Source organism: Ascidia mentula, chromosome 2 (genome assembly GCF_947561715.1).
Source record: "Ascidia mentula chromosome 2, kaAscMent1.1, whole genome shotgun sequence".
Lineage (NCBI taxonomy): Eukaryota > Metazoa > Chordata > Ascidiacea > Phlebobranchia > Ascidiidae > Ascidia > Ascidia mentula.
In genome coordinates, this window is record NC_138567.1 from 13,569,096 (window position 1) to 13,690,854 (window position 121,759).

Genomic DNA, 121,759 nt, shown 5'->3' on the forward strand with positions numbered 1-121,759 from the left:
TTGCTGTACTCTAAGCCTGTTCTATCAGTCACTTTCAAATGATTCTGTCTCTTGCTAACGACCAAATCGAATTGATTTAAACCGTTGCACATCCTTGTTCGGTCCTAATCTATCCTGTGCCTCTAACAGATACACATTTCCCATATATACCATACATACTGTGCTTCCATTTGTAAAGCACCATTCTATTACCAGGTACTTTCCACAAAAAAATCCCGTGATGTTGCGCGGGATAAAAGTGGATATAGCGTCAGACTTGCTCAAGCGGAAATTTTGTTGTTGTTAGCCCCTGTGTGCTGCTTTGTATCACTCACTTTAATGTAGTTGTTGTACATATACACTTCAAAACACAATCAAATCATCCAGTGAGGGCAGGAACTTAAGGTAGGTTTACACGAGTTCATCACACCTACTTTTTTATTATAGCAAACATTTTGTGGCTAATCCAGTCCTGGTAACACCCGCGTCATCAGTTAAGGCCTTAGTTCACTGGTGTTTAAATTGTACAGGAGTTTCATTATCCCCCACAAGTCCCACCACTCCTGCCGTGACATCAAAGTGCATCCCGCTGTAGACATGCTTCACGACAACAGCATCAGTCATATTGATATCAAGCTTGATTTGAAGAAGATACCTTGATCAGTGATATTGATATCAAGCCTTGATCTGTGTCCAAATCTGCGTCGCCACTCTCACAACAGCATAGGCATTGCACAGCGTCCATTGTTACAGCTTTGTACACTTCTATGGCCTACTTTCCTGTAGTACGTGTTTACAAAGTGTCTATGCGCTGTACAAAAAGGTGATGACGTCAGGTTTGGATAATATTACAAATTACTACATGGAGATACACAATAAACCACCCGGAAAACCTTAACTCATCAAAATTGCTTCGAAAGACGCGGTTATGATGCTGTGCACAACATTGCCAACTTTTACTTACCTAAACCCTTTGCGACACAGTGCTTCACTACTTTGATTAAGTATTGCTTAAGTCCAATACAATGACATTGTCAACATGGAAATGAATTTTCAGTTCGTTCTGTCAGTTGCATCTTTGCAAACTTTCACCTAAACTAGTTTGTCCAAAGTTCAATATGCAGAGTTTATTAATCGAACCAAGGCCATTGGAAACCTACACCATACGCTTGAGCGATCATTTCAATCATCTCTCAACCGCATGTCTATCGAGATGCACCCTAACAAAGGAATTACAACCAGGTGAATACCCCGGGGAATGCTCTATTTTTACGACACAAAGTAAGGGGAAAGTCAACGAGGTTTCACTGTACGGTGTAATACATAGATTCTTAACCTTTTTCTTTTGAAACGACAGGTTTTGAAGATGCAGTGCTTCTACGGGTTTCTGGCAATAATGTTAAATTACAATGTTTTTCATACTGCATGTGCGTTACATTGCAAAACGAATTTGGGCCAAATTACACCAATGATTCTTCATCAACCAGAAAATTTTTTTTTTTTTTGACTTGCTGCTACTCCCAAGAGTAACTTCATGTTCCAGAAACCCCCATTCGAAGAGCTGTGTATGTGACAAACGTCCTGCTCGAGCAGAAAAATTGCTTTACGCAAACAGCTTGGATTGACGTGTGCAGTTTAGAATTTACGTGAGCTTTTGTGTTGAGGCCGGTATCACGTGATGTTATTGAATACAAATCCTGTCCTGAAGTGTCCCGAAGTCAACCTGTAAACCAAGACGCTTATTGCGGGAAACTGTAGTGAACACGTGAAACCATTATTGTAAACATGTCCCTGATAAAATGTGACTGCTGTTACTCCTTATTTCAGCAACTTTTCAGACAATTACGAATGTTACAACACAATTGAGCGATAAAACTTCCGACATCCAATGTCAATACCAGTTGATGCATCAAAGTAGTATTGCGTTTCGATCCAACGAAGTTGCTATTCAACATTTTTGTGCTTGTTCAAGTTCACCAGGGCTACATTTGTTGAAACTCCAATGGGTTTCTGTCTTTGGTAATCAGCACTACTTTTTATCTTTAGTCGATTCCAAAATATTGACCACTGTGAACATGCTTCACCAACAGAGCGCAGATGGTCATGCTGGATATCATCGATATAAGGAGGGGAATTCGGTGTGGCTGTCTTCCCCAGGGTAAGAACCTGCCTTACTGGAAAGGCATAGATGTATTGTGATGTGCTTGGATCTATAAAGTTGAATTGGCATTATACCAACTGTTCCTCCATCGGAAATTAGTCGAGATCAAAAACCTTTTCCGGTTCCGCTTTAGCGGACATTTCGACCTTCCAGGACGCAATCTTGAGTGCCAGGGTTTACTGAAAGCTCGATTAAGTATTGAAAATCCTGGTCTTGAATATCTAGATTTCTTGCTCAACCGAATTGCTTTTTACAAAAAAAAAACAGTGATATACACAATTTTGTATAACGTTACTAAACTATTTGCGACATATATACGTGAAACCACTGAGCTCCTGTAGCTCAGTTGGTAGAGCATTGGGCCTAGTTAGCCCAGGGTCGTGAGTCCAAACCTCACCGTGAGCTGATTTTTCAAATCTTGCTCCGACTTGTCAGGACAAAGTTGCTGATCCAGCTAGGCTGCAATGCCTGGGCTGCCAAGCCTGCAAACCTAATGATCGCGATACGATAGCTGTGATCGCCAAGCAAAGACCTGCGCAGTGGGGCGATCCTGCCAATCATGCCATTGCATGAAATATTACTGCATATATAGTTAGTCGTGCAAACCCTCGCTGGGATGTGTAACAATAGGGCTTTGTAACCGGTGTGGCGCAGCGCAAGTAGCATCAAATAATATCATCGATTCGTTTGCTTGCCTCAAGTTGTAAGTTCGTTTCAAGCACATGACGCTTAACAGTTTATTGGCACCAGGAATTATTTGTAATCCGTGCGCAAGCACGTGTTGCATGATGCATAAAAATATTCAGTTGAGACGATTTTACCGACATTCTATCTCGTCATTGTGTTGTTAGTGTCTATGTCAACGTTCCAACGTATTTCAATGATACAAAGGAATGTACTTTTCTACAAAAGCTTCCAATGATCAATACGTTAGTATGAGCTGATTTGCAAATTCCGTGAGAGGATTTGCATTGACCTTTTTTGCTGAGCACACCTCATGGTCGTACAACGATATAATGACGCTGACAACACTCATGACCACTGTAAACAATTTTGCACAAAACGAGGTCAAAAGTCAATGAACGAAACGCAACGATTTGATTTCTTCCTGAACCAACACAACATTTTGGCGATCTTTACCGACACCAAAATGCAGAAACGAAGTCCCTTCATACATTGTGACGTGGTGCTTCCGCGCGATTAAAGTTCTTTCGAATAATGCTGCTTTCAACTATACAGTTTTGATACAATAAATCATCTTTGCAGACTATGGAACGCTAGAAGCACGATTTAACAAAGTAAGGAACATTTTGAAACGTAAACTCCATATGCGCACTTCATGTATTGAAAACTCCAAAAACTCCATAAACTCAGGGGTTCCGAAAGTTTACGTTGACTGTCATAAATGAACAAAGTTAATTACATTACATATAATACCTACTCGCACGCAAATTTTATTCTGCTTGTCTTTTCAGTTCACCAACTTTACGTGCAACTTGCGATCGAAGCCGAAATACAAAACGCTGCTAACTTGCTTCACGTCTGAAGTGTTATCGACGACATCAAATCCGATTTTGACGACCAGTCGCACCAGTTGATCGACGTTTTATTTTACACGCGATGTAACTGACGTTTGGTTTTTTAACATGTTTCCATCGATACTGGATCCTCTATTCCCGTTTCAGATAGTTGTGATGAAGGTTCACCTTTTTCACACGGTTTAGTACGGTTGCTTTCTGAGTCTCTTTTGTGTCGTTTTGCTCCGTTTTTTTTCTTGTTTTCTTGTGAGCCCGTATGAGTTCGTTTGTTGTTTCTTTGAGGAATAAGAGATCCATCACTTTTTATCCAACCCCAATTTTCGGCTTTAAGTACATTAAGATTCAATTTTTTCCACTGACAAACCTGTAAAACAGACACTTAATTGCTGGCATGTTATTTTCAAAAACCACACATTTAAGGTGCAAAATGAAATTTACTGAGAAATTATAGATGTATTCATGCCAGATTACCTGCAAGTGCACTCTGTATGAATGATAGCGATAATCTTTTGTCGTTGGCGGTAATTTCTTGAAATCGACAACGGAAGGCGACTTTAGCATTTCCTTGTACCTACTTCGACGCAGCCCGTCCAGAGAACTAATTGATCCTGGTGCCCCAAAACTGTATCCAACGATAATGGATCATTATCTAAGGTTATAGGTGCAAAAAGATCACTCATATTTACGCTTAGATTAGCTTTGTTTTTTTAAACTGACCTTGCCAACATGATTTCTTCACCTGCTTTGGCTATTTCATCTTGTGAGACTTCAGTTTGTCCGAACTTGTCAGCAAGCTTTTGAATGTTTCTGTCTTTTAGGTTTTCCAACACCTTATTTTTGCCTATGATATAAATTTGAATATTGTATTAATAATAGGGAAATTTATGGGGCGTCGTCGGCTCAGTCGTCAGGTTTTCATTACAACACTTTGACTGACGCTTATAGGCATATGCATAAAAATGGCTCTCTGGTAATACTCCCGGGTATTTACGACATTTTGGTTGCCATGCAACAACCATGAAGGTTTTTTGAACCTTAGACCATGTCATAGTCCATTACATTCCTTGTCAGTGGTAAAAATTATAATTGATTCAAAAAGAAAACTGTTGTAAATAACTTAATTGCTTAAATCGAAAAATTAAATCACACTCATTAATCTTACCTTCACCATACGTTGCAGAAGTTGTGTCACATCCGCTCCAAGCATGAGCAAACAGCAAGTTCTTAGCTGATGGGGATTTATTTAATTGTTTAACAATATTACCTATCTCCCAAGTCTTCTGTATGTTTTGTTGTTTACATTGAAAGTAAATTGTTTTCCTTCTCATATTTGCAGCATTACAATGATGACATAAAAGAACCAGGATATCTACATCTTCAGTAACCACGGCAACTTTTTTATGTATTGATTTTTCCAAGGTCATGTTTACTAAACTGGTATCTGCATCACTTTCGGCGCAATATACAGAAAAACCTTTTTCCTCAAACTTTTTACTTAACATTGCTTTAATCTCCTCTTTTCTACTTTTGTCACTCTTAAAATTGATGCCCCAGCAGGGGTCATCGTCCTTTTTTGTTGCAGTTTCATAGCGTCTCCTTTGTTCATGGTCTTTCGTTGAATTTGTGGCAGAATATCCATCGAATACAAATGTTATGTTTTTTCCATCGTATTGCTTATCAATCAAGGTATCAACGTATTTTTCGCCATCCACCTTTGATTTTAGCTGTTTGTACTTGTGTACCAATGGACCACCATCTATCACGTATTCGTTAATATCAACAATCGTTTCGGGGCCGTGCAATTGTAAAATAAATTTTCTCAGCTTTGTTTTCGGTGTGTTTCTCATCCATTCGCCGGAAAACAATGAGTTGTCTTCTGCCACTTCGTCCTCGCCGAGAACTTCCATTACAACCGTTCTAGTGTACAATTCCAAAGTTTGACGGTTTCTTTTTACAATAGTGGCGCTCGATATTAAATGCAGTAGTTAAACCACATGCAAACTGTTTGGACGAAAGAATCTTTGCAATAATGTATAAGAACTGCAATGCTAGTAAAAACATTGAAAGAAGCTTGATTAAAATTGGAGTAAAACTCATAATGTAAAATTGCGTAAAATGACATGCAAAGGATAAAATTCAAAACCCGCAAAAAAAAGACTTGCAGAAATGTTTCGCGTAACGGCCGCAATCTGCCTTCGGTCTTCAGGTCAATGATTACCAACTACATCGACAACAGAAATTTGCCCCTATAGGACTGCATTATTGTACTGACTTATAGGTGGTGCTTCAGGAAGTAAACAAGTATCCAATGCTACCAGTGCGACAATTGCTGCTGTTGCGTTTGGACGACTTATTTTAGCCTCTGTGTTTGCTACAGTCATGTAAAAAAGCTCCATGTAGAATCATATTTCCAAACGTACGGCGCTACTAAACGTGACAAAAAGTTTGCTGAACTGGTGGCCAAATACAGTCTTTATAAACATTGTAAAACGTGGATCGTCCTGTGCTGCCTCGTGCGACTGACGTTCTTTAGAATTTACGGAAGCTTTTGTGTCGAGGCTGGTGTCACGTATTATTATTGAAAACAAATCCAGAAGTGTCCTGAAGTAAACCGTAATACTAAGACGCCTAATGTGCGAAAATGTAGTGAACGCTTGTTATACCATTATGGTTATAAACATGTCTCGGAAAAAAGTAGCTGCAACCAGTTTCCATTCGTACCCCACGGTAACTCAATAGGGGCGTGTAAAATGAAAAATTACAGAAAAAGGGTGAATTTTAAAAAGTAAAGGTTGTAAAATTCCACTTCGGGGTGGATAAGTCAACATAGTCTTATACAATGACATACTAAATTTTTAGGGTGGAAAAAAGGTGGTCATTACGATGATAGCTAGGAATTTTCCAACCTATGTTAACTTTTCCACCCCGAAGTGGAATTTTTCAACCTTTACTTGTTAAATTCCACCCCTTTTCTGTAGTTTTCCATCTTACAAATTTTGGCGTGTCGGGGCACGCCCATATTGAATTGGGGTACGAATGCGTTTCGGGCCTTGCACCCAAACAGATGGATTGTTGTCTCGATAGCAACTCAGCCTCGTAGGTAACTTTCCTTCTCCATCTTGAGGTTACTATTGGAGTTAAATAACTCCTTTACACAAGTCTGTGCGTCTTCTAAGTAGTCTATCTCCCGACTAAACACATACGTCCACCCAGCTTCAAACCAAAACTATTCACAAATCCATTTAGCCTATTATCGATGATCCAATAAAGTGATACAATACACCGCACAGAAGTTTATTGAAAACATGGGCATAGTACTAAAGCAGAACCAACAGCCTAGACCCTTACACAGCAACAGTAAAAACACACTGATTGGCAGACGCTGGTCGCTCTGCTTATATAGTTGGATATTTCGCAACATCCGACCCTAGCCAAAACATAATCCCAATCTGTCTCGCGCGACTGACGTACTTTAAAATGTACGTGGTGTCACGTATTGTTATTAAAAAACAATTCCAGAACTGTTTTGAAGTCAACTTAAAAACCGACACGTATCAAATATATAATGTGAGGAATTCGGTGTGGCTGTCTTCCTCAGGGTAAGAACCTGCCTTACAGGGAGGGAATAGATGTATTTTGATGTGCTTGGATCTATAAAGTTGCCACTGTTTTTTTCTTTTTTTATCGAGTTGGCATAATACCAACTTTTCCTCCCGCGGAAACGAGTCGTGATCAAAACCTTTTCTCAGTTGCGCTTTGGCGGACAATTCGACCTTCCAGTACGCAATCTTGAGTGCCAAGGATGTTCTAAAACCTCAATCAAGTATTGATAATTACGGTCTTGCACAGTGATTTGGAAATAAAACTTTAGATATCGTTCGTTCATGGGTTTTTTTCTGCTTAAGCCTTGTATACGTCCAGCAAACCTTCAATTACATGTTAGATTCTTGCTCAACCGAATTGCTTTCTACAAAAAAGCTTCCTAAACCTTCACTCGCACTCACCTCGATTGATTAAAATTTTTCCCTTTATGTTTAGCAGTTATCTAGTTTATAGATATTTTATTGAAACTTTTTCTGCAGATGCAGTTTGTGAGTGATTTCACAATTTTCTATTTTGTATAACGTTACTAATCTATTTGCGACCTATATAGTTAGTCGTGCAAACCCTCGCTGGGCTGTGTAACAATAGGGCTTTGTAACCGGTGTGGCGCTGCGCAAGTAGCATAGAATAATATCATCGAACGCCTTCGTTTGCTTGCCTCAAGTTGTAAGTTCGTCTCAAGCGCGAATGACGCTTTACAGTCCATTTGCACAAGGAATTATTTGTAATCCGTGCGCAAGCACGTGTTGCATGATGCATAAAAATATTCAGTTGAGACCAAAATACATACCGCTGCTAACGTGCTTCGCGTATGCAACGTTTATTGCCCTTTTCTACTTTTTTATGCGTTTTATACAATGTGAGCCTGATTTCACTTGCCTTCATATTTATGATTCAAAGTTTTTTACCATTTTATGCCGTACACTGTTGGTTAATCTGTCGTTCGTAAAGTTTGTAGGGCTTCTTTTCTGGCAATTAGGCCTACTTCAAAAATCGTTTTACGTTATTACAAAGCAATAGTAAAAAAAAAATTAATTAGTGCAAAACCTTTGGTGAAATGTTAATAACATAGGAGACTACTTGTGTTGCATTCAGCAATTTAATACAAAAAAAGTAACATTCAGCTTAGGCAGCTATAGCACAGTTTGGAGGAAACCTCTGCCTGGTTGCTGTCTCATTACAAGTCTCCAGTAGAAATTGACTGGCTGTATATCAGGCGACTGCCTATTCTGAACGAGTTTTCCAAACCTTTACTTAGCTTTCCGGAACGTCATGGACAACAGGTATAACTCTGAGTATTGTAATCACACAAACCCGAAGGTTGGCAACAATCTTGTGATTTGTTATACTTCGTTTCAGTAAACAGTAGCATTCAATGGCGTATCAGACTGGAAATAGTTGGAGATAGAGATACAGTCACTTTTGAGAGAGGCCTACGAACGTGATTCGTTGAAACTGGTCACGCATGATCGACACCAGGAGTTGTCCCCAAAATGTCGTAACTGACGTTTCAGTGGCGATATATACAACGAAATAATACGAGGAAAACGCGGAATATGGAATGTATGCAAACGGTTACTTTGCGCAGAAAATAATTATTTTTAAAGTGAATTGTTATCGTACACGTTAGTATGAGCTGATGTGCGAATTCCATGAGAGGATTTGTATTGACCGTTTTTGCTGAGCACACACCTTATGGTCGTACAAAGATATACACGTGAATGACGCTGACAACACTCATGACCACTGCAAACAATTTTGCACAAAACGAGACCTAAAGTCAATGAACGAAACGCAACGATTTGATTTCTTCCTCAACCAACACAACTTTTTTGCGATCTTTACCGACACCAAAATAGTACAGCTTGCTATTTTCCCTGTAGATCACCTGAAATGTGTCTTTGATGTTGTTGTACCTTAACTCGAAGGTAAACCTTTCTGGCTTTTTATCAGGTTTTTGTTTTGTCATGCGAAGAGCATTTGTCTTTGCGTCTGCGACGACGTATTTTTCCTTTGCCCTTGTGTCACGCGTGTAGAAAAAACCTCTATTCCCGGTCCTGTCTGTTGCAGAAAAGTTCCACCACATTTTTTCATTTTGAGCCTCCAAATATATCCACTTTCTTTTTGGCCAACAATATTCACCTGTAACGCTGTCACACAGATGTATTTTCAGATCATGTCTCGACGAGCTGACCCCTGACGTTTGTTGTTTCGCTCGTTTATGTTCTATTGTTGTTGAACTTTCTCCAGCCGCCTCTTCCCTTTTTTGAGTAGTTGCCCTGTCAGATTGACGGGTATTATAGGCCCTTGCAGATTTGAACTCACTTCGGTTCTCCTGTGGATTGTCGCCAACATTTTTCTCCATGTTACGTTGAAAGATTTTACCAAAATACGGGTAAAATTGTTTATTGTTCAACTGCAATCTTCTGCGTTCCTTGCCAACCTTGGAAAGGTTGTCTGACACAACGTTGGGAGTTGGCCAATAAGTGTTATACAATCTAGAAAGACAGAAGTGTCTTGCGCTTCTGGTGTGTATCATATCCCTGCGTTACCATATACCTTTAAATCTGTGCAGTTAAATTGTTTGTCTTACAAACAATTGTCAAGAAAATAATTCGTTTTCTAAACATCAATATGAAGCTGCCTGTTTGAAATGAACAGTTGCTAAGTGTTGGTCAGGGTTTAAATTAGGCGCTTTTTTGTTGGTGTGAAGTTTCAACAGGGAATTTAAACAATAGATTCAGCGAGAGTGAGTGATGTGGTAACAAAGGTTGGCGGTTGGTAGTCAATAATGGGCTGGTGGAAGCGCATTTTTCTCTCAACGATTAAATTGGAACTATATAATTTCGTTCAACAAGGATTTTAATATTCTACAAATGTCTTCATATGAGGCAAAAATAAAATTGTTTTGTTGCCCAAACATTTCACAAGCTTATCTTTTTGGATAAAGTGCTGGTGACAAGTTTCGATTTTTTTTAAAAAAGTTTGGTAATTTGTTAAGGTGTAGCCAGTAATTGAAAAAAATACCAGCATTATTTTGTATACTTTAGTCGCAATAGTCGGTTGTTATTTTGGCAACAGATGCCGCGTAACGAAAGGTGGCGGTTGGTATTCAAAAGATGTAAGAACCCGACTTTCGTGGAAGGGATTTTCCAAACTCGTCAACGCTTTTCATTGTATGCGCAGAATCCATTCAGTCACATACAATAACAACCTCATCAAAACATTTCGAACGGTTTGACACTTCTGAATATTATGTTGGTCCACATCAAGATATTATAGCAGCGATGAACTGTAAAGATTGAATCGTGTGTCACGCACGTGTTTAGCGGCTAATTTGTAATAAAACTTGATAAATAGACTTAACTGGTTGCCAAATACAGACAAAAAATCTCTACAACCAGTGTGACGGGCTGCCGCGCGCGACCGTCGTTCTTTTAAATTTACGTGAGTTTTTGTTTATGCCTGTGCCCAGTGCTGTTATTGAATAGAAACACACAATTTTCTGCTGCTGAAATTTCTTAAATGATTCAAATCCAATGTTGCTTTTAAATATACAGTCCTAATGGAATAAATTATCTTTGCTGGCTATGGAACGCTAGAAGCACGATTTAACAAACTTGGGAACATTTTTCTACATTGATGCCAAAAAACTCTAACGCACGGTAAGTATCACATTTTATTAACAATAGTCCGAGGCCATCAGGAACCGCCAATCACAATACAACGCCAAAAAGTAACGAAAGTACATTGAACAACAACTTTCAACTGCAGCTGAGTGTGTCAATACTATTTGTAACTATCAATATACTAAAGCAGGGGTTTCGAAAAGGTAACCATTAATATACAAAGGCAGGGGTTTGAAAAAGGTAACTATTTATGTACAAAGGCTGGGGTTTCGAAAAGTTAACCATTAATATATAAAAGCAGGGGTTCCGAAAACGTTAACTGTCATCAATGAAGTGGGCGTCAAAGTTGATTCAATTACAGACAATACCTACTCGAACCTAAATTTTATGCTGCGTTGTATGCCGTTCACCAACATTACGCGCAACTTTCGATCGAGACCAAAATACATACCGCTGCTAACGTGCTTCACGTATGAAGCGTTACCGACGACATCAAATCCGACATTGAAGACGCAATCGCACCAGTTTTTTATCGACGCTTTATCCTTTAAACGGAGTGATTGCTGTTTAGGATCTGCAGCTATAAACTTATTTCCATCGCTGATGTATCCTTTATTTCCCGTCCAGGCGGTTGTTGCGAAAGTCCACTTCGTAAAAACATTATAATCGTAGAAATGGAGCTTTCTCCCTTCATGATACAAAAGTTGTCCCGAACTAAGTTCACGAAAGACTCTCATTTCCTTTTGCAAAATGGTGCCATAATGTCGATTACAATCTTCTTTGTGTTGGTGCGCTGTTTTCTGTGACTTATATTGTACTTGCATTGCTGATGTCGGATTGTTCTTCGTTTGCGAAACGCTTTCCCCTTTATTACTTCTGTGATTCTTTGCTACACAGGTTATTCTCGGTAAATATAGCTATAACCGCTTTAAAAAGCTGTAGGTTGCGCTGGAAAGGTAAAAATAGCACGAGTAAATGTCACTGCATAGCCTTAACTTGAGTAACGCATTGTTTACAAATAGCAGCATTCCTTTGATAGATTTTCTTCCCTCGGAGATAAGCTCGCTTCAGATAGCGAACCGATGGTATTGACGTTACGGTCGCTCGCGTGTACTGGCAATTATTGTTGACCCAAACAAACGGAAGAAGCCAAGGTCATTTTATTTAGGGGATGGCGTGACTGCATTTTTTCCGCTGTTGTCGAACTTCTCCGATCAGTAAAATTTAGGCATTTCGACTTGTCCCAATTATATTTTTGTATTAACTGCGACCTGTTGCTGCGAACTGCTTGTTGACACTAACTTGGATAACTAAACCACCAACAACCTGAATAAAGTGGCGCAGTTGTGAATTTAGGGAAAACTGTCACTCTGGCAAAAAAACGTATGATGGTCGTATTCCAGCCTTTTCGTCCGGGACTTCATCAGGGTTATTGAGTAACCAAGACACAAAAATCACAGAGATCATGCCAGAAAAAGAAAAACGTTAACACCGCTCGCAGCGTAACATGATAGGAAGATGCAATGCAATGAAGTAAAAAATACATTTTTTGTGGTCGGTCTCGCATTCCAGAGCTTGAAGCTTGTCAAAAGAAACTCGTGGCCCAAATGCAGCGGCACGTTTACGCAACGCAGTCTAGCATCTACCCTTCGATACTCAAGTTCTTAAGAGCGAGGATGGCTACCAAACAACTTCACTCTAAACAAGTTAGAGGATTTGTTTTGCGAACCTTGGAATTTAGCTGCGCATATTTTTGTAATAATTTGCGTATTTTGATAAAAAAATGGCACAGAAGCGTTAGAGCTACTAACACTAGCAGTATCCTATGGCTCAAATGCGTTAAGTGTCGGTTGCTCAAATGCGTTAAGAGACCCGCATATTAAATTTGATGAACAGCTGATAGCTGTGATCGCCAAGCAAAGACCTGCGCAGGGGCGATCCTGCCAATCATGCCATTGCATGAAATATTACTGCATATGTAGTTAGTCGTGCAAACGCTCGCTGGGCTTTGTAACAATAGGGCTTTGTAACTGGTGTGGCGCAGCGCAAGTAGCATAGAATAATATCATCGAACGTCTTTGTTTGCTTGCCTCAAGTTGTAAGTTCGTTTAAAGCGCGAATGACGCTTAAACAGTTCATTTGCACAAGAAATTATTTGTAATCCGTGCGCAAGCACGTGTTGCATGATGCATAAAAATATTCAGTTGAGACGATTTTACCGACATTCTATACCACGTCATGGTATTGTTAGTGTCTATGTCAATGTTCCAATGCATTTCAATGATACAAAGGAATGTACTTTTCTACAAAAGCTTTCAATGATCGTACACGTTAGTATGAGCTGATGTGCAAATTCCATTGAGGTGATTTGTATTGACCGTTTTTGCTGAGCACACACCTTATGGTCGTACAAAGATATACACGTGAATGACGCTAACAACACTTATGTCCACTGCAAACAGTTTTGCACAAAACGAGACCTAAAGTCAATAAACGAAACGCAACGATTTGATTTTTTCCTGAACCAACACAATATTTTCGCGATCTTTACCGACACCAAAATACAGAAATGAAGTCCCTTCATACATTGCGACGTGGTGCTTCCGCGCGATTAAAGTTCTTTTGAATAATGCTGCTTTCAACTATACAGTTTTGATACAATAAATTTTCTTTGCAGACTATGGAACGCTAGAAGCACGATTTAACAAAGTAAGGAACATTTTGAAACGTAAACTCCATATACGCACTTCGTGTATTGAAAACTCCAAAAGCTCCATAAAATCAGTGGTTTCCGAAAGTTTACGTTGACTGTCATAAATGAACAAAGTTAATTACATTACATATAATACCTACTAGCACGCAAACTTTATTCTGCTTGTCTTTTCATTTCACCAACTTTACGTGCAACTTGCGATCGATGTCAAAATACAAAACGCTGCTAACTTGCTTCACGTCTGAAGTGTTATTGACGACATCAAATCCGATTTTGACGACCAGTCGCACCAGTTGATTATCGACGTTTTATTTCACACGCGATGTAACTGACGTTTGTTTTTTTAACATGTTTCCATCGATACTGGATCCTCTGTTCCCGTTTCAGATAGTTGTGATGAAGGTTCACCTTGTTCACACGGTTTAGTACGGTTGCTTTCTGAGTCTCTTTTGTATCGTTTTGCTCCGTTTTTTTTCTTGTTTTCTTGTGAGACCGTATGAGTTCGTTTGTTGTTTCTTTGAGGAATAAGAGATCCATCTCTTTTTATCCAACCCCAATTTTCGGCTTTAAGTACATTAAGATTCAAATTTTTCCACTGACAAACCTGTAAAGCTGACACTTAATTGCTAGTATGTTATTTTTAAAAACCACACATTTAAGGTGCAAAATGAAATTTACTGAGAAATTATAGATATATTCATGCCAGATTACCTGCAAGTGCACTCTGTTTGAATGATAGCGATTATCTTTTGTTGTTGGCGGTAATTTCTTGAAATCGACAACGGAAGGCGACTTTAGCATTTCGTTGAACCTACTTTGACGCAACCCGTCCAGAGAACTAATTGATCCTGGTTCCCCAAAACTGTATCCAACGATAATGGATCATTATCTAAGGTTATAGGTGCAAAAAGAACACTCATATTTACGCTTAGATTAGCTTTGTTTTTTTATACTGACCTTGCCAACATAATTTCTTCACCTGCTTTGGCTATTTCATCTTGTGAGACTTCAGTTTGACCGAACTTGTCAGCAAGTTTTTGAATGTTTCTGTCTTTAAGGTTTTCCCACACCTTATTTTTGCCTATGATATAAATTTGAATATTGTATTAATAATAGGAAAATTTATGGTGCGTCGTCGGCTCAGTCGTCAGGTTTTCATTACAACACTTTGACTGACGCTGGTTGGCATATGCATAAAAATGGCTCTCTGGTAATAATCCCGGGTATTTACGACATTTTGGTTGCCATGCAACAACCATGAAGGTTTTTTGAACCTTAGACCATGTCATAGTCCATTACATTCCTTTTCAGTGGTAAAAATTATAATTGATTTAAAAAGAAAACTGTTGTAAATTAATTAATTGCTTAAATCCAAAAATTAAATCACACTCATTAATCTTACCTTCACCATACGTTGCAGAAGTTGTGTCACATCCGCTCCAAGCATGAGCAAACAGCAACTTCTCAGCTGATTCAGATTTATTCAATTTTTTTACAATATTATCTATCTCCCAAGTCTCCTGTTTGTTTTTTTGTTTACATTGAAAGTAAATTGTTTTCCTTCTCATATTTGCAGCATTCCAATGATAACATAAAAGAACCAGGATATCTACATCTTCAGTAACCACGACAACTTTTTTTTGTCTTGATTTATCCAAGGCTATGTTTACTAAACTGGTATCTGCATCACTTTCGGCGCAATGTACAGAACAACCTTTTTCCTCAAACATTTTACTTAACATTTCTTTAATCTCCTCCTTTTTGTTTTTGTCACTTTCAAAATTGATGCCCCAGTAGGGGTCATCTTCCTTTTTTGTTGCAGTTTCATAGCGTCTCCTTTGTTCATGGTCTTTCGTTGAATTTGTGGCAGAATATCCATCAAATACAAGTGTTAGGTTTTTTCCAACGTATTGCTTATTAATAAAAGTATCAACGTATTTTTCGACGTCTGACTTTGATTTTAGATTTTTGAACTTGTGTACCAATGGACCACCATCTATCACGTAATCTTTGACATCAATATTCGTTTGTGGCTTGCTCAAGGTTAAAAGATTTTTTTTTTGTTTTGTTTTCGGTGTTTTTCTCATCCATTTGCCGGAAAACAATGAGCTGTCTTCAGCCACTTCGTCCTCGCCGAGAACTTCCATTACAACCGTTCTAGTGTACAATTCCAAAGTTTGACGGTTTCTTTTTACAATAGTGGCGCTCGATACTAAATGCAGTAGTTAAACCACATGCAAACTGTTTGGACGAAAGAATCTTTGCAATAATGTACAAGAACTCTAATGCTAGCAAAAACATTAAAAGAAGCTTGATTAAAATTGGAGTAAAACTCATAATGTAAAATTGCGTAAAATGACATGCAAAGGATAAAATTCAAAACCCGCAAAAAAAGACTTGCAGAAATGTTTCGCGTAACGACCGCAATCTGCCTTCGGTCTTCAGGTCAACGATTACCAACTACATCGACAACAGAAATTTGCCCCTATAGGACTGCATTATTGTACTGACTTATAGGTGGTGCTTCAGGAAGTAAACAAGTATCCAATGCTACCAGTGCGACAATTGCTGCTTTTGCGTTTGGACGACTTATTTTAGCCTCTGTTTTTGCTACAGTCATGTAAAAAAGCTCCATGTAGAATCATATTTCCAAACGTACGGCGCTACTAAACGTGACAAAAAGTTTGCTGAACTGGTGGCCAAATACAGTCTTTATAAACATTGAAAAAATTGGATCGTCCTGTGCTGCCTCGTGCGACTGACGTTCTTTAGAATTTACGGAAGCTTTTGTGTCGAGGCTGGTGTCACGTATTATTATTGAAAACAAATCCAGAAGTGTCCTGAAGTAAACCGTAATACTAAGACGCCTAATGTGCGAAAATGTAGTGAACGCGTGTTATACCATTATGGTTATAAACATGTCTCTGAAAAAAGTACCTGCAACCAGTTTCCCTTCAAAGAGAAGAAACAAAACCGTTTAAAGTTTAACAAACCCTTGACTAAGACAAAATGGAAATCCAATGTGATAAACCACCTGTAAAACCTTAACTCATTCAAATTGCTTTGAAAACGAAGTAATGTTGCTGTGCACAAGAACTTTTCCTTATTCAACCTTTTGCTATTTGCACTTATATACCAGTGGACCACCGTCTATCACGTATTCGTTGACATCAACATTCGTTTGTGGCTTGGTCAAGATTAAAAGTTTTTCTCTTAGTTTGTCTTTCTGTGGTTTTCCCATCCAATCGCCGGAAAACAATGAGATATCGTGGGACAAGATCAATTTTTCCAGTGCGGCAAGATCCATTTTAAACCGTTGCAGTGTACAAATGCCAAAGTTTGGCTTTTTCTTACGATTATACTGACGTTCACTACTCGATATAAATTGTATTTAAACCACACGTAAACTGTTTGGTCAACAGTATCTTTGTTATAATGTATAAGAACTCTAATACTAATAAAAACAATCAAAGCCTCTTGATTAACATTGGAATGAAACTCATAATGTACAATTGCGTAAAATTAGCACGCGATGCGTAAAACGCCACAATAGGCAGGAAAAAGACTTGCAGACATGTTCAGTGTCTGCCATTGGCCTTCAGCTAAATGGTGACATCGGCCAACAGATGTTTGTGAAAAAGGACCAGGTTATGCTTCAGGAAGTTAAGCATGTATCCCAGGCTACCAGTCAATACAGTATTTGTTGCTGTTGCGTTTGGACGACTTATTTTAGCCTCTGTGTTTGTCATAAAACTACATATAGAACCATATTTCCAAAGGTGCAATAAAACGAGACAACAAGTTTGCCCAACTGGAAGCCAAATACAGAGAAAGAAGTCTTTGTAAACATTGAAAAACTTGGATCGTCCTGTGCTGCCTCGTGCGACTGACGTTCTTTAGAATTTACGTAAGCTTTTGTGTCGAGGCCGGTGTCACGTATTATTATCAAAAACAATCCCGAAGTGTCCTTTGCCGTAATGAACCTTTTGCTAAATGTACGCGACACAGTGCCTCACTAGTCTCAAGGTAAACAAAATTATTCATATATATAATACAATGACACTGTATATTTTGAGGTTGGAAAAAGTGGTAATTACGAACATATAGCTTGGAATTTTCCAACCACCTCCTTGCAGTAGTTTTCTACCCCGAAGTGGAATTTAACCACCTAAAATCCACCTCCTTGCTGTAGTTTTCCATCTCACAAATTTTGTACGCCCCTCACTGAGTTACCGTGAGGTACTAATGCGTCTCTGGCCTCGCACCCAAAAAGGTCGATTGTTGTCTCGATAGTAACTCGGCCTCGTAGGTAACTTCCCTTCTACATCTTGAGGTTACTATTGGAGTTAAATAACTCCTTTACACAAGTCTGTGAGTCTTCTATGTAGTCTATCTCCCGACTAAACACATACATCAACCAAGCTTCACACCAGTTCAAAATTATTCACAAATCCATTTAGCCTATTGTCGATGATCCAATAAAGTAATACAATACACAGCACAGAAATTTCTTGAAAACATAGGCAGTACTAAAGCAGAACCAGCAGCCTAGACCCTTACCCAGCAACAGTTAAAACACACTGATTGGCAGACGCTGCTATGGTCGCTCTGCTAAAATAGTCCGCGGTTGGCCACTTGTACCTTATACCTTGCTTACCGATTTGGTCGATTACGTCAGTTATTTATATGACTAGATTACCTAAGTGCCCTAAATAGGTCAATTATGTTAGTTTGACTTCGTTTTCCGATTAACTGAATGTAATTATGTTTATTTTCATTTTATTTGTAATTTGGAAAGAAAAACCTGTATTTAACTTGACCTTGTATTTCCTACTAAAGTGTACGATCAGGAATTGACCTAAACCGGAAATTAGTTCTTCTTTTTTCCCATGTCGTTTTATTGGACATTACAACTTGGACATGCGTTGAACGCATGGTTACAATAACTTTGGTTTTTAACTCTCGGTCATAACATAGTTATTAGATTTGGGTCTTTTTTGTGTATACTGTAACATACGTCACAGAAACCAGTGCTTGTATTGCGTAATGTCTTGTGTGCAATATCGCACAAGCATTTGCTAGCCCGCTACCTATTGGATATTTCGCAACATCCGACCCTAGCCGAAACATTATCCCAATCTCTCTCGCGCGACTGACGTCATTAGAATTTACGTGACCGGTGTCACGTATTGTTATTGAAAACAATACCAGAAGTGTCCTTTGCCAATTTTGCCTTAATTAACCTTTTGCTAAATGTACGCGACACAGTGCCTCACTAGTCTTAAGGTAAACAAAATTACTTATATCTAATACAACGACACTGTAAATTTTTAGGTTGGAAAATAGTGGTAATTACGAACATAGCTTGGAATTTTCCAACCACCTCCTGGCTGTAGTTTTCCACCCCGAAGTGAAATTTACCCAACCTAAAATCCACCTCCTTGCTGTAGTTTTCCACCCCAAAGTGGAATTTTACCACCTAAAATCCACCTCCTTGCTGTAGTTTTCCACCCCGAAGTGGAATTTTACCACCTAAAATCCACCTCCTTGCTGTAGTTTTCCACCCCGAAGTGGAATTTTACCACCTAAAATCCACCTCCTTGCTGTAGTTTTCCACCCCGAAGTGGAATTTTACCACCTAAAATCCACCTCCTTGCTGTAGTTCTCCACCTCACAAATTTTGTACGCCCCTCACTGAGTTACCGTGAGGTACGAATGCGTCTCTGGCCTCGCACGCAAAAAGGTCGATTGTTGTCTCGATAGTAACTCGACCTCGTAGGTAACTTCCCTTCTACATCTTGAGGTTACTATTGGAGTTAAATAACTCCTTTACACAAGTCTGTGCGTCTTCTAAGTAGTCTATCTCCCGACTAAACACATACATCCACCAAGCTTTAAACCAGTTCAAAATTATTCACAAATCCATTTAGCCTATTGTCGATAATCCAATAAAGTAATACAATACACAGCACAGAAGTTTCTTGAAAACATGGGCAGTACTACAGCTGAACCAACAGCCTAGACCCTTACACAGCAACAGTTAAAACACACTGATTGGCAGACGCTGGTCGCTCTGCTTATATAGTTGGATATTTCGCAACATCCGACCCTAGCCAAAACATAATCCCAATCTCTCTCGCGCGACTGACGTTCTTTAGAATGTACGTGGTGTCACGTGTTGTTATTGAAAACAATCCAGAAGTGTCCTGAACTGTTTTGAAGTCAACTTTAAAACCGACACGCTTATTGTGCGAAACAGGGATGAACATGGAACTTGAATCGTATGAAACCAAGGTTGGTGTTCCTAAATAATCTGATATTTCTTCAATCAACGTGTTGTTTAAACACCGTAGTATTAGTAATTCAAGCCAGACTTGGTTTATGTTGTTTTTTTGAAAAAAACTCGTTTTTGTGGTTCACAGTAGACGAAGAAACTCCAGTCAAAACTTAAACACTTCCCGGTTTCGTTGATTATTGCAGAAATATTTAATGCTTCTGTCCTTTCAGTTAAACAGACTGTGCCGAACACCCCTCGCCAGGACATACGTGCAAGTTGATGTCGAGGTGCTTGCAAAACGGAGCGACAACAGCATCGTGCATTGCTCATCGTCTCTCTCGATTGACCCTCGTTCCCTGATCCGTTATAAATGTTGGACGGAAAATCACCACGTTTTCACTAAATTTAGTGAAATATTTGCACATGTACCGACACAAGTGTTTAGTTCGTCGTTGACTCTGCATGCATATCGGGTCATTTTGCATGCAAGCATATTGTCCACTTTAACTGGATATGTAACGTATTTGAATGCTGGGTAAAATGAGCTGGGTACGTGCACTGCGACAGTTACGCTCAGAATTTCGCCATTGTTCATCGGAACGGATATATTTATTGACCGCAGACAAAGGATTTACAAGCATTGGGAACAATGGATTTACGGTGGCGCAACTTCCTTTGCAACAGCCACAAGTTGAGGCACATTTCCATTTTAGTAAATCATTAAAGATGTGGAGAATCGTAAAAACTTTTCCACAGCTTTTCGTTTATTCAGGTTGTGGTTGTTGACAAAAATTATACAAGTCCTGGCAATTACTTTTCAGTCCCCTGTTGCGTCACGAATCAGACACAAAAACGCCTATCCTGGCGATGGTAGCTTTTGGATGAGTTTTTGTACGATACGATATTTTTGATCTAACTTGTTTGTTTATTCATTTGAATTGTGCTCGTTTTTTTACAAGAATTTAATGGACATTGGTTGTTTTACAGTTATAGCGTGTAAAGTCACTTAGATGATGACACTTGAAGTCCTGAAACTTTTTCCGCAAAATATTAGTTGATCACAGTCCCGCCCTTAGCAGTCAGATTGATACCATGCACCTTACATATAGAGTCGATCAGTTTTACCCAACACTACAAACCGCCTGTATATTTGCTTTAAAAGAAAGTTTCGCAAGCGTTCTTATACCTCGAGAGATAGACAAACAGCAGTTTTAATTTCCACATACGAGTTCACCAGCTGACATCATGTAGCTAACCTACTTGTCGCTTGTAAATTTCTGTGATACTATTACCCCATTTGCATTTGAAATCTTTAAATAATCCCGTTAAAACCTTTCCCCCAGTCTGGTCATTGATGAATGGTAGCATGATGTCTTGGTTATTCGTCCGTGTTGGAATACATACTTCTGCTGCATTCATGGCCCAAGTCAAAGATGCTGCAATTGCTCACAGATTGTTTATGCAATCGAAACTCCAGTTTATCTACCGAGTTTCGCAGTGCTGGGGAACAAAAAATGGAGTAGGGACAATATTTGCTCAGTTAATTATCGTCGGCTTAAGTGAGGAAAGTAAAATATGTCAATTTGTCAATGATGTAATATGTCATAAGTCGTAAATTCAATTTCAGTTAATGGAGAAAGACTGCGGACATTCCCAGATGTAGATAGTTTATTGACTTAGTAGAAACGAAAATGCGACATTTAAACTGATAACTGTGCATCTTACCAAAAAGGAGATAAATAATGGCGGAAAACTGTGATGTCTAGGTTGGCTTTTGAATATATATATAGGGTTAAGAAGGTTGTTGAGCTTTGTTTGTTGTTTATCGTAAACAACGCACACTAGGGTTGAACCACAGGTTCGAAAGAAAACCAGAAGAGAGAAATAAGGTATTTGGCAAGCTCACGTTACGCCACAGCATCGTTTTCTGCTTGAAAATTTACTGCATCTCAGTTTTCACGTTTTGGGGTTGCAAGTAAGTTAAAGTATGACACTAAAAAGTGTTTTCAATATAGGCTAAAACGAATAAACAAATAAACAAAAATTAGAGACTTAGCTAAAGCACCAAGCAACACTTTAACTCAACCCTTTACATAGCAAGGCACATTTAACGACCCTTTAAAATGCTTGGTAAACATACAAGCTGCAAGCATTTGTTCATCGTAAAGAACTGCAGAAATAATTGTCAGGGTCAAGTGCAGGTTTGTTGTGCTGGGTGAACAAACAATGCTTCGGCAATCAAGTTTAAAGCCAACAAAGCTTTAAATATAGAGCATGCCTCGAAAACGCTTGCGCCTTGATATTTTAGAGCTTTGGTGTTCTGCGATTTTGACTCAGCAAAAACGTTCTGCGTTTCATTGCTGGAAATACAAATTTAGTTATAAAAGTTGTTTGCAGGAGATCCTAAAACCACAATTTTCTTCAAACAAAATGTCTCCACTTTTGCGTACCACTAAAATCATCAACAGTAATCTTATGGTGGTCGATGTTTCTCGTGCTGCAGCACGATTCAGCATGCTGAATCAACAACGTGGCAGTGCCCAACACTGTGCAACTTGTGCATAACATGTTTGTTGTACCCAAAGACCTAATGTTGTTTAATGTAGGCGTTTTAAGTATTTACATAAGACGGCGCAATCTTACCGGTATGACGTACACCAAATTTTGAAAACCTATTATCAACAATCTTATGTGTCGGCCTGGTCAACAAATATCAATTGACGATCCAACAGCGAGTAAATACGTATTTGTAAGTCAAGCACCTGGACTCGTTGGTCCGAAAGTTTCTGTTCCCCTGCGTCAAATTAAACAAAGACTTATCGTAAAATTTAAGTGGTGTTTGCCGTATAGCTGGTTGGCGGAAACGTGATGTGGTTTCCCTCAAATGATTGAGACGATCTCTGCATTTTTTAGTGTTTCATAGTAATTTGCTGCACCGGATCCTGCAACGCGGACCCGATCGAGTAATAAACATAAATTTAACGAATAGCTGCGAAATAAATAAAATAAAAAATTTTGCACATTTTTCATTTCAAGACTCTCCTGTTCTAAACCATAATTCTTAGCCTTCCTTTGCACGACGTTTTTTCTAATCACTAAGCACACTATACTTTGCATATATACTATCTACGTCTAATTTCCAATAGTAATTTTGCAAAATCCCTATTTGTAATCAAATCACAATGTATATTTTCAGCGCCTATTAAATGTAACTGTTTATCTGTGGTTTCATAAAAGTTGCTTATTACATATCCAAGGACAATGTCACGGTGTAAATTTACTTCCTCTGGGTGACCGCAAAACCACGCAAAGTATTTGCCTTTAGCAAACAATCAGCCTTGCCGCGACACGCCAAAATTTTTCAGACAATTTAAATTCAAGTCCGTATAGCAGTCTGGTCGCATAGAAAGCGGAACAAGATCACTTTGGCGTACTTTGGTTAGGATTGCTTAGGTATCAATTCCAACTCATTGTTTAGGCTCTTATGGTTTATCAGGTGGTTTATTGTAGCAAAAAATGAATACAAGTAGGTAATGCTTAACTAGTTTGTCTACTCTCAGGTAACAACAATCGTAGGTGCTTTGCATTTGCTTTAGGGAGCAAGCTGTTAGCAGCAGATTGCTACAACATACCTGACAAGGCAATGGATAGTCAAATATTACTTGCAATAACGATACTTGGGATAACGTTGGTAAGCCCAGCTATTGGACACGATTCTCATATTGGAGATATCACAGCAATTGCGAAAAAGGTTTTGGAAGAGATTGAAATAAGAGAGAAGCTGAAAATTGCTTTGCATCATGTGACATCCTACGACATAAAGGTAAAAAACTTAAAAGAAAAAAGCTAACACAAACTCAATACTCTTGAGGAAATATGTGAGAAAATCTTAGTGCAATTCATTCATAGACGCTATAATTTAAGCTAAGAGACATTCAATCCCAAAATCTGTTGGGCCTTTTCTTTTTCCATTCTTAATATTACTCCAAAATTATAATTTACAAAGGGTTTCTTGTTTTTAGCCAAATATTCGTTGGGATCTGCCTGGTGGCGCTTCGTATACCGAAGCAAAGATAACCATGCAAGTCATACGGAACACTGGTGACATATTCCAATGTACAGCATCCGTGTCCGTTATTTCACTGGAGCTGATTTCCTACAAATGTGGCGGAAATCACGGTGACAAAGAGATCACGAAATACGGAAGTAAAACGTATTCCAATCCTCGCCCATTGGTAGATCAAGTGATCAGTGGTACATCGTTTATTCGTGCAACACCAACTATGACTTTGTTGACATTGTTTCTTGTTTTACATTTATAGCCGCTATTTCCTTTTTTTACCAAACTAACAATTTGTGCGAACGAATTTAACGTAAGTTGTGACACTCAGAAACGAGCTTATGAGCGTTGCATCTTCACACAATTACGCATTGAACCTGGAAGTGTAGAATGTGTTTTTTACTTCACAGCTTATTTTTGTGTTGTGCACTTTCCTTGCATGCTTATCGTCTGTGCTTTTTTGAGGATGCCTGTAATCCAGAAGGGGTTGATATAAAAGTGATGAAATAAAAGGAAAACAAACAAATTATGTATAAAACTAGTCGTACTTGATGTTGTTGCTCGAGCACAGGGGTTTTGTTGGGAGAGTCAGAAGTTCGTGCAAGGAACCGAAACTCATATACATACACTGAGTTTCACAATCTCAAATATTATTGAGTGGGAGTTAATATTTGCTCAGTAACACCTTTGCTTAGCAGGAAAAACTAGTAGCAATGAAGCGAGCGAAATGCATTCAGAAATTGGATCAATTACAGGTGTTATCATTTTAATATATTGTAATTAGAAAGTAAATCTTTATTAATAATGTGTAGTGCATGTTTCCATTCTTGACAGTCTGTTGACCTTTGCAACATTGAGAAAGAAATTGAGGCACTGAGTTACTTGTAGTGGCTTTTGTAAGCGACGAAAGAAAAAGTTTAATTTCCTTTAGCATGGAAATAAGGAATGTAAACCTTATGAATCAAACAAATAATTCAATGGCATCTTGCAGCTAATATTAATGTGGATGCTGCTACAGGAACATTGCGTCCATCTGGAAGCAGTGATACAATAGGGACATTGCATTTTCTCCTTACAGTCTGGCGTGAAGTTCCCTATTTTCGCGAACGCAAAATAGCCTCGCAATTGCGCTCAACGCCGACGTAACTGCGAAGCACGGTTTCATGCAGACATTTTTGTATTCTTTCGTAGACTGCAGGATGGATACTGACAAGTAAGGATTAAAAATCTTACAAATATGTCATTGACGATATCAATTGGAAATTGGAGGTGCTGCTGTCCCACAATACCGTAGTGAACTCTTTATCAGCACTTGTATTCTAACTGTAAACCACGTTTGCGTCGGGGATGAGAACCCTCGCAAAAGTTGCTTTGTTCTGTTTGTTGTATTCCGCCAACAACGCTCGCTTGGGTGCAACCACAACACCGGAAGATACAATGGAGAGAGAAATGGTGGCTTTAGCAAAACTAGCAATGCGTGACAGGCTTACAGATCCTGGTACTAAGTTTGTCAATCTAGTTTCCTTCCAACGCAAGGTGGGTGAAATTGTAACAGTTTGACTAGAGTTATACAAGCTAGAAATCACTTTTAAAATAAGCTTTGTTGCTTTACAGTAGGAGTGAACTTATTCTGTTTGGTTACAGAGAAGGTACAGCAGCTATTTTGCTGCTGTTGATTCGGAGATAGATCTTGTCTTTCGCGTATCTTCGGGGAAGTCCCTTATGTTATGCAACGCCTCGGTGATAGTTCCGGACCGCCAGGGACCGATCAGGCTTCACAAGTGGAAATGTCAAAGGATTGAGTTCAACGATAACGGAGAAACCACAACGTCGATGAGTACTGCCCTATATACATATGCGGAAACAGATGCACAAACCAAAAGCCAACCGGTAGGTCAAATATACGGACACGCATTACGCATGTATTTTATAGAAGTTCAATGGCATATTGTAGACTAAGTGTGAAATATACGTTGTTCGTCTGCCTCTGTCAAGGACGTGAGTTGTCCAATTGTCAAATTAGAGTGGTAGAGAAGAAAATAAACATTTCTAGAAAATATCGAAGTGTCTTGATAAACGCTTGTATATCACGCTTCTATGTTTTGCTTTGCGCTTTGCAACGGTTTTAGCCACAATATTTATGCTTGGTGGATCTTGATTAGTTTCACTTTTGATCTTCCTCGCCGAAAGGGGTGAATTTTTTGGCAAAACACGTCTATGTTTATATGTTAAAACTTGAAGCTCAAAAGCTGTCGACTGAAGACTATTTATGCTAATTGGCATTTTATACAACTCTAGCAACAGGTTTTTGTTGGTGCCTAGTAACAGGTTTTGTTTTAGTTTGCTTCAAACATATCCTTTTCAACTGCTTCGTCCCATTCGAAAGATTACGTGAGCTTGACGGCAAATACAATGATTCGCCAATACACAAGCTCGGAATTGCAAGATCGATCAAGTTTTGTTGACCTAGATGAAGTGTACGATGTATTCGGTGTATTTCAGGTACAGATGTGACGACATGAAATGACTTGCAACGACAATAGCCTATCAATCATTGCACTTTTAGCGATAATATACACAAAATGCTCTTGGTAAAACAGGAAGAGTCTGGTAAAATGCACCAGGAATACACATTTCGTCCGATGCGCATATTCAAATAGAACCTTGCATTTTACCAGGCTGATTCTGTTTTACCAAGTGCATTGAGTTTGTACAAGTTTGGTAAACATTCAAGTACGTGAATAAATAAGCCTAATTAGACAAACATACTCAGTAGTATTACATATGAGCTCCTGTAACTCAGTTGGTAGAGCGATGGGCCTGGTTAGCCCAGGATCGTGAGTTCAAACCTAACCGGGAGCTTGATTTTTCAAATCTTGCTTAAACTTGTCAGGAAAAAGTGGCTGATCCAGCAGGGCTGCATTGCCTAGGCTGCGAAGCCTGAAAACCTCATGATAAGACAAACCTAAAGTGATTATTTGTTTGTGACAATCCATGACAAAATCACATCAATTTACATTTATTACAGTGTCCGATTGGAACAGAATTTACAGGTGGTCGATGTTTTTCGTGCGGAATCAACAACTTTTACAATTCCGAACGCGGAACATGTGACCCCTGTCCCGATGGTTACGTGACAGCTTGGTCACATGCCACTTTCTGCATAACAAGTAAGTTTGAAAATTAACCAGTGTAGTTCGAATCGGTTCAAGTATTTACCGATGACGGCTTAGCCTACTTGTAATCCATTTATCAAGGTTTGTAAACACATTTTCAAAAATCCTAAGTGGCGCCTTATGTAAAGTTCGGTAACTTAATCAATCAATTAATTTCTAGTTTCCAACAGTCAGTAAACAGGGGCTGATGCACCAAGCACTTGCCCTCACTTTTTTTTATCCGAAACTTTCAGTTCACCTGTAATTGCCCTCTTGAATAGAATTTGGGCGCGTCGTTAAACTTTATTAGGGATTTTCTTAGAATAAACACCTTGTTTGCGATGACGCCATCCGCGGTACGGGTTTCCCACAAGGGGCGGATAAATATTGCCCAAGTGACGTCATATTTGCAATTTTGTAAACGTGTTTTTCCAATTAAACGGAAGAAAATTGCTTGCCTGAATGTAACCATTTAAACAATTTGTTTTATTTTTGCAATTGTACAGAGTTTTGATTTTCAGAAGCAGAGGCCGAGGGTCGAAACTGGATATGAGCAGAACAAGAGCAATTCCATGCATCACTGAACTTCGTTTTACGGAGGCCGTTAGGAACTTCAAACACCAGCAAAACAATTGCAGCAAGTCACTCCATTCAAAACTGCGTGAAGAGTCCCGAAATCGGGTTGTTGATGTTGCCACATTGGTCTACCCAAATACTTCACAATAACTGTCTGGCTTTGAGTATAAACACATTATGCATTCTGACGTAACAAATCAACCCGTGTAAATACCAGTCGTAGATGATTGACAAAAACACTGCACTGGATAACATGAATGATTGATGAGTTACCAAAAACTGTAAACAAAACAATCCAAGCAATGATTTTATTGACGCTATTGACACCAAATGGCCAAATTCGGTCGCCATAAAAAACATAAAATCAATACAATGTAAGTTGCCCGCGCCCACACGAATGTCGTCGCGTTTGCAACTGGCTTCCGTTTTATTTTCAGCAGTTTTTTCAATTTGGCACTACAACCTTTGAGAAAAGGTGGCATCGGTTTAAACAATGAGGCTATTGATACGTGAACACAAAAGTTAGGCAGTTGGTGAATTTTTTTTATGAAGTCACTCTCAAGTTGTCATGAACTTTATACGGGAGTAAATTAATAAACACCATATTTCGAATAACCCCCGGGGCCACCGCGACCACCTCTTCCACTGTAAGGATCACGTCGGGAATCTCTGTATTGGGAAGGCTGCAAAACAAATATCATCATTTGTTAGTGTATATGAAGTACACAGTAGTTAAATCATTATAAGCGGTGGAGCAAGTTAATGTTCAAATGAGCTGCAGGCCGAAGCATTATTTCGACGTATTAGGTTTCATCAATGCACCTCTGCGACTGTTAACGATCTTTACAAATAAATAGTGAAGCTAGATGATCCGTTGGTACAAACAAAGTACAAACCACCTGAGAAAAATCAAGGTGAAACACGAAAACTGCAGTCAACAGTTGCACTGATGAAGCTTAATAGATCGAAATAGTGTCAGAAAACTATAGAATCATCCGGGTGTTTTTTTAAAAAAAAAGTAGTTACAGAAAGTTTGCTTTTATAACAAAATTCCACTGAGGTAAATTCAACATTACAAATATTCCGTACCACATTTAAAAATATACTTTGCAAAAGAACAGTGCGTGGGTTTTGGCTTGTTTATTGCTGGTGAACAAAATATGTTTTGGCGAACAGTAAATCATGTTGGACACGCAAGCTGTACGAGAACGCAGCCATACGCGCAACAGTTTAAACTTTTTCAAAACGCACGGTTTCAAAACAAACCTGCTGTGGAGCCTGTTGTCGGTGTTGTGAATGGTGGCCACCTCTTCCTCTATAATGACCACCACTACCCCAGGAAGGTCGGGGTTGTCCGTGGTGATGACCTCCACCACGTTGTGTTCTGTAATCTGGGGAAAATGCGACATCGGTAAATATGCGATTATCCGTGTTCAGGGGGTTTATACAAATTTGGTTGAAAGGTATGGATGCGGAAAGATAGCCTTTGGTATAGTTTTATTTAAATGAACTATTGTGAGAGCAATTCATGCGTTTTAATTGACAAAAATACATTTAAAACATATCATGATACACCAACGTTGCAAAAAACTGCAAATATGAAACCACAATCAAATACAGAACAAAAAACTATTAATTTGACCGGATTCTTTGACTGACCTGGTCGATCGTGGTATGATCCTCTGCGGTGGTCATAAGGTTGCTGGTAGTTTTGACGGTGATGGGGATCGTTGTATCGTGAAGGTTGATAGGAGTTGGGGCCAGGAAGATGGTGACCCAGATGTCTGGTTAAGAAGCATAACGTTCATATCTATCTATTAACTGACTGGAACTTGTGAAAAAGTACTCATTTTTAAATGCTGGGTTGATAGAGCATTGATAATCTCATCTGTTTTCAGCAAATTATATTGAACCAATATAGCAAGTGAAGGTTAAAAAGCGTAGGCGAATTATCAAAAAGTAGTCAATCATTATACGTGCTACCCGCTGATTGTATGCTGCTCTTTAATTCAAACAAACTTTCCAACCCCGCTACTTAACTTTATGCCAAAGGGGTTTTTCCGTGTTAGGCTAAGCCACTACTCAAACAGCTAGGTGGGTTGAACAACGCTGTGTGGTTTGTTGTTAAATATCATACGAAACTTCAGTGGGTGTACTGCGATGTACTACAAGTGTCATTGCAGTACACATGAAGTTCACTGTGTCATACAGTTTGCAAAAGGAATGGAGGGTAAATAACAACACTGCTCGCCTGTAATTGGTCAATACATTTTGCCATACCTGTGACCGGACTGATCCAGTTTCATCCGATTTCGGTTGGGATTGAAGCCAAGGCGCGGTTGCCAAGCGCCGTTGCGTCTTTCGTTGAAATCTCCTGGCTTTAATGTGGGTACAGGAAATCTAGTAATTATGCGTAAACTTTTTATAACGCCATAAAATCGTGTGTTTCTTCAATTAACTCTTTTAAACAGAATATTCAGCAACCTACAGTGAATACAGAGTACATATTAATGAAGCAAAATGAAATGTGACCGACGTTTTTTTTACAAATTCCGTCACGTTAGTCCTGATTTTTTGACATAAAACGTACTTGGCGCCGGGTAGCACTTCAGCAGGGAAGATATGACCCTCGGGGTACGCAGGATCCTTAAACTTCATGCTTAGAACACGGTTGTGTTGGATAGTATCGAGACACGGTAGAGGTGGCTTCACTACGCTGTAAGTAAAACGAATTAATTACAAACAACATACTACTTTTACAATCAAAATAAGAATTAATTATGTCATTAAAATTGGCCCACATCTAGATTTTTCGCGATTTATATTGATATTAAACAGTACTTTACAGTTCCATAAACCGTTACTGAGCAACTTGTTTTTATGCCAAGTGACGCAATATCTTGATTCGACTCGCATCGTTGCCAAATTATCAAACGTAGTACTGTTGTTTGGTACTCAGTATAGGGTACCCAACGGATCGACGTTCACCGCAAGGTACCCAACGGAAAGTGGAAAATAGTGTGCCCGTTAGTGTAAAAGCTAGCACAGTGCCACTTCAACAGCTGCACTGATGAGTCCTTATCAGTCGAAACAGTGCGTGTACACACCCTGTCTGCAGCTCTCCAATATTATGGCTTTTTTTGCACATACATCAAACGTAAAATACGCTGTTTTGAGAAGTATGAACAGTTATTTTATGAACGTACATTTCGTCGAGGGAACAGAACTCATCATTCCACACTTTCCCGGCCATCCCATGTGTAAGGGATGGGTCAAGATCTGCAGCTTCGTCGTATGTGTGTGGTGGAGAACCGCCTTCGTATAAACCTTTGAACAGGGCATGGAGTGGATGCTGGGGACCGACGAAAAGGTAATCGTCACCAAGGCTGTTCCTAATTTCTGCAATAACGTTTTGTGTTGGTAATAATCATAACAGGAACAAGTTAAGCTTAAACTTCGAGCTAAACAGGAATGTCTCGTAAATGCAATGTGATAACTTCTTTAATATTTATGTGCAAGCGATGAAACAGCTGACCGAAAAACAATCGCATAATATTTTGTCTTTTGACGTTATAACCTCGTTTGTGACGTTTCGATGCAAGTGTGACTATAACTTTCAATGTCAAAAGTTAAACAGGAAATACTAACAAGAAACTTACAAAGCGACAATCACAAGGGCAGTTTGTCAACGTTTAGTGTTGGATTCACAGCACTGTGACTTGAAACAGGTATTCGAGACGTTAAACAAACAGGAATGCATAACACCAATGTTACTATGTAACTTCTCGTGCTCTAGCGCCATCAAGCAGTTTAACCGTACTTTCATTGGGGTTCAAATCTGGATAGACTTGCTCCAGGGCATTGATCATTCGCTCTTCGTCGACAAACGGTAGCAACGCCACTCCCTGCCATGCATATTTCTTCCCGTTCAAGTCGATTTTGAAATCTTCAGGGTAAAAGTCGATGATTGACGAATCCTAGATGAAAAAACGAGTGAACGTCTATATAAAATGGTCAATTGAAGGACGCAATACTTCATCTTTACAATGCAGCGAATGTGGATTATTGGGTAAGCAATGTAAAACAACCAATACTCTTAGCCTTTCCAACACAGGCACACTTGCAGGCATTTACCACATCAGCAACCCCCTTACTAAAGTATTCCTATTAAATTTAAGTTTAAGTAAAATATGTCTCTCATTTATCGTAAAGGGAAATAGTCATCCCAATACTTTTCAAGCAATGTCTCCTCACCGGATCAGACATTAAATTCCTCCACGTTGAAGGAAGAAATTGACCGCTAGCAGCAGGAAAGACACACATCAGTTGTTCCAGGGGTTTCTTGGGCTTCGTGTCGGTGGGAAAGGTGTTTGGAACACTCTCTATATCCACGAAATCAGATGCAAAAGGAGCGTAATGGAAGGGATAAAACCATTTCCATGACGCACAGCCTGAAAATGAAATTGGTTTTCAGTATTCAGTTCACAGCACTGATGTTCAGCACAGTGGTGTCGGAAAAGTTTGTGCTTAATCATAATTTTAGCTTTGACTTTTCTCACCAAGTATAAATTCAGTTTTGGGATTTCATAATAACAATATGCAAAATTGACTGTTTGTGCGAAAGGTATGGCTACACTCATCAAATATTCTGTATATACGGTTTATACAATCAATTAAAAGTGCTGTAAGGCACATCTTTACTTAAAAGGAAGATACCATTCACACTAAAACTTTTAAGAACATCTAGCTTGCCTAATTTATTATGATGGTAAAGCCACAAGTCATTTTCCAGTGACTATAATAATAAGCAAATCAGTTACCTTGGTAATAATATGCCAGAACCCAGCATAGACCCTCAACATAAGATCTGACCACCTTGCGGCGAAACTCAAAGTCCTGACAAAATCAAAAAACATGTCAACACAATTTTATTCATTTAAATTGCGGGCCATGGTGAGCACAGCAGGAAAACTCGTTTTTTAATAATTATTACAGAAATACAAAGCAAACATCACCGATATATGTGTGTTTCTAGTAAGGGCCTTTCATTTATTCAGATAATTCTGTAAACATATCATTAGCAGCTTTATATAATACTTACTTTCATGGAGACGTCGAACTTAGATCTGAAATATCTCTCCTTCCATCCATCCTCCCATAATCTCACTTCATCAGCTGGCTCGTCATCCTCTTCCTCCTTATTATCAGGCTAAAAATTACCAAAAGTTAGTGGTGAATTCATTGAAGCACATATGGTTGCACACACATTGCTTATGCGGTTACCACAGCGTAATTGTTACCAGCTGCACTTATTGTGCTACTGTCTGTAGCTCAATGAATATAATGGATCTTTGCTTCTATTTTTAGCAGTATATATTGCTTTCCATTTAAGGTAACCACGCAGCAAACTTTTATCAAATTCATGGGAAATAAATATTGTACAATTTTTTCTGCTTTTTTTTAACATGGAAATGAAATTGGAATCAGTTTCTTCAAATCAACCCCTTGTAATGAAAATAATTCATACAAATCCCATTTGCTATAAAACTTTTAATGTTCTATATCTGTTTGCCAGCAATCAGACAGAGCTAATACAAATTTGTCTTCATCTTAATTCAGAAGCCCATCGTGTTTTCATCATCACTTTGCTGGCACCACAACAGGATTTGTAGCACATGCTAAAAATACTAACCCTTTTTCTTTTGCCTGATGGTGACGGGGATGGTGTGCTGGATGACGAAGCGCTGGAAGTGGAGTTTGGACTTCGAAACATAGAACGAAGAGAAGCTGCAGCATCCTGTGAAGAGTCACAATACTGTATTTATACAATGGTAGAATGTCATCGTAATGCTTGTGAGTTTATTAAACATGCCTTGCAGCATCAGCAACAGATTATGATTGACGTAATATGTAAAAATACAACAGGACAGTGAACTTAATGTGGGTAACAACATAATACTATGAGAAAATAACAATAGAAAATAAAAACCAAAATAAGACTGCAAATTGTGTAATGCGTATGTTATATTATTTTTCAACTTTACACATTATATCTACAAATATTATCAAAGATTAGGCAATGTTTCTAACCATATTTTTCAGGTCCCTTGATCTCATTTGCATGGCACTTTCCTTGACGTTAGTTAGAGCTCTTGGAGATTCAAATGCTGACCCAAGTGGAACCGGGGCAAATTGGCCCCCTGGAATATAGGAGGGCCCAGCATTCCTTGTCTTCTGTTTCTTCTTCGCTTTCTGTTTACAAAACATCCACTTAAATTACAAGGTGAAATGCTTCAAATTTTATGTAAGAGCTTCTGGTGAATAAAAGATGGTATCTTGCCTCTCTTGCGCGATAATTTACGTCACTTTCCCTCCGTTTCCTGAAGATCATGTCTTCCAAGCGTCCAATACCTTGCATGATTTTCTCAACACGGCTGAGATTCACCTGACCGTTGGTTGTGAGAAAACCCTACAGAAGAAGACAAATAATTGCAATTTAATATTTTTGTTATAATTGTAATCCCAACAACTTCCTGAGTAAAACTGCATTTATGTTCAATTACGTTATAAATTAGGCTTTTGTATATTGTGTATAAAAGAAACTATTAAATTAGGCTTGTGTATATTTTACAAACTAAAATGTTCCACGTTCACATCACAAGAACTGCTGACAGGGTTACTTTTTTATAAACCTAGCAGAGTGGAACAAGAGGCAGACAACAACTGTAGTTATGAATAAACTAACATGCTATCACATAAATACAATCACCTCACCACACAACATTTTAATTTTACACCTAAAGTGTTAACTGCTAGCATGTGAGACATAGTTTTAATGCACTGTCATGAGCCAGATGAAAAAAAAAACAGAAAAAAAACGGACAAAGGATAGAAGATTTACTTTACCCCAGTTTCATGGACAATATCCTTGTACAATTTTACAAGTTTGTCTATTGCCCCTTCCCGGATCTCGAGCGAGGGTAGGTGAGGCAGAAAGTCATTGCCAACAAAGAAACACATCATTACCCAATCATCAATGACATTCTCAAAGTCATATTTAAACGGTAAACCAGGCATTTCCATTTCTCTGGCCAAGTACTGTAAGAGAAATAATAAGTCCCAAGTTTATGTGTAAGTACAACAAAACATGAAGGAGTCAAGCATGTTTTTTTGTAAATACTGTTGTTGAAACGGAACATCACATATTTGTAGATATCATAGATGGTGGTTAATAATCAGTGAAATGTATGTAAACTACAACAGAGTTGATATATTTCAAGTTTAAATAAAATTAAAACAGAAAGGAGGTTATTATGTTGCTTATCATTTGTACAATACAAAGCTACACAAAATTATAAATAAATTTTTGCATGAATTAGATAGCTTTCATTGTGGAATGTAGTCTGTTTAGTGCTTCCTGGTTTGATATAAATACTTGTCTTGTTTATAAATCACACACTTAACAATTTTTTTAGGTTGTTATGATACAAGGTAAACCATGGCAGTAAAACAAAACTAACATTGAACTTGCATTGATAAAAATATTATTTTGGATAGATCATTAGTATTATGATCTCTTCCCAAACGATTTTTTCGAACCAACAGATTATTTTAACAGAAGCAACTTCACAAAAAATCACCTCTCTTATTGTGCAAATGCGGATGAATATGTAGTTGGTCCCGGAACCTGGGGGTTGTGATTGTATTTCACCATGTTCGCCTTCCTGTTCTCTGGGCAATCCGCAACAATCAGCCATTTCATGACCGTACTGTGAACAGATTCCACATGGTCGGGGTTGGTTGGGTTTAAACTCCTCTCGGATGATTGTAAAGTTCGGTTCGTGAGTTGCAAGACCTGCATAGACAAAGTTTTAAACTACTCTGATAGCATTTTAAACAATGGTGATAATTGCCAAATGTTAAAAATCGTGATTATATGCATTCACATATCCGCAAACAGATTTTAGCACTGCAACTTGGGTTAGCATGTAATGAACATATATTTTTCAAAAACTCTATCATGCAAAGGGTATGTTGATCATGCAAACATAAATCGTATTTTAAAATTACAATATATATAAGCATATATATAAAACCAACAAGGTTAAAATAATAAAAAGGTAATGTACGCACATCCAGACCAAATTAAAAAGTAAGGAGTTTTTCAGAAAACTGTACAGACACAGCAACTTGAAACTCGTTACCAATTTAAACTAATGCAATCACCAAGCATGATCAAATCAGCATCGGCACCACATATACAGTGGTGAGTATTGGGATCATGTGCTGGCTGGCCTCTTTGGCGACGGATAAAGTCCATGATCTTGTGTTCTCCCTCTCCAGGGACATTGGCATCTGACAGGATCACCTAAATTTTTATTTATTGTTTATCTTGTGGGTATTTACACCACCTCGCAAGTAATTTGCAATTAATAATGTACTGCTCTTCTGGCATAAACGTACTGTATTTTACGACATTTCGTCTGCCATGCGGCGAGACTTCATCAGGTATAACGCAACAATTGAATCACACTGAAACACGCAGGGGCACAAAAGAAAAAAGGGGGAACGTTGACACCGCTTGTCAACTCACGTGCTAGAGGCAGAGGCATTATATTGCATTTTTGGATTCTATTGCAAAAAAGATGGAAATAAAAATCCAAACAGGATTCAGTTTTTACATAACATTATTACCGCAAACAGATATGTCCTATTATAGTCGTCGTCATCATATTATTGTGACTTATTTTGTAAGATCATTTGTTAAGGTTTGATTTTTGTTTGCATATTTGCAAAACAGTTTTAACAACCTTACCTCAATTTTGTGCCATCCTGGGTCATTGTTTAATCTGTCCTTAATGTAGAAACGAAGGCATTTTGCGAGACGAAACATAAACTCTGTTCCCTGCAAAATAAAACAACAATAGCACATATTGCACACAAGTTATTTATATCTTCAAAGTAGTCCAAATAGAACATTAATAAAACGTTGAGTAAATTTTGTTACCGGTGTTATGCAATTGCTGTCAAATTTTTCTCTTTTGGGGTCATCAGGGGGTAACTTTGCACCACTGCTGCGTAGTTCCTGTCTTATTTTTTCCTTCGTATCTGCCATTTCACTACAACACAAGTGTGGATATAATTAGTGTGTTGCTATTGCTGCCACACAAATTGCCAACTTAAATATGACTGTGTTATCACACTGTTTAAGTGGGGTTTTACAGCTTGTATTTACCTTTACCTGACAAAGGTTTGTCACATGATGACGAAATATTGATAATAATTAATGTTGTTTTTTGCCAGAAGAACGATATTCAAGTATGCATTACAGCTTTAAGCTATATTCACAATTATGTGTGTGTGCAAAAAATGATATTAATTCAAAAATAAGTAGCAGAACACCATATTGACACTTACACACTTTCCTTGGAAGAGCGAAATCGTCTTGATCGTTGCTGGTTCATTTTTGCACGAGGTGCCTAAGAAAGTACACAAAAACAACATCAGTTCTTTTCAGAGACAAATAGAGTATGTATATATATGTATTTATACAAACAAATTGTCAGAAATTTAGAAAAAAGGTTTTACAACAACATTTTACAAAGTCAACTTGCATGTCAGTTGCAATCAACTCACCACTCCATCAATCGCCATGTACAACAACCGGCGAGGTCGAACAATTGCGAACAATCGATCAATTGCCTCAAAAATAGCAATCATGATTTCTTCCTCATTTTTAGGTGCAGGTCTAAAAATGGAATTGGGGAATAATCTTAGTTTGCAGAATATGTTGCAATACCAAGAAGTATGAAGGGGAAAATCATGAGGATAAAATGTATCAAGATTGTAATGTCATTAAGTCCCTGCTAATAGCCAAAATAACATGTACTGGACATTACAGCATTGTACTTTTATTTGAATCATCAACCTACAGCGCTAGTGTAAGTTTAAAGCCATTTCTGTACAAGAATGATTTCAGCAAAAAAAAACAAATCAAAATATATTTTTTTGTTTCAATGTCTTACCTGTCTTCAGGATGACTGCATGGATGGATAATTCCATTCATGTCAAGATACAGATTATCAAACTCAATGTCATTTGGGTTTGGTTGTGAAGTATCCACTGGTATAGTAACCCCATTGATAGATTTAGGCTACAAAGTATATATGTAAACTATTACTGAATGAAATACTAGGCATATATATAAATGAACACTCCATGCCCAGTACTTATTTACACCATAGAAGCATTAGTAATACAGCTAAGAAAGTTTGCAATTTGTGCAGGGGATATTTTGGGGAACTGGTAACATAGATCATGCACAGGCTAGCAAAAGTTTTTGTATGTTAATGCATTAGTTAATAATTTTTGTAATGTTTTTTGGTAAAATTTCACAAATTCAAGACATAGTCCAAATTGGAAAGTTAGTTATTTGCACAGAGAACTTTTTTCGGCAAATGATAATTGCACGAATTATCAGAACAATTTTCACATGTTAATGAATAAGTTAAAAGTTTTTATTCCAATCTGGCATAGGATATATCCGCACACTTTTGCGAAAATTCACCGATAATCCGCGCAATATTAATTAGCTAATGCATTAAAATACGAAAAAATATTGCGATCGTTCGCGCAATTAACGATCGCCGAAACAAAATCCTCCGCGAAAAAAAACTTTCCAATCTGGTATATATATATATCTGTTGGCAATCCGGCTTATAATACACATTTAATAATAAAAATGAACTTATTTTGGTAAGCACTGCATTGCCTGGTCCTACAGCACTGATGCAAAATAAAAGATGGGTATAAAGATGTATATAGACATATTAAAAATTAAACAAACCTGTTCTTCATTGCAGTGCACCACAATTGAATTGTATTTTCTGCTTAGCCATCGAAAAAAGGCAGGCACTCCCATTGAGATATTCAGATGTACAACGGTGGAAGTGGAACAGACAAAGGTTTAGTTACAGCACAAATACTTTAATTGCATTGCCAAACAGTACAATATAACAGGACTTTTTTGGAAATTGGCAAGTGAAAGTTACTAATCAGCTGTAAATATTCAAAAATATATTGTTTTAAACATCAGGCCTGTGCAAGCACGGTAGCATAACCAACAAACGCAAAAGATTGCAACATTTCATTTTATATATCAAGACAAGTAACACTGCACAAAACTTGCACAAACACTTAAGAATTAAAATTGGGTCGCGAAGTTTATTAACCACAAAATTTATTTATCCCCTCATATTTGTTTTGCTCTGAAGTCACTGAAACGGCTTCATGTCAAACATGTAAGAAATTTACAAAATGCAACTAGATGGTTCAGAAGGCAAACCCAACACAGAAGTTTGTGGCATTAAGCAATAAGAAACGCGCGGTTACTATCACTGCACGTTAAAACACTCTTACGTATACATGTGGGCTTGAGCAGTACGTTCGCGAGAGTAAACACGATGCGCCAGGGGTCAGTAACCTTTTTGGCTAAGGGAGCCATGAAAGCTACATATTTTATTGTATTTCTGTGACATCCATATAATATGTTTCAACACTTTAATTCCATTAACGTGTGCGTTTTTAAGCAAAACCAACGGTAATTAGACAACGGTGTCCAAATTTGTTGGAAATTGATTACGACAGCTGGCAACAAACTGGCAACAAGCGGCACTTGACTGACAAATGATTTATATGACAGGTGTGGCAACAAGCGACACTCGACAACAATCCCGTAAAACAGGCGACGGAAAAAGTTTTATTTGTCACCGTGCTGACAAATGATTTATATGCGAGCCAGATGCGTCTGCAAAAGAGCCAGCATATCTAGCTCGCGAGCAATAGGTTTCTGACCTCTGCGACGCACGGTAAATCACTTGAAAAAGTGATATCCGCTTCATTTTTTAGACTATGTCTTAGGATCAGCAGAGGCTTCAAGTCGGCTTGCGCTGCCTGGATACCTGCAGTTGACATTTTTTTCCCAGGCGAGAAATTAACATAAACGCACAAAAAAAGGCATCTTTTGTCTTTGACTACAGTTGTTATACGACCGTCGCATTATAAGGCACTCGTCACCAGATGAGTATATTTTTCGATGTAAAGATCAGACGGAACTATCCACTTTTCAAGTATTATCAACTTGAGAAACTCTTTCGAATATAACCAAACAAAGAATGTTTTATTGCATAAAAATTTTAATCAAAACTTGTTGGAATTTGCGGATTGTTTGTAGTTTTAAAACGATCATCAATTCCTTTGACTTATTTTTTAAGTTCGTCCAGCCAATCATTGCGAACAAACAATGGTTATCACCGTATGTTGTTTTCTTCGAGCCTTTCAAACAGCAGGTATCCTGCAATGGGCGGTGAGTTGATTGATCGGACAGGACTCACGTTGGCCTGTTCGACCGCGCTACTGATTGCGAGGCGCAAAAGGTCGGTGGAAAAGGATTCTCACCGGCACTGATTGGATAATTGTAGACTCTTCTCCTTACATAAACGGAAACCAGTGATGGTCGTTTCATTTTTAACTGTGTACATGAACTTGAGGGTAGCGAAATTGTAACAAGAAAATTTAGTTCTGAAAATTTTGTGTAGTTTTCAGTCCAAAATCTTTTCTGTTTTGATCACGGTAAGTCAATTTTGTTACTTCTTTTTGCCTTGAACTGTTGTTTAACAAAACTGCAATAAACTTTATTACAAACAGAAACTGAACATACTGCCAGACCCGATGTACATGGAATCACGTATTCCCAATGCCCAGAATTTAAGAAAAGTGAAAGGAAGACGTAAAGTTTGCGGTGTAATAACAGCAGAAGCGATTTCAGACGCCATATCTGTGTTAGGAGGTTTCGAACACTCAAACGCTTCAGAATGGCATGATTTGCTAAAAGTTCTGTTAAAAACAAAAATGTCTAAACTACAACAGCGAAAGAAACTTCAAATCCTCAAACGTTTTTTCTTCAACAACCTTCGTGAAATAGTGAAAGCTGTTTGCAATAAAGCTCTAAGAAGACGAGGAGTTAGTGACCCAACCGACCCAAATAACGACAAGAACCCTATCAGTGAGTTGGCTTCCTCGAATCGAGCAGACAACGAGCATCGTGGAGTGGGCAGTGAGCTGAGAAGTCGGACACGATATAGGGTGCCTACTGCCCTCTTGCCAAAGACCGAAGATTGCGAGAGATCGATCTTACCGTGTTTTTACCGGGACCGATTGGGTAATTATATATTTTTCTGAATAAGCTTACACAAGAGATTCATTTTAATCGTATGTAACGAATTTTTATTTGCGCTTGTAAGTCCACTGCATACTTGCCATTTTTATTTGCTGTAAGGCAGCTGTTTTGCTTAATTTGGCATAAGCGGTAATCATAACAAACCTATTGTTTTGTGACAGGAACAACTGGTGGCGGAAAAAATGGATTCAAGCAATGACATTCCAGCCAGACGTTACGTCCGCAATGCATTGACAGTGCAAAACTGCGCGAAAGCGATATGCGAGTACAAAGAATATGACCCCACACTTGGTTCATCTTGGCAAGAATTGAGGAAAATTGTGTTCAAAGCAAAAATGTCGAAACGAGAACACCGAAACAAAGTTCTACGTCTTAGACGTTTCGTTCTAAAAAACTGGAGTCAAATATCCAGGGCTTGGACCAAGTTCCATACTCATAAAAGACTTAATGAGCCTCAAAAGATACTCGACATCGAAATAGTGGAAGTAATAAACGCCATGTTGGCCTTTACATCGTTCGACACCCACAACCTCGATCACTGGATTTTGCTTCAAGAAAAAGTCGATCGACCGCATCAACCAATACATTACACCAAAAAGCGTATACGAAAGCTCATATCAATCTGGAAAGAGTCAAGAGATGACATTATGCACAAGTGCCTCGGCAGTTGTAAGTTTTACGAGGACGGCAGAGGCCAAACAATCTGTTGGTATGCGTTAGATCCAATAGAGATATGTACATGTCCGAGCTGTGCATGTCCTAATTGTTTACGTTCGAGAGGTCGCTGCAGTGCGCTAGGGAGTTGTTCGTACGTGGGTTGAATTCCTGACAAGTCAATAATTGGTCTTTATTGAAAGACTCCCACGAACATTAAAAGAATTTTTTTAAAGATTCGTCATGTATGACGAAACCTCTCTGTAAGACTTAAGTATGTCCCCCACTAACAAGTAATAAAACCTGTACAATTTTGTTAATAAACGTTTTTGTCAAGAAGGATATTGGGTTTACATTACTTAGAAGCCAACTGATTTTATGTTTTGCAGACATGCAAACCGATCGTGTTAGGCTTTAGTTGCTATGTGCAGACGATAACCCTTTCATAAATAACAACCCTTTTATTCGGTTTTATCGCTTTTGGTGTAGAAATTACTGCGCTATTATGACCTTAGTTACTTTTTGCGCGTTAGGTGGAAAATCTTGATCAGGTCAACTGACAAACTGGCAACTGCGATATAACAGCACATGTGTCCTGTATAAAGCCGGCCACCAATTAAGATAGGCAGCATCGAGCTCATGGTTATCGGCGTTATTTGTTTCTGTCTTTTCCGAAATTTCCATAATATACGTTACTTTAACAAGTGGCTGATCTAGCTTGGCTGCAATGCCTTGGCTGCGAAGCCTGTGAACCTTACTTTAACAAAATATCTTTTTTGGTGATTTTTCGTTCTAGGTCGACATAATAAACCTCTCTCGCTGTATCGAAATTTGTGTGCAAGGGATTCCCATAAAGGGCCTGTAACGTGCTGTTTCTAGCTGATCGGCGGCGGGATACCTTGTACAGTAGTCAGTACGAAAGTCTCGAAACGCGCTCCTATCTTCCCAAGTAGTCTCCAAGCACGCAGAATACAAAACACATTTGTATTCAAAATGAAAGGAATGTCAGGCGCAACGTTGCACCGGAACAGAAACGATATTTAGTTAAAAAAAACACATTTGTACATTCAATATGTAGACAAATTCACATTATGGCAAATTCTATCGCACTTGCCGAACTGTTTTGCTACCGATCTTATTCAGTAAATTGTCCGTTGTGACAACACATCTTTCAGTTGCATTATCATAATACCACATTTCAAGTGTTGCAAAGCACAGTCAGCAAACAATTACTCAGTTTTGCAAATAAGATATTATTCAAACAGAATCATTTACATTAAAAACGTATCACAATAACTGGCAACACTACTAGCAAAAACATTACCACGCGGTCTGAACGCGAACGCCTATACTGAGCTGCCCTGGTTACACCATGACGCAAGCGCCAAACATAGAGAACATAACATGAAAGAATTAACGAAATTGGGTTTAGAAATCTACAGGCTTTATAAGGAAACACATCAAAGTCTGAAATGATAGTTACCGATAATTCCAGACTTTTTTCTTCGACCAAACGTAATTATTCGTTTTTGTTACTTCGTATTTTTATTCTTCGACATTTCTGCTTTGCCTAAACGTATTTTTTTCCTACGAAATGATCTACCGCTGCGCTACACGCGTTTTATTGCAGTACTCCTTATCTTATCCAATGCATTTTCATCCAATCTTTATCTACAGCAGCATTTGTTACACGATTAGCACAAAATAATAATAATCTTTATTAATGCAACATTTGAGGATGAGACTTCAAAGCGGTTGAGTCCACGGGAATTTCGGTTGTGGCCATGCGAAGAGAGTCGGACAAAGTCGTTTGTTCGAGGACATTTATGAGCGCATTTCGACTTCCCCCCTCATGTGTTTGTCCCACACGCAATTTTGCAAAATTATACGCAAAAACTTGCTGCATGCTCAGTAACGCTCTGGATATGTGGGCGACAACTACTAAATTCAGCTGGGCTAACTCTTCCTGCTGCTGATTAGTCACATGTTACATCTGCGACAAGAGGAACCTGCCCACAAAAAATGTTTGAATCTATTAAGAGATCAATGATGACTCAAATAATAAACAAACATTATGTGGTGCAGTTATTTTCTTGTTTCTGACGACTCTCTACCGTTTCTTTGCACCCTTAAAAATGAATGTAAAAATGACACAAACAACCAGCCTACATGCATACGCAGATTTGTGGGGGAAACCAGTTAGCCTACGTGTGATGCAACTACGTTTATAATATCCTTTTATAGAACAATTTTCGTGTTGCATTGAAGAATCGGCGAAGATTTTTGGACTTGCAATGAGTGTAAAATACATGTTGAAATACATTACTGCGAAACTTGACATGGCCGGTTGGAAAAGCACGAGTCGCCCAAATCTGTTTCGCTTCAGGTAATAGTTTTGAACAAACGGCAAGAGTTTGGAAAAAAACGATCGCTTGCACACGCAAAACCTACAACCACGAGCGCATTCTACCACGTATTTTTTCTTCTGGCACCGGAATGCATCGGTAGCACCCACGATTGCCAAAAGTGTTGATGTTTTTTAGCGCCAGTTTAGCAGTCGTCGCTATACAGATAGCTGCTGTTTTTAAGGGTCAAGCTTAAACGCCCGAACAACTAAATACTGAATACAACTTATACATGACAGAGAAACTTACAACATCAACTGGTTTGTAACATTTACACAGAAGAAAATGGAAAACAAGTGCAAAAAAGTTGCTTTATTCTTGTTGTCGCTTATACAATTTTGTCTCTGTTTGGCCGCGGTTTTTGTGCCATATCTTATTGTTGGAGAAATGACCAGGTGTTAAATTGTTGTTGAAATTTTTGTAATCGATTTTTACTAACTTCAATTTATTTCTTGAAGGATAGAAGCTGAGGAATTTATGGAAAGTCCACCGGAAAAAAACGTGTCATTGCCAGAAAAAATAATTGATGTAGCAATCGGTTTTATATGTAGTGCAATAAACGACACAATTGAATGTGACAACAGAGAAGGTAATAACCGCTTAATTATGAATGTTAATTAAATAAAACTTTTAAATGTTTAAAAGGAATGGTTGGAATTTTTGGCTTTTCGCTACTCTCAGCGTTGTCCTCCTTTTTCACGCTTCTCTATTCTTTGCAACTCTTGTTCCACTGCTGTGAGGAGGAGTGTTGGGCGAGGGGCTGTTTGTGGATCAGCAACAAGCTGCGTCAATTGGCCAAGTCTAATAACTCTAGTGGTATGAACAGACTTTAAACTTGTTCGCTATTGAAAACAACCCACGTATATTCCCAACAATAATAAAACGCAGATTTTTGCGACCTTTATGGATTTACTACTTAACAATAAAATAAACGAACATGACAGGAAGTTAATTTTACCTCGACAGGCGTTTCTAGCATTGTTGCAGCTGGAATGACTGCCTTTGTTGCTGAAGACTTCAAAGATGCAACTGTGGGTGCAAATGTTTACCTTCAGATCGGAGGGGTGGTTTTATCTGGATTCATTCACCTATTAAAATCATCCATTGACCGACCAAGGGAAAATAAAACCACAGATCGGGTACATGAAACGGAAATAAACCTTTAAGATTCCGACTTGTTGAAGTGAAGTGTTGAAAGCAATACGCTAAAAACGAACCTGTATTATTCAAGAAACTATCTATATCATTTTAATATGGTCACTCCATCACTATAACATCTTTTTGTGTCAAAATTAAATAATTATACTGAAGCGAGTTGCTCTTTATTGTACGAGCGTGTCTTGCCAACTAAACGCAAACCAGGAACACGTGACACAAAGCGAGAGAACGTAGAAGGAAGGCAATACACCCGCTACGTTACATTCCACCACACAACCCCGCTCCAGAAGCGGATGTAAGTTTCTATGAGACAAACGAACAGGGGGGGAGGCGAACAATACGACCAAAACGAGATAGCTTAAATACATAATCGGGAAACTGGGTTCAGCGTAAAAAATCCAGCGTAAAACAAAATCCATCGTCAACAACGCGAAAGGGACCTTCGTAAGGCTCTGTTAAAGGTGCTCGCTGCTTGTCTATTCGAACAAAAATTTGGTTTGGAAATAACAACATGTTATGAGGTCGTTCAGCAGTGCCAACTGCACATTGCCGTCAAAGTGTAGAACCAATCAAAGTGTAGATTTCCAAACCAAAATTTATTAGTCCTTTTTGTTGTTGTTGTGTTTTCTATGTTTGGCGCAACACTCGTAACAAAGGCTTGCAGACCGCGTGGTTATGTTTGCTTGTTCTTGTGTTGCCAGTTTTTATCATGTGTTTTAACTCTATTTGAATAAGGCCTTATTGTTTCAAGATTCGAATGTTGCGCATTCAGCCAACCAATAAACAGGAAGACAACTCTAAATTATGTGCTTTTTTCTTTCTATTTTCCGACCAAACAAACAAAACGGTAAAATCTAGATGACAAAATTATAATTTTCCATTATTTCAATGCTTTTATTTGTCACTGAATTTACAAACTGATGTACGTCTATAACCGGCCCACCTACCACATGTTTTTGCCAAAGCATGGTTTTAAAACCAGCTAGGTCTTAATTTTTCCTTTATCTGTTTTCGTGTTGTTTAAACATAATTACTTAAAAATTCTTATTGTAGGATGTTTTCACTTGTTGTTACAAAATGTTTTCACTTGTTGTTATAACCAAGCACAAAGATTTTTAAAACTATGCACACTGAATGTAATGGACATAGGTTTAGCCAACAAAAAAAACCCGCAACCTTTCTTCTTTGGTGCATGTTTGTTACATCGTGTAAGACTCAATCATCCCTTTATCCGAGTCGTTTACTTTCATGATGTTGGCTCAGTAAATCCAAGAATACGTAACAAAATAATTTTGCGGCTATTAGATTTTTTATTTCTTTTAAAACAAAATCCCAAATATTCAAATGTGAAATAGAAATAAGTAATTGTAAATCCTCAAGAGCTTTGTGTGGAAGTGTAACGAATTTTATTTACTCCACGTCACCTAACACTTTTGTTAGTTATTGTTTGTATTTCATTGGTTTCACCTTTCTTCCTGGCACCTTGTAATTTCACTGTTTTCTTTCGTTGGTACCACTTTATTTATTATATTGTTTTACCCACGCATATTGCTCGCACTTCACTTACTTTCACCACACTATTTTATTACCTTCGTCTCCCCTCTCTTTCCTATTATTTTACGCTCCGCTTATTTTTGTATGCCCCGGATGTGCCGCGTGTCGGGAAGGCGCATCCTGATTGACTGGCGATTGTAGTGTAACGAACGATTTCCCTAAAACGGGCGAGTCTTCTTCTGGGCGTCGCGTTGGTAACACCTCTAGTACAGTGTTGTGTGCGAGTAATCGAGATCTTGGCCAGTAACGTTTCGTATTGTTTTTAATCGTCTTAATTTAACACGACGTCCAATAAGTTAAATCAGCCTGGGTTACTTCGGCTTTGTGGTGAGCCGTTATTGCAGGGTTCTGGGCAGTATCAGAATTAGGGAGGCAGTTTTGTGCAAAGTACCGAATTAGGTAGAAGGGTTAATTGGGGGATAACATCGCCACCCAAAAACATCTAACCGCTTAATTGCAAAGCTGCTGAAATAATTCCGTAACAACTTGGCGAGGACGCCAGGACCCTGTCACCACACACGGCTGGTTTTACTGGGAAGACTCCCTACGTGTATTTTGGTTTTATGATATTTTAAAGGTTGGCTTTTAATGTTTTAATGCAACCTCGGTCTTTACGGCCGGGAGCTGACCTAGGACAGTATTTTAATGTATTTGAGTCCTATTGTACGAGCGTCGAGGCCTCAGAAAAAATGAAAAGACACCTGTTCCTGGCAAGCATTGACAACGACTTGAAATGGACAATACAAGAAAAAGAGGCAAACTTGTCCGAGGTTTCCTACAAGGACCTCAAAGAACGCGCATTGCGCCAAAGGGCTACTGGTCAACACGCAGAGCGCCAACGCGCAGAGCTGATAAGGTGCGTGCAATTACCTGGCGAATCCGCACGCGAATTCGTTTGCGCCCTACAGGCACTGGGCGATGGTGCCTACAGCAACTCCGCTGAAGCGAGCTTTGTCCAAGTCGCTGCAGTGAACACAAAAGCATCAGAGATGGGATTAGTACTAAAAAAGTTAGAAGACATGGAGAAACGGTCCAAGGAAAAGAGCACACAACTCGAGGACACTTTAGCGGCGTTACAAGCTCAAGTGAATGCCATAAAGCGCGAACGACCACAATACAACAACGTGCGAGCACGGACTTGCTATGGTTGCGGTGGACTGGGCCATATGCGGCGCGACTGCCCGCATACGGGTATGCGCACAAAGGACGTCGACACGAGACGTCAAAACATAGCATGTACACCTGCGTTTTCCAGATCAATTCGTCGCGCATCGGAGATAAAATGTCACTTTGACCAAAAACGTATAACTCGAGATGCACCCAAATGTTTGGCGCCAAAGTCGGTACAAAAACCCGCTACGCCCGCAGCACCGTTCCGGTTTGTCAACTTACTGGTCGGCCAGACGAGGATGTGTGCGTTGTTGGACACCGGCTCCAGTGTCTGCTTGATTAATACCCTAAAGTGGCATTCCTTAAGCGCCGAGCATCACGACCAGGTAAACAGGTGCTCAAAGAAGAACTTGGTTGGGGCCGGCGGACAGCAATTGGCGTAAAAAGGCTGCGTCGAGCTTCCCCTCAGAGTGGGAGGATTGATGACTCGCGCGAGTTTTTACATTGTGGACAATCTTATGCACGACCTTATTCTAGGATTAGATTTCCTCCAGTCGAACAAATGCCAGATCTGCTACGAAGCCAACGTGCTAACGGCGGGGGATGCAAGCGTACCACTCTCGCATTCTCCGGTGCCGTTGCCACCACCTTCCGAGGTGTACGTCGTCGACGATGTCACCATCCCCGCTTTTACCGAGGTATGTGTAACAGCAAACTTTTGCCAAAAGCCACACACAAGGGAAACCCCTTTTCTAACTGAGAAGATAGAAGGGTTTGTGGAAAAATATGGGTTGTTGACTGCTACGAGTATAACGATGGCGCAGAATAACACTGTTGGGGTCTATGTTGCGAATTTGGGAGACGAAGCGGTAGAAATACCAAGCGGGTCAAGGATCGCCCAGGCATCGCCTGTTTATGCCTTTGGCAATGTCGAATGTGCAATGCCTGGCGCATGTGTGGTAGTCGATGGATTGTCGGCGAAATGTAAACACCCGGATTGTTTTGTCGGCTGCGCAGAAATTTGTCGGTGTCGCCACACAAAACAGCGGATAACCGTGACCCGTTTAAGTGCATTATAGAGCAAGCTCAGATCGGAAACCACTTAACTGAAGAACGAAGAGGAGCGCTGTTTGCCCTTCTTCGCGTCAACCAGGACGCCTTCTCAACATCTGACGTTGACCTTGGACGCACGGATGTGTTGAGTCACGTGATCGACACCGGAAATAACGCTCCAGTGCGACAACCACCCCGCCGCATGCCTTACCACAACAAGGCGAAAGTGGAAGAGATTTTGGCAGAAATGGACAAACAAGGACTGATTCGGCGTCTAAATCGTGAAGCAGTCCGATCGTGTTGGTTCGGAAGAAATCCGGTGAGACTCGTTTTTGTGTCGATTACCGCAAGCTGAACGAGCTAACTAAAAAGAAAAGTTACCCGATCCCCCGGATAGACGACAGCCTTGACCAAATGTCGAACGCGGCGTATTTTTCTACGCTAGACCTGAAATCTGGCTATTGGCAGGTCGCTATGGATGCCTCTTCGCAAGAGAAAACTGCGTTTACCAGTCACGTCGGCCTGTTTGAATTTAACGTAATGCCTATGGGTCTATGTAATTCGGCAGCGACCTTTCAACGCTTAATGCGCATGGTATTAAGCGGAATCGAGTGGCGGGGTGCCTTAGCGTATCTGGATGACATTATTGTTTACTCCAATACTTTCGAGCAACACTTAAATCGACTAGCTGACGTCCTAGAGAGAATTCAAACCGCGGGGCTAACGTTAAAGCCGTCTAAGTGTTCGCTTTTCAAAGAGGAGGTGGCTTTTTTAGGTCACGTATTGTCGAAGGACGGAATACGATGCGACCCCAACAAAGTACAATCGGTTTCCGAATGGCCCACACCGCGTAATGCGAAGGAGATCCGCCAGTTTTTAGGCCTAACATCTTACTATCGCATCTTACTATCCTCCACAGGCAGACAGAAAAAGGAAAGCGGTTCCAGTGGGACGACCAATGCCAGGATGCCTTCGCTCAGTTGAAACGTTACCTTACGACCGCTCCGATCCTTTGCTACCCTAACTTCAATAAGTCATTCATACTTGACACGGACGCATCCGATACTGCCGTGGGATGCGTCCTTTCCCAGGAAGTTGACGGTAAGGAGTGTGTTGTGGCTTATGGCAGCCGTACCCTATACAGGTCAGAGCGCAACTACTCGACCACGCGAAAAGAGCTGCTCGCCGTAATATTTGCGACCAAGCTTTAGCGTTGCTATCTCCTTGGTCAAAAATTTATGTTACGGACTGACCATTCCTCGTTGAGGTGGCTGTGGAAGTCAAAAGAATTATACGGACAATGCGCGCGCTGGGTCGAACATCTCTCCGCTTATGATTTTGATATATATTACAGGGAGGGAAGCAAACACCGTATAACGCGGACGCACTTTCCAGTCTAGACTCCCTGGAGGAGGATCCAGAATGTCCATACAAGAGAGCGGATGAAGGCCGAGGGATTGAACAGGTCAACGCCGTGGACTTAAAAGCAACCATAGGATATGAACAGGACGAGCTGCTGGAGCGGAAGAGTAACGACCCGGAGCTAGCTGTTGTAAGAGAATGGGTCAAGAGAGGTATACGCCCAAAATTTAAAGCAGTCAAGCGAGAATCCGCCGCAATACGCCACTACTGGTCCCGCTATAGTGGCTTGTTACTAAAGGCGGACATTCTTTGTTGCCGCGGAAACTCCTCTTGGGAGGATGATTTAAAAATCGTTTTGTCGACAAGCCTTGTCGGGAAAGCGACGTCCAGCTTACATGATGATGTACATGGAGGGGGACATTTGGGCATTGCTAAAACGTTAGCAAAAGTTTCGGAGCGGTTTTATTGGCATAAATGGCGCGAATCCGTCGAGACGTTTTGTCGCAACTGTATAACGTGCCAATACAACAAAAAGCCAACGCAACATTTTCAAGCGCCGCTTATACCTTCGCATGAGGATAAACCCATGCAAAGGATTGAAGTAGATGTTATTGGCCCACTACCACTTACCCGTTCGGGTTACCAATTTATGCTGGTAGCCTGCGACCTTTTCACGAAATACGTTAGAGCATGGCCGATGCGACACCAAACCGCAAATGAGATCGCTAGCTCGCTTTACCGCAATTGGTTTACGGTGCACGGCGTCCCGGAAACGGTCCATTCCGATAGAGGGACAAATTTTGAAAGTCGCCTGTTTTCCGAGCTGTTGCGCCTGATGGGCTGTAATAAAAGCCGAACTACGTCATATCACGCGCCCGGGAATGGCGGTGTCGAACGCAACAATAAGACCATAATAACAAAATGATAAGAAACTACATACAGAAAGACGAACGACGATGGGACGAGGCGTTGCCGGGAGAAGTCGCAGCTTACAACGCGAGCGCCAATGAAGCAACGGGGGAAGCTCCGCACACCATTTTGACCGGCCGACCGTTGCGCCTTCCGGCAGATTTAATGGGATCCCTCCGAGAAGATTCAAGGCGATCTTACGGAGTGGAGATCGACCAGTTACGCGACGGCCTAGAGCTGGCCGAAGAAATTGTCAGGTAAAGTCTCACGACACAGCGCAAGCGTATGGAAGACCGCTCCAACCTGCGACAACGGGGACAGCCATACTCCACGGGAGACTATGTGCTGTTAACGAACCCGGTCGTTCCTGTAGGTCAGTGCAAGAAATTACAGTATCCCTACAAAGGTCCGTACCGAGTGGTCGAAGTACGCGGGCCTGTGAACTATGCCATTGAAGATGGGACTGGTAAACAACAGACTGCCCATTTCAATCGGCTTAAACCGTCCACAGATACATTCCCAATGCCCGCTGAGCAAACGGCGGAACCTCCGCAGGCTGAGGATCAACAACCTACGTTGGTGTATGTATTTAGGCCAAATACAACCCTTGTGGACAATGGAGAGGTATCGAGTTCACGGGATAATTCGGGCGGATGCAGAAGGTCTACACGGACCCGACGCCGGGCAGTTCGATTCTCGTCGGAGACACACTTGTAGACCAATGTCCAACTGGAGTAGGACAATTCTTGGGTTGGGGGGAGTGTAACGAATTTTATTTCCTCCACGTCATCTTACACTTTTGTTAGTTATTGTTTGTATTTCATTGGTTTCACCTTTCTTCATGGCACCTTGTAATTTCACTGTTTTCTTTCGTTGATACCACTTTATTTATTATATTGTTTTACCCACGCATATTGCTCGCATTTCACTTACTTTCACCACACTATTTTATTACCTTCGTCTCCCCTCTCTTTCCTATTATTTTACGCTCCGCTTATTTTTGTATGCCCCGGATGTGCCGCGTGTCGGGAACGAACGATTTCCCTAAAACGGGCGAGCCTTCCTCTGGGCGTCGCGTTGGTAACACCTCTAGTACAGTGTTGTGTGCGAGTAATCGAGATCTTGGCCAGTAACGTTTCGTATTGTTTTTAATCATCTTAATTTAACACGACGTCCAATAAGTTAAATCAGCCTGGGTTACTTTAGCTTTGTGGTGAGCCGGGTGAGCCGTTATTGCAGGGTTCTGGGCAGTATTAGAATTAGGGAGGCAGTTTTGTGCAAGGTACCGAATTAGGTAGAAGGGTTAATTGGGGGATAACATCGCCACCCAAAAACATCAAACCGCTTAATTGCAAAGCTGCCGAAATAATTCCGTGACAGAAGTGTACGTAAAAGTGTAAACGCTCGTTGTACTAATTGCACGTTTTGTAGGTTTTTCGGTATTCCTTTCCCGTGTACATTAAAGTTACGAATCCATCCGCATGGTTTCAAAGCCTTTAAAGGTAAACGGTTTGTCGCAAGTTGGTCCACTTTTCAAACAGGACTGCTCTTCTAGCATAAATAAACGCACTTCCTTTGTTTCCAACGTTTCATAAATAAACGCACTTGGGCAATCACGTGAGGACACAAACATACAGCGGGAGGCACAACAAGTTGTTGTACAAAACACACACTGTGTTCTTCGAAGTTTGGGTTGCGGTAAATTGAAGGTTCATATCCAATTTGGGATCTGTTCATTAGTTTCACCAACAAATGCACAAACATGGATAAACGTATTCGTCCTCGAAGTCATAACGGTTTTGAGTTTATCCTGCGTGACAGCGCGGAATTAGATCATTTTATATATTTGTCTTTTTGCTTGACGTCAAGCTGTTTTCTTTTAAAGTGGCAAAGTCTCTCTTAGACGACCTTCATTTAGGATGCTATAAAGCAACCGTGGCGTGTTTCCAACAAAAGATTGTACAGGTTATATATTACCCGCAACGACCAAGCAGGTACAATCTGGACAGAAACGAGAACAAGAGAAAATAGTCCCAGCCACCTGCCAATAGTTGCTAACGCCCGAATATAATTCGTTAGTGTGAGTTGCCCATGCGAAACAGAATGTGAACTAGTTCGAAATTTGAATAAGTTTTGCCAGTATGGCACATTCAATACAATATTGTTTGCGTCGCAGTGGTCTCATTTGTTGTCGTTGTTGTTGCTTGTTATCAGTCGTTTATTTACTACTTAACTTTTTAATGTCGTAGCCTCCCAATAAATATAAAATTGCTTAAAAACTGAGAATAGAAATGACAAAAGACAGATACAAGAAAATTGGTTTGGCTATCCTTGCATTGGCACAGCTTTGCATTTGTATCGCCGCTCTTTTAGTCCCACAAGTAATTGTTGGAGACATGACAAGGTATTCGGTTATTGTTGTGCTTTCCTCTCGTAGTTACTGGTCTTAACAATATTTTGCATTTAGAGAAGATGCGGAAGATTTCATGGAAGGGTTGCCTGAAAGAGATATACCCAATCCAAATCAAATAGTGCATGCTAGTATCGGATTTCTATGGAGTAAAATTAACGGTGAAACTGATGATAGCAACAGAGAAGGTAACATACATCTTTACACCTTTATTTACAAGATATAAATTCTTGCTGCACACAAGAAGCATTGGCAATTGAATTAAATTGTATACGTTTGAGTTTCATAATGTTTTCAGGCTTCGGATAATTCCTACCCCTATTTACGAACTTAAAAAATGTAATGTTGACACTATATATTCGTTTGAGGCATTGGGAAGATGGTCGACAAATGTGTCGAAAGTTCAGCGGATATCATTTTATGGCTATAACTTAGTACAGGCATTATATTGGCACAATATGTGGCCATTTCGGCAAGTGGCTTTATTGAGTCTTTCACTGCGCACCAATTTGTTTGAGCAATTTTTCAATTAGCATATAATACTTTCAAAAGTTGAAAGGTTTTCCGCCTAACAAATGAACTGGCGCGGAAAATGCGCCTAGAGGAAACGGAGCTCTGAAATATGTTTGTAGGCTTAAGGACTGAGTTTTGGGTTTTGAAACGCTGAAACTTTTTAATATTTATGTTCAATTGTCAAAACAATTATTGAAAAATACAATAGGTATGGTTGGCATTTTTGCCTTCACTCTGCTATCAGCGATGTCATCCCTTTTCACGCTTTTCTATGCCATACAACTCATTTTTCACAAGGACGATGAGGGTTGTTGCAAGAAAGGATGTTTGTGGCTGAGCGACCAACTGCGCCAACTTGCAAAGTCCAACTACTCAAGTGGTAAAAGAGTAATTTTGATAAATTTTCTGATATTGTGAATAGCACCTTGCAGTGTTTACATCAACTAAGCCATAGAAATTCCCGAATGGCGCGTCGTGGCGTTTTGTTGTATCGTTTTAAATAAGTCCCTAAAAAAATGTGCAAATTTACTCAAAAAAAAAAATTCCTAAATCACGCAGTTTTGTAACTCAAAAATCGCGGTCGGACTAACAACTGTTTCGCCCAATGTGGAGTTGATTGTGACTGTATTGTGTGGAGAGACATTACGTTTATTCGCTCTATTAAATGAAGAAAAAAATGACCAAAATCATGCTAATATACTTGGTGCGTCGCAAAAATCTAGCCAATGTGTCATCCGTAAACACTTTTTGGATTCACCTAATTACTATACATATGTAATTTACTTTCTGTAACAGGTGTTTCGAGTATTGCCGCAGCTGCAATGACGGGGCTTATTGCCGAAGACTTTGAGCAGGCTGGCACTGGTGCAAATCTTCATTTGCAGATCGGTGCAAGTATTTTGTCGTTCTTTATACACCTCGTCAAAACAAACATTGAGGAACGACCTCGTGGAAATGAAGATAATTAACATGTGTACCAGGGTAATAAGAATGAAATAATTGTTAAGGCTGTTTTCATTCAAAACAGCAAATAGTGTAGAGTCTTCTTTAAGGTAGTCATAGCTAGTTGCTAGTTACAACATACCACTGAAGCAATAGTACAGGAAATTCCATGTTTGATTTTGTGTAATTGTATAGAAATAAAGATATGCCAAATTGAAATGCCTATGTTTTGTGTTTGTAAAGCGAATGGACAAATTAAACAAATCAATTAAGGAAGTTGAGGACCTTTATTGGGCGTAATAAAACGAATGTCGGCAAAAAGGTTGTTGAAGCTTGGGGTTTAGTAGAAGATAATGCGAGTTGCCATTGTCGGGGCTGCCTTGGCCATCGTAAAAGCTCCCTCCAGCCGGGTATCCGAAAGTAATCCAACGGACTTTCCTAACAAATTCTGGCTGGTGAGTATGGAGCAGTCTTCATATGACGAATACCGTTCATCTTCAGGAACGTCTGGAACTCCTGTGAAATGAATTGAGGACCATTGTCAGAAACAATCTTTTCCGGAATACCGTTCCTCGAGAAAACGTTGCGAAGTTCGTCTATAGTTGCAGCCGCCGTGGTGGAATGCATTGGGATTACCTCTGGCCACTTAGAATAGGCATCCACGATCACCAAGAGCATGTGGTTTTCCACAGGACCTGCAAAGTCTATATGTATGCGTTGCCATGGTTTAACACAAGTTTGCCAGGGGTGGTATTTTACTACAGGTGGTACGTTCCTATTTTGTAAGCACCCCGAACAGTTCTTGGACAATTCTTCAATATGTTTATCAAGGTTGGGCCACCAGACGTAATTTCGTGCGATTTGTTTCATTTTCACAACACCCAGGTGTCCGTTGTGTAATTCCTGCAAAATAGAGGACCTTAGATTTTCTGGAATAACCACTCTGGGTCCCCAAACCAAACATCCGTAAAATGTGGATAACTCATTTCTTCGATAATAATATGGCATATTGGCACTTTCCGGCACCCAATTGCCCGATGTCACGCAAGCAAACACCCGTGACAAAATTTTATCTGAACGTGTGTGTTTAGCAATATCCTCGGCCGTTACAGGCAAAAAGTCAATCTGCTTAAAATAAAAATTGCTTGCAGCATCGCACGAGGTTTCAGTGGAACCTTGCGGTAATCTAGACAAACAATCAGCGTTGCCGTGTTGAGTTGTACTGCGGTATTCGATGGAATAATTGTGGCCGGATAAAATAATGGCATAACGTTGCAAACGTTGTGCCGACATTACAGGAATGCTTCTTTTTGGATGAAATATAGAAGTGAGAGGCTCGTGGTCAGTCACTAGCGTAAAATGTCGACCAAACAAGTAAATGTGAAACTTTTGCACAGCCCACACAATTGCCAAAGCTTCTTTATCAATTTGCGAATAGTTTTTCTCGGACTTAGACAGAGATCTCGAGATGTACGCAATTGGTCGCTCAATGCCTTCCGGCATTACATGTGACATAACTGCACCAATGCCGTATGGCGATGCATCACATGCTAACTTAATTGGCAAATTTGCGTCATAATGCGTAAGAACCTTATCAGAAGCCATCAGTTTACGAGCTTTATCAAATGACTGAATGCATTCCAAGGACCAGTTCCATCTACGACCTTTCTCTAAAAGTTCACATAACGGATGCAACAAAGATGACAGATTGGGCAAAAATCGATGATAATAATTAACTAGGCCAAGGAACGAACGAAGCTGGGACACATTCTGTGGGGTCGGACAATTCGTGACCGCCTCAATTTTATCTTGTGATTTATGCAATCCCTCTTTATCTACAACATGGCCACAAAATTCAATTTGATTCTTGAAAAACTCACACTTGTTCGGATTGACTTTTAACCCATAAGACGACAATCGCTGGAGAACATTTCGCAGATTTTCTGTATGTTCTAGATCTGTTGCTCCAGTTATTATCATATCATCCAATAAACATTGTACTCCTTTTAACCCTTGCAACACTTGATCCATAGCCTTTTGCCATAATGCCGGGGCTGAAGCTACCCCAAAAACTAGGCGGTTGTAACGAAAGAGTCCTTTGTGCGTATTAATGGTAAGCAAATGTTTACATTCGTCTTCCATTGTCATTTGCAAATACGCATTTTTTAAATCCAGTTTTGTAAAACGATTTCCTCCAGCTAACGTGGCAAAAATATCAGTTACTTTAGGCAAGGGATATTGCTCTATGTTTAAGACTGGATTTAAAGTTACTTTAAAATCTCCGCACAATCTTACGGAGCCATCCTTTTTCAACACGGGTACGACAGGGGTTGCCCACTCACTGTAAGGAACGGACTCCAATATCCCTTCAGATGTCAGCCTCTCTAATTCAGCTTCAACTTTTTGCTTTATGGAGTATGGAAGTGATCTGGCCTTACAGAAAACAGGTTTTGCGTTAGATTTAAGATATAATTTTCCTTTTATTTCTTTTAATGTTCCTAATTTGTCATCAAACACCTCTGGAAACTCGGTGACCAGCGGACAGTTTGTTACATTAAACTTCAAACAACTAAAAACTTCATGACTTCCAGATTTACAAAAGGCACGCAGCCACTCACGACCAAATAAAGTCGGACCATTTATTTCCACAACATAAAGGTTCAAGTATAAACGGGTAGATCGGTATTCCACCGTAACTCGCAGAAACCCCAGAGGAATGATTCTCTCATTTGAATAAGTTTTTAAAACAATGCTTGTTGGTTGAAGTGTGGAGCCTTTAAACAAATTTTTGTAATCAGCTTCGGACATAATAGACAGTGCAGACCCAGTATCTAGTTCCATTATAACAGGTTTTCCGTTAATTAGGGGTCGAAGCACTATATTATCATTTTCTGTAACACCAATGGAATTTAAACAACATTTTATTGGCACCTGTTGATCTTCGGAAGCAATGTAGTTTAAATTTCGCTTGCTTCGATTCCGACAAGTCGATGCAATATGACCAATTCTTCCACACTTGTAACACGTGGCACTTTTGAAAAAGCAATTGAATTCTTCATGACCAGAGCGACCACATCTGCCACACGCTCTTCGGTTTCTTAGATTTTCATTTCTACTAAACTTGTTAATGGACATGTCATTATTTCTCATTATTTTTGTATCAGCATCGGCTTTTTCCAAAGTGTTAGCTATTAGCACGGCTTGGGAAAAGTTCAAATTACTTTCAATTAACAAACGCCGCTGTGTGGTCTCCGAAAGTATACCACAAACAAATCTTTGAGTTAATGCATCGTCCAAAAAATCACCGTACTGACAATTTTCACTTAACTTTCTGATAACAGCAACATACTGATTTACAGATTCTCCAGGAATTTGATCACGCTTTCCAAATTTAAAACGTTCAGAAATTTTGAGGGTCGTAGGGCAAAAATGTTCTGTTAAAATTTTCACAATTTCCTTGTACGTTTTTGAGTAAGTTTTGGAGGGTGCAACCAAATCTTTCAAAAGACTGTATGTCTTAGCACCAACAAAATTCAAAAGCGCCGGTACCTTTTTGTCATTAGGAATGTCATTAATTTTGAAGAACTGTTCAATTCTTTCCACGTACGTTGGCCATGTTTCCGTTTCAGCACAAAATTCACCAACACTTCCCAAGTAAGACGATCCCATCCTCGTCGCCAGTGTAAAGTATTTGCCTTCAGGTACAGCCACATACACGCTTTCCTCGAGTAATTTATTGTAATGACCTCTCCGGCATACAGAGTGCTTATAAAGCGGTCGTTACGCTTCAACGAGCACACGTGGTAATTGCAACACAAACACAATATATAACAAGTTTCATGATGGTAAAAATTCCACATGCCAACTAACTTCTACACCGCTTTGAAACTTGATTAATTGCCATGACCTTCTCCGATATGTTTGTCCACTCTGCAACATAAAATCAATTCCTTAGGCACCTATGATGCTCATCAGTGCTTATTTATCAGATGACCAACTATAGCAATTAACATGCCATCAAGATGAAAAAGAACAAAGAGCAGAGATGCTAAGTTTTCTTAACTTGCATGCTGCTTTTAATCGAATGGTATCGAATGGTCTGTACATTTTTTAAGATTTTAAATGCTTTCACTGCTAATAGCGCCCAATGTGTTCGTATAGGGACAATTTATTCAATTCCAACACAACACTTTTCGACATTATATAGTATTGAAATAGTTGTTAAAAATCAGAGTTAGGATCACGAAGAAATTTCTTGTTTGCATTTTATTGTACAAAAACGACCAGAAACAAAATGAATCTTATTTCAACACAACAACAGCAACGCGCAAAGAATTAGAAACTAGATAAAATTTGACCAAGGGTTCATTAATCTTGATCATCCATCACCAATACTACAGTTACTTTAGGCTCATCCGCCAATGACGTGCATAAAGTCTCATGCGTAAATTGAATCAATTCTTTGCCGTATTTTAAAAACCTACATTTACCAGAACAATCATGAGGTTTTCAGGCTTGGCAGCCCAGGCAATGCAGCCCAGCTGGATCAGCCACTTTTTCCTGACAAGTCGGAACAAGATTTGAAAAATCAAGCTCCCGGTGAGGTTTGAACTCACGACCCTGGGCTAACCAGGCCCAACGCTCTACCAACTGAGCTACAGGAGCTCAGTGGTTTCACGGGGTATATTGTGGCCAAGGTACACTGGTGCGCAAGCGCACAACTTGCCAGGCAACCTTCACATATACGTAGGGGATCTCTACCACCGTATCAGATAACGCAGTAATATTTCATGCAATGGCATGATAGGCAGGATCGCCCCACTGCGCAGGTCCTTGCTTGGCGATCACAGCTAACGTATCGCGATCATGAGGTTTTCAGGCTTGGCAGCCCAGGCAATGCAGCCCAGCTGGATCAGCCACTTTTTCCTGACAAGTCGGAACAAGATTTGAAAAATCAAGCTCCCGGTGAGGTTTGAACTCACGACCCTGGGCTAACCAGGCCCAACGCTCTACCAACTGAGCTACAGGAGCTCAGTGGTTTCACGGGGTATATTGTGGCCAAGGTACACTGGTGCGCAAGCGCACAACTTGCCAGGCAACCTTCACATATACGTAGGGGATCTCTACCACCGTATCAGATAACGCAGTAATATTTCATGCAATGGCATGATAGGCAGGATCGCCCCACTGCGCAGGTCCTTGCTTGGCGATCACAGCTAACGTATCGCGATCATGAGGTTTTCAGGCTTGGCAGCCCAGGCAATGCAGCCCAGCTGGATCAGCCACTTTTTCCTGACAAGTCGGAACAAGATTTGAAAAATCAAGCTCCCGGTGAGGTTTGAACTCACGACCCTGGGCTAACCAGGCCCAACGCTCTACCAACTGAGCTACAGGAGCTCAGTGGTTTCACGGGGTATATTGTGGCCAAGGTACACTGGTGCGCAAGCGCACAACTTGCCAGGCAACCTTCACATATACGTAGGGGATCTCTACCACCGTATCAGATAACGCAGTAATATTTCATGCAATGGCATGATAGGCAGGATCGCCCCACTGCGCAGGTCCTTGCTTGGCGATCACAGCTAACGTATCGCGATCATGAGGTTTTCAGGCTTGGCAGCCCAGGCAATGCAGCCCAGCTGGATCAGCCACTTTGTCAGGAAAAAGTGGCTGATCCAGCTGGGCTGCATTGCCTGGGCTGCCAAGCCTGAAAACCTCATGATCGCGATACGTTAGCTGTGATCGCCAAGCAAGGACCTGCGCAGTGGGGCGATCCTGCCTATCATGCCATTGCATGAAATATTACTGCGTTTACCAGAACAATTCTTTAATATAAAATCCTTTTTCAATTTCCATGTTGATTTTAGTGCTTTAATCTGGTTTGCAACAGAGATTTTGCTCCATTTACTTCGGTGAATTCTTTTCCGGAGCGAATGCCAGTCATCGTATCTTTTTTCATCAAAAGTTTTGAAGTGCAATAGAGCTTTGATGATTTTATCTGCCAACGTGGACATCGCAGCACTCTCTGAGGTATTCAGCTGCTGAGTCCATTTGTTAATTTGTGCTTCGTCCGGCGTCTCGTGTGTGTTTTGATTCTCTGCTTCCATCCGTTCCGTCACTTTCGTTGCATCTTCCCCTTCAAGCAATGTTTGCTTCAATACTTTACAGTTAAAAGGTTTACCCTTGGCAAGAGCTTTTCTTATTTCCATCTCGTGAGTTTTCCAAAAACGTTGGAGTATTTTTGCTTGATTCATTCGGTTTTGTTTTGAAAAATTTGATTTGAAAACAATTCCGCATAACTCTTGCCACGAAGAATGGACTCTAGGGTCAAATGCTGTAAATATTAATAAAGCTGCTGCAAACCTATTTACTGTCACATGCCCCCAAACGAAACGTTTTACTAGTTCTTCTTCTGTTTTACAGTTTTCTGAATTTCTTGATTCTACTTCATCCATAGGGTCCGTCATTTTGTAAGAAATATTGCTGTTGTTAACCACAGTTGTTTGAAGCCGTTTCATGAAGGACAGAAGCCAGATTGTTGCAGAATTCTTTTTTAACCTGTTTCGCAGTGCACACGTATACACTTACAAAGAGAATAAGCTCTTTTTAGTTGTTTTCGGTTTTATAGAGAAATCGATAATCAACTGATCAGCTCTGATAAGTAGACTCGCCGCCCGACTGTGAGCCTCGGGAAGTGCAATCAGTTGCAAGGCCGCCACAGTCAGCATGTGTCCTGTCCGATCACTCAAATCACCGCCATGGAGGATACCCGCTGATTGGTATGTGGTAGGCTCGAAGAAAACAGCTTGCGGTGATAAGCACTTCCGATAACGGAGGTGGAAATGTTGGTTTCGACGCAATAAAATGACCCGAAACAAAATAAGCCTGAAACAAAAAAATGACTAACGATGACCTAAAACAAGAAACCGTGGGTTAATCCAAAACACCGACGATTTTGAAATCAAGTATTGTTTATTCCACACAAAAACAACATTCGCATTTGTTATTTTATTACTCGACTTTTTACCAAGTTTTGTTGCATAAAAAAATATGAAACAATGAAGCGTCTGCCTTATTCCTCAACAACGCAAAAAAGCATACAGTTGTTGATTATTGATCAACGTGGATATGTTGTACTTTGTATGTGTTTTATTTGAAGGAAGCGATGTTTCATGCAATGACAGAATGACCGCAGGTCCCTACTTGGCGATCAAAGCTATCGTATCGAGATCATTAGGTTTACAGGCTTCGCAGCACAGGCATTACAGCCAAGCTGGTCCAGCCAATTTTTCCTGACAAGTCGAAGCGAGATCTGAAAAATCAAGCTCCAGGTGAGGTTTGAACTTGCGGCCTTAGGCCAATATAGGCCCAGATCGCTTTAGCAGCTGAGCCACAGGAGCTCAGTGGTTTCACGTGGCATATTGTTTTGAACGATAAATGTTTTTATCTCTCGTCATATTATTATCCAGATGAAATTTGTGAAGATCGGATATATTTTACTTCGTTACCTAACAGGTGAACTACAGAGGAGTGATCATATTCAAACTACAAAATTTGTTATCATGTTCTTGCAGAAAGTTTTGTGTCATTAAATATTTTTATTTTTTGGAGCAAATAAAAATGCTCACATTATTTGGTTTCATTGCGAAATATAAGATCACATAAAAAAAGCTCAAAACCAAAAAATAACTTCCAAGTTTTTTACACAATTATTGAGATTAGCAACTTTATATACCTTTAACACTAATAGGTCATTATCCTCTAGACTCAACTTGGACATTGGAAATGTATTACTTTGGAAGGGATAAATCCATGTTTGTAACGCGACAAAGTATATAATGCATTTCTTTCACAAAGCAATAGAAACATCTTCAACAATCCATCAACAATACAACAGTTAATTTAGGATCTTCCGTTGCATATGTAGTCTCATGCGTTGAATGGATCAATTCTTTACCGTCTTTAAAAAACTTACATTTACCTGAACAATTCTTCAAAATATATTCCTTTCGCCTCTCCCATGTCGATTTTAGCAATCGAATCTGGTTTCTCTTCATGACTTTATTACATTTACTCGCCCAAATCATCTTGCGTAGCGAATGCCAGTCATCATATCCTTTTACATCAAAAGTTTGAAATTGCGTTGATAGAGCTTTGGTGATTTTGTCTACCCTATTCATAGGTTTAGCAACACCCTCTGTGGCAGTTTGTCGTTGAATCGTTTCGCAGATTTGAGCTTCTTTTGCAGTATTGACTTCAACTTCGACCAGTTTACAATCGGAATCTCGAAGAGATTTTTTGATTTCGTCAAAATGTCTTCCCCAAATGGATTGCAGTCGACGAATCTTGTTGCGACGTTCCGATGTCGACATATTCCTTTTATACAAGAATTTGAGCAAATCGTGCCACGACGAAGTGGCTTTAGGATCGAATGTTGCAAAATTGGACAACGCTGTAACAATCTTGGCAACAGTTATGCTCTTTTGGTTGTTTAGTCTTGATGCCACTTTTTTTCCACACTTTGTCTGAGGTTGGACATTCTTCTTGTTCTGATTAATCTCCTCCATTGGTCGTTGAATCGTTTCGCAGATTTGTGCTTCTTTTGCAGTATTGACTTCAACTTCGACCAGTTTGCAATCGGAATCGCGAAGAGATGTTTTTATTTCGTCAAAATGTCTTCCCCAAATGGATTGCAGTCGACGAATCTTGTTGCGACGTTCCGATGTCGACATATTCCTTTTATACAAGAATTTGAGCAAATCGTGCCACGACGAAGTGGCTTTAGGATCGAATGTTGCAAAATTGGACAACGCTGTAACAATCTTGGCAACAGTTATGCTCTTTTGGTTGTTTAGTCTTGATGCCACTTTTTTACCACACTTTGTCTGAGGTTGGACATTCTTCTTGTTCTGATTAACCTCCTCCATTGGTTGGGTCAAGTTATCCAGTTTATAGCACAGTTTTGTTCAAAATTAAGATACAAACTTTTCTTAAGCAGTTTACCCTGTGAGACCCTGACATTTAAAGTAAATAATGAACATATGAGTTTCACTTTACACAGGTTTACTGACTTGAGAAGGCTTTGGAGTTGTATATATAGTTGAATCGATAATTGCCCACTGATTGACTTCCAGAAGACCAGTCGCCCGATCTTGTGCCTTGTTATCTCCGGCACCGCACTAGTCAGCATGTGTCTACGCCTATCAATCAGCTCACCGCCCGCTGCAACATTCCTGACATCTTCAAGACCCGTGGAAAACAACTAACGGTGATAACCGCCGTTTGCTCACGATAAATGACTGGAAAAGGTAAGAGAATTAATTAAACAATTGTAGAAGTTTAAGTCTCTCTTATTTGCACAAACAACAAATTTTGAAGTAATATGTGCAAAAAATCCATGATAAGCATTAAAAGTTTAGTACCCAAAGGATGGACGTTGATCGCAAGGTATGACAAAGTGGAAACTGTGTGTCTGCTAGTGTAGAAGCTAGCACTGATGTGCCACATTCAACAGCTGCACTGATGAGACCTTACAGGTCGAAACAGTGTGTACACCCTGTCTACAGCTCTCGTCAACAAATTTCGTGTTTTTCATTAATGCATAATCATTTTCTAAATTGTCATCTTATGTAAATAATACAGGTATAACCTGTTGAGCATGGACCTTGAGTTGTGTGTTACAATACTTCATGTGAGATAGGGACTGTACATGTTGTGCATAATACTCGAAATGTGCTTTGCGAAATAAACTCTGCGTTGGACGAAAGAGGTGCAATCGTTCGAGCAGCATTATTGCTGTGCGATTTGTAATCATAGAATCAAACCCACAATGTCCTGTAGTATTTCTTGACTAATATAAGACCTAGGACCGATTTCCATTATCCCAGATTAGTACACACAGTAAAAATTTGGGAAACAAAATAATTACTAAATGACTTCCAATATTGAAAAATTTTAGGAACCTTCATTTCACATATCGCCTTGCGTAGCCGCATCAACTTCACAATCGAAATCGCGAATTATTCCCATTGCTTGTTTTCCGAAATTTTTAAGTTTTCAAACGAGGAAAGCGTTGCCCAGGCCTTGAACGAAAATTTCTAATGCCCATTTCGTTCAAGCTTGGACAATGTCATCATTGCTTCCGCTGCTTTCCTCTTTCTTTGTTTAAAAGTTTTTACATTTGTTTACATTTTCGTTGCCATTCTAGTTTAGGTAAGAAATGTATGAGACAATCTTGGTTATACTAAGTTTGGAGTGTAAGTGTTGCGTGCGTTCTGCCTGTCGTCCCGTATACTTGATATAAGTTCAGAAATAGACGAGTATGCGACTGGAAGTGGACTAAATTACTAAAGCAAGTCGAAAATGGACAACGGGTATAGGCAGCCCCGCATGAGATTTGTTATGCCTCCAACAAAATAACACGTGAAAAGTTTACCACTAGGCGAAAGTAAAAGACCTACTGTCGAAGTAATTGAGTTTCTTGAGACGTATTTTATGTGTTATATATAATAAGAAGTTATTCGTCTTCGTACAACGATATACTGTTGCGGTGTTGATTTGTGGGTTACGAAAAATATTAGCTTAGTTTTAACGAAAAAATCTTTAAAAATAAAACTCTGCCTCATTCTCTGACGTCACTTTTCATCGCGGCACGCTTCTTACACGCTTCCCCTCATTATCGGAAAAAAGCGTTACGCATCACAGCCCAAGCTAGTTCGGAAGCGGTTTCGGCGAACTAGCTCATAAGGGTTGGTTCGGAAGCTTGAGCGAACTAGCTTCTTTTTGCCTATCAGCTGATCGAAAAATATGGCGGCAAAGTCAAGTTTGTTTAAATTTCCATCACAAATTTGATTTAAATGTAAGTAAAACTGTGCTGGGACTTGGACATTTGGAATGTATCACCTGACAATCGACTGCAAAAGAATGCGGTTGCTATGATAAAAAGACTATTGTTTATCAGAAATAATAATTTTGCCTAAATAGCACCGTCAGTTTCTGTTCTGCACGCTTTGTGAGTAATTTTGGATAACACATGAACGAAAGAGATCACTGAAGTTGAGATTAGCTCAAGCCTGTTGTTAAATGCGGATATTTACCAAAAGTCGGACCTGAACAAATGCAATGCACCAAACATTGAAATCTCTTTGTAAAAAAGCTAACATTAGACATGATCCAAAACATCTGAATTTATTCAGTTCGATTGGTGTTTGGGCGCGACCTCGAAAAACATATGTAAGAACTGATAATGATTATATGTTAAAGTCTTTACTATAGAATTCCCTTCGTTTCAATGCAAATCCTGTTATTCGTCGGCCTGGCTTGCTAAATCATGCCTAGCCACCCTTCTTGGTGCCTGATCTTCGGTTTTGTTTTCCTTTCCGTCAATACATGTTTTTATTAGGTGAATGACACCAGATAAAACCAGCCCACCGATCTGAAGGTAAACATTTGCACCCACCGTTGCATCTTCGAAGTCTTCACCAACAAAGGCAGTCATTCCAGCTGCAGCAATGCCAGAAACGCCTGTCGAGGTAAAATTAACTTCCTGTCATGTTTGTTTATTTGATTGTTAAGTAGTAAATCCATAAAGGTCGCAAAAATCTGCGTTTTATTATTGTTGGGAATATGCGTTAGTTGTTTTCAACTGCGAACAAGTATAACGTCTGTTCATACCACTCGAGTAGTTAGACATTGCCAATTGACACAGCTTGTTGCTGATCCACAAACAGTTTTCCTTGCAACACTCCTGCTTACAGTGCAACAAGACTTGTAAAGAGCAGAGAACCGTGAAAAAGGAGGACAATGTTGAGAGTAGGGCAAAGCCAAAAATTCCAACCATTCCTTTTAAATATTTACAGTTTGTAACACAGTGAGTTGTTGGCCACCCACACAACAAGTTTTATTCTATTAATAATAATTACAAAGCTCTCGTTACCTTCTCTGTTGTCACCATCAATTGTTCCGTTTATTTTACTCCACAAAAACCCGATTGCTGCATGAACTATTTTTCCAGGCAATGACACATCTTTTTCCGGTAGACTTTCCATAAATTCCTCAGCTTCTTCCCTTAAATTCAAGAAATAAATTTAGGTAAGTAAAATCAATCACAAAATTTCAACAACAGATTAACCTGGTCATATCTCCAACAACAAGTTGTGGCACAAAAATTACGGTAACACAAAGGCTAAGTTGTACAAGCGACAGCAAGAATAAAGCAATTTTTTCTCGCTTGTTTTCCATTGCCTTTCTTTGCAAATTTTACAAACCAGTTGAAGTTGTAAGTTTCTCTGTGATTTAGAAGTTGTATTTAGTATTTATAGTTGTTGGAGCAGCAGCTATCTGTGTGGCAACGACTGCTAAACTGGCGTTGAAAACCATCTAACACTTTTCATAATCGTACGTGCTTGTAACGTGTTTTCATGTCACGTTTATGATACTTCGTAATTCACTCACTTTTGGGGTTTGTCAGAAAATAAGCTATCTTAAGCATTTTTTCAAAAAAAGTATTCTGTCGCAACTTATTTTGTAATACCACATTTATTTACAATGCCTCACATTAGGCTTATTCGCTAAACGCACGTCAGGGCGTTCAAAACTAATCTAGAATCAGAATGCAAAGTCAACAAGGCAGCTAAGACTGGAAAAAGGCGATCGACGATTTTCTGGGAGTAAGCAGTATTTCAGGAACGTTTCAGATAACAGGACAACTTTAGGTTAAGTTTAATGTTGTCTCAAACAGCATATCAGCGTCAAGTCAAAACTAACTCGCAATCATAACATTCCCACGATAGTCTTGCTCCTCCCACGCAATCACATACCGTTTATTGTACATGTGAAGTGCATGACGAAATTCAGCTCGTAACAGCAACAGAGGTCGTGGCGCAAACACGCCACCCGGTGCACATTCTGCACATCCATGTTGCGAACGTGTTCAACATGATTACAGCTCCACTTGGTAAAAAACTTTTGCTACAGGAATTCCTGTACTATTTAGTCGGGTTTTGGTTTGTGGTTGAACGGCAGGGGAAAAAGTTTTACATTTTGTGACAGATCAATCCAGTTTGACGTTTTTTACGCTGGACCGCTAATTTTTAACTACAGTTATTTTGTTAACACAAGAAACATGCAAAAACATGATGTTCATCAAGGTTTGAACTGGTAAACTTGGTAAATTCCGTTCAGAGCTTAGAGACACAGAAGTTTAGTGCAAGGATCAGTCTTACTGCAAGATGGAAACTTGACAACAGAAGCAAAAACACTTGCAATTTTTGTGAACATACAGCTGAACATTAACCCCCTCCCCCAGGGTTTAGCAAGCTTAGTTCCTTTTTGGCAATCCCTTTGCACGCACAAAATAAAACTATCCTTACTAATGCCTACTTGTTATTTATTTCACAGGTAATAAGAAAAGAAAATGAACAATCAAAAAGCTGTTAAATACAAACAGGACATGGCCAAAATATGGATGTAGCAAAACTTTCTGGAATTCCCATACATCTTGCATGGTACTTCCTCCAGCATCTGTCACATCTAATCTAAAAAAAGTGGTATACACTTATTACAAGTTTCGTAAATTAGCATATTAGGTAGAGAGAATAATTACCCATTTTCCAATTTGTGAACCTTTTCCGCACTGGCTGCATAGATTAGCTAAATTATCTGAATAAAAATTGAAATGACCATAAAGGTATGAAAACCCCTTTGAATGTGGCTGGACTGACACATTTAGCCAAACATATAGAGCCATAATCTGACCCTAGATTGCATGTACAACGCATGGGTCCCCTAACCTTGAAACCAAAAGGGGACTGGGCTAATGAAGTGTAGTTGATGACTAATTTCAACGTTAAACCTCATTACATTGTACTTGTGTATATTATTTTACCCTTATGTTTGTACAATATAAAAAAGACACTTAAGATTATCAGGCAGCTGTCAAGTTTTAAGCATTTATTAAAGCGTAATTCAAAAGTGATTACCTGAATTATTTAAAATGTTTTCTGCAAACTGTTTTCTGCTCTTTTGCAGTGCCCCTTCAGTACTTGGAAAGTACACTTGAAGTGGAATGGTGGAGTCCAGCTTTGGAGCATTAAACAAGCATTCAGCAATCTGAAACAGAACAAATGCTTTCTGTTACAACGGATTTTTATGTTATTGAGCTTTACCTTCAAGACAAAAATGCCACAGTTGTGTGCATCTTGTTGTATTGGGTGTTTTATCGGTTGGTATGTGGTGACTTGCAGATGTGCGTCACTTTTATTTTTCCGAAGTAACAAGTAAGATCTTTTTGCAAGCAAATAAAACGTGTATGAATGCAAAATTGAATGGTGGTAGTCTGATAAAAATATGTTAATTAAAAAACATACATATGGCTTGGCGGTTTAAAAAAGCGGCGGGCGACGGTCGGGTTTGAGTAAGTAATCGTTGGATTTAGCATAGCATCTCTGACTGAATTGATTCAACTTTGGTTTCATTCGATAGTGGGATGGTATAAGGTCGTTTGTGCAAAAGAAAAGCTTGCGACTCGCTTTGTAGCAACATTTATCGGCGAAAGTATGCACCAGAGCACCCCTAAACCGTGTTTACAATGGGGGGTGTAGGGTTGAAGTGTATTCGGCTCGTACAGCGGCAGCTCAATGTGTTTTTAGACATGTTTAATATTTTTGGAAAGCTTGATTTTTGAGCTTTTGTATGGTTGTAAATTGAAACTTGGGCCATAACGATAAAAAAAGTTATTAAGGAAAAATCGATATTTTTTCATGTTTCAAAAATATAAATTCATTTTTCTGTACAAGCCCCAGCGAATTTTTCAAAAGTTTTGATATCGTTTGAAAGGGTTTAGCGCGTAGAATGTTATGCTTTAAAATTTAGCGAAGCGAATCTTGTTTTCGCGACTTATGTCATAATACGCATATGATATTAATAACCGAATATGAATATATTTTTTAATAATTTTAGTATCGTTGGAAAGATCAGCCTATGATCTGTATCTTTAATGCAGAAATCATTTTCCAAATTGCCATCGTATGTAAATAATGCAAAGTAACCAAGTGAGCATGGAGTTGTGTGGCACAATGTTACATGTCAGTTAGGAACTTGGAATGTGGAAGCATAATATTTATAATGTGCTTTGTGAAGCAAGCTTTGCATAGGAACAGTCGTTCGAGCAACATCATTGCTGTGCGTTTTCTAATCAACGAATCAAACCCACAATGTCCTGTAGTGTTTCTTGACCACTATCGTCACCTTTTGGTGCATATGGTTTAAGACGCAAACACTGTATTTGTCATTTTATTGCCTGAAATCACTTAAAAAATCACATGGGATTTGTTCCTGATACGGTCTTACTTAAAGTACTTGTAGCAATTGTCACATTCATTGTCTCACGGATTGAACCCGGAAATTTATTATTTCGAAATTGTGAAAAGTTGTTGATGGCACGATAGCGTAAAACTTCTGGCTGTTACAAAACAATCGATATATCTTGATCATCCATCAACAATTCTACAGTTATTTTTGGAACCTCAGTCGCACTTACAGTTGTTACTTCGCCTTCCGCATTTGTATCAACATTGTCAAGTTTACAATCGGAATCGCGAAGAGATTTTACAATTTTCAATTTATTTGTTTCCCAAAAGTATTTCAGTTTTCGTACTTTGTTATTACGCTCTCTTTTTGACACGGCAGATGTGTAGATGATCTTGTGCAAATCATGCCACGAAGATGGGGTATTAGGGTCAAATGCTGTAAATTTGGATAACGCTGTAACAAGCTTGTCCACATTTAAAGCAAACCGATTAGGACGCTTAGGGGTTTTCCCTTTCCCGCAACTTGATGTCAAAGTCAGGATGTTGGTCTTTCTCTTTTTCGCCATCTTTATCGGTGTCACCAGCTCTTCTACTTTTGGCGCAATAGGGGTCAAAGGTTGGACTTTGTCCAGGCTCTGATTCAAAACCTTCTCCATTGATTCAGTCCGTTCCTCAACCCTGGTCGTGCACATCGTATCATGCATTGGTTGGTTTACATTTTCGCCTCCCACTGACATACGTTGGTACTCGTGAAGAAATTTTACAATTTCCAATTTATTTGTTTCCCAAAAGTGTTTCAGTTTTCGTACTTTGTTGTTACGCTCTCTTTTTGACATATCAGATGTGTAGATGATCTTGCACAAATCATGCCATGAAGAAGGGGTATTAGGGTCAAATGCTGTAAATTCGGATAACGCTGTGACAATATTCTCCACATTTAAACCAAATCGATTGCGACGCCTTTTCCCTTTCGCATGCTTGGATATCGAAATCTCGATGTTGGTCTTTCTCTTTTTCGCCTCCTTCATCGTTATCGTCAGATCTTCTACATTTGGTGAAAACGTGGTCAAAGGTTGAACTTTTTCCAGACTCTGATTCAAAACCTCCTCCATTTTTTCTGTCCGTTCCTCAACCGTGGTCGTGCACATCTTTTCATGCAGTGGTTGGTTTAAATCTTCGTCCTCCACTGACATACGTTGGTATTCGTGAAGAGATTTTTCAATTTCCAGTTTATTTCTGACCCAAAAATATTTGAGTTTCCGGATTTTGTTGTCACGTTCTCGTCTCGACAAATCTGATTTGTAAATAAATTTGCGGAATTCATGCCACCATGCCGGAATCTCCGGTTGAAATGCTGTACACGACGACGCCGCTTTCACAAATATGTCTATCGTTAGCTTACCACGAAAGCGACGCTTTGTTAGTGCCAACACTTCTGCAGACTCTGTTGTTGGATTTTCCTTGTTCAAATCCACCTCCTCCATCGGTTCTGTCATTTCGTTGGGCTTGTCGGTTGTACGCACTACGGGAACGATCTCGAAGTACATTCAACAAATATTGCAAAATATTTCAAGAAGCCGACGCAGATTTGTTGAAACTGAATGGATCTTCACTTACGCTCGGTTATATAGCAGTCGAGTCGCTAATTACCCAATCTGTGCCGATAAGAAGACTCGCCGCCCGACCTTGAGCCTCGCACCTCCAATCAGTAGGGAGGCCGCACTAGCCAGCAGGTGATATGTCCGATCAATCAACTCACCGCCCATTCACGATTCCGGACGCAGGGAGGCTCTAGGGTAAAAGAATTGCATTGATAATCGTTTTTTTGTGGAGATACGCAACGAAAAACGTTAACATTAGCTCATTTTATAGTGGAAAATATAAGGTAATTGATATCCTTGTAAACTTCATTTTTCTATACACAAAGGACGTTTTAATTCTTTTACGTGACCCGGCTATATGATGTATATTTTTACATTAATCTCGTGGTTTGCATTTTTGCTCGCCCAATATAATCTCGGAAAAAGAGAAAACGTGTATTGGTGTGTAAAAATGGTTGCGAGCATATGTTTGTACAAAAGGTAGCCTAATAGTCCCGTTTCAAAGTGTAGTGTTCGACGACATGTTTAAGAGTCGTTTGTCAAAGTGGGTTACATCACATTCTCCAAAAAAACTAGTGGCAAAAGTGAATAAAAAGGTTTACGTCGTAAGAGATTTTATTAATTCATTTAAATTCATAGCGTCGAACTGTCAAATAATCGGTTTAAACACATGTTAGAAATGTACCTTTAGTTTTACGCAAAGTTGGCATGACGTGTCACAGGCACGTGGGGTCCGCGGACTCCTCTGGATACATCATGGCAACAGGGTTCCTACCAATTCATTTAACATTACTTTGCGTGAAAGTTTTCAACATAAACAATCATTAGAATAGAACAACAATTATCTATGTAGTTGAAAAACCGCTAGGTTATCAAGCGAGGCGCCATAATGCGAAGGACAATCCCTCACGGAGAATCACAGGATCGCAGGATGTACCACAAATCATATATTATCAAAATAAGCCATATATGGCTTATATAATTGCGACACTTCAAATTCAACATTGACATAAAACAATCTTTTCAAGAATTTTCACCGCATTGTTCATTCTTCAACAACGTCAACATAACATTAAGCTGTTACAATATAACCATCTTGGCTACAATCTCGTCCATTCATCAACAACAGTTTTTATCGTAGTTTGCGAATAACCTGACATTACATGCCGGGTATATGATATTATTTAGTCAATATTATCCTAACAAAACCCATTTGTTTCTATTTTTATATTTTAAGCATTGTCATACAATGGCCTGCAAACATAAATTCAATAAAAAATTGCAGTGTTTTTCTTTCAAATGTGACGTCTCCCAACTTATCTTAGATGACGTCAGCGTTTAAAAACCGTATTGGTTGACTGAAACTGATGTGAACTCTCGATGAACTGAGGCATGTTTGGCTTTTGGATGGGCAGATTTCAGAGTAACTTTTATAAGATAACGCAAGTTGCAGACTTGTTCAAAATATAGTTTGTGACGAAACAAGTGAATTGTATTTATGGCGTCGATATGTATTTTACGTAATTGTATTTCACTGTTCTACAGTTTTGTCTGGACATCGAGTTCTTACACATTGTATTAGGCCGTAAAATAGATTACATTTGGAGTCAATAAAAATGCCCACATGGTTGCAAGTAGTTTGTCTTTTCATCGCCATATCGTTAGTTTCTTGCCGCAAATCTGGAACCATATTGGAATTAGATGACAGCAATTGGCATCAATGCTTAGAGGGTCAATGGATGTTAAAATTGTAAGATGTTTTGATAAAATTACAAATAACTCTACTACTATGTATGTGCATGCTCAACTGTGTATGTAACAAAACGTAATGTTGTACAAATTTAGTTTGCAATTAAGGTAGGCTAAATAAAATGACATCTTATTAGCCCACCTTAAGAGTGGCAATGTACCATGTTTTATGAATAACCTTGTTGACTGTACGTTTTTAGTTATGCGCCATGGTGTCCTGCATGTAAAGCAAATGAAGCTGACTACAAAGCTTTTGCAGAATGGAGTGATGACTTGCAAATAAATGTAGCCATGGTTGACATCACTAAAGAACCAGGTAATATGTTGCTGGCAGGTCTGTTGGTCACACATATAGATGGTGTATTATAACATTTTATTTTATATACAGGGTTAAGTGGGAGATTCATGGTGACGGCTCTACCAACCTTTTATTTGTGAGTATGCTTATTTGGAGTCAGCAGATCAAACCAATACATCATATATATAGTGAATTTTTTGAAGAGGCAAAAATATATTTGATTGCAATATTTAGAAACCCTGTCTTGAAAGCACTATTTATGTTTTCTACACATATCTGTGTATGTATACTGTTTTCATGGCCAGCTTTTTTGGTGTGGCACTTCTTAAACCGAATAGTTGAGGAGTTTTTCCTGAATATTTCAGTGGAAAGGATGGTGAGTTTTGGAGATACAACGGGCATCGAACATCAGATGCCATGCATGATTTTGTGGAAAGCAAACAGTGGAAGGGGGTTGAACCGATTTGGTGGGTCCGACACCCAAACTCAATACAGTACGTTAGTCTGTTTTATGTGAAAAAGTGTTTTTTTCTATGATATTAATTCTTTATTGCTATATGCAGGATGACATTGATGTCATGGCTTTTTAAGACCTCTGTGATTATGAAGGTATGTATGCATTGCTGGTTAGGTTTCATCAAACGTATTTACTTTTGCATATGAACCAATCAAGGTGTCAAAGAAAACCTAGAATTTGGTTTTTGTTAACTGCAGACGGAATTCTTATTATTGCATCATTTTGCTCATAAATTGATTGCAATATATATATATATATATTTTTTTTTTCTAAGTGTATAGAACTTAAATATTTAACTCAATGAGTGCTTGTTTTACTAGAAATCTACATCTCTAAAACCAATGTTCTTCTGTAAAAGATAAAAAAAGGTTGTTTCACACAAAATAGAACATTTGCTTCTTTCCAGAATATTCATGACTCCTTAACAGAAACATATGGATTGTCAACGTGGATGTCGTATGCAGTATTTGGAGTCGGTACAGTGGTGACAGGTCTAGTGCTTGGTTTGGTAAGCACAAAAATCTTTGTTTGCATGTGCTGTTCAGTTAAACGCTGACACCATTGAATTGCCAACAATCCATAGCTGTCATGTGTCTATCACAGGAAGCATCAGTCACTACAGTTTATGAAGCATTGTCCAAAACGCTTGAGCAATTTTGTTCCTGAAAGCCTAATAGTTGCCATGCTCCAGTTTGTTTTCAGCGACAACTGCCATGGATTTTGTGTAAACAATTCCGTAACAATGACATATATATATATATATATATATATATATATATATGCCATTTTGATGTTGTCATTGGTGTAACATTTCGAAAATGTAATTGTTACTTTTAGCTTTTGGTTTGTGTGGTGGACATCATTTCTCCAACCAAGACAACTAGAGTTCAGGCTCCACAAGGTTTGTATTTATCCTAATTTTGGTTGACAATATTGTTGGCTGACAACGTGCACAGTGAACTATGTGTCATCACCACACCACCATTGTTCAACAATTATAAAATGACATAGCAATGTTGATATTTACAGTAAAAACAATTGTTGGACACACTGCATGCACAAACTGGCACATATGAAAAAATCATACATGTATGCATAATGTTGACAGTGACTGCAGAGGGTCCGTTTCATGTTCCTGAGAAACTGAAAGAAGATGGAAAAGAAGAAGAGGAGAAGGATCGGAACGATAAGAGAAGTAGAGAGAGTGAGGAGGAAGATACAGTTAATGATAACGGAAGCACAGCAACATCTGAGGATGAGGAGGAAAGGGCCTCTCAGGTAACTTGTATTGCATTGACGAAACTGTGAACCATACTGCTTTAAAGATAGTCAACTTTGCCTACCTCCTTAGATGTATATAAACATATGTATGGTAGAGTCTGTAGCACTAAACAATGCTACTTCTAGAAGTAAAACGTCAGGAGAGCTGCGCACCCTTGTAAACCTAGTAATGTAACGTTTAATTAATAATATCGTTACATTTAGTACAATATGTGGACAATAAAACAAGCGTGCAGTGTTTTTTAATGTTGTCATGTTTGTTGTTTCCAAAGCATTCCCAAGAATCCGGTGGAGGGTCGCAGGCATCTCACGTTTCTCAGGAATGGGAAACCATCCATGATTTGGAAGTGGCGGACGCCGTACCGGAATCTGATGACGCCGAAACGCAAGTGCGCCAACGTAAAAATATCCCGTCTTCAGAAAATCCGGAAGATGGCGACGAAGAGGCGGGGGACGCCCCCAAGTCTGAGTAATGTCGCTGCCAAGGCTTTCACAGCGAACTTGTATTGTACGGTATAGACAAACGGTTGTAAATTGCTTGTTCTGTGTTTGCTTCAAGCAGCCCAAGTACTATTATAAATGCAATTGGACCTACTTTATATACAGCCATGGACCACGTTCTTTAGTTCTTAAACGCGACCTGTTGCCTTTTACGTTTTACGTGCACCAATACCGCGTTTATATTTTAAGTTTCCTCGCTATTGCACAGTAATAGCAGCAACGGTCAGATGATTCAACACTGATGCGTGAACTGCTTCGCAGAGACTGCGTGCAGTACCGAATAACCCATTGTTGACGCATGTATATTTCTGTTGAAATTGTTACTGTTTTGCTTGTTCTTGTTCCCCAATACATACAGAAGCACCACACGACTTTTATATGCAACCGACGATTCATTCGTATTATTGTTTAAAGCAGTTCTCGACATAGCGTAATTATTAAGAAAGTAGCCACAGACCCCGGTTAAGAACCATTATTGTGTAAAAGTTGCATTTCAGGCAAAACGATTTGAAACGCACGATATGTTTTAATGGGAATTTGCTACAAGTAAATAGGAATGTACAAATTGTCGATGGTTGTCACACAGTTTGCAATAGCATCACGACATGCACATCTGCATCATAAAATCAGTGCCTTAAAGAATATTGAAACCGGCACTGCTGGTACGAAAACGAAATCCCCATACAGAATATTTGCGTCATCCAACCAGGATAATTTTTGTTGCTTTGCTTAGTGGTAAAACCACTGAAAGCAACATAACAAGCCTCTTCTCAACGGCATATAATTACTGGAAACACCATGTGATGAAATTTGATACATAAACGGAAAAACGAAATTTGAACTGAAAGAATTGCAGTTTACAATTGCCAGATCGGCGAACTGGCGTCATATGCTTTGATCATATTTTAGCTATGTCAGCATATAACATAGTCACGATTGATTAAAATGAATATATGTGTAAGTTGGGATATCTTTATGGACGACCTTGAAGTTTCAGCAGCTCGGCGGCAGTGTTAATTTTGTAGGTCACCAAAGCTAGTTGCTGTTTGACCACTTCCCACCTCGCCGCTTCGTCCGGTGCTCCAGCAATTTCATAGAGAGCATCTTGAAGTCCAGGAAACGAACCACTTGAGTCGTCCAACGACCCTGGTGACCCGGAAATATGCCTGCAATACATTGCTTTATTTTTATGTAGCATTTACATGGGGTCAATGCTTTCAATTAACCAGAAGTTTTATCACAAATGCACAAGAGCTGATAGCTTCAACACATTCATACACCATTATGCCAAGCTTATTGGTAAATGTTAAACACAAGAATAGTTATAAGTGCTGCAAGCGCATACACTAGAGTTAGCCCATAGCTGATTATACCTGAGATTTGGTGCTCCAGGCAAACCATTCGGTTCAATAAAGCTCTTTTCCACGGCTAATAATCTTTCATTGAGAGCATTCACATCCTTTACACTGCCATAAACAAAGTAAGTAATTCAAGCAAGTGAGATCTATCGTAGGGGCTAATTTACTTGTAAAGCATAACATCAGATCCTTGCAAATGTTCACGCTTATTTAACACGAGCTAAAGAACTTTACCTGTTTTTGTTTAAATCGTTGGCAATGTAGTCTTCCAGAGTAGCAGAAACGTCAGTAAAACTTTGTCCAGCTTCAACTAGGTAATCTGTTATAAATGGCAACTCAACGATGTATTAATGTAACCTAATGTTTTTATAGAACCAACAACTTGTGACGTGGCTTAGCCTATGTATAAAGTGCAAGAAAACGCATTCATTTTTGCCTTGGCAAAACGTAAACTTGAAGCGAAAACAATTAACACTTTTGCACTTAAAAGTATTTTTTTGTAAATTAATTGCAAACAGCGATTATTCGCAAAACCTATTGTTAACTTTTTTGTTTAAATTTCATGTATAATTTTGAGAAATGGTTGTAATATACAGTATTGTTACGTAATAATACAATTAGTTACCAAGAACAATGTCTTGCGCTTGGAGTTGAATTCCAAACTTGGAAGTGGTCGCTTCGACTTGCATCGAAACAAAGTCCGCCAAACTTTTTACGGAGAAAGGAATGACCAAAGAGTCGCTCATTATTATCAAAGACGCACCTGCGACTTGCGCCACCGCGTGGTGTGCCAAAAAACCAGGGTCCACAAATCTATATAAGGTTTTTGGTTACGCGTACCTAAATTTAGGATATGTCTGTTAGATACTCTTTTGTCATCTTAGCATGTGTTTTGTTTTAAGTTTAGATGCATTCTAAAGGCCATCCGCTGCACATATTTTGTTAAAAAGAACTGAAAAGTTCTTATGTATAGCATATGTCATGGTGGTACAGAGGGTGCATATCATTCTAAACCGTTTAATGAAAGCGTGGGCGCTATCGTTTTACCGTGAATCTCTGGTGTTACACACATCTACACATATAGATACCTGTCCACGTAGTCAAAGTTGTCGTACGCGGTGTGATAAGTTGGGTAGGGAGAGATGCTGTACCTCGGATCTTTGTTGCTCTACAATATAAATTATTGTAATTGTTTAAATTAATTTTGATTGTTTCATTTTTGTCGCAATGTTTCTTCATCGTGCTGAAATGTTGCGTTCAACTTTTCCCGTTAATGTTACAAAAACTAATCTAACTCTACCAAACAAAAACAACTTTGCAACCATAAAATCTGCATTATGTGAGAGAACGGCCAGGAGGTGTTAACTGATTGCCAAGGTGGCCGGTGCTTTGCGCAGGGTAGTTTCCATATCGTCCACAAAACGAATTTTTTCTTTGGGATTCGGTTTTCTGCAAATACTTACGTTACCGCGGTAAGAGAGGTCCGCTGACGTCACACCAAACATTTGATAAAACGGAGCGTAATCAGAGCCTGTGTACAATCGGCCGATTCTGCGGAAATATGGAACATATTGTGTCATACATTCTACACAACGTGAATATTAGGTGACTCACAATGGAGATGTGTTGCCCGCATCAGGAAAATTCTCCTGCCAGTTTTTGTACACAGTTCCACCATTAAAGTCCTTGACCTTAAATATAACGGGGTTGGTTTTACCTTTTGCTTGATAGCAATTATGTAGCTTATATATAAGCATATAACTCAGCGTGGTCCAACAGCAAGCCCGCGGGCCAATTTTGTGTATTTATATCCAATTTTAGTTGGCCCGCGACTTCTACCCTGACTTGGAAACACAACTTTGTACGACTGCCTACGCATGGCCGCAACCAAAATTTCCGTGGACATGACCGCTTACGATAAGGGAGTAGCTCTACCACAAACATCGTATTAATTAAAGATTATTTTGTGTTATTGTACTAGCAAACAACAAGTTTGTTTATGAATAAATTCCGTGTACATGTAATCAAGATTTCTTATGTAGTAACACTGACCGGCGGGATAAACTCATGTTTTTTTATGGCCCGCCACAAAATTAAGTTGGACCACACTGATATGGCCTGTACCAATCACATACATAAACCAATCATAAGACGGACAGGTTTAACTTTCATCCGTTTACAATACCATTTGTGATGCTTGATACAGTACTGGGGTCATCAGAGGGCTGGCTCTAGCAAAAAACGACTGGTTTGCAAACACGGCGATGTCGACGTTAATATAACTCAGCGCTCGTTGCGTCAACATCTGCACGTTGTCCTCCGCCCACTCGGTGGAGCCCAAGAGGCCGAATTCTTCAGAGCCCCAACTTCCGAACACAATGCTCCTGGAAGATTCGGGATTGTTGAACCAATGTAATTATGTTTGCGCTATCTTGTTCAATAAGGATACGGGAAAATGTAATTACGTGTGTTAGTTTAGTTAATATTTTAATATATGAGAGAATCTGTAAGTGGCTATAAAACGTTAATCGGTTAAAAAGGTTTGTGTAGTTGCATAACCTGTCATTACTACTTGAATAGAGCAGCTAATTTAAGAATAAGAGCAACTTATTCTTTTATTTTTTCGACAAAGAAACCTCTCGGTGTCACATGTAACATGTAAATTTTTAATCCCCGTTGAAAGCCGCAAAATACAAACACCTGCGTGGTCTCCAGCCTTGCTTTAACATTTCTCCCATCTGTCGGGTAATTTCCATCATACAAGCTGTTCCGGATCCAGGATCAACCGCCCCATAAACCCAAGAGTCTCTGTGGTTTCCGTACATCACGTATTTGTCTGGTTCTTCAGATCCACGAATGATGCCTTTGATTAAAAAAAAAATGAGGTGTTAATTGTTATTTTTATTTCAAAACGCAGCACAGTTCCTGTGCGTAGCACATGGAAAATTTAACTGAAAATATAGTATGTTTTGTGCATTTTATCATGCATTGCAGATAGTGTAGCGAGCCATTCTTTTTTTAATGATATTATCTTACGATTACGTTTAAAATTCCTTTTTAAAATCTGTTCATTAAACTACTGTTACATCTTTATTAAAGGGGTTATATCAGCTGATTCTACACACAGTATTGCCAAAGCATCGAAATGGCTGCATTGGTTATGTTATACTGTCATTGTGAATCTTTAGTTACCAATCACGTTGTTGGATTCTCTGATGTCGTATATATTGTTCGATACCAATCTCACGTTGTTATCTTGGTCTGGAGCTTTGAAGCCTGGTCCAGCCATAATAGTTGGAACGGCCAGGCCTGTTGTAAAGTGCCCTGGCGCGGTCGTTCCACCCAAGTTACTTGAAATTGAAACAAAAGCAGTTAATTGGTTTGGAACAAACAATGCTTGTAAATTATCACAGCCACCATACCATCATATGTCAAACGACTAATCCAACAATCAAAGTATCAACTTAAGCAGTTCATTTCCCTGAATGACTTCATTCAGAACTTTCACAAAAACAGCCGAGAATTAGATGCTTGTCAGAAGCAAAATATTAGGCAGCAAATGCGCAGTAACGTAATCTAACAAGAACTTCTCTAACAAGAAGGAAAACGTGAAGTTGGAGAAGTGCTAATTGTCAGGACAATTCTCAGCTACATACTCCAGGAAGAACTTGGCGTCGTCGTAGTTAATAGGTTGCAGGGGAATTGGAGGAAACAAACCAATATCCTCTTCTGGTACCCGGTAAGCATAAGACGTGGAAGGGTAACCTGGTGTAGATGGATCTCCGTAATCACCCAAGGCTGAACCACGCTGAACGCCAGTTCCTGGCAAACTTGCGTCTTCCGGGTATCCTTTACGAAAAGATAAAAATTTGTTACTATACTGTTGTGTAAAGGTGGAGGTGCCTTTCAAGAAATGTGTGTATACTTTTACTGTATAGGCGGAAGGAAGCCAGCAATGGTGCAAGTCAAATTATCTACTTTGTTCGCTAAATATCATTACACACTACATTTCTAATGTTTCATTCTTACGTCACAATTGTATTGTGCTAAGATTGTCGAGAGGAGAACTGATTGACTGTCAAATCACTTATGCTCCCATTTAGGTCGCGAAACATCAGGACTATTTTTTGTGTCGCGCCAAAAAATACTTTCCGAGCCCTGGTCTATACAAACAAACCGCCTATTGGCACAAAACAAATATTAAACTTGCGTTGCAGTTTGCTTTAATAATGCCCACTCGGCAAAAAATTATTGCCAGCAGTTTTTAATTACCTTTTTGCACTCCTGTTACTATTTTACACACACACCATTAAATCACTCACCCTGTTCATTTTCAGCTACCCAACTTTCAGGATCAGAATAAACCAAGGCCCCTTTTACTCCGTACTTGAATCCCACCGATGCTTTACCACCTCTTCCAACACCTCCACCATATTTGACCAACACGATCGAGCCGCTGACATTAACACCGGCGTTTGCAAGAGCTTGGTAATCCTCATCACTTCCAAAGTTGGCAAAAATCAGTTTTGCCTGCAAGACAAAACACATTCGGTTCAGATTGTCAACAGACGTTGTACATTTGTTCGTACATAATCCTCGAAAATTTTGAACCAAATTTTAGTTTTATGATGTCATAACTCAGTCTTATAGCCAGAGGTATTGCTTTACACAACTATGTGTGGTTTGCGACTCTTTTAATATTTTTTATGCAAATTGCTTCGCCACACTCTAGAGGGCCTGTAAGCGCAAAGCAAAGTGTCGAACACAACACAAAATCTAAGCATCAGCAGAACCTATAGGTATACAGTACGGCAGTTGATATACCCCGTCTAAAGATCCATATAGCATTATAACATATTCAGCAACGTACGTTCTATCTAACAGATGCAGTAGAATTTATTGAGATAATTGCTTTGCGACACGGCTATGCATCGCAAACGTCATCTCGAGTAGTCTATATCTTAATGTCATACCAACCGTCACATCTCCTTTTGGACCGAAGGCGTTAAAATAGGGCACAATGGTTTCTGGGTCAGCCATTACTTCTGGATACACAGTCTCACTCATCTTCGCCGAAAACACCGCCGATCCTGTATTGTCAACAACTGTAACAGAGTTCGGTTTCGCTGCGTCCTCGTTCAGAAAACCATGCATGATCTGATATGGGGTTAGATAGGCCTCATCCAACTGCTGAAGCCAAAGATCCCGAATATAGTTGGCAAGCTCCACATCTCTTGGCGATGTCGCCATATGAGGTTTGTCGGAAATATATCTTAAAGAAATAAAACAATCATATAAAAGTAAGGTATCGCAGGCTTATAATCAAAATGCGAGAGCTGATATCGCCATATATAAAAGGGCCTGCGCCCTGCTATGCCAAAGCATGGTATTACCTGTGCGTCATATGAATGTGTATGTGATACGTGAAAAACTAAAAAAGCCCACTATACATCGGCGCCTTTTATACAATAGGTAAATAAACTGGCCAGGAGCCTATACGAGTCCTAAATGTGGAAATCTGCCGATAAATGCCTAAATTCAAATTCTTTTGGGCCATTTACGATATAGTAACTATATATTTATATATAGCAACATGCTTTACAGCATAAAGTAGGCCTACTATACAGCAACCAGACTGCTTCTATTGCAATTGCTTCTTATCAGTTACTATTTAGCATATTTCATCTTGATATGTACAAACAGTTACAGCAGGCGAATATTGAGCTCAACAGATAATTTCACTCACTGTAAATTGTTTTTAATATTGCCAGGATCAAGACCATTTATGAAGTTGTATACGTTGTTTTCATCGAGATCCTGAAAGTACGTTTCGACGTCCTTGACCCAACTGGGACTGGTAGGGTGTGCAAAGTAACCGATTATCACACCCAACCCTATTCCAACCACCCCAACAGCAACACTAATAAAAACTGCTTTTTTGCTCATAATTCGGCGCCTGTTTCTGTGACAGCAAGTTGGAAATAAGTGATGATATTCTGCAGTCGTTGGTGCCAGCGCACAAAATAATACCGCTTGTTTGATTAAACGCTGCAGTTTAGGTTTTTGGGGTATATAGGAGGGTTGTCTTATGCAGGTACGGGTTTAATCTTTAACCCAGCTGCAAACGTCAGCTGTCACTGTGCCATGTGACGAGCACGTGCCAAGAACTGTTGTTTGCGTTTATGGATTCTTACATAGGCTGGCTTTATGCGAATTGTCCATGCAGTAAGTTGAAATCTTCTCCATTGAATGTGTTCCAGCGAGGGTTTTTGTTTCGCTTGGCGTCTATGACGTAACATTTGCAACATACACTGGCCACGTTTTGGTGCCAGTCATGAATGTGCTTGTGTTGTACTTAAATAATTTTGAATTTATTGTGTTTATTTATTTGATTAAGCTAATGAATAAGATATATGGCTGATTCTATTTGAACAATGAGTAATAGAGACCTGGACCCGAAAAAGTTGGTAAATTTTTCGACATTAAGTGTATGTTCGTTTACAACAGACAACCGACGTTGAGTCAATCACTAGTCGCGTTCATTTAATAAGGGGAAAATCGTGTTGTGGTAGCTGGCACTTTCCAGGCCGTGCAGACTCTACGTGGCGAATCACAGCTGTTACGCATCAAAGACTTTCGTATCCAAGAAACTTTTTTAAAACCAAGTCACATGTTTAGGTAAGAAGCAGTAGGCCTAGATGCCAATGAAAACGTGTCTCTTTTGGTTAACAACCAACCTCCGTCAGAACTGTTTACATGAAATGGTTTGGCAAGGTTGATTTAAGCACATATGCTCCATACTTCAACCAAACCCGTTCCACTCTAGAATCCCCACTATCACAAGCAGGCAAGTTAATCTTAAAATGGGCGTGAATACCTGGCGAACTTCTCACAATAGAAATGCGGGTGTTGGATGTTAGTTTTTATTAAAATGTTAGAAGATTCATAAACTGGGCGTGAAAGGAAGAGTTTGACGTCAGACTTTTCACGACGAAAAATCCGTTTGCAGCACCTTTGGATCTCTGAAATTTTCCCAGCGTTCTGCTTCAAAAGCTACTTACCACGCCACCTTTCTCGCAGAAATTTGATGAAACTGGTTCCTAAAAGTAACATATTATCTCCTAAACTTACATCACCGCTTTCTCCACTTAATCGCGAAGAGTTGGTCGATTTCTTAACCTTCGGTCTTGCGACTTCGTTCGTTTCAAGTCTTTTAAAACATAAGTTTTTTTGGTATGTTGTTTTATGAAACCACAATGCGTTTCGCATTGCATTCAGAAATGACTTGTAAAGTTAACGGGTATTAATTTGGGCCACAGGTTTTAACTTCGTTGTAAATGTGCTAGGTTCTGAAATGGTTAATTTCAGACACACGGAACTTGGATCTGAAATTCGGATTTTCGGAAACTGCAGACTCGCTGCGTTTTCAGTTTTGCGCTTTTCAATTTCATTTTTCGGTTTTCGGTTTTCGTTTTTTCGGAAACCTTCGGTCTTCTAAACCCTCTTCGTTTTTCGTAACACTGAAAGATCAGAAAAAGAAATGTGAATACGAGTGAACGAGAACTGCAGAGGACAACGTTTATCACATCGGCATGCACTGGTTTAATGGGCGAACGTCGACGGGTGCGCATCTAAAACCTTTCACTGAAACGAACATATCAACGAAACAACCAATACATTTCTACATAGCGTTTAACTGGTAAAAGTATCAAAAAGATTACAAGTTTTAGCAAGGGCGTTACAAAGACTTTGGCGTGTACATGCAACTTACAAGAAAAAAAACAGTTTTCGTGAATAGGTGTATGTTCAAGTACGAAAGCGATTAAGCTACAACTAGAAACAATATCCAGTGTTTTCAGAAAAAGTGTCATTTTACTTTACACCATGTCAGATAGGCCTTTTAAACAAAAAACCCATGGACAAAGAAGCAACTGACGAAGACTTGAGCTTATCGTTCTACAGTTTTGCTTAAAAAGCTACAACCTGTTGACGTTGAATTACAAAACGAAATAGCAAAAAGTCGGTACACGTTCTGCGATGAATGTGACATACCTAGATACAGATTGTAAAGAACGACAAGAGGATCACGAGCATAAAATTGGAGTCACTTCTCTAGCATCTGCTCGTTGCTTAGTAGCGACCTGAAAAAAGAAACATATCCTAAACTTATTGTAATTCAAAATAATTTTTCTTTAAAATACTTTAACAGTAGCGATGATTTGCAAACACACGAGCAACAATGTTGGTTTTCAAATTTGTTTTGACTGTAACACTGATTATAATAGATGGTGACATAAAACTGTTATCTCTAAACACTAGTTAAAGTAAATAAGCATTTTCCAAGACTTGCTACACAGCATTAAGTACAGGTAAAAGCTAGACTTTATCCTTTACTTACGATATGGGGATCGGTCTCTGTAGTAAGGGGAGGGTGACCTGCGACGACTGTAGGGCGAAGGTGAACGACGTCTGTATCGTGGAGATGGAGATCGACGTCTGCTGTAGTAAGGTGAAGGCGACCTGCGGTAGTTCTCACGTCTGCCATAGTCATCTCTGTATCTGAAATAGTGAAATGGGTTGTTGCTATTCCGCTAAAGTGAATCTTCAACCAGCAATTGTGAGTGTATTTGGGTAAAATTGTTTTGATAACGGACAATAATCGCCTAAAGGTACAACCAAGCAGGAGCGTTCCAAAATAAGGGTCGAAATATATATTCCAAAACTTGTCTCATCTAATATACAGGTGAGTTCCAATGGCTTCAAACTCTTGATAAAATTTTTTGTCCAAAATTACTTCAGAAAACAAAATGAATGTGCCTGTTAGATGTGTCATACACACAATTGATTTTAAAATGGTACTGCATGGATTACACAAAATACCAAGCATTGCAGACCATATACCTGTCACTATAGTCGTCTCTAGAAGGCGGACGATACCTGTTAAACAACAGCAGTTGTAAACACAACACGCAGAACACATTTGCTGGTTGAGATTGTGACAATTGTGAACGAAGCTGCTACTCACGGTCGACCCACGTAAACGCCAGGTGTGGGTGTGTGTGGGCGCTTAGTAATGGAGAAATCAACTCTGATTCTGCGACCATCCAGTTCCATTCCATTTGCTCTTTCTTTGGCTTCACTTGCATCATCCTCATGATCGAAGTAGACAAACCCAAAGCCACGTGATCTGCCAGTCTAGATAAAGTACAAACTTTTTAAAATAACCTGTATACTACATTTCGAGTTAACAAAAACATTATTTAGGGTCTGATTGCAAAATCCCAATGGGACGCAACGAAACAAACAGTCAGAAGTTAAGTGAAGGTGTGCAGCCTTCCAGGGTCCAGGAGCCAATCGCTTATTAAGGGGAGTAAACTAGGCATAAAACTCAATAAATTAATTACCAGATTTTTCTACTTGGGTGGATTTGGCCCTGCTAAAGTTGCACCCCTTTTGGTTAAAATAGCTGGGAAGATTGAACTGTTCATTTCACAAACTAAAGTAGCAAACTTTAATAATGCTAAGCATGTAATATTATTATGCTGATATTCTGAAATCATTGCAAATATTACTTAATGAGGCAAATTTAAAGCACAATGTACCTTCTGGTCAATAACCACATTAATGCTAGCAATTCTTCCATAACGTGAAAACACGCTCCTTATATCACTCTCTGTCGTGTACAAGCTGAGCCCAAACACTCCCAGACACTTTCCTTGTGGTGGATTCAACTGAAAACATCAAACATTGCTGCCACATAGGCTTCAACAAGGTAGCATACTGTACATACATATACAGTTATGGTTAAATAAATTTAAACAGAGATTTTTTTAACCTGGTGAGTTTAAAGGTATATACAAAGAAGGTAGTTGTTGGCATCAGCAACAAACGAAGTTCATCATAAATGTATAAATGTAATGTTACCCTGTCTCCAATGTGACGTTTTCGGTTTGACATTGGTGATCGACTGTCGTGACCTCGTGACCTATCAGGCGAATAAGATGTGAACATCAGTATATCACAACAAATGCAACATGATACTCAGAAAAAGCTTGTAAATAAAGACGCTAAGATGACAATACAACTTCAACATAAAACCATATCACGGCACTAGTTTGATTTCAACCATATGTAATAATGAACCCATTACTCATAATTTTGCATCGCTTACAAACTTTATTGGTATATATGTATAATGTTAGTGGTATAAATATTATCATAGAAAGCACAAAACATATGTGTATATATATATATGTATACATTTAGCAGATTAACACACATATATGTATATATGCATACATAGATATTTTCCAATTTTTGGACAAACGAATCTGTGCATTTAAAAATGTACTGATCTTCTGGCATAAACGTACTGTATTCTTACGACGTTTCGTCTGCCATGCGGCGAGACTTCATCAGGTATAACGCAACAAGTGAATCACACTATGCATATAATGATGAAATAATGACATAAGGATATAATAAAACATATCTACACAAGTTTTCATAACCATATGAACATTGCCACAGAGTTCTGCACATCGCTGGGTGTGCATTGAGCAAAGAAGGTCGCTGGCATGCCTTAATATGCAGGTTATATCACTCACCAACATTTTAAATTTTTTTCTGCCAGCAAAGCACATTAAAACCCCAACCGAAATAACTAGACAAACGTGGTTTTAAATAAATGTTTTTGTCACAAACTCTGTAGTAAATTTTCTCTGCAGAAACAGTAAATTCTTTATTGTATATACATGTTTGTCATAAACAAGTGATATCACTTATCTTGAGTAATTGTAGATCGCGAATATGAGAAAAACGCATTACCGTGTTCTAAGCACCTTTATGTGTGTAATGAGACAAGAAATGAGCCTGTATATTTGGTTCCGTTCACACCAACGAACGCCAAAAAAAAGAGGTGATTTTGTGGGAATATTGAAAAAAGGCAAAGGGTGCCATGTGACTCTACGCCAGTGCACGTAAACATACCTGGAGCGTGATCTGCTGTGTTTGTGGCGGCGGTCTCGGTCTCCATTCCTTTCGTATCGATCTTGGCTTCTGGATCTATATCTATTGCGATATGAGCCAGACCTTGATCTAAAGGCATATACAACTTGCCAAATACATATCTCCCTTAACAGGCCCACAAAAAAAAACAATATATATATATATATAAAAGCCAGTCTGCAAAATATGGCAGTTCCCGACGAGATCTCGGGTTTGCAAGACTAAACCTTTTCGCTTGCACGGCCCCCAAGCCCGCATGCAACGAAAACACGTCTTTCTTTTAATTGTTTTATGTTTAGACATTCGCGTGCAGCCAGAAAATATTGGCGTGCAAACAAAAAAAGTTTAAAAAATCTTGCGCGTGTGCCGGCCATACTCTGCAGACTGGTATATAAGTGCTAATTGGAAACAGAAAACTTATATATCTAATATGGATTTTAATTTATTACATCTTAACAGCAACCTAAATAGTATTTTACAAGACCTAGATGAACTAACAATTCTTTAGACCTTACTCTATGTTGGCAGCCTTATCATGTGAGCCAAGGCAATTGCTCTCACACCAGATCAGAACATTTGTTATGTGCAGAGGTTTTTTTTAGTAAATGTTAATGGGCAGAATGGTCTGCATTTTGCAAAAATATATATACATAATATATAGAGTGGCCAGATTGGAAAGTTCATTATTTGGGCAGGGGATTTTTTTCAATGACCACTAAATCCGCGAAGGACAAATGTGTGAAATTTTTAATCGACATTTTTTCCAATCTGGTAGATAGCAGCCTAAACATTTTCAATTTTTTTTTACCACCTACAAAAAAGAATCAACTAGCATTGCATTTGCAAAACACTGGCACGTACAAACAATCACAAACTCTAAATCAACATTCACTACAAAAAATCCTCCACAAAAATGATAAACTTTCCAATTTGGCTTAAGTAATAGCAGCATTTGGAATGGTAAACACACTAACTTTAAATTTAATATACACATTATAACCGTACAACAGCAACAAACCGATGGGAGCGGGATCTTGAACGGGAATAGGATCTTCTCAAACTTGCCGACTTTCGAGAATGGTTTGATCCAGCAGAACGCGAACGTGGTGTTCGAGATCTTGAACGGGATCTTCTATCTGGGCTTCGACTCTACAAAAGTACAACATACAAATTGTGTTTAACTACACACATCACTTGCAGATTATAAGTTCGTCGGGAAAAGCGTAAAACTCATAAACATACCGCTTTGTATTCACCGGGTTCAACGTCGCTCATCGTTGTTTTCTGTGTTTCCTGTTTAATGTTAACCAGTTACCCTAAAACACAGTCAAAAACGTTAGCCTCGTTATACATTACACGTTAAACAAAAGATTACAAAAGATATAAAATCTTAGCATTCACTTCCTCACATGCATTGTCTCCAAACAACGGTTGTAGCGCCTCACACCCACAAAGTGGCGCTAAGGAATCTCGATCCAATAAATTCTCAAATGTTTCATAAGTAAGTTGATTTTTTTGTTTAAGTTCGTGAAGCAATAAAACTGTTTGAAGGTTGAATGTTAAAAAAGCGAACATTGTTTTTTTTTATTAGCTTAAAGTAAATGAAAAATATTTCTAGGTAATGTTTGAAAAAGGTACACGTTTGATTTTTATTTTTCACGCTTCACTTGTTTCCACCTTAGCCTAGCCTTCTGTACAGCAGTAGGCTAAAATGCAAGCAGTTAATGAAGAAACAAACTAAATAAGAAAAAAATATATCCATTATGTGTTTTTAACTAGCATCCGTCATCTACTCAGAAACTTGATAAAGTCAGGAATGTTTAAAATTTGTGACCCATCATGGAATTGCAATGGCTGATTTGATAAAGGTATTCTCAATTTTTTGTTGCTAGCAAAATATATTAAACAAACTAACTTTTTCAATGTACGATATCATCAATTAATATTGTTTTGTTTGTTTTAGATGCAGCTAAAAGTAATTGAGGGTTGTCGATTACCTGTGAAAAGGGATTTGGAGGGACAAATAGAATGGCGTAAGCACAGTTACACAATTATTTATAACTATTTATTGAATCTGCAAAACTTACAGGAACTTCTTTTTGTGTACAAAAGAATCAATTTTTCTCAACGCAAAAGAAAGTGTAATACTCTGATTAGATGTTATTTTTTGTACACTTGATGGCACTGTTTTTTAACCTAACATACAATGCTACTTGTCAAAATCAAACTGACACAAGCGCAGGCTGTTCACAGAACTTTGGGTCTCTAATATTAACATTAGTTTTTTTGTGTATATATTTGGTTCTTTATTTTAATGAAACAAACTTTCGGTGCCAAGTGATACCTTATTTTACAAAATCTTATGAAACATAATTATCTTTAAGCGTTTTCTCAATATACTAAAATATTGAATAGAATCTTGTTGCAACTTTTTTGTGCAACATTGCCTATATCTACCTTATCTACCTTAAGTCTTTGGACTAAGTCTAGGCAAATTAAATCACTTAGTTTAAAGTGGCTGTTTGATGGCATAAATTCCTGCGCCTGTGTCTTGAAAAAAAAAACATTAAATTTTGATGAACATGTTTATTTTATTAAATTTTAGCTTAAATTCTGTTAAATTACTGGGCCGTGAACCACTAGTTTAAGAAATACAACTTTTCTGAGTGATACTGTACAACTACCTAGTAAATCAGTTGCTGTGTTAATTACATCGTGAATTTGAATGGAAATCTTGACAAACTTACAGTATCTACCCAAAAATTTAATTTCAGATTTAGCTGAAGTTCTGAGCATAAGAGAGTTTGACGGGAATGGTCAATATTACGTTCATTATGTTGACTGTAAGTATCTGGCGTAAATTTCCGGAACGACAAATATTTATTTCACACAAATTTCGTTACAGTTAATAAGAGACTTGATGAGTGGGTTGATGAGGGTAGGCTTGATTTCGCTAAAATGCAGCTTCCCAAAAAAGAATCAAAATCAGCACATCGGAGAAACACTGATTCCAGACCAGCCAGTCCAGAAAAGGAAATTGTGCTGGTAACTGTATGACATTCTACCCAGACTATGTCACATTCAATGCAAAGCTTTGTGCTAGTGTTGTTTAAGAAACTTTTGTAAATATTTTTGTGTTATTTTTAAAGACACATGATATAATTTGTGAAGAGAAACATACAAAATTATATATTTAATTTGCTTTGAAAATGTTTTTGGTAATTTCCATTACAAATTCTAAGATAAGCAGAATTTACAACATTATGTATTTAAAATATAATTAGAAATTGCAATCTGTTGTTTAGAATGGAGTGACTCCAAGTGATTGGCAGCTGAAGCAGAAAACTCCAAACAAAGTTTCCAGAAAAAGAAAACAACCCCCTGAAACTGGTGGAGAAGAGGTGTGTGTGTTGAAGGTTGTGTGCACCAATAAAATGTTTTTTCCACACAATGTTATGACTGTTTTGCTTGCAACAAGTTTCACACTATTTGTGTTAATGTGCTGCTTTGCATAGTGATGAGTTTTGAAATATCGATTTAGTTTTTGTTCTTGTCTTGAATTTTTTCTTGAAACTTACTCCACGTAACACAAACCCATTTTCATCTGTGCCTCTTTCCTGTTTGTTTTTAAAAAAAATATTTTACCGGTTATGACCACTGCCTGCCAAGATGCATATAAATTATTTACGAAATTTGCTTATTATCAGGTTGTAATTTTTTGTACGATGCCTCTAAAAACCAGATGTGGCCCTTGTGTGTAAAATCCAATTACAGTTATTCGAGGCACGATGCCCACAATGGTGGTTCTAAGGATCCCATTTTTGCCCATATGTAAATAATACACTATATATGAATCCGTTGCTTTCCAGCAAGAATCCCAGGAGTCGTCAGATGGCGCCCCTCGTCAGACTGGCAGTATGACTGTTCACGTTCCTGAAGACAAAGTCAGTCGAATCAAAAACATAAAATGCATTGGTAAGTTTTGTTGAGAGCAAAGTTTCTGGAAGCTTTTCAGCTTTATTTTCCCGCAAAACCTCCGCAGACAGGGCTTCACGAACGTTTTTTTTTATGTATTACAATGTAATTTTTTTTTTTAAGGTTTTTTGGTAAATACTTTTGTTGCTTGATTCGCCCACTCTGGAATAAGTGTGGAAATTTACGATTCCCTGTCACTAAAATCAGAGTTCGAATAAAATACTGTCTTGTCCAATAAAAACTGTAAGTGACGAGAATTGTTTACTTTATTTGATTGCTTTTTCTACAACAGAAATTGGAAAGTATCGTCTCAAGCCATGGTACTTCTCTCCTTATCCAATTGAACTGACGAAATACGACATTGTTTACCTGTGCGAGTTTTGTCTCAAATACGCGAAAAGTGCTACCTGTCTTCAACGTCATCTGGTAGGAAGGTCACGGTTTTTTAAGAAAAACCCGCTATAATTCGTCTTTCACGTTGCATATATAGAATATACATAAAATAAACGGCCAAATCGTAGCTGACGCAACTGCCATCGGCCTAATGAATTGTTTATTCCTGGGGTATTTCTGTGTGGTCTTGATAGAGATATACCTTTTTTAATGCCGCTGCGATCGACAAAAGCTACTTGTACTCCTCGCTTGTACGTACCGTACAGGTTTATACGATGGTTGCGCTACGTAAACACAAGGCGCTGTTGCCGATTTTAGAATGGTATTTAATAATTCATTTCTCTTTGTATTATTCCAAATTTATTCTGTGGCTTTGAAACAGCAAACAAGCAACATTGTTTCTGTACAGGCAAAATGCCAGTTAAAATATCCTCCCGGAAACGAAATATATCGGAAAGGTGATATTTCCTTCTTCGAAATTGACGGTCGGAAAAATAAGGTAATTTTTCATTGAAACAAATTGTGTGCTGAGTTTTTGGATTGCCAAACTTGACCGATTCTACAAAAGGAATTGCAAAGTCCAGTCCCTATTATTCGTCGATATATCGCTTGTATACAAGCGGGACTGGTGAGACCTAATAGGTTCGGTCCTATCTGCAATTCACTTAAAAACGTTATAATAATTTAGTCATTTGTTTAGAAAGAAATTCGTGTCTAAAACTTTTGTGGGGGATAGGTTTTCTTACATTTGCAATGGGGATTAACGAGGTCTGACTTTAAATTACTATTGTTTGCTTAAAAACACCGTTTCTGTCATTTGAAAAGCAATCGGTTTAAACGGGAATTTTCTGTTCGTGTGCAGCGTTGCGCCAACATCACTAAATACATTTTTTTAGTATGTGTAGTTCGCATTGGATCTCGCCGGCGTATAACATTATTACAATTCTGACTATTACTTTTTCAACTCTGCAGAGCTACGCTCAGAATCTGTGCCTTCTCGCCAAATGCTTTTTGGATCACAAGACCCTGTATTACGACACAGATCCGTTTCTTTTTTACGTCATGACCGAACACGATTCCAAAGGTTTTCACCTCGTCGGCTACTTTTCCAAGGTACTGCCAAGGCGCTGATGTATGTTTAAAACAGGTTTCAAAAGCTTCCCTAAACATATAATGTTAACAATTAGCCTGGGTTCCCAACCTTTTCACTCCACTTTACCCCCTGTCAGCCTTTGAAGAAGAACTTACCCCCATTCTTTACGTACTAATTTTGCAAAATTATTGTAAAACCAAAGATAGGTTTTGAAATATATACCCGAACGAAATTGTATCAAACTTAAAAACACTGCAGCGAAGCAAAGAAACAATGTAAAAATTGTCTAAATAAAAAAGCCGAAGCTAGAATGCTGTTCATCATAATGCTGGTAAATGTTTTGAACTCATACAGGGTTCATCGTTTACCAGCATTATGATGAACAGCATTCTAGCTTCGGCTTTTTTATTAAGACTACTTAACTCCAGATACTTAGCACCCAAATGTAAAAATTAATTAATGGTTTTGCCAAAACATAACCGTTCAAAAATACAGTAAAACGTCAACAAATTACTTGCTTACCAAATTTGGCATGTCACCCCCAAGGCAGGCACTAAATTAATTGAACAATTGTGTGCATTTAGTGTTACCTTTATAAAGAAATTAGCCAAGTTCAGGGCACATTGTCCGTTGAAATCCTCAATCGTTTTTTAAAATATTAACCGCCACGTGTCGCTATGGAGCAACTAAGTTGTCTAAGCGAAAATGCGGCAGACGTGAGGTCAAAGCGTTTCACCGATGAAAAACATAAACACAGGATATCCTGGGTGTAAATCCCGACCTGGTTGTTGCAGCATTAAAAGGAAAAAAAACTTCCAATTCGCCTTTGTTCATAGTGGGGTGTTTATAATGAAGGCTATACCGTTTCTTTTCAATTAATTAAAGTAACTACCTTCGCTGCCAAGGCATTGCAGCCAAGCTAGATCAGGTAATTTTTCCTGACAAGTCGGAGCGTCATCAATCTCCCGGTATAGCTGATCACCAAGTATTAAGGGCGTGCGATGTGGGGGAATAATGTCTTGTCATGAAGCGATAACATGAAACGTTTCCAAATGATCCTGTTGACAAAAGCTAGTGCTTTGTGTAGGGGCGTATCCAGGAATTTTGAAGGGGGGGGGTCCAAATTTTTTAGGGAATTCCCCGATTTTCAGGTATAAACTAAGGTTAATTGTGGGCGAGAATCGCAAAATACGAACGCCGGTGTTCGCGCCAATTGTCACATAAACGGTGGCTTCCTCGCTTACGCAAATGTGTAACGCTATGGAACACTCGATGCGAGTATTTGCGGTAGGGCTTGCGGCGCCGTAGTTCTATTACTGCTACTTTCAAAGTTTAACAACTAAACTAATCTTTCACGCAAATAAACCGCTTGTCATGACAACGTGGCCACTGAAAAATGACGTTTCGTCCGTAAACTGACGAAAAATGACACTTGTTTCGTAACAATGCAACATGTTTGGTAACAATGCCAAGTGTTCGGTAACCATGCTCCCTGTTTGGAAACAATGGTGAATGCAAGCACGATGCGGTTTTTAGGTCAACGTCAAAGAAAATTTCTGGTTTTCACGTGGATTTTGACAAAAAAATACAGTGGCGTTTGTTTAGTTATCAAAACAGACCAAAATATTTCACAAATGGGGGGGTCCGGACCCCTGGATACGCCCATGGCTTTGTGTGCATATTGTCATTACGGAAGGTAGAAAAGTGATCGCTAAAGGCCAGCATCTACAATGTATAGTTTAGAAAAAAAATTCATTTCCAACTGATTGGTAGTTTTTTCTTGTTTTGTCCAGGAAAAAGAATCGACGGAAGATTACAACGTGGCATGTATCTTAACCTTGCCTCCCCACCAACGAAAGGGTTTTGGAAAACTTCTCATCGAGTTCAGTAAGCAAACTGACGTCATGTTGTTACATTGCAATAGCATTCTTGAAAGTCAGTAACTTCTTGAAAGTCATGTTGGCATTAGTGAATGTAAATCCACAAACATCTCATCGTTTTTTTTTTACTCAGCACTTTATAGCCTTAGTGTTTGTTGTATTGTATTTTATTGAGATTTATGAACGTAATTTGTCTTTAAGTAACATCAATATTAATAATGTTTACACTGTTTTTACGGGGATTTTAGTTCCGCTGGTCGGCGTATTTTGTCGAAACTTTTCATTATAACTTTACGTGTAGTTTCTATTCCCCTCATAAGCATGCATCAGCTTATTGAATTTATATAGAAATGTTTATAACATGGATGATTGTGCAATAATTTAAGTCAGTCCTAGTAATCACTTGGAATTTGTTGTTTTGTGTTGGGTCAGTACCATGTCTAGTGTACACTGTCTTAGCGACAGGATTCTATGGAAAGCTTTTTGCGTACAGAAGGTCTCTTTAATCTTAACAACCTAAGGCCAATGAGAGGACATGTGCAAATAGAATTTAAATCCACAACCGCAGACCATGTAAAATGCCGCAGCGTGCGCATTTTGCACTCACCCGAAATATAGGTTTTAGCGTAGATTTTGTAAAATTATGGGAGACGGTATCTTTAAATATGTATTTGTTATAAATAAAATGAAATGAGCCCAGTTTTATCTTAAACTTTTCCAATCCTCTCATTTTTTGCCCTTCCAGGTTACGCCCTGTCCAAGATCGAGGGGAAGGCAGGAACTCCTGAGAAACCGCTTTCCGATCTGGGACTCCTCTCATATCGTTCCTACTGGACCCACACTATACTGAACATCATCATCAACTTAAAGCCTGAAAGTGGACAGGAAAAACCGCAAATCACAATCAAGTAAGGCATATAACATACATCTATACGTATCGAATATAACGTGTCATTTTGATGTTTTTTTGTTGTAAAGTTAGACATGCAGACACACAAGGCGCTTATTTGGCGTTTTGGACTGCCCCGTATATGCCACAGAAATTGTCGCAAAATTACTTACATGCGGGGCGTATGTGTTAATGGCTTTATTTACACATTTCACATTAGCCTAAATCTTTATTTAATAATTTTAAATGTAAATAAAACATCAACAAATATTGAACGATTTTTGCATTGCCGCACCGTTGTGGTTTGTCTGAAAAACGCTTGGGATTTTTCGGGAATTTTTTCTGCGCTTGATTGTTAAGATTAACTTGAGGAATCTGTTTCTTTCGATCGGTGTCAACCTTTGCATCAGTTTCCAGTGAGCATGACTTCGTTGTGTGTTTTTTGTACTTTCGTAAGTGTGCGTACCGACTGCCTCTGGAATCTCCCTGCCTCGGTCTAAAAACGCTCAAAACAATCTGTGGACTCCCTATCAACGTTTGACAATTACTTCCTCGACGCGTAGTGCGGATTGTGCTCTGTACTCACGATTGTATTCAAAATTTCGCCGAACCGTATTACCAAGAGGGCATCACCCGCTTGTTTTGCCACTGAACAGTGTCTCGAGTACAGAGGATTCACAAATTTTTGAGCTGTGGAGATCTGTATTGTCGCCCAGGGGACACGGAGAGAGGAACACGTTTGTGCGTTATTGTGGCTTTTGTGACGTCTATAGGGGCCATGTGACCTGCTTGGGCATTTTTGTCCTTTATTTTGCAGGAAAAGACGTTGCGTTTACGTCCACCTTGTTCAATGCAGCTTGGTGTAAAAAATTGCGTGTATTTTTGTTCAAATTTAAAATTTTTGAGCGATAAATTTTCATTTTCGATCATGGATTTTCTTGTTGCCAAAAGCTCACCCCTTTTTTGGAAATATTTTAAGTGAAGCGGAGCAACCTCGACGAGGTAAACATGTTCAGGCCATTTGCTCCCGTGCCCCGATAATAAGAATGTCAACATCTCGAATTCGGTCGGGATTCACATTTTACGAAGGTTCTGTGGTAATGCCGCTTTTCGCTGCCATGCTGCATTGTTTTGTTTGCCGCTAATGACTGTAAAATGCAAAAATGTCCGTTCAGTGAACCTTACGAACGCCAAAAGCTGACCTATATCGGATGACTTCCCGCGTTTTAGTCAGAGTGACATATCCAGTTTTCATACGAATTTTTGCGCTTCCTCGAAAAATGCATATAGTCTCCACACACACACAAGCCTGATGTGAAACCATTCCCCGTCATCTTGTGTTTAAAGCAACCATTAGCGTGAACCGACTCATAGCATGCGTTGTACCCTTTATACAGTTCAGTCTAAGCTCCTTCCCTTAACAATCTATATAAAGCACTTCCTGTAATTTAGTTTGCAACTATATATACTATATGTATATAAATAGAGATGTGTGGAAAGCGGAAATTTTGCTCTGAATAATACACCCTGCCTGACCTTTGTTTTTTCATGTTTAGCAGACATGGACAAATCGATCTGGGGTCCAAATCTGGCCCCTTGGGTCATTCAATCTGGCCCTCCAGGGTTTGGTATAAATTAGTGTCGCTCATACTACATTGCAACTTTTAAACGTCAGTTATTGAAAACAGGGATAGTTGATAGCTGCACTGTGGTGTAGACATTCTTTCACCACTTCATGCTCGAACGTAACACTGATCCGTCTGTGAAGTTTTAATATTTCTCGAGTTTGCCTATTTTTTTCACAACAATCACTTGTTTCGTGGTAAACCTACACACTTCTTGTGACCTTTCACCATGGACTTTAAACGTTCGATACCACGTATATATTCCCCTGTCGGTCTTTTAGGTTACATATACTTTTTCGGTTTTGCAATGCGACGGAACCATGGAGTTGTCGTTGGTCTCACATTGTCCCAACAACACAATGAACTCAACCTGCGGTCGTTCTTTTCCAGTTTCACCGAAAACACATTTAATATTCTGCATGACGTTCGCGAACCCCGCGTGACGTTGAACTTGCGTAAGATCGTATTGTATTGCCAGTACTAAAGATGGTTTCAATTTTCGTCCTGTTTTTTGGTCAACGATGTTTAAAATAACATAATGTGGCCGTATATAGTTATGTTACACAAGGCATTGTGCGACGTAGGGACCTGTAACATTTGATTTTTTCCTGAACCCCGACGTATGAATTCTGAACGCTGAGAACAATACGCCAGGCCTACCATTATTCACCACATATTGCTGTTTACGTTATAATGTTTATAAAACGTTACTTTGTTGTGAAGTTTCGAGTGGTGTTCTGCGCACATCATTTACTTAACTTGAAAAATATCCCCTTAAACTCGTGTAAACCGGCACGTCGCCATTGTTTGCGGGTTACTACGGTTCACTGATTTCCGCACAAAAAACGTCATCGACCCATCCCAAATGGATTAGTTGTTGTTGTAGTTCACTAATGTGTTTACGCTCCGTGTGTTTCAAAAACATAGTTTGGTACTGTTTAGTCTGCGACAGTTTAACTAATGCTGGTACTTTAACGTGTAGTCCCTGTTTTGAAAGTGAAGAATGATAAAATATGTGGGACTTCGAAACATGTTATGCGGCAGGTTTTTTCTTGTAAATGGGATTGGGTTCAAATCACTCCTGCACCAGCGTAATTATGTGTATCTTACTCCTGCGTTTCAGTAAAAGTGGGTGAATACCGCAATACATGTGTTACAAACAAGTTGTTTTTGTGTCGACTGACACATGTTATTCCGAACGGGAACTCGGCGCTTTTTTCTTTTCTACTCCAACTCCAAACCATTGAAAAAGGTACTTTACGTCAAGTGCGCAAAACAAGTTGCTTAAAAACATCTGTTATACTCTCGCGTATAAACGCTTTTGCAGCTAATAAGTTGGTACGGTAGTTCTCAAAACGATGTGACAATTTTTGAATAAAATTTTAAAATTGACTGATATATCCGTCCGTAACACGCAAAAGATGTATTCCTGAAACAACGTTCATTTCCCAAACAAATCGTTTTCTTTGTTACTTTGAAATATTAACATTTAAATGAGCCTAAAGAAGGTGTATGGGTTCCATACGCAAAAGGCCACGTTTTGTTTGCAAAATTTCATATTTAGTATTCGTATTTCTGGGGCTGAAAGTTTGCTTGTTTATAATTTCCCTGTAGAGAGAATTGTTTATATCGGTTGAATTCTACGCATCCAGCGTTTCGGATTCACGTGTTTCGCTTCGTGAATGTTGCCAGGTGTGTTTCATTCGAAAAGCTGCTTAGAGCTGTTTCCCGCACAGTTCAATGTTGTGGTTTCCAAACACGTATCTTTGTACGGACAAATCCCCGCCAGCAAGTTTTGGCTTTAATGGTTTTTTTCGATTAAATGCTTCTTTTCTCAACAAAGCACGTTAAAATATTTCCAAGAAACGTGCACATTTTGGACTTGCGTGTTTTTCGAAGCTTATAAGGTTAAAACAAGTGTAAAGGTTTAGGCGTAAACATATTTCATGAAATCCATTGGCTCAAAACTACATATAGTGTGACGTACATATCTTCAACAATCAGCAATCCCAAAAATAGTAAATTTTCCTTTTTTTTTAAATACAGATTATCGTTTGTATGGCGCGGTGCTGGACGTTGTCGGATTGACTACCTTTAAAAAGGATCATTCAGACTGACGAAAAATTAGTAATATCTTGAAAAAAGTTTTGTCATAAAACCAATATTTCGGCATCAAAAAGCAGTGGGTGCTTATTTTTTATAGTCTACGTCGATGGCAAACCTGGTTTTAGGCAACAGAGTTTAAATCAACCCTGGGAAATCTTAACCTCGCTCAATTGCCGACCTCGGCCGCTCGCCGGACGCCGCAAATTCGCGTGTTCAAAAACCAAGCTGAGCAATTGGCATCTGGGTGGTCATTATACGATATCCCAGGCGCCACAATTAAATCCATCACCGGTAGCAAGTGACAATTTGGAGGCTGACTTTGCAATAAAGGGTGGAAAAGACGTATGCGGTGCGCAGAAGACGGATGAAATGTCGTTGTCAGCTGTCAGCTTTGCTGAACTTTAAGTGGTCGTGAGGGCTTTAATTACACGCCCGGTTCGATTCACTTTGTATCCGTCTTTGCGGTGAGTGTGGATTGATACAAAGTGGCCCAGAGATGATTGATCAGATGCGTTGGAAAACGGTTGCTGCAAAGACCTCCGCCCACTTATTAATATAAAAACCCCGCCTTTTGCGGCTGACCGCATGTTTTGGGTGGATATGCTTTTTGTTATCCTTGTAATGGTTGCTCTTTTCAACTTCAAGGGCATTTCCATCCCCTCCCGTCGCTCGATTTTTGCCAGCAAACGCCCTTTTTTCAGATGACGTTAAAAATTGACTCATTCACAACTCCCAAAGCATGCGTTTGTGTTTTGGTTCGACTAAAACGTAAAATTGGCGATTTTTAATCTTTTAAAGACAAAAAACTTTCGCCTACAAAGTTGAAAGCTTACAGGAAATACGCTATTTATCATTTAACAGAATGGGTATTTCCCCTGTTGGTAGGCTTTATTATGTCCACAATTATAACTGTTCACATATGATGTAAACATCTTTCACTTACAAGTTTAACACCCTAAAACGTTGTCAACATTCCAGTGGGCAAGTTTCACTCATACAAGGGTCAAAAAAACTAATCAATTTCTTTCTATTTCTTTGCAGTGAGATATGCGAGAAAACGTGCGTCAAGAAAGAGGATGTGATATCGACGCTTCAACATCTTAACCTTATCAACTACCACAAGGGACAATATATCATAGTACTCACGGACGAGGTGGTTGAGGGTCACAAGCGCTCCATGGCCAAGCGAAAGATGCGAATCGAACTGCGTTGTCTTCACTGGACACCCAAGGACTGGAGTAAACGTGGAAAGTGGTGACCCCGACAGAGACGTTGCGCGAAATCCGGTTAAAGTTGGAGATGATGGGTTGGCACGTGGGCAAAAGAGCATCCATAGAACGGCTTTGAAGACTTGATTTGAAGTTGTTAGCAATCTCATCATTATAGCGTTATAAACACTACTAAGTAGTGTGTGCGACTCTATCAGTCAACCTGGTGTTTTTTTATGTTCGTGTCAAAATTTCAACCACAATTCGTGGAAATGTGCCAGAACAGAACACGTTTGACAATTTCTCCCGTCATCCCGCTCAACATGAGCTACAACTGAAACGATTCGTTGCGACAGGCGTACATTGCTGACGCAGATTAAACGCAAATCCGCGAAAACATGAACGGCGATCGCCATCACGCTCACCAATAACTGTCTGTTGTCGAAACGAGCCCTGCTGTTTGTTTGCTCTCGCACCGACACGGCGTCTGTGAACCCAGAGTCCCACGTCATTAGGTCTTATGAAACGCAAGTTTGCTAAACTGTGGAAACTCACACACTTTAGAAGTGTGAGATATCGATTATCGTGAAATTTCGTTTCGGTTAATTGCGCATTTTGCTTGCAGTGTAAACGATTATCATGCACGATAACTGGCACATTCCAATATTTGCTGGCAACCCACGTAATACTAATAAATTTGATTAAAAAATTACTAAATAATATTTACGTGAGGTTGCATGTGATGACGCTTTCATTTTATGTAACACTTTCCATCGTCAACTATTTGAATGCAGGTTGCACGAAACACGAAACAGTAGTTTCCTACAAGTATTTTGTGCTCTTTCCAAAAGTTATTTCACTCTGGGGGGGGGGCAATTTAGATACTTTTATGGCAGCCTTAGTCTTGAACAGTCAACATGAACTGTTTCACTTTTCATGTTTACACTTTAAACTTTGGAAGTTATAGTTTCGGGTCGTAGAATTTATCTCATACTAATGAACGTTTTCCACAAAGTGATGTTTATGTTGAGGGTAATACAAATGCAATTATATAACAGGTTTAAGGTTTGCCCAACCAGACTGGTCACTGCCGTGCAGGACAACCTGGTAAATTTACCAATTGCTAAATTTATGGACACACAAAAAGTTTTACCAGTTGTCACCACAACGTTGCAAAAGTTACACTGGTATTTAAAGGAGAGCATTTTAATTTGCAGGACACAGATTTATTCAGACCCACAACTCATAAAATTTACACTGGCGACGACGCTTAGCAAAAAAATGACAGAACGAGTTTTTGTGTGGACTATATCATGATTGCCCAAAAAAATGTAGCGTTCCTCTGCCTCAAGTTGGCGATAACATTGATTAATTGTCAGGTTGTCGATGCTCCTCGTCACTTAATTAGAATTCGGGGTATTGGCAAGAGAATTCGCCTGTACCTGTCACTGAGGCCTATTTGAGTTTAACCTTATGTCATTTGGATTGTCAAATGCACCCGCTACTTTCCAACATTAAATACAGAGAGTCTAAATATGGCATTGAATGGAAAGAACCACTGGCGTACTTCGACGGCATCACTGTGAAACATTTGCAGCGCCTTAACACTGTTTTTCAGCGTCTGGGTTGCTTACGGGTTAATTCTAAAGCCATCCAAGTGTCACGTACTTAACCAGGAAGAAAAATTTTAGGTGGTATGTTGTTTTAAACAACGGTGTAAAGTGCATCCTAAAACACGTTTACCGCTGTGAGGCCCTGTCCCCCAAAAAGTTAAATAAGTGAGATGATTTCTGGGTTCTTGCCGCTCACTATCGAAAGATTGTGAAAGAATTTGCGATGATTGTGTGACATTGTACGACTATACAAAGTAAATTAGTTGTTTCTCCCGTTTGGCAGAGTGCCATCAGGCATTTCGTTCCATTTGAACAAATGCTTGCTTCTCAGCCAATTTTGGGTGTCCCTCATGTGGCGAAACTATTTGCTTTGGACACTGATGCTTCCAACTATTCTGTGGGCTGTGTTGTTATCTCAGGTTTCTGATGGGAGATATTGTATGTGAGGCAGAAACGCGATGGGTGAAAGGAACGGCTTAATTTTGATCGCATTTACAGTTTTCAATACACACTACTAGTTTGAAGCACTACGGGCCATTAGGAAAATAACTGTTTACCCAAACCCAGTTACATCGAATCACCCGAACCATATTAGGGGATGCCCTGCAAGCTGCATTGGTGAAGAAATAAAGGGCAGACTACCTGTTATTGCACAAACCCCTTCCCCAATTGACGCAACTTCCTCGCTCATTCGCGTGCCCCACCGATAACTGCAAACAGGGAAAACACCTGTTTCCTGGTTGTAGTTGTATCCAGTGCGTCAGTAGGTCGGTATAGTGGTCATGCCCATATTTCGCATTTTGCAGACTCATCGTTTTATAAGTTACGCCACTTCATTTCGTTGGAAGTGCAACGAGTAAATTGTATGCAGTATCTGCAAGTTGTAGGCTACATTGCAATTATTAAAAATGCGTATTTTTGTCAAACTTGTGAGAATGAGAAACAGTAGTCTACTGTAGTAAACATACACTGTTAATTACATTTAATCACTAACGATGTTGCTTGAGATCACGAACTTGACACGCACTAAGTCGTGAAACAAAAAATTCCAAATTTCGCAATACGAAACTGCTCGGGGACTATTCCAAAACGCTTGAACATGATATTGTGGGGGGGAGGGCAAACGCGTTTTTTCCCTCGTCGACAGCAGAGTTTCGCGTTCACAGGACAGGAAATTTTCGGAATTCGCGATGGGCCACTTGAACTTCTCGGGCACCTGCTACGAGAAACAGCCAGATGCACAAAACTTTGCTGAAAAGTTTATCTCAAATCAGTCTGACTCCATACACACGCCACATTCCTGGCTGGTTGCGCCCGTTCGCCGGGATCCTGTTTGGAAACACAGGTGCACTTTCTTCGAGCTTTTTGTTCAAACTGCACCAACTATCACAAGTTGTTCAAAATGTCATATTAATCTGATATGAAACCTTTTAAACGACAAATGCAGGATGCTTGTACATTATTGGCTTTGTTTGTTATACTTTTGTTATTGACAAAAACGGTAGGCGCGGGACCACGACTTCAATTTTATTGCAGTTCACACAACTTTACACGGTTTGTTTGCGTCGAGAGTGTACTGAGTGGAGACAGAAACTAGTACTTTAAAACCTGATAAAAAAGACCTGATATTCACGTGTTGACCGCGCACCATCACCACACTGTTGTTCCCAAACAAACGAAGCGATTTAAGGAAGCCACTGGCGACCGGCGGTATCCACAGCACAGTCTGCGCTGCCATGACGACGCAATCGCTTATCTAAGGCCGTCTATGGAGTCACGTGACCCTTTTACGTCATTGCCGCGCTATTTGACGTCACGCGTACTGTGTGTTAGAACGACTCCCCTATCAAGGCGATACAAATTTATCGAATTAGCGCTAGCTGTGGATCTGTGCTTATGAGCTTGCTTGTTTAGACCAATAAAATTTCAGTACTTCTTAAATTTTAAGGATATGAATTTACTTCAAGTAACTTTACGACCATTCTTTAAATTTGATTTGTGGTTCTTGTCATGAGCAAATCCAAACAACCGAGAGCAGTGGTTCCCCACGGTTGCTCTGGAATTTTTCCCGCAACATTCCAACGAAATTGGCGACATTCAAAGCCCTCCTCCTCACACACGAAGCGCGTTTACTTTCAAGGCGTCTCGCCCCACCCGTGAATATAATTAGCGCTCAGTGTTTGCCAAAGGCTGTCGATCCACCCTCATAGGTACATATGGGTTCAAGCTGGAACAAGCAAGCGGACCGGAATGCACCGTGAATACATTGAGACTGAATTCCGACGTCCTAAACCAGGTCTGTTCCATAAAGGGTCATATAACGGTGACCCACGACGCCTCTATATTAACGCGGCAATTCTTCGTACCGTGATTGCGTACTCCTTTGCGCTTCCATAAATATTCTCCATGGCTAAAGCATGCGATATATATCCCAGACGCGCTGTAATGGCCGGAAGTATTTGTAAAGACAGAATGCATACTTGACTCATTCACTTACCAGTGGACGTTTTAGTCTTCCCTGTGAATAAGAGCAACAATGGCGCGCTGTTGCTGAAGAGGTCGTGTTGGAAAAATCCCATCAAATTCCATCGACAGGATTAAACCCGTTGTTAAGTTTCTGTGTTGTTTTATCGTTTCTGTGGCGTTGTAAGTTGGTTTCTGTTTGTTTTTCCGTTGCGATTTCCGACGTTATTGCTTCTCGTGTAGTTTGTCTTTTATGCTAGATATGGTTGTGCTTTCTGGGATTCTTAAAGTAGCAAAGAAACGCAATACAATTATTGTGCACATAGCTTTAACAAAGATGAGTGCAATTTACATTTGTGAAATGACACACATATAAATCTGCGAAATCAGGTTTAAACAAATAATATCAAAAAATCATGAAACAGCTTTGCGGTATTGCCTAACATTGTAGGAGCATGTGTCGATGCCGAAACAACGTCTGTAGTTTGTTGTTGTTCCTTAGCCACAACGCCAAAACTTCTTGTAACACAGCTATCCTAGCAATGCTTATGCCAACAAAAGTCAATGCCGCACTTGCGTAAAGCGCATGCGTTGCTCCTGGCAACAAGAGCTGAGTAAACACAGGAGAGACTGTGGCGGAGGCGCATTGTCGTCAGTCGGCACTGAGGATCGGCGTTGCTGCGATGTCGATCCTCTAATGAGCATTTGAAACCTGGCTTTTATTGCTTTCCAACATCGGAGTTTGTTATTTCAAATTTGCAGCGAGCGACATTATCTGTTCTCCGCCGAGTAGAGGGGGAATAGCGCTAAAAAGTCCATTAAAGTAATGGCTGTTTGGTGGGCGGCGAATGTCCGTGTCGAAAGTACTTGTAGCTCTTTAACCTAATATCGCTTTTCGTCGTCAAATTGCCATCATTTTGACCGCGTGCGTAATTACCAACACTTGAGTTACACAGTAATTTATTAGTTGTTGGCATCGTGTTGCAGACCAAGCGCACTTTGCTTTCCTGCTAATGCACGCCAACGTTACATAAAAAGCCATGTTCAATCGTAAATCAATTACAGGTTGTCGCAACGAAAAGTTTAAGGGTACAACGCAAGTGCGTGTCCTCAGTGTGTGTTGGCACGGTCCCGAACGTCAGCATCGGGCAATTCCGCCATACTGTCTGATAGCATTTTCTTGCACACGTTGTGGCAAATATCGCCAAGCTTGATTACACAACTTCCATCAGGGCGCGCACGTCAATGCTGCCTTATCGAAAGTCGAACAAGGATCGTCTTTGGTGGGAATGACATTGAAATATGCGCGCGGGACGCAGAGTAAACATAACCCGGCCCGGACGTTTCCTTCGTTCGTCGACTGAAGCTCGTCTGTCTCGGGTGTTGTATTGTTGAGAAACGCTGCAAAATGTAAACTACGGTGATTGAGTCACGGCCTCCCAGCGCGAGACGGGACACCCGGTAGTTTGCCTTGCGCCGCCGATTCTCCGACTTTGAGTGCGGCGCGGGCCCCTGATTGCCAGACCAAAGGGCCGGAAATCGTCTCCGCCTGATTTCCGCGCGGAGTGCTGGGCGCGTGAAAAAACTTATCGCCTCCTTTGACATGTCTGTGGATTTGAATGCACCCGAAATGTAATAGGTTTTCCCGGCGTTTTGTTAAGCAAAATAACACCGGATTTTTATATTCCGACACCGTGACATGTCAGGGTACATTCCTGTTATACTCCACTAATGTAACAAGAAATGTTGTTCTAAACACAACAGAAAAATACAATTGAATAAGACATGCTGAACTTGCCCATAATGTGTTTATGCACTGGAAATTTCCAGCAACACGAAACAACAGTCCGACCCGCTTGGGGTGATTTTGCAGTATGCAAACTTGCGGTAATTCATACACAGCACAAAGCCAAGAAATTCAAACGCCGGGCGGTAATTTACGGTGATTGATGGTCCGGACCTTTGTTTCGCCTGGGCATGGCCGGCGCTTTTAGGCCGTTATTGTCGCTCGGGCCTTATCCCAAGGTTGTTATTACCATTGAAAAGTGCCCACTGCCTGATCACGTTTTTGCGACGCACCCAAAGACGATTTGCTTACTTTTCCACAACTGCTGTGAGAGTATTACAACTGGGGACCAACTGTTTTTGGCCAATTATCTTCCGCTGACGTCTTTCGAGCTGGGGCGTTGAAATTAACTATAATTTTGAGCGGCAGTACAGGACTTCCATGGAAGTGAACGTTCATCTTGTCAGCAGCGCGCTGTAGCTGGAAACGCTAATCACCTACAGTTTCGATGTACGGGACTGGGTAATCTGCCAATTTTCCATTCATTAAGGTCTTTGTTGTACTTGTCATTTGCCCGGCGAGGATCAACAAAGTAGCAGTTACACAACACGTTTGTAAAGCGCTTGTCGCCGGAAACTGGAGAACATTTACTGTAACCTGAGCGCTGATGTTTGCTCTGCAATCGACGTTACTCGCATATATGGAAGTGCGCTGGGTCTCTGTCCAACGGTCTTCGTCCATTTACGGCAGAAGGCAATGTTTGCGCACTTCGGCATTAATCGTGCTGCGATTCTTATGTGGCGACAAATCCGCCAGCGACTAATTTGGCAATGAGTGCGCTCACCTGCGCCAAACGCCGCCGACGTGGTGTTTGTGGAAAACTTTCGATAGTCACTATAACGACCGACCTGCTGACTGTTCTCTGATACAGCCAACCTTTTGTACGCGTGTGGATTGGGCAGATATACCTACATTCCTCAAATACGTGTTTCTCTGTGCCTAACGATACAGTCACGAAGTTAAAAGGGAAACAGAAAATAGAAACTTTCCACTTGGGTTGTGAAATGCAGTGAATAGTCCACCGAAACATGTCAGTACCAGTGTTTTTCCTCGTCAGCGCGACCCGTGTATCACGTGTTGTAAAACTCCAAGAGCCAGGCGCCGTGTTTCTTTATTATCTCTATCCTTTTTTCCTTTTGTGGCCAAAAACACTCCTCTTTATAAGTGCAGACACACGCTGCGCCTGGCACAGACGAACAGAGCGTGGAGAAGTAGCTGAAAAACAGAGCCGCATTTTAACAGCATTGTACAAGAAATGGATGTATATTATCAAGTACCGCGTACGGCAAGGCCCAGGCCGAAGCCACCGACTCTTAGAAGCCGCAAGCATTGGCTTCAAACGAACTGAACTGTACAGTTGTGGAAATTATCAAAACCAAAGATTCACCAACTGCAGCATAACCTGACAAGAAAATTGTCAAACAATGGACTTACACGTTAGTCGTGAAACTTTGCTAAGGAAAGGTCGGAAAGTGCACGTTAACGCACTGACGATTTTGCGGTAAATACCGGGATTGCGTTTTGCATGAGTTTTACCGTAAAACAGGCCAACTATTAGCCTGCCTGAGCCGACGCAAGTTCTCAACGCACGTGAAACCAACCCGGGATCAAGATTTGCGAAGTGAAACCTCGAGGAATCGAAACAACGACGAGAGTTACTTTACTTCAGCAAGATTTTGACCCCACAAAGAGAAAAACGTGTCATCGACGTGAACGTCATGTCTCGACAAGGTAAATTGAAGTTCTTGTTTTGAAATACACACTTTGTAAAAGTTTTAATAAAAAGTTTGCAACAGTTTTAGTTAAAGTCACTCATAAACAAAGTACATTTCAGTTACGCAAAAAACTTATGCGTTTTTTCTTTACTTTGCAGTGTTTACCAAAAAGAAATTCAACTCTGCCGAATTTCATTCAACCAGAGCATATCCGCATTGACGTGCCTTGCCAGTCAGTTCTGATGCCCCGCAGCAAGCTCGTCATGTGCGCTTTCGTACCAGCGGGTTCTTCCGCATGTTCGTGTATTGCGTTGCGTCTTCATTGACCATTGCAGTTTCGCATGCCGACATTGTATTATCAAACCGATGCCTTCTTTTGCGTGTATTTTCTTTACAGTTATTTTGTTGCTTATTGTGTGAAAGTTGAGCAGCTGTATATTATGTACAATAAAATTGTCGAAGTGTAATTTACATTTGTTTTACTTGCATTGGAAAGAAAAACAGTTGGTCATTGAAAAGGAATCGCGCGCCAGCTTTGTAGGAAAAGCAACTTATGTTAATGTGCAAATATTTCTGATATCCCAAGAGCAGTGCCGGCTCGTAGCTATATTAAGTGGGGTGCACTGCTTTAGAAGATTGTATTCCTTCAAAACATCAGACAACCTATTGGAAAATTTCCAGAATGAAAAAAAACGCTGACAGGGTAAATATGCACATTTTCGTGCTTTCGTTAAAATTGCGACTCATTTTCAACGGGTTTATACATATCCCAACTCATCAGTATTTGAGCAAGTGGATTGATATTAAGTGAGAATAGGGGGGTGCTGCTTTTATAAATTGCATATTCACTAGTCGCCACTGCCCAAGAGGTTTGTTAACGATTAAGGCAGACAGCAAGATAAAAAATACTTGTACCAATAAGTTATGCATTGGGCCGAGCAAAATATTTGACTTAATAAACGGAAAATCGTGCCCACCTCTAAACATTGCACGGGCCAAAGGCCTATACCATCTGCAGCATTTTTTACCAGACCGGCATTCGAACCCAGAATATTCTGAATATCGATCAAGTTTTCATGTGGGTCGGGAGCTTGACCAATGCTGCCAATCATTTGCATTAAGCAACTGTTATCCAAGCCTACAACGTAACGTACAGTTCCAGTATATTAGTAGTTGCTCCGCCTTCGCGCAACCCGTTTGTCACGTGTGGTGAAACTCCCAGAACGAAGCGCCGTGTTTCTCTTAGCTACCATCCCATTTTTTTCTTTTGTGGCGCAAAACATCGTCGCCGTATAAAAGCAGACACACCACAGCACGAGACACAGACGAACAGAACGCGAAGTAACTGTTGAAATAAAAGGCTACGTTTTATCTGTGCAAAAAATGGATGTATGTTGTGACACGCCGCAAACGGCAAGGTTCCTACTCGAGCTGCCGACAGATGAAAGAAGCCGAAAGCATTGGCTTGAAACGAACTGAACTGTACAGTTGTGGAAATTATCAAAACCAAAGATTCACCAACTGCAGCATAACCTGACAAGAAAATTGTCAAACAATGGACTTACACGTTAGTCGTGAAACTTTGCTAAGGAAAGGTCGGAAAGTGCACGTTAACGCACTGCCGATTTTGCGGTAAATACCGGGATTGCGTTTTGCATGAGTTTTACCGTAAAACAGGCCAACTATTAGCCTGCCTGAGCCGACGCAAGTTCTCAACGCACGTGAAACCAACCCGGGATCAAGATTTGCGAAGTGAAACCTCGAGGAATCGAAACAACGACGAGAGTTACTTTACTTCAGCAAGATTTTGACCCCATTGAGAGAATCAATTTGAGCGACATGATACTATGAGGTAAATTGCCGTGTTCAATTTCAAAACCTGTTTGTGTAAGTCTTAAAACTTTTACAATAGCATTGTATTTCATCATAAAATCAATCCAAAGTTAACTTCAATTACGCATTCAACAAAACTTATGTTTTTACTTTCTTTTGCAGTGTTGTCTAAAAAGTTGATTCAACCTGAACACATCCGCAACAAAGTGCCTTTCCAAACAATTCTGACGCAGCGCAGCAACCTCGTCATCTGCGCTTACCAACGGGTTCTCCTGCTTGTTCGTGTATTGTGTTGCGCCCCTGTCTACCATTGCAGTTTCGCACACCGACATTTCGCTTCATAAGCGAAGAATTTATGCTTTGTGTAACCGATGTGTTTTCGTGCAATTTTTTTACTTCAAGTTTTTGTCATTTTCGTGAAACTTGTATAGCTGTATTCAATACACTTGCACTGATTAAATCTTGCTGGACTTTTGCAAAAATTTCACGTCAATGTAAGGCTGAAGGGAGAAAGTATGTACAAAAAATGAGAAGTGTTTTTCATATATCAACGAAGTTTTGTGTGGGATGCAGGCAGATTTAAATTGATAATATAATCCCGTCGGTGATTTGCATACGTAGGGCAGACATAAACCGGGCACCGTAGGGCCACACTAAAACGCCAGTTGGCTACAGGAAAGACAGGGAAACGGAGGTGGTACTTGAAAGAGGTTCCAATCTTTCCGGGTACCAATTGTCTGCGCCGCGAGAAAAGTTGTGGGCCAACAGTAAAACGGAAATCCAAGTTGCCCTGGTCTTGCGAGCAAACAAAAGGCACAGGAAACATAGCTGGCAATTACCGCAAGGCTGTGATTCGCCAAGCGCCGGCGAGCCCTGGGCAGACCGTGGCGCCTTCCGTGGAACCGGTGTGTTTCACGCGGTTTAGCAGAGTGCGTTGGCACTTTACAGGCCCCGGCAAACGGAAAAGCCACATCCGTACCTTGAACTGTTTGTCGGGCGTGTTTTAGTCGTGACTCGGGTGCGAAACGGGACGTTGCCCTATTGCGTTACTAATAAGGACGTTTCTCTCAGCGTGGATCTGCGACCTGGCCCGTGGAGCAAGTTACCTGGGCTTGGGGTGACTCACGTCAGAAGCAGGTCGAGGCGGGCGACCGTTTTTACGTTACGCGACCCGAACCTAGCGTCGCAAGCCTGATTGGAATTTGAATAATTTTCACAGTCGGATTTTTAAGAAGACTCGTGCCCTGAGGGAAGTTTGTAAATCGATCTACGCGATACACAGGATGCAACATACAATAAAACGATAGATATGCAGTTGCATAGCGTGTGAACAACACCGAAGTACACCCCAGCACAATCCCCAACTGTTCACATTTCCAAGTCACATGGAATTTCTCCATTAGCATAGGAACTGCTTGAATAAAGTCCGTCCCTCCATATTGTAACTCGGCACAGGGCGACCACGCAAGAAATGTTATATCCTCAAATGTTGTAGGCAGAGTTTGTGACAAACGTGAACCGTCCAAAACCCGCAGTATTCCCACGCCCACCCAATTTAACCTATTAAAGTAGGGTGTATTTGCGTGAACATATTGCTTCACCCATAAGATTTTGTCGTATGTTTATGCTTTCCGGGCGTGTGTGCTCTTGGTACGGGCCTTCGAGAGCAACCACACGACTGTCTCTAAAATTTCCGCGAAAACTGCACCCATTTTCTGTTAAGCCCATCGGCACGTTTTATCGGCGCTGGTCATATATAGACGCGGATATTTACAGGCACTTTATAGCCGTGCTCTAGGTTCACGCCCCACCGTGTAGCATCTAAGGCGGATGCAAGACCGCGTTAAAACAACGCCCCCGGGAAAGGCATGAACTGCAAAGCCGCAGTCATGAGAAACATTTTGTCGCGATGTCAGTAATTCTCGACCTTGAAGCGAAAAAGCCAAGGTCGCGATTCTACACACTTTTATCAAGCCTAACTCGTAACTGTGATGCAAAACCAGCGCCTCTGGCTGTTTAGATTTAAAATAGGCCGTCTGATCAATCAAATTGTGGCGGGACTGTTGCGTCGGACTAAATTTGTCGGACTGAATTTTTTTGGGTCTAAATCGGCTTATTTGTGTAAATCGGCTGTACCGTGTGCACTTAAATCCATGTGACACATGAATGTTACCAGTTTACTCACAGTCCTTGTGGTCGCTATGTTCTGAGTAACAATATCGGGTGGCGGACTTTTCAACCAGCACATTCATTTACGTTTAATTTTCATTCCAGCAGTTCCTATGCTAATGGAGAAATTCCATGCGGCTTGGAAACGGGAAAGCAATTTAAATGCAACAGCCCCGATGTGCATCGACTTACCGGCATACTGTCGCTTAAAGCGCCGATAGAGCCATTCTTTTTCGGCCTGCTCTATGTAAATATATGTGTGTTGTCGGCTGCAAGTGCCAGCACTAATAACATACTGAAAGCTGTTGGAAGAAGTCGTATTCAAAACAGTCGGTAAAAGAGGCGTACCGTATCACGTTTAAGGCTTTGCTGCGGTTAAACAAGCCTCGTATCGCTCAGGCGAGGTTGGATTCGTCGGCAATTGCACGTTCGCAGCCTTGAGCGCCGGAATAATGTTATGCAAGGTACGATAATCGCCACAGGCGGTAATGAGGACATACTGAAAGTTTCGCCGAAGTTATTTGCATCTCAAAACATGTTCGTGTGCTTAACATGTCGCGCGCCGTCTGCTTGGAATAAGGAGAAAATAAATATGCCAAGGTTATAGCTTCAAGAAATTCCCGCCAGAGTGACTAAGTTTCGGTGGTAAACCACGGAAATTTATAATTGCTTTTAATGTTCTGGAGCGAAGAGACCTTTCGCACTTGAGGTGCAAACCGTGTAACGCTCTCTTGCAAACAATCAGAAACCTCTAAGGCAGGTGAAACCATAGCGCAAACATCAATCCGACCCTTCGCATACCTCAAACAAGTTACGACCTCGCTTTGATTTAGAAGCTATCGGTCTTTCACAAGCAAGGCGAAGATGAAATGGTCGGTGCCGCTTTGAATCAAACGAAGCTGAAAACAAGCCTTCATACTTGCTTCGCGGCTTAAAACCGCAGCCAGCGCACGCGTGGAGCCGACAGCGACGCTTCACCTGGCCAAAAAGGCGCTCAGGCCGAACGCCCCGAGTATCGAGATCAAAGAGCGGGGAGCGGGCGCGCCGCTGGCTTTGATTTGTCAGGCGTGAGAGGGAACGGATGGACTTTGTGATTCACAAGAGTGAACTCTCGGCCTTCCCACGCCCAACCCTCGACTGTGTGTGGCTTCACACCGCGTTCGCAGCCTGTGACACCTTGCTGGCCTGTAATAAAGGCTCTTGACCTTGCGCACGGTTATTTTTCGTCCAAATTAAAGTGATAACGGTCGTTCAACCCAATATGGGCACGCCGCATCAGGCGTTTAGTCGTTGGCCTGCTATTTCGGTGCTCCATTTGGCCCGCGTAAAAACGAACTTGAACAAAAATAGTCATCGGGAATTACCCTAAACCCGTGCCAAGACAAATTCATTATTGTTTTTTTTAGATGCATCTCCCGTTAATGTACTGCATGTCTGTCATATTGGTTGAATTTAAATTTGACCAAATACTAATGGTTTATTCGTTATGGTTGCAGCAATAAAAGATTGGAGTTATAATGACTTGTTCTGTGTAACCGAAGGAAAAAATAGGCAACGAACTGCTAATTTATTTTAGGTTGACAAGTTTGTCATAAGCACCTTTGCATTTTCAACAAAAACATGCACTTTAAGCATATCCGAAAATTGTGCATCAGTCAATGTTTAACCCCATTTGCGATAAAAATTTCCGACACATTTTCAGCGGTAAGGTCAAAAAGCTGCAGAAAACGGCCATTGCGCAAATGCTGGCTGTCACGTTGGAGTGGTTTAGATGCAATCCTGCACGACATTCGCAAAAAAAACATCAATTTTTCACTCGCTCGAGTCAAAACACCTCCGGTAACGCAGGCGCCCTGGTCCTGCTGTTGGTCATGCGAGGTTGATTGCACGCCCTCGTAACGCCCTTCGTCTCATGGGTTCGACAGGAAATCAACCTTGTGAACAATTTGTGCGGGCGCGTGACTTTGTTAGCATGTATGCTATCAAGTTTCGCCAGGCCGTTTACGGCCGTCGCCACATCCACATCAACCGACGGCGTCTGCCTTTGTAACCCTTTACTGTTGTGAGTAATTACGAAGGCGTTCGAATGGGCGCTGTGGAATGACAGACGGCGAGAGTCGCGTCGGCATATTTGGCCTGGCCCGTTTGCTCGCCCTTTCGCTTACCTCCCATCAGTGTTAGACACCTGTCGCAATTTCACTTTACACGCCCGATCCATGACTACAGCATGTTGACGCAAACGCTTTACCATCTCTTGCCCTAACATCCCTTTTTGGCGCCGTGGGAAGACCGAGGTCCATTCCCAGCATTCCAAAACGCTAAATTAACATGGGTCTGGGATGTATGAATGACGGTACATGATAAAAGTCCATATTGGTATGTTTAGCTGAAGAACTTTGTTCGTCAGTTTATGAGAACCAATTAAGCACAGCAATACAAATATTTAGTTTGCTAGGCAGCAGGACATATATGGCGAAATAGACTTTACTGATAAGTGAAATAAGCTCCTTAAAATATACTTCACGGGATATTTCTATTACGTCTGTCCCACATTACATTGCAAATCGCAGTTTACCGCGATAAATATACATTAAATAAAACTGACAGAAATCAATAAGACGGAATGCACAACATATTAACAAAACAAATTCACAGCAGCGCGCAGAAGCGATTTTGTAAAATCACATAAAGAGACCACGTGTCCTACATGCTGTCAAACGGTGGTAAAACGTGTGATGTTGAAATGGGCGGCAAACGGGTATCACGTTTCCGTTTGTATCGATTGGTTTAGATGAGTTCGTATGGGGGAGGACGTGACTAGGACGGGCCGCAAACCGCACGTCGTCCACAAAACAAGGCTGTGCAATTGACGGTTTACCCTTTGAAGGTATATTTGCGTTTATTTTTTTACGACTGTTTGCTGTCCAGCGTTCCCACTCTTTTATTCCAGTAATATCGATTGTATAGAATCCAACGACTTTGAGCCACCCTAAAATAACTCTGGACTATTTGGCAAACAAATGCCGCATCTGGCCTACTTTATTTGGTATCACGTAGGCGCCAGATGGAAATTGGTTTAGGCAATACTGCAATATTCTATATTCAAGCAACAATTGTATTGCAACGATGTGTGAAAAATACTGACGATAATGCCATCAGGTGTTAAAACCAAAATTCCCCACATCCATCATATACTGAAAAATCAACAAACGACAACGAGTTATTTACCCAAAGCGGCCCGTTGGCACCACTTGAAGAGGAAGGCGGTTAAAAAGATGGCAACGTTGAGATGAAATGATCGTCGCGTTGTCCTGTCTATCGGAAGTCGTTTTGCGGGGCCGACGAGTCTAATTGTGTGCGAACAATGCTCCAAGAGTTATTGAGGGGCCGTGTGCGACTGTTCGCAGTACTTGGTATCCAAGACGCGTTAGCAACGTTTATCGCTGGAAACCTCCGGGGAAGTTTGGTGATTTTAGTGTAAAAAGCAATTGGACTCGCTGCTTTGTTCACTGCTCCCCGAGCGGTCGCGACAAGGGGTAGAAGCGCGCCTGTTGTGTGATGTTTAACAGTGCCATCAAAGTTGTCCGAGCACCCGGCACTTTCAACAACGCGCGCGCACCGCTCCAACGACCTATTCATCCCCAGTTCAGGGAAAAACTTCGTTCGCCAATAAAGCACCCGCGGAATGGCTTCGACAAACACTGACTGCAGTAGGTCGTACCACTTCAACGTTGTTCAGGCATCCGCATTTCAAAGAAACGTTGTTCAACCCCCCACATGTTCGCCCACGCCATGGCATACAGCCCGCCGTGTTGTTTTCGCTCAAGGCGTCTGTAAACAGGAAGGCTGCGCTTTGCTGGAGGTGGGTCGATTCCCCGCTACAACGAGGTAATTTCCAGTAACGGGTAAGTGCACATGGTGCGCTTGAAGTTTTTGACCATTCAAGGTTTCGTTGCTTTAACGTGCAACCAAATTGTTTGTATTTCTCCAATAGCGTGCTTAATATATACCATGAAAAATACCCACCAACCACGGTTATTAGTACATGCTATGTTTAGCGAAAACAGTGAAGCAGTGGAAAAATTCCCGATGCAGGAACTATATATAGACGGGGTACTTAGAGTGCAACCAAAAATAATGACGGTTGAAGAAAGAGTATGATTTTTCCACACGATAAACGAAACATATACCGTTTTATGAAATCTTTGCATTTGTTTTGATTAACATTAAATAACGTTTTTACCACAAAATAGCCTTTCCTAAAACTGCTTAATTTGTGGTTTCACAAAAGCAGGCATTCTACGGCAATAAAAAAACTTAACTCTTTGTTAAAGCTGTGCAAAAATATGGAAGCATATCAAAAATAGGGGCATTTCAAAGCAAAGTAGGCGGTTTTGTAGAAAAATCTAATTTTAATTTATTTGGTCAGTATTGGCATGTATGTTTTGAAAATCACGTTCTTATATAACGGTTGCGTGTTTCATTGTGATTCAAGTGTTTAACCAAATTCAATTTACTGTTCCGTTAAATATCATGGCCAAATTTGGGCTTTGTAACGTATCGTTGTGCTTGTTTCCTTGGCATAAAGCCACTCTATTTTAGCACATTGCAGCGTGATGGCTATAAGCCGTGATCGTGCAATCATTCAAGCGTTAATTAAATATGAAACATAATATGCACTTTATTACTTGTTTTTGTTATGGATATTTCGACATGTTTTTTAATTATTTGGCTATATTCTGTTTGACAACGTAGAATGCCTAATTGCTTCATTGCAAACTTTGCACTGGCAAGCACATGCCTTCAAAGCATTCTTTTGGTGCGTTTGTGTTGACTTTTACGTAGCCTATTGGGAGAGGCTTTGAAACAAGCATTATGCTGCATGTATAAGGTTGTTTTGTTGAACTTGTGTTTGATTATGCTGTAGTTGCACCAACGTCAACAATTGCAGGAAAATTGTCCCTTTAGATAATGTTACGAGTGAAACCAGCAACGCAATAATCACACCACATTATCACATGATATTTCTTCCCCCTCAAAGGTAAAGCCCCAAATCTAGAAAACTCCTCCAAACTCAAACCAAGTTGCACAAGTGACAGAACATAATAATATCAACACCAGGGACTTCACCCACCCTTAGGATTGCACAACAATTGCAGTTCGAATCGCCTGACTGAAAATTTGTTTTTCCCCGTTTGGTAAAAACCGGGTATTGCCCTTGGACAGGTAACAGATCTTCTGGAAATTTCTGTCTACGATGCCTCTGAAGGCCAGTAATAAAATACAGCACAGTCATCATGTTTGCGACGCTCACGTGCCCAACTCTTTTTCGCGCGTGACTGGTTTTCTCTTTCAATTATTCGGAGCTCATTTCTCTTTCGATCTCTTTACGGCCCAAGAGCTCTGTTTTGATTCAACGCTTGCTACCTTTTGTGACGCAACAATGCGCCATACTGTAGCACATTCGGCATGTTTTAAATTCGTTAATATTGGCATGTTGGCAACGTGGCATAATGTACCTGGACTTCAAATTAATGGGAAAGTTTGTATTTTGTCTGAACTCTTTGCTGACGCAAATGGTACAGCCATGAATCGGCGAAACTACGAAATGCCGCTGGCGTTTCGTTGTAAAATCTATATTAATATGCGGCAATACTTGCCGTTGACTGGGAAAAGATGACTGTTTTCTGCAAATCATCGATGTTTTTTGTGGCACGCTCTTTGACGTGGTTTGGTGTGAAGAAACGTTTGTGCCTTTTTAGGAAGCAACATGCTCATCAATTTTTCTGACGTTCTAGTCTAATGTTTGCCATGGAAAATAATGATTTTCATATATTGAATTAGCAACAATATACTGTTAAGCGTAAGACGCAATCATATGCAATAGTCGGACATCAGGAAGAAATACAACAACATGATGCTGCATATGACAGCAGTGCGTTACTCACCCTGTGCAAAATGTGAGACTACTCCGGGACTTTGGACTCTCCAGTCTCGACTCGCACTGTTGTTTGCAACAAACCTACATCCTGCAAGGTATTGCGCCACACTCTGGCTGTCTGTTGCACAAAGCCACGTGTCGCAAATTAATGTGATTCCCACGGTAATCATAACAACACAACACGCCTGGACATGCCCGGACACGCCCCGTATCGCAGATCAACCAACAAGGGTTCGTTTTTGCTTTTCCGCGACACGTGTTGCAACGTTACATAACGTTTGGGGTGTGAGGTTTCTGTTGTACAACATGCCCTGCTGGTTTAAATAACCTCTTTTTTCACCTATCGTTTGCCAAGAGCCGTGTATTGTTTAAGGGACTTTAATTGCTATCAATTTTCCTTGGCTGCAAAGAATTTCAAGAACTGTCCACAATTTATAACCATTGCCCATTTCGCACACAAAATCAGAGCAGAGATTTTTACACTTTGTTTCGAAGGTAAAATTTTTCACAAACCAATTATTTAGCAAACTAAGGAGTCATGATCCGTTAAACTGGTTACAAAACCACACCTTTCGCCCATACAAGTCAAACCCATTACACAGATCACACAAAGCATTCGGGGCAAAGAATCAAAGTTCATGTGTACTGATGGACCGTACACAATGTGGACCGCCAGGCTTCGGGCAATTTGTGAAAAACAACCCCCGTTATAAAAATAGCACAGCCTCCAGCACGCTATATCAATATTTGGTGTTTCGTGAAAACTGTTCATGTGCCTTAAATATCGAAAAATTTTCGAGTCATGTTTAGAACAGTTTCTTCTGCATTATAATTAGCTCCTGTTTTGAACTCATGTTAAACTGGAAAGTCCGCTGCCTTTCCAATTCTCCTAACATTCAGTTTCGTGAGTCATTCTGACACCTGCATACCTGATCGACGCCCCAGTCTGACACACTCCAAATACATTTTTCACCATTTATTTCACCACAAGAATGTGCACAACCATGTAAATATTGGTTTCTTCGAACTGGTGCAGTTACACGTAATAAGGTTGCGACAACACTACGCCAGAATGTTCAATCTTTGGTATATTCGAGACAATTGATGAAGAATGTCAAACACAAAATGGAAAAAGGTAAACAACAATGTCAGTTTAGAACGTGGTTTGAGAAGTAAGCATTGACACAAGTATGCGAGTCATACAACGAAAGATAGGCGTCACGAAAAACGTTTCGCTTTATTGCTTGAAAGATTTTCTGTTGAACACGCGAAGGGCTTTTCACAAGGATGTGACGTCACATGCGAACATCATATAGCACGAAAACTGCGTAACAAAGGTTTCGGGTGATTAAGCGTTCTACGCATTGGTTTCACAAGCACTTGTGCACGCTTGTTAATCACGCAATAGGCAGATACATAAGTTGTACATAACAACAACTTACAATATGCGACAATTTGACACTCAAATGTCGTTGAAAGTAGAACTTTGCCGTGAAACGAAGACTTCTTCCTTCGTCTTGTTTATGTACAGGTACAAGTAATGTGGTCCTCTCATCGGTACGTTGAATCCCCGAGGCATCACTTGCGCATCAATAAACAATTTGCGAGCAAGTTCTAACAGTTTTTGCTCTTCAAAAGAGTTCATAACTAGCAGTCGTGCCGAAAGGCTGATGCTGCTTTTCAAAAATTTTTCTTGGTTTTTCCATAGATTAAATTTTTTTGGTGCATCAGTCCCCTTGCAAACGCTCGTGCGATGCAGCATTCCCTGCATTTGTTCGGGGAACCAGCCTGGCGACTTGGCCAAGTCCAGTCTCCGACACGACGTCGCTAGTGGATGTAGCTAAGCTGCTACGAAGCATTGTTCTGTATAGTCTTTGCGTTCTTGAAGCTTTGCCACTGTGAATAATACAGCTTGACTTCTTGTGAACATGTACAATCCAATAATCACGAAGATAGAAGTTCGAATTCGTTTTCCCCCAATCCAATCCAGTTCTTCGGAATTCCAGACCTGTTTGGTCCAGAATTATTGGCAGTGGAGGTCCATAGCAACGAATTTTTTTTCAATTTTATCAAAACACTGAAACAACGAAAACTGTACACCAACAATTCGCACTGTACAGCAGGCCGTTCGGTCAGAGAATAACCTGATGCAATCCGGCGCGCGCTTTTATACGATCCGGTTGCGAAGGCAAACAGTCACGAGACACATTCCATATTAGGAAGTCACGTGTTTCGGGATTTCGGCTTATTGCGCAAGATCCTACCAGTTCGGGTGGCATGTTAACAGCGTGGCCTCATCGTGATTCGTCGATGTGAAGGCTTGTCCAAAGGGGGAGGTGTTTTCTCGACATATTTTGAATTCTTTTCTATTGTGAAGAGGCGTCAAATTGTT

The 121,759-nt window shown here is 39.9% G+C and overlaps 10 protein-coding genes, 1 long non-coding RNA gene, 3 other non-coding genes and 1 pseudogene across 19 annotated transcripts; 6 read left to right on the forward strand and 9 right to left on the reverse strand.

Moving 5' to 3' along the window:
• Positions 1 to 3,781: 3,781 nt before the first annotated feature.
• LOC145890187 (uncharacterized) lies at positions 3,782 to 5,585 on the reverse strand. The gene is made up of 4 exons (XM_082981217.1): positions 4,841 to 5,585; positions 4,396 to 4,519; positions 4,150 to 4,300; positions 3,782 to 4,042 (listed from the first exon to the last, which is right to left on the reverse strand). Exons 1-4 carry the CDS (start codon positions 5,583 to 5,585, stop codon positions 3,782 to 3,784), a joined length of 1,281 nt encoding a protein of 426 aa, XP_082837343.1.
• A 7,726-nt stretch (positions 5,586 to 13,311) lies between these two features.
• LOC145889472 (uncharacterized) lies at positions 13,312 to 15,966 on the reverse strand. 2 transcript variants are annotated; one of them, XM_082980431.1, is made up of 4 exons: positions 15,026 to 15,966; positions 14,581 to 14,704; positions 14,335 to 14,485; positions 13,312 to 14,227 (listed from the first exon to the last, which is right to left on the reverse strand). In XM_082980431.1, exons 1-4 carry the CDS (start codon positions 15,768 to 15,770, stop codon positions 13,967 to 13,969), a joined length of 1,281 nt encoding a protein of 426 aa, XP_082836557.1. In that variant the 5' UTR covers positions 15,771 to 15,966; the 3' UTR covers positions 13,312 to 13,966. The 2 variants fall into 2 exon arrangements, with proteins under 2 accessions (XP_082836557.1, XP_082836558.1); XM_082980432.1 differs by having other exon boundaries at positions 14,081 to 14,235.
• Positions 15,967 to 23,474: 7,508 nt separating this feature from the next.
• LOC145890385 (uncharacterized) lies at positions 23,475 to 24,258 on the forward strand. Its single transcript, XM_082981378.1, has 2 exons — positions 23,475 to 23,723; positions 23,923 to 24,258. The coding sequence occupies exons 1-2, from the start codon at positions 23,544 to 23,546 to the stop codon at positions 24,220 to 24,222; spliced, it is 480 nt and encodes a 159-aa protein (XP_082837504.1). The 5' UTR covers positions 23,475 to 23,543; the 3' UTR covers positions 24,223 to 24,258.
• Positions 24,259 to 27,985: 3,727 nt separating this feature from the next.
• Positions 27,986 to 38,745, reverse strand: LOC145890727 (5'-3' exoribonuclease 2-like). The gene is made up of 22 exons (XM_082981871.1): positions 38,538 to 38,745; positions 37,717 to 37,844; positions 37,328 to 37,439; positions 37,109 to 37,170; positions 36,699 to 36,810; positions 36,507 to 36,596; positions 35,918 to 36,059; positions 35,332 to 35,546; positions 34,598 to 34,789; positions 34,032 to 34,160; positions 33,782 to 33,943; positions 33,384 to 33,488; positions 32,793 to 32,900; positions 32,512 to 32,587; positions 31,946 to 32,142; positions 31,512 to 31,668; positions 30,898 to 31,090; positions 30,282 to 30,407; positions 29,972 to 30,091; positions 29,351 to 29,475; positions 28,958 to 29,082; positions 27,986 to 28,374 (listed from the first exon to the last, which is right to left on the reverse strand). The coding sequence occupies exons 1-22, from the start codon at positions 38,610 to 38,612 to the stop codon at positions 28,282 to 28,284; spliced, it is 2,844 nt and encodes a 947-aa protein (XP_082837997.1). The 5' UTR covers positions 38,613 to 38,745; the 3' UTR covers positions 27,986 to 28,281.
• A 5,439-nt stretch (positions 38,746 to 44,184) lies between these two features.
• Positions 44,185 to 45,291, forward strand: LOC145889834 (uncharacterized). Its single transcript, XM_082980873.1, has 4 exons — positions 44,185 to 44,382; positions 44,446 to 44,576; positions 44,633 to 44,803; positions 44,954 to 45,291. The coding sequence occupies exons 1-4, from the start codon at positions 44,273 to 44,275 to the stop codon at positions 45,151 to 45,153; spliced, it is 612 nt and encodes a 203-aa protein (XP_082836999.1). The 5' UTR covers positions 44,185 to 44,272; the 3' UTR covers positions 45,154 to 45,291.
• Positions 45,292 to 46,396: 1,105 nt separating this feature from the next.
• LOC145890189 (uncharacterized) lies at positions 46,397 to 50,520 on the forward strand (annotated as a pseudogene).
• A 7,219-nt stretch (positions 50,521 to 57,739) lies between these two features.
• LOC145890555 (uncharacterized) lies at positions 57,740 to 58,667 on the reverse strand. Its single transcript, XM_082981663.1, has 2 exons — positions 57,930 to 58,667; positions 57,740 to 57,772 (listed from the first exon to the last, which is right to left on the reverse strand). Exons 1-2 carry the CDS (start codon positions 58,665 to 58,667, stop codon positions 57,740 to 57,742), a joined length of 771 nt encoding a protein of 256 aa, XP_082837789.1.
• Positions 58,668 to 59,589: 922 nt separating this feature from the next.
• Trnat-ggu (transfer RNA threonine (anticodon GGU)) lies at positions 59,590 to 59,663 on the reverse strand. Its single transcript has one exon. It is a non-coding gene; the product is annotated as a tRNA-Thr (tRNA).
• Positions 59,664 to 59,955: 292 nt separating this feature from the next.
• Positions 59,956 to 60,029, reverse strand: Trnat-ggu (transfer RNA threonine (anticodon GGU)). The gene has a single exon. It is a non-coding gene; the product is annotated as a tRNA-Thr (tRNA).
• Positions 60,030 to 60,321: 292 nt separating this feature from the next.
• Trnat-ggu (transfer RNA threonine (anticodon GGU)) lies at positions 60,322 to 60,395 on the reverse strand. The gene has a single exon. It is a non-coding gene; the product is annotated as a tRNA-Thr (tRNA).
• A 13,036-nt stretch (positions 60,396 to 73,431) lies between these two features.
• LOC145889307 (thioredoxin-related transmembrane protein 1-like) lies at positions 73,432 to 76,618 on the forward strand. The gene is made up of 9 exons (XM_082980242.1): positions 73,432 to 73,657; positions 73,857 to 73,972; positions 74,045 to 74,090; positions 74,320 to 74,448; positions 74,518 to 74,563; positions 74,878 to 74,979; positions 75,309 to 75,372; positions 75,580 to 75,749; positions 76,025 to 76,618. The coding sequence occupies exons 1-9, from the start codon at positions 73,524 to 73,526 to the stop codon at positions 76,223 to 76,225; spliced, it is 1,008 nt and encodes a 335-aa protein (XP_082836368.1). The 5' UTR covers positions 73,432 to 73,523; the 3' UTR covers positions 76,226 to 76,618.
• A 608-nt stretch (positions 76,619 to 77,226) lies between these two features.
• LOC145890190 (aminopeptidase NAALADL1-like) lies at positions 77,227 to 83,557 on the reverse strand. The gene is made up of 14 exons (XM_082981218.1): positions 83,358 to 83,557; positions 82,589 to 82,883; positions 81,934 to 82,141; positions 81,268 to 81,460; positions 80,804 to 80,961; positions 80,312 to 80,474; positions 79,797 to 79,995; positions 79,226 to 79,302; positions 79,075 to 79,162; positions 78,700 to 78,779; positions 78,237 to 78,424; positions 77,846 to 77,930; positions 77,627 to 77,719; positions 77,227 to 77,419 (listed from the first exon to the last, which is right to left on the reverse strand). Exons 1-14 carry the CDS (start codon positions 83,555 to 83,557, stop codon positions 77,227 to 77,229), a joined length of 2,220 nt encoding a protein of 739 aa, XP_082837344.1.
• Positions 83,558 to 84,526: 969 nt separating this feature from the next.
• Positions 84,527 to 90,011, reverse strand: LOC145888600 (transformer-2 protein homolog beta-like). Of its 5 annotated transcripts, XR_014399444.1 has the most exons (10): positions 89,861 to 90,011; positions 89,637 to 89,767; positions 88,601 to 88,708; positions 87,536 to 87,596; positions 87,214 to 87,342; positions 86,637 to 86,806; positions 86,513 to 86,548; positions 86,010 to 86,170; positions 85,664 to 85,752; positions 84,527 to 85,131 (listed from the first exon to the last, which is right to left on the reverse strand). XR_014399444.1 is itself a non-coding variant. In XM_082979379.1 (9 exons), exons 1-9 carry the CDS (start codon positions 89,891 to 89,893, stop codon positions 85,742 to 85,744), a joined length of 813 nt encoding a protein of 270 aa, XP_082835505.1. In that variant the 5' UTR covers positions 89,894 to 90,011; the 3' UTR covers positions 85,163 to 85,741. The 5 variants fall into 5 exon arrangements, 4 of the variants coding, with proteins under 4 accessions (XP_082835505.1, XP_082835504.1, XP_082835507.1 ...); XM_082979379.1 differs by lacking the exon at positions 84,527 to 85,131 and having other exon boundaries at positions 85,163 to 85,752; positions 88,601 to 88,681; XM_082979378.1 differs by lacking the exon at positions 84,527 to 85,131 and having other exon boundaries at positions 85,163 to 85,752.
• A 310-nt stretch (positions 90,012 to 90,321) lies between these two features.
• LOC145890686 (histone acetyltransferase KAT5-like) lies at positions 90,322 to 102,590 on the forward strand. The gene is made up of 12 exons (XM_082981821.1): positions 90,322 to 90,486; positions 90,582 to 90,651; positions 91,393 to 91,461; positions 91,524 to 91,663; positions 91,924 to 92,019; positions 92,488 to 92,593; positions 92,886 to 93,019; positions 93,396 to 93,485; positions 93,959 to 94,099; positions 95,873 to 95,966; positions 96,705 to 96,867; positions 101,621 to 102,590. Exons 1-12 carry the CDS (start codon positions 90,469 to 90,471, stop codon positions 101,835 to 101,837), a joined length of 1,338 nt encoding a protein of 445 aa, XP_082837947.1. The 5' UTR covers positions 90,322 to 90,468; the 3' UTR covers positions 101,838 to 102,590.
• Positions 102,591 to 110,757: 8,167 nt separating this feature from the next.
• LOC145889694 (uncharacterized) lies at positions 110,758 to 111,717 on the forward strand. The gene is made up of 2 exons (XR_014399527.1): positions 110,758 to 111,276; positions 111,420 to 111,717. It is a non-coding gene; the product is annotated as an uncharacterized LOC145889694 (long non-coding RNA).
• Positions 111,718 to 121,759: the final 10,042 nt, after the last annotated feature.

Excerpts from the sequence above, each read along its gene's own strand:
- LOC145889472 (XM_082980431.1), bottom strand. The coding sequence starts at position 15,770 with ATGGAAGTTCTCGGCGAGGACGAAGTGGCTGAAGACAGCTCATTGTTT. Across the intron at positions 14,705-15,025 it reads TTCTGCAACGTATGGTGAAG|GCAAAAATAAGGTGTGGGAA; the intron begins GTAAGATTAATG and ends TTTATATCATAG. Across the intron at positions 14,228-14,334 it reads CAAACAGAGTGCACTTGCAG|GTTTGTCAGTGGAAAAATTT; the intron begins GTAATCTGGCAT and ends TCAGCTTTACAG.
- LOC145890187 (XM_082981217.1), bottom strand. The coding sequence starts at position 5,585 with ATGGAAGTTCTCGGCGAGGACGAAGTGGCAGAAGACAACTCATTGTTT. Across the intron at positions 4,301-4,395 it reads GAAGAAATCATGTTGGCAAG|TTTTGGGGCACCAGGATCAA; the intron begins GTCAGTTTAAAA and ends CGTTGGATACAG. Across the intron at positions 4,043-4,149 it reads CATACAGAGTGCACTTGCAG|GTTTGTCAGTGGAAAAAATT; the intron begins GTAATCTGGCAT and ends TCTGTTTTACAG.
- LOC145890727 (XM_082981871.1), bottom strand. The coding sequence starts at position 38,612 with ATGGGAGTGCCTGCCTTTTTTCGATGGCTAAGCAGAAAATACAATTCA. Across the intron at positions 35,547-35,917 it reads TGCTGATTTGATCATGCTTG|GTCTTGCAACTCACGAACCG; the intron begins GTGATTGCATTA and ends TTGTCTATGCAG. Across the intron at positions 34,790-35,331 it reads GCATTTGCACAATAAGAGAG|TACTTGGCCAGAGAAATGGA; the intron begins GTGATTTTTTGT and ends TTTCTCTTACAG.
- LOC145889834 (XM_082980873.1), top strand. The coding sequence starts at position 44,273 with ATGGAAAACAAGTGCAAAAAAGTTGCTTTATTCTTGTTGTCGCTTATA. Across the intron at positions 44,577-44,632 it reads TGAATGTGACAACAGAGAAG|GAATGGTTGGAATTTTTGGC; the intron begins GTAATAACCGCT and ends AATGTTTAAAAG. Across the intron at positions 44,804-44,953 it reads CAAGTCTAATAACTCTAGTG|GCGTTTCTAGCATTGTTGCA; the intron begins GTATGAACAGAC and ends TTACCTCGACAG.
- LOC145890555 (XM_082981663.1), bottom strand. The coding sequence starts at position 58,667 with ATGGGATCGTCTTACTTGGGAAGTGTTGGTGAATTTTGTGCTGAAACG. Across the intron at positions 57,773-57,929 it reads TTGCTTCCGAAGATCAACAG|GCTCCACACTTCAACCAACA; the intron begins GTGCCAATAAAA and ends ATTTGTTTAAAG.
- LOC145890190 (XM_082981218.1), bottom strand. The coding sequence starts at position 83,557 with ATGAGCAAAAAAGCAGTTTTTATTAGTGTTGCTGTTGGGGTGGTTGGA. Across the intron at positions 82,884-83,357 it reads AATATTAAAAACAATTTACA|ATATATTTCCGACAAACCTC; the intron begins GTGAGTGAAATT and ends TATTTCTTTAAG. Across the intron at positions 79,303-79,796 it reads TGTATCAAGCATCACAAATG|GTCAAGGACTTTAATGGTGG; the intron begins GTATTGTAAACG and ends GTTATATTTAAG.
- LOC145890385 (XM_082981378.1), top strand. The coding sequence starts at position 23,544 with ATGGATAGTCAAATATTACTTGCAATAACGATACTTGGGATAACGTTG. Across the intron at positions 23,724-23,922 it reads TGACATCCTACGACATAAAG|CCAAATATTCGTTGGGATCT; the intron begins GTAAAAAACTTA and ends TCTTGTTTTTAG.
- LOC145888600 (XM_082979378.1), bottom strand. The coding sequence starts at position 89,893 with ATGAGCGACGTTGAACCCGGTGAATACAAAGCG. Across the intron at positions 89,768-89,860 it reads AACCCGGTGAATACAAAGCG|AGTCGAAGCCCAGATAGAAG; the intron begins GTATGTTTATGA and ends GTACTTTTGTAG. Across the intron at positions 86,549-86,636 it reads GGCGTTTACGTGGGTCGACC|GTATCGTCCGCCTTCTAGAG; the intron begins GTGAGTAGCAGC and ends GTTGTTTAACAG.
- LOC145889307 (XM_082980242.1), top strand. The coding sequence starts at position 73,524 with ATGCCCACATGGTTGCAAGTAGTTTGTCTTTTCATCGCCATATCGTTA. Across the intron at positions 73,658-73,856 it reads GGTCAATGGATGTTAAAATT|TTATGCGCCATGGTGTCCTG; the intron begins GTAAGATGTTTT and ends GTACGTTTTTAG. Across the intron at positions 75,750-76,024 it reads AGGAGGAAAGGGCCTCTCAG|CATTCCCAAGAATCCGGTGG; the intron begins GTAACTTGTATT and ends TTGTTTCCAAAG.
- LOC145890686 (XM_082981821.1), top strand. Across the intron at positions 93,486-93,958 it reads TTGACGGTCGGAAAAATAAG|AGCTACGCTCAGAATCTGTG; the intron begins GTAATTTTTCAT and ends TCAACTCTGCAG. Across the intron at positions 96,868-101,620 it reads AAACCGCAAATCACAATCAA|TGAGATATGCGAGAAAACGT; the intron begins GTAAGGCATATA and ends ATTTCTTTGCAG.